Below are 144,179 nucleotides of genomic sequence, written 5' to 3'. Positions count from 1 at the left end.
GCCAACGCCGCTCCCCTCTACCTATCCTCTCTAATACACAAGTATACTCCAGCCCGTCCACTAAGATCCAACAATGACCTGCTCCTTGCATCCGCAACTATCACCTCCTCATATGCTAGACTGCAGGACTTCTGTCGTGCAGCACCTACCCTCTGGAACACTCTCCCTCATGCTGTCAGGCTTTGCCCTAATATTTCTTCCTTTTAATGTTCCCTGAAGACTTTTCTGTTCAGGGAAATCTACCACCCAACTCAATAATAAATTAATTTCACTTACCTAACATTTTCCTCATCTAACTCTGTATTAACATCTTTCTCAATCTTGCAGTCCTAACCTCCTGTTTCTCAACCTCCTACCCTTCTAGATTGTAAATTCCCATGGGAATAGGGCCCTCAATCCCTCCTGTATGTGTTTGTAAATTTTGTCCTGTATCTTACAAGTCCTGTATTGTTTTATTTAAATGAATTGTATCCATGGACAGCGCTGCAGAATATGTTGGCGCTTAATAAATAAAGAATAATAATAATAATAATAATAATAATAATAAATGCCTTTTTAAGGGCAATGCCCATCCAAATGCCCTTTTCAGTGCAATGGGGAGCTTAGGTTTTATTAGCTTTTTATTTGGGGGGTTGGTTGTGTGGGTGGTGGACTTTACTGTTGGGGGGGTTGTTTGCATTTTTTTTTTACAGGTAAAAGAGCTGATTTCTTTGGGGCAATGCCCCGCAAAAGGCCCTTTTAAGGGCTATTGGTAGTTTAGTTTAGGCTAGGTTTTTTATGGGGGGGGGGCTTTTTTTATTTCGATAGGGCTATTAGATTAGGTGTAATTAGTTTAAATATCTTGTAATTTGGTGTTTGTTTGTTTTTTTTAATTTAGGTATTTGTATTTAATGTTGTTAATTGTATTTAATTTAGGTAATTTATTTAATTGTAGTGTAAGGTTAGGTGTTAGTGTAAGACAGGTTAGGTTTTATTTTACAGGTAAATTTGTATTTATTTTAGCTAGGTAGTTAGTAAATAGTTAATAACTATTTAGTAACTATTCTGCCTTGCTAAAATAAATACAAACTTGCCTGTAAAATAAAAATAAACCCTAAGCTAGATACAATGTAACTATTAGTTATATTGTAGCTAGCTTAGGGTTTATTTTACAGGTAAGTATTTAGTTTTAAATAGGAATTATTTAGTTATTAATAGTAGGTTTTATTTATATTTATTTTAATTATATTTAAGTTTAGTGGGTGTTAGGGTTAGACTTAGGTTTAGGGGTTAATAACTTTAGTATAGTGGCGGCAATGTTGGGGCGGCAGATTAGGGGTTAATAAATGTAGGTAGGTGGCAGCGATGTTAGGGGCGGCAGATTAGGGGGTTAATAATATTTAACTAGTGTTTGCGAAGCGGGAGTGCGGCGGTTAAGGGGTTAATATGTTTATTATAGTGGTGGCGACGATGGGGGCGGCATATAAGGGATTAATAAGTGCAGGTAGGTTGCGGCGACATTGGGTGCGGGAGATTAGGGGTCAATAAATATAATGTAGGTGTCGTTGATGTTGGGGGCAGCAGAATAGGGTTTAATAAGTATAATGTAGGTGTCGGCGAAGTCGGGGGCGGAAGATTAGGGGTTAATAAGTGTAAGATTAGGGGTGTTTAGACTCAGGGTTCATGTTAGTATGTTAGGTGTAAACATAAATTTAGTTTCCCCATAGGAATCAATGGGGCTGCATTATGAAGCTTTACACTGCTTTTTTTCAGGTGTTACGCGTTTATTTTAGCCGGCTCTCCCTATTGATGTGTATGGGGAAATCGTGCACGAGCACAAACAACAAGCTCACTGCTGACTTAAGCAGCGCTGGTATTGGAGTGCGGTATGGAGCTCAATTTTGCTCTACGCTCACTTCTTGTCTTTAAATGCCGGATTTATAAAAACCTGTAATACCAGCACTGTAGGCAAGTGAGCGGTGACAATAACGTGCAAGTTAGTACCGCACCCCTCAAAATGCAAAACTCGTAATCTAGCCGCAAGTTTGAACAAAGGGGCTACAATGAAAAAATAATATCTGAAGCTAAATCATCAGCTAGAGAAATAGAAAGGATATATTCAACTGTTGTGACACAAAAGTGTCCAACCTTAGGGGGCGCTATACCATCGGATTAAGAAAAAAGAGAATATGTGAGTGTCAGGGAACATCAATTATTTGTGTTGCACACTTTACCTATGTACTTATTTTACATTATCTATAATGTTATGCACTGATGTATTTTCACTGCACTCCATTCGTAATATCATTTTCACTGCACTCCATTCGTAATATCATTTCTTCTAAGACACTTGTAATATCAGTTACATTTGCAAATTTCAGTTACTGATCTGTCTGTGTCTCTCAACAGGAAACTAAGGTACTTTTTTTTACAAAGCCAAACAAACCCAGGTGTTTCTTGTAAGCTAAAACCGCAAATGTCACAGATCAGTACCCACCTACATTATTTCCTGTAGCTGCAAAATATACATCTTTCCTGTCTGTACTTTTTTCAGATATTATTTTCTATTATGATATGTTATGCTGTACGCCAAATAAGGCTATTAGGAAGGATATTACTGTATTTTGCTTAGCCAATAAGATGATGTTACGTATCAGATGCCTACGTGCATCCATATCTATATAATGTGCTTTTTGGCCCCAGAATAAACGGAACATTTGCTAATGATAACCTGCCTGTGTGTGTTATTTTGGTAATTGTTTCCCGGACGTCCGAGAAGGTCACTGTTTTCCTCCAAGACTCATCTTCCAAATATTGCCCTGGGAAAATTCCTAACAGTGAGTCTATCTAATAAAGACAAAACTGTAAGTGTGATGTAGTTATAATAAGTATTTTTGCAATATTTCCTATAATGGTCTAATATATAGGAGTAAATCACATTGAGCACAACCATACAATTGTAATACACATCAAGAACAACCAAACGATTATAGTCACCAGTCGTAGAATACATTTTAGCTTTATCTTTATGAGTGCTTTATGACACAAGTCCAGGTGATCAAGATTGTCCTGATGTATTCATCAATGGTTGTGATTCGTCTGAATTCAGTAATCCAAAACGAGCCAAATCAAGTCAATTCCAATGAGTATGAGCAGCTCCTCTTGTGGATAATCGGCAAAAAACAGGAACCTATGAATATAATCACAAAAGAAAGAGGGCGCCTCCTAGTGCAACACTGAGATGATGATAAAAAAGGCAGATCTTGAACTGAAATAATACTCACAAGGAGAGCAGCACCAGATGTGCTAAATGGGGGGGGGGTTACTTTTAAGGGGAATTTGTCATTTTTGTAGGTAAAAGAGCTGTTTACCTTAGGGCAATGCCCTATAAAAGGCCCTTTTAAGGGCTATTGGTAGTTTGTTAGGTTAGGGGCTGTTTTTATTTTGGGGTGGCTTTTTTTTTTGAAGTGCTATTAGAATAGCTTTAATTTTTATTATTTTGGATAATTTCATTTATTATTTTTTGTAATCTTAGTGATTTTTGATTTTTGTAATTTTAGTGGGGGGTTTTTTTTGGTAATGTTAGATTTTTTTATTTTTTCGTAGTGTTAGGTTTTTTTAATTTTGTAATTGAGTTTTTTTTTATTTTTAGTTTATTTTAGTTTTTTAAAATAGTAATGTTAGGTTAATTTATATTTTAAGCTTTAGGTTTTTTTATTTCACAGGTGAGTTTTTATTTATTTTAATATAGTTAGTATATTAAAACTTTAATTTAAAGTTAGGGAGGTGTTAGGTTTAGGGGTTAAAAGTTTAAATTAGTGTGTCGCAATGTGGGTGGCCAGTGGTTTAGGGGTTAATAGTTTATAAAAGTAGTTGCAATGTGGGGGGCCGACAGTTTAGGGAATTATAGGTTTAGTTTAGTATTTGCGATGTGGGGGGTCGCGGTTTAGGGGTTAATAGGTTTATTTAGTGTTGGCAATGTGGGGGGTCGGAGGTTTAGGGGTATATACTTTATTTTAGTGTTGGCGATGTGGGCAGCGGATTAGGGGTTAATAGGTTTATAATAGTATTTGCAATGTGGGGGTATGGCAGTTTAGGGGTTTATAGGTAGTTTATGGGTGTTAGTGTACTTTGTAACATTTTTGTTATGAGTTTTGTAATACATTTTTGTTTAACAAAATCCATAACTACTGGTCTCTGATCGCGGAATGGAACGGGGCGGTATAAGGTATAACGTTAGCGTTATAGCTGGATAGCGCAACCTGTAATACAGGCGCAATAAAAATTCCACACTCAAAAGCCATTTTTGAGTGCGGAATCGAGAGTCGCAGTACAGACTAAAACGCTTGTGGTATAGCCCTACCGCCGTGACTTGTAATAAGGGAGAGCTGCCATTCGACCCGCAAAGGCCATTTTTTCAGCGGTATAGCCATACTGTACAACTTGTAATCTTGCTGAAAACCTTTATAAATAAATTCAAATCATTGACAGAAGGTAATATCACATCTGATCACCCTGCTCACATACCACCCTCCCACTGGGTAAGGTTACATAGTAGTGAAAAAAGCACAGTGAATAAGAAATCACCTTCCAATAATAGGTGTGTTAGCTCTGTGATGATCCACATACACACCTATTATTGGAAGGTGATTCGATTGGATATGGATCTAGATTGACACACCCAGTTTTAGGGCTTAAGCCAATAGATAGGCGTGTTACATATAATATACTGAAGATAGTGTTTGTGTCTCGAAATTGGATTGGTGTTCTGTTAGTCATCAATTAATGCAGAGTAAGAGAGCAATCTGGTTGATTTTAGCATAGACAAAGGCTGTGTATGGTGTAAACTTGTTTGCTGCACCTTTCTTACTTGCCTCTCCACTATCCCACAGGATGCCGAGGTTCCAGTATATCGGCCAGGACTCTTTGGGATTAGTGTGATGCTTTCTTTTTTATCTTTTTCTGTTTTTTTCTTATTTACTCTGCTTTTCTTTCATATATATGGCGAGAGTCCATGAGCTAGTTACTGATGGGATATACATTCCTACCAGGAGGGGGCAAAGTTTCCCATACCTCAAATGCCTATAAATACACCTCCCACCTCACTCATACCTCAGTTTTTAAAAACTGTGTTTCCCTAGGAGTTGGTGAAGCATGATGTGCTTGATTTCTTCAGTGAAAGGCACTTCTAAGCATATTGAAGCCCAGCTCCTCTCTAAGTGCAGTGTTTGACTAAGGGATGTGAAGGGAGTATTGCCTGATGACACCATGTTTTCACCTATGGGAAAGCTTTTCATAAGGCTCTTTGTAAATCGGTTGGAGGGATTCAACTGCTGCCTCCCTTTATAGATCGACAATATACTCTTGTACCATTACCTCTGCTGATATGTTTTAGTACTGATTTGGCTGTCTGCTATATGTGGATGGGTGTCTTACACGGTAAGTATATACTTTTATTATATAAGACACTCTCAGCTATGGATTGCGCACTTTATAAGTAAATTTGTTATATATTGTTTGTATACATGACTTGAGTCAGTAATTCAGTGCTATTTTTTAGCGACTTTATTTTGGTGGCTAAATATTTGTCAAGGTTGGTAGAGTCTGTGAAACATACAGGGTTTTTTTTGGAGCTAGTAATTTATTTATAAATTAGGATGCTACGTATTATGTTAGCCTCATGGAATGTTGATAATAACATTTTTACGCAGTATAATAGAAGTATCCATTAGGCTTTATTTAGGTACATTTTGTTTTTTTGTATATACAAACTAAATTCTTACCTGTTGTTTTTTTTCGTTTGATAAAGGTAATTCAGATCGAGCGCCAAGGGTATACCTCAAGCTAGTATACAGAGACCTCCTAGCTGGTCTGAATATAAATGAATCAAGTAATATGTTGTATACAGCGCCAAAGGCAGAGTTATTATTGGTTTAGAATGAGGATATAGGACACTCTTAGGTGGAATGATAATAATAAATTAATCTAATTTATTACATACAAATAAGTAAAAATATAGATACAACAATAAATTTGACAATAAATTTGAAATTAATTAAAAATTAAATGGATAAAAATATAAATAAAAATGATGTAGATATATCTAGAACAATATGTACCATAGACACTGTATAAATGTCAGATCATAAATGATGGATAAATGATGGATAAATGATGGTGGATAAACAACAATAGTAGAGAGACCAAACAAGGATACAGATTGGGGAATATTATCCCATAAATAGTGTAATAAAAGTCTGGCACAAGTGAAAGTCCAACACAAGAAAAACCAGTGTCAATAATGTCAATAAATCCTCAAAGGTTGTGTAATGTTCAAGTGAATTTCCAAATGATGATGATGGTGTTGCAAAATAAAAAGTAAAAAATATCAAGTGAAAAATAAAGTGACAGTGAAAAAAAGAAAAATTGTGTACACAAAAATATATATATAAAAAATGTATAAAAATAAAAACAAAAACCATGTGATGGTAATTCCTCCAATAGGTCCTGTGGTGCTCTGGTTTCTCTTTTTTTAAAAAACAGTTGAAAATGTTTTAAAAAATCTATGAATTCACTATTCGTGTATTTTGCGTTCCTTCAGGTTAAACATTTCTGTGTAAGATCAATTAAGGAAAATACCCCTAACACATATGAGTTCATGCTGATAACAGACTCCCATGTCTGTGCTCAGGAAGAAGGTTCCCTTATTCACTCCAGTTACATCAATAACTGATATCGCTCAGTGCTTTGGCCGTGTTTAGAAGCTCTCAGTTTTGCTCTGTTGAAAAGGTTGCTGGAAAGCCCACTGAAAGTGGGAAATAAGACATTCCCCCTCCTTCTTCTTTTGCATATGAAAAGACCCTTTACACAAACAGGAGCAAGCTGGAGTAGGTATCTGTCGGCATTCTACTAAAACTTTGGGGCTTGGTTAGGAGTCAAGCAAGAGCTGCACAGGAAGTAAATGGGCTTTTCTTGTGTTGGACATTCACTTGTGCCGGACTTTTATTACACTATTTATGGGATAATATTCCCCAATCTGTATCCTTGTTTGGTCTCTTGTTTGGTTTGCTGTTATAAGCTCCGCCCCCTGCTCATTCAGTGCTCTTAGAGAGCTTTCATGCAGCATTATTTTATGAATCAGTTTTCTTTTTTCTAAATATTCCCTTTGTTTCCCATTCTCTCAAAAACTAGTAACTATCTAAATTCTGTATTTAAGACGACAGTTATTACTCCTGAAGTATTTCCTATTCCAGGCGTTATCTCTTATGTGATTGCTAAAGAATGGTCTAAGCCTAGTTTTAACCCTTCTTCTAGGTTTAGGAAATTGTATCGTTTACATGTAGCCAATTTAGAACTTTGGGAAACAATTCCTAAATGTGATTCCTATGGACGACAATACTTCTTTTAAGGATCCTTTAGATAGGAAGCTTGAATCTTATCTAAGAAGGGCATATTTACATACTGGCTATATTCTTAGACCTGTTATATCTATGGCAGATGTTGCTGCTGCTTCTAGTTTTTGGTTGGACAGTTCAGCACAGCAGTTGTCTTCAGATTCTGAATTATCTAACATTATTGTTTTACTTCATCATGCAAATCATTATATTTGTGATGCTATATTTGATTTTATTGTTTTTGTCAAATCCATGTCTTTAGCCATTCTAACTAGAAAAGTTTTATGGCTTTAAATCTTGAAATGCTGACATGGTGTCTAAAACTAGATTATTATCTCTCCCATTTCAAGGTAAAAATATTTTTGGTTCACAATTGGATTCTATTATCTCCACTGTTACTGGGTGTTTTTCTGCCCCAAGACAAGAAATCTAAGGGTAAATTTAAAGATCACAATCATTTGCGTTCCTTTCGTCAGAATAGAGAACAGAAAACCACTCCTTCCTCTAAGGCCTCTGGCTCTAATTGGAGACCATCTGTGAATTGGAATAAATCCAAGTCTTATAAAAAACCAATCCTGCCCCTAAACCTACATGAAGGTGCGGTCCTTTAAACCAGTTCTTCTGGTAGGGGGCAGACTAAAGCTATTTCAAATAGTTTGGAAAGACTCTGTCCAAAATAAGTGGATTCAGAATATAATTTCTCAGGGGTATCGAAAAGGATTCAAAATAAGACCTCCCTTGGGAAGATTCTTTCTTACCCATGTACCAAAAAAACCCAGTAAAAGCATAAGCCTTTTTGAAATGTGTTTTAGATCTAGAACTTTCAGGGGTAATACCGCAGGAACAAGGATTGGGTTTTTATTAAAATCTATTCAATCTGAAAACTTTAAATCATTTTGTATGAGTACCCAACTTTAAAGATGGTGACTATAAGGACTATTCTGCCTTTTGTTCAGCAAGGTCACTTCATGTCCACAATAGACTTACAGGACGCTTACCTTCACATTCCGATTCATCCAGACCACTATTGATTTCTGAGATTCTCTTTTCTAAACAAGCATTACCAATTTGTCACTCTTCCATTTGGCCTTGCAACAGCACCAAGAATATTCTCAAAATTTAGAGGTGCCCTTCTATCTGTAATCAGAGAGCAGGGTATTAGGGTGTTTCCTTATTTTGACAATATCTTGGTTCTAGCTCAATCTTTTCATTTAGCAGAATCTCACACAAAACAACTTCTGTTTTTCTTCAAAGACATGGTTGGAGAATCAATTTACCAAAGAGTTTCATGATTCCTCAGACAAAGGTCACCTTTTTAGGTTTCCAGATAGATTCAGTGTCCATGATTTTGTTTCTAACAGAAAAGAGACTTTGAAATTGGTTTCAGCTTGTCTAAATCATTCCCTTCAGTGGCTATGTGCATGGAAGTTTTAGGTCTCATGATTGCAGCATCGGACATGGTCTCTTTTGCTTGTTTTCATATGAGATCTCTACAGCTTTGCATGTTGCACCAGATATCACAACTGATATACTTAAATCTCAACTCTCTCTGACTTGGTGGTTAAACCATCACCCTATTGTTCAAGTGGTCTCCTTTGTTTGTCCTACCTGGATTGTAATCACAACAGATGCAAGTCTCACAGGTTGGGGAGATGTCTGGGGGTCTCTCACAGCACAAGGCGTTTTGAATTCTCAAGAGGTGAGGTTACCAATCAATATCTTGTAACTCTGTACTATTTTCAGAGCTCTTTATGCTTGGCATTTATTAAAGAGATAATTCGTATATTCGGTTTCAAACGGGCAATGTCACAAAAGTGGCATGTGTCAATCATCAAGGGTTAACTCGCAGTCCCCTAGCAATGAAAGAAGTATCTCAATACTTTCTTGGGCAGAATCCAACTCTTTTCTTATCACTGTGATTTATATACCAGGTGTAGACAATTGGGAAGCGGATTATTTTAGCCGTCAGACTCTACATCCAGGGGACTGGTCTTTCCATCCAGATGTGTTCATAGTGTGCAAATGTGGAGTCTTCCAGGCATAGATCTAAAAAATAAATTCACCAGATACCTCTCCAGGTCCAGGGATCCTCATGCGGAATTGATGGATGCTCTAGCTGTTCCATGGTTTTACCCACCTGCTTACATTTTTCCACCTCTGGTTCTTCTTCCAAGAGTGATCTCAAAGATCATAATGGAACAATCTTATGTGTTTCTGATAGCACCAGCATGGTATCACAGGTTCTGGTATGTGGGCCTTGTCCGAATGTCCAATTGCCAACCTTGGTCACTTCCTCTAAGACCAGACCTTCTGTCTCAAGGCCCGTTTTTCCATCCGGATCTCAAATCTCTAAATGTTAAGGCATGGAAATTAAATGCTTAGTCCTTATTCATAGAGGACTCTGTGATTAACACTATGATATAGGCTTGTAAGCCTGTTTCAAGGAAAATATATCACAAGATTTAGAAAACCTATATTTCATGGTGTTCCACTCATGATTATTCTTGGCATTCTTTTAGAATTCCTAGGATCATTCTACAGTTTTCTTCAGCATGGGTTGGATAAAGGTTTGTCTGCCAATACTTTAAAAGGACAAATCTCTGCTCTTTCTGTTTTATTTTTATTTTTTTAAATTTTGTATTAAATTATCAGTTTGCATTCTCAATATTTATTGGCTACAGTGCATTCACAAAATTTTCATACCTCTTCCCCCCCTCCCAGTTTTTTATGTTGCAGCCTTATGCTAAAATTGTTTGACTTCATTTTGTTCTTCATATCAATCTACACTCAATACCCCATGATATGAAATTAAAAATTATTTTTGACAACTTAAAATACATTCAAAATGTACCACATTACTAGTGGCATGCCTGTGCTGATTTTGATTCTGGTCTGATTAGGAACAGTTTGAGGTATGCCAATTGTAAGGTAGAAGTCAGTAAATCTGGGGAGAGCATTATTTAGCATTTTCTAAACTATGCATCTTCCAGAAAAGTACTGGTAGGCATTATATGTCTGACAATCTCAGTATGATATAGAGCAGTTGGATCAGGATAATTCTGATCAAGGTCAAATTCTGACTCTTATTTCACAAAATATTTACAAAGTTTGGATGAATACAGGTCAGCTTAATTTAGACAGTGCTTCTCCCAGAAACAAAGCTGGAACTTATTCCTACACAATTTTTGAATAGTGATATTACCCTAAATTCATCAAAACTCACCAAAATTTAGTTTAAAATAATAAAACCCCAGACATATTTTCAGCATGCAAGCAACCTAACATTGGCTTCCATTGAGTCCACCAAACGTTTGCAAGTTTAAAATGGTGTAGAAAGAAGCCTCTGCTAACAGCATTTTCTGCTGTTTGAATGGAAAAGAATTGTATTTGCTTCTGTGAGTGCGTGGAGATATAAAGGTGTGTGAAAATGTGCAAAAAACAGAAAAGAAAAGGTACATCCCCTTAGTGCTTAAAAGAAAAAAAAAGAATAATATATATCATATCTAGGTCTCTGCCCCAATATCAGGGTGTGCAAGTTAAAGCCTAACTTTTATTAGAAGAACAAACGAAAAATACTCAATAGAGAGACTGGCTAGTCCAACCCTAATGCCTGTGCAAACTACCCAAAAGTCATTATACACAATCAATTTTGAAATATAGAGACAAGTAAAATATTTTTAATTATCCCCATTGAACTAGGTCACACAAAACAAAAGATCCCTAACTAAAAACTCAGTGACCATTAAATCTCCACAAGGGAGCATAATGAATTGGCAATCTGCTGATCTCACTTGTAACACCAATGCAATTATTTAAAAATGCTGGGTATTCCAGTACTAGTCTCTTACTAACCTGAAAATAAGTAGTACCAAAATTCAGAAGAGCAATCAAGAATGGCCTCGGCAGGGAAAGGACTACACCAGGAACTCCTGACACACGTTTCGCAATACAGCTTGTCTAAGGTAAGCCAGTAATATCAGTCGTTCTGGAGAAACAATCATAAATCACAACCAATCACAATCCATCCATTTACTTGCTCAAATGTCTCCTCCAATCAGAAGGAATAAAGCACATATGTTATGTCTTCGAATCATGAAGCCCAGGAGCATAAAGACTACATATCTGCAAATAAACACTTCAAAGGTCATGTCCCATAAGATAGATTTCACTTCCACAATTATTTCCATGCTATCTTGTAAACAATTCTTAGTGTTATCTAGATCGCCGCAAGTATAGTGCCCTTTACTCCATCCTTCCTTCTAGGTTTCTTTCTAGACAAATGACTGGATACAAGTTTGTATCCATGCCAAAGTGAAATCTCAAATATTCTTAACAGACATATTGATATACTTAGATCTGATGATGAGATAGCCAACACGGTAGGTGATAAAATTGCCATAAGTTGTCGACGATCAGAAACCCTTTGGGACAAACTTGTATCCAGTCATTTGTCTAGAAAGAAACCTAGAAGGAAGGATGGATTAAGGGGCACTTACCCTTGCGGTACCTGCTCATACTGTACATTTATCGCTAACGTTACAGAGTTGGAAATATTCCCACGTGGCAAGAGATATATAATTGATCTGTTTACGTGCAGAACTAAAAATGCAATCTATTGCATTGAGTGTTCATGTGCTAAAAGATAATTGGGATGTCCTCATGTAAATTTGGTATAGGAAAACATTTGTGTAATATTAGAAATGCTGCCAAAGGTTCAATAGAACAGAAAAAAAAATACTTCTGTTGCAAGACATTTTTTCACCAGACACTAAGTTAAACCTGACTTTAAATGTTGGATCTTGTAAAAAGTATCCCTTGGTATTAGAGGTTTGGACATAGATACAGCATTATTACATGCAGAAAGTGGATTTTCCAACTTAAAACAGTAATTCCCCATGGGCTAAATAAACAAATTATTTTTAGTTAATTTCTTTGATAAAACAGGTTATTTTGTAACTTTGGCTCTTGACAGAAGTATGGGATATAAGAAAAGCAGAATAGGGTCTATTATTTCCTTATATAGCTTTATTTTGGTATGGGGTAATGTAAATTGCCATACAGGGATGGTTTTATTATCTTGCTGCTAAAATTGTTTTCAATGTCACCTAAAATGTATATATTTTTTTCATGACGGCACTTCTAACATGAGGAATAAGAGTTTAAGAACACACTGCGTATGTGTGTTCCTGTGTGATGAAGGGAGTAATCATATTGGGTGTGTATGTAACCTTACTGTGTAGTTGATCAGTATATTTAACAGATACCACATTTTTAGTGATTAACCTAAAGCTGTATATCCTAAGTGAGTTTTGTCATTGTGATGGCATGTGTCATCCAAGGATTGACTGTCACGCATGGGGCTGGTTTCCTCCCACTACTGATTATGTAGGTACCACCCCTTTAGAACTCACCATGGGGATTTGGATAACAGTTTGAATTGGTTACAAGATAGTATGGGAATAGTTGTGTAAGAAAATCTGTCTTATGGGCACATGACCTTTGAAGTGTTTATTTGCAAATATGTAGTTTTTACGCTCCTGGTCTTAATGATTTGAAGAAATTACAACACATAGGCTTTAATCCTTTTGATTGGAGGAGACATTTGAGCAAGTATATGAATGGATTGCAATTGGTCCGATTGGTAACTGAATGCCTCATGCAATTTATGGTTGGTTATTCACAATGACAGATATTACTGGTTGATTAAGTATATTTAAACCCAGAAAGTACTGGGTTTTATTGCCTTTGAGAAAGCTGTATTGCGAAATGTGCATCACGAGATTCTGGCATGTTCCTTTCCCTGCCAAGGGCATTCATGATTATTCCTCTGAATTTTGATACTACTTATTTTCAGGTTAGTAAGAGACTAGAGCAAACCGGTAGATGTGAAACGCGTCAGCTGTTAGCGCTGAGTTTTCCTGTGTGCTGTGCCCATGATATATGTTTTATCTTAATACTGAATAAAGCTTACTTTTAAACAAATGGATTTTTGACGTCCTGCACAACTTTTTTTCTGCTTGAATCAGCATGAGGGAGAGCCATGACAGCGTGAGAGGAAGGCGAGTTCGCTGGTTACACAAACGCTGGCAATAGGAAAAGACACACGCCAAGATTATCTACATGCCATTGTGTGCGCATATTGAAGTTAGTGTTTAACTCACTGGCCCATTGAGAAGATGAACTTCAGTTGCAAAAAGTGAGTATTCAACATATGCGGTGATACGGTGGTAAGTTTGTCTTTTCCTTTTCTACATATTCTTGCACTGAGTATGGATACAATGATAACATTGATGGGTATTGCTACATAAAGCTGTCTGCAGTTAAATGGTTAAATGCTGTTCACGTTTACACCGTTACCCTGTATGATACTCATTCACACTACCTGATACCACCCTACTGCTTTGTTTAGTAAGAGACTAGTACTGGAATACCCATCATTTTTAAATAATTGCATTGGTGTTACACGTGAGATCAGCAGATTGCCAATCCCTTATGCTCCCTTGTGGAGATTTAATGGTCACTGAAAGCTTGTAATGTAATTAATTGTGTGACCCAGTTCAATGGGGATAATTACCCATATTGTTCTTGTCTCTATATAGCAAAATTGATTGTTTATAATGACTGATTGTTAGTTTGCACAGGCATTAGGATTGGACTAGGCAGTCTATTTTTAAATTCTTTTAATACTGTTTTTTTTATATCTCTCTATTGAGTAATTTTTATTTTTATTTCTAATAAAAGGTAGGTTTTAACTTGCCCACCCTGATATTGGGGCAGAGACCTAGATAAGAAATATATTATTCATTTTTTTCTTTTGAGTGATTTTCAGGGAATATACAATAGTGTTCTACTGCATTTCCCTTTTTCCAGCTGTGTGAATGGACAGTAACCATGGTTGAGAGCACTACTTCACACTTCATTGCTAAAAAGCCCTCTAATAAAATAAAATATGAAACATAAAAGTAGAAATATTCAATTACAAACAACAAGGCCTGCATTTATCTTCTGTTCATAAAGAGTGGAATTCCCAGCCAAGCTCAAATTTGATTGTAATTCTAGAAAATTAATCATCTAGCAAAGAAAGAATAGAATGGATTTGATATTTTCTAATGTTTGAACATTACATTTCTCTTCTTCCAGTGAAGAATATGGCTTAATCCGTCTTTTTATTTTCTTTTTTTTAGTTTCTGAAACTTAGACTGTAGTACAGTCTGTATACAAATAGAGTATTCTATAGTTTTATGCAGGTGTGACAGTGCAAAACACTAGGCTGAAATAGAAGACAGAATCTTGGCTTTATTCTTTGGATTAGTAAAATCACAAAAGATTTGCTTTCAGGGTAAAGATTCTGTTTGTTTTTAACCAGAGTGATCAAGAGGGATAATACAAATGGATTATGTGCTATACAGATTATATTGTCACTGGCTGAGGTGTTTGAAAATGACATAATAATGTGATTTGTTTTTTTTATAGTAAGAAATGATGCTATTTAACCAAATTGCACGCATATTGATGATTGTAGAAGCTTCTATAATCGTTGAAATCTTTAACTAAACAAAGTATAAATTAGTATATGACTTATATTGAAATATATTGTGGAAATAACGCACAAGAGTGTAAAATTGACAAACACAAGGACATACTGGCCAACTATCCCTTTTTTCTTGTGACCGTTCAATTCTTTAGTCTTCTGTTCTGCGGTATAATTGTAGCAGAAATCTCTGCTACATTGTAAAAATCTGTCCTATGTTGTGGACTTGGCATGTATCATTGTCTTATTTATATATTTGTGTATTGTGGCATTTGAGACTCCTGAAGAAATGCTCTAATATGTTTGAGTGTTTTATTATCGCATTATAACTTGTATATAAGGGATTAAACACATAGTTAAATTGAGCTCCAAAACAGAATTGCACTACTGGGAACTAGCTGAACACATCTGGTGAGCCAATGACAAGAGACAAATGTGCATAGCCACCAATCACCATCTAGCTATCAGTAGTGTAGAATATTTACATATTCCTTTTCAACAAAGGATTCCAAGAGAACAAAGTACATTTGAAAATAGAAGTTAATTTAGCTGTAATTTAGATGTGAAAAATAAGCAATTTTCCCACCTTTGCATAACCATCATTGTTGTTATTATTATTGTCAGTTATTTGTAGAGCACCAACAGGTTCTGCAGTGCTAAAGACATGGGTCTAATATGTAAGGTGGTTTTAGCAAGATCGCGATATTACTGCATGCCCTACGAGTGGGGCAGTGCAGAAATAGACTGATATCAGGCAGCGGTGGTGCCGATCTTTGGTGGGTGGGAGGGCAAGGAGGGAGGCAGGTGGACGGCCCATCGTGGACAGGGGCGGGATGTGAGTGGGACTGCTATGGAAAAAAAAATACTCAGATTGGCAGGGAGGGGGAGGAGGGAGTGGGGAGGAGGGAGAGGGGTATCATACTGAGGGATGGGATAAGAGAGTGGGAAATCGATCGGGGAGGGGGGAGGGTTTTAAGGGGGCAGCTACACTACTGAAATTTTTTGTATTATTATTTTTTTTTTTTAATTGCCTAATTTGCAGCAAACTGGGTACTGACAGGCAGCTGCCAGTATCTTGGATGGTGGCAAATAGGTATAGGGGGGAGTGTTAGAGAGCTGTTTGGGGGGATCAGGGAGGTTGGGGGGGTAAGGGGGCATCCCACACGGAAGAAAATATATATTAAAAAAAAACTTTTATTTTCATACTGGGAGGGAAGGGAGCTCTTTGAGAGGGATCAGGGAGGGATCAGGGGGTGGGATGTGTCAGGTGGGAGGGTAATCTATACACTAAAGCTAAAATTAACCCTACAAGATACCTAATTAATCCCTTCAATGCTGGGCATAATACAAGTGTGGTGAGCAGCTGCAATTAGTGGCCTTCTGATTACCAAAAAGCAATGCCAAAGCCATATATGTCTGCTATTTCTGAACAAAGGGCATCCCAGAGAAGCTTTTACAACCATTTGTGCCATGATTGCACAAGCTGTTTGTAAATAATTTCAGTGAGAAACCTAAAGTTTGTGAAAAAGTGAACGATTTTTTCTATTTGATCACATTTTGCGGTGAAATGGTGGCATGAAATATATCAAAATGGGCCTAGTTCAATACTTTGGGTTGTCTACTAAAAAAAATATATAGTTTTAATAGGTAAATATAAAAAAGGCTCTATTTCTGTTTAAATATAGTGATGGCAAAAATGCTCTGGTCTTTTGGGGAAGTTTTTGTCTGAAATGCCCGGTCCTTAAGGGGTTAAGGAGCGTTTGAGAGTTTATAAACTAGGTGAGAGTCGTGTGATGCAGAGAGTTCCACAAAATAGGGGCCAGTCTGAAGAAGTCTTGTAGACGGTAATGTGAAGAGGTAACAAGAGAGGAGGAGAGAAGAGAACGGGAGGGCAAGTATCTGGAGACTATGTAGCAGATATAGGGTGGAACAGTGTTATTGAGATCTTTAAAAGTTAGAATCAGGATTTTGTTTTATTCTGGAGGTTAGAGGAAGCCAGTGAAGGGACTGGAAGAGAGGTGCAGCAGATGAGGAGTGGCGTGTAAGGAAGATCAGCCTGGTAGAAGCATTTATTATGGATTGTAAGTGAGATAGACGGTAGCTAGGGAGGTGGAAGAGGATGAAGTTGCAAAAGTCAAGGCGGGAAATTAATAGAGAGTGGATTAAAGTTTTAGTTGTGTCTTGTGTGAGGAAGTTGTGAATTTTGGAGATGTTTTTAAGGTGGAGGTGAAAAGAATTGACCAAAGACTAGGCATGGGCTAATGTTTCGCAACATTTGAAAAGTGAAACAAATTTTAACACATTCGTTCATTTCGAATTTCCAATGCTTGTACAACATTCAAATATTCGTTTTAATGTAATAGTATTTCTAATGCTTTCTTTAAATGTAAAGGGGGGGGGGAATAAGGAGCTTAGTTTTTGAGAGATTTAGCTTAAGGTAGTGAGAGGACATCCAGGATGAAATATTAGAAAGACAGTTAGTGACATGCGTTAGTAAGGAAGGGGATAGGTCTGGTGCAGAGATGTAGATTTGGGTATCATTAGCATGCAAATGGTATTGAAACTTATGGGACTGTATTAAGGAACCTAAGGATGATGTATAAATTGAGAATAGAAGGGGACCAAGGACAGAGGACAGAGCCTTTTGGTACCCCAACAGAAAATGGTGAAGGGTCATTAGGATGTGCCAGAGAAGGTAACACTAAAAGGTCTGGTTAGATAGGTAAGAGGAGAGCCACGAGAGAGCTGTGTCACAGATGCCAATAGATATTCGTAACCTTAATAATTGCAGTTTCTGTGGAGTGTTGTGGGTGAAATCCATATTGCAATTGATCAAGGAGGGAGTTTAATGTGAGGAAATGTGCCAAACATGTATATACAAGCCTTTCCAGAAGTTTTGAAGTGAATGGGAGTAGGGAAATAGGGCGGTAGTTGGATGGGGATGATGGATTAAGAGAAGATTTTTTGAGGATAGGTGTAATTAGTGCATGTTTAAGAGATGAGGGAAATATACCAGTGCTGAGGGAGAGATTAAAAATATGTGTGAGGATAGGAGTAAGAGTAGGAGAGAGGGAGGACAGTAATTGTAAGGGGATGTGATCAAGGGGACAGGTAGTGAGGTGAGAGGAGGATATAAAGGTAGAAATTTCTTCCTCAGCAGCTGGAGCAAAAAAGCGGAGTCTGTTATATTATATTAATACACTTCTTACCTCTGTGATTACCTTGTATCTAAGCCTCTGCAGTCTGCCCCCTTATCTCTGACAAACTTGCATTTAAGGCCAATTAGTGCTGACTCATAAATAACTCCACGGGAGTGAGCGCAATGTTTTCTATATGGCACACATGAACTAGCGCTGCCTAGCTGTGAAAAGCTAATGAAATGCATAGACATAAGAAGCACCCTGCTGAGGCAGTCTTAGATGTTGTTATAAAGTATATTAATATAACAGTGTTGGTGGTGCAAAACTGGAGAATGGATAGTAAAAGTATTATATATATTTTTAAACAATAAAAACAAACAAATAGACTGTCCCTTTAATAAATGTACTACAATAAACAATATCTTTCTGTTATTTTAGACTATGCTCATCCACTGACCACTGTCACAATTAACATGTTTAAACGGATTGGACATCTCCAATATTTTGACTACAGTTCACTAAATTAACACAACTCTGTACATGCCTAGTTACTGTCATGTTCCGGTGTATATGCGCTCAGGACACAGACCCTCGGGGCAGTGGTAGGGAATTGGAGACACCGACCCCTGACCTGGAAAAAGAGTATCTGACCTGGACGTGGATAGATGATATTCTGTGATTCATAGATGCAAGAAGTAATTGTAGAATTCATGGAGAGTGCAACATATGTATACAATATATTCTGGCTTCACTGTGACTTATAGTTCATTAATAGGAGTAGCTGCAGGATTAATGAGAGAAAAATATAGCAATGTAGGATGTTCAGGCTTCAGAGTAAACTAGTAGAAGATTGACTAATAGATGCAAACTTAAGGTTTGTTGCAGGTTCACAGTACATAATATTATATAGAGCTGTATGTTAGTAATAAGCAGAGCAGCACAGGTGATAGACAAGCTGCAAGTTTAAGGCATTAAATACTGTTTGTGCATATATTGGAGAATAACAGGAAAGATGTTTAACTGAACACATAGATGCAGAGTTATGAATATATTAAAGGGACAGTCAAGTCCAAAAAAAAACTTTCATGTTTCAAATAAGGCATGTAATTTTAAACAACTTTCCAATTTATTTTATCACCAATTTTGCTTTGTTCTCTTGGTATTCTTAGTTGAAAGCTAAACCTAGGAGGTTCATATGCTAATTTCTTAGACCTTGAAGGCCGCCTCTAATCTAAATGCATTTTGATAGTTTTTCACCACTAGAGGGCATTAGTTCACATGTTTCATATAGATAACATTAAGCTCATGCACGTGAATTTATCATGGAGACAGCTCTGATTGGCTAAAATGCAAGTCTGTCAAAAGAACTGAAATAAGTGGGCAGTCTTCAGTTAGATTCAAGGTAATTACAGAGGTAAAACATGTATAATTATAACTGTGTTGGTTATGTAAAACTGGGGCATTGGTAATGAAGGGATTATCTATCTTTTAAAACAACAAAAATTCTGGTGTTGACTGTCCCTTTAACATAATTGGAGGAGGATATTTCAGTTATGACAACTTGTAGCAGAGAATAGTTATAAAGTTCTGAGTAAGATTCTGTTGTAGTAATTAGAGTGATTATAACCAAATGCATACTTGTAATTTAGAATAAAGTTCAGAGTTTGTTAAGTAGTAGTGTCCAGGAAATAAAATGGATTTATATGGATACTTGTGATTAGATGATTTTAAGCATAGCTAAAAGGAAAGGCTGTAGCTTGAATATACTGGTAAAATCCACGCAGGAACAGTCACAGACCTCTGTTGTTCTGGAACAAAACTTTAAAGCTAATGCAATGCACATTAGGCCTGAGATGGTTTAAAAAAGAGGCTGAGGGAATCAGTTGCATGAATGATTAATTAGGCAGGTAAGTTGAATGCAGATACTGCCCAAATAGCAAAAGTAGCCCTAGGCAAGGTGGGGGGTGTGTGAAAATGAGGCCAGAGGCGGAGCTGAGCTGGGGAGCTGCTGAGGCCAGTCTTCCAACATTTCCAGGGCCGGTCTGATTTTCCAGTCCAGCCTGTGGTTAGTTATTAACACTGTACTGTCAGTAATATACACATAGCAGGGTATGAACTGCCACTGACACAAAGCAGAAATTAAACCCCCTTAATCTGAGCTCACAACCATCCCATATTTCCGGGGGCAGTTTTGGTTTGTGAGCTATGTCTCTGTTTGCATATCTCTTTTCCATTGTCACACTGTTGCCTGGTAAAGAAACATTTTTTCATGCTGCAATCTGTGTCATTCTTTTGGCATCTTATTAGTTTGAATGCAGAACACGTTTTTCCCACTCCTGCACCTATTATTTTGGCATCCCACGGTTTTTGCCCATTTGTTGTATTTTACTACTGGGCACATGTATTTTTGTCTGTTTTCCTGTTTGCCAACCTTTTTGCCTGAACTTGACTAAGACTTTGGATCTCTCCTTTGTACCGAATTGATAGCACGTTGCTGACCCACACTTGTTTTTGACCCTTCTTCTGGATTTACTCTACCTGTGCCTACACAGTCCTATGTGAGCCCATACCTGAGACTCTAGGCCAGTCAGCCAGAAGATCCTTAGTTGAGTCATAATATTCAGCTGCTGTGTTTTGGGTCGAGTCCTGACTCCTACTCAGTGTGTTGGGATAGTGTGCCTAATTCATTATTCAGCTGCTGGGCCCCTTGCTGTATGGACATTTGCATCTAGACGCACATCTCTTAATGAAACAGGAGACCACTTAAACAGAAACCAGCTGAAACACCAGGATTACCTCATCTCTACACCTGGCACACCCAAAACCTGTAGATATCGTTCCCATAATCCCTAGGGCTGTTGCACTCTGTCTGCTGTGACTCCCCCAGCTGACAGTTTCCAGACACCAGCTCAAAAATGTTTGGTGGTATTATTACTGCAAATAATACAAACAGAGCGAATTGAAATCCCTGTTATAAGTAACCCACACACACCTGATGTTTAACCCACAACACACAGTGTCTTATTCCATTGAAGGACCATAAATAGTAAAAAAAAAATACATGCTCTGATTCATATGTAATTTTAAGACTATTGACCCTGCACTACTGTGTGTTTAACCCCCGCAAAGGGGTTAAACACATAGTAGAAGTACCGGTCAGAACCCGTGGTGCACTGCAGGTCCCAAGCCATAACTACACTGATCCAATTGCAAGACTCAACTGCTGAGTGGACCAACGGTGGTTTCTGCTCGGGATCTGCAGTACTCCTTTGCCGGGATTAAACACACCATAGTGAAGGGTTGATAATCTTAAAATGACATGCCCTTACAAATTAGAACATGTCATTTTTCAATCAATAATGCCTTTAAACCCTCAGAGAATAAGGATTTAACCCCTACATTGTCAGTAATACAAATATTGCAGGGATTCAACCAACATATTGCCAGAAACACACACAGAATTGGTATTTTCAATTTCTTTTTAGAGGGCCGCATACTTCGCCCGCTTTTTTATTGTATATCTGATGAACCCTGGTGTCTGGTGAAGATGCATGATTCGGTAAAATGCTGTATTTTGTAAGAGTTTTATTTTGAAAAAAATCCTTTAGCTGTCTATCAGATAGATTACGAGTTTTGCGTTCATGCTTCATAACAATGCTTTTTCCCTAACGCCGCTATTACAAGTCTTGTCAGAATAGGCATACCGCACACCTTTTTGGCCATCACGCAACGTCAGTACCACATTTTTAAAAAAGTCCTTTTTCAATGGGACTTTCATAGCACCGGTATTACAAGTTTTGCTGTGAGGCCAAAAAGTGAGCGGTACAGCCTAAAATGACAAGATCCGTACCACAATCTAAAGTCAGTAGTTATGAGTTTTACATTACAAAGCTGTAAAATAAAACTCATAACTAAAGTGTTAAAAAGTACACTAACACCCATAAACTACCAATTAAGCCCTAAACCGAGGCCCTCCCTCATCGCAAACACTATAGTAAAAATATTAACCCCTAATCTGCCGCTCCGGACATCGCCGCCACTTAAAAAATGTATTAACCCCTATTCCGCCGCTCCCTGACATCGTCGCCACTATAATAAACCTATTAACCCCTAAACCGGCCGCCCTCCCGCATCGCAAACACTATTTAAATATTATTAACTGAAATATATCAACAGCGCCAGAAATACAGACACACAAGCTACTCCTCAAAAGAGCGAGATCTCCCAACCAGATCTCAATGTATGAATCAAAATAGTGCTATGAGGGAGCGCTACAACACCCCTGTAATGGGATGAGTTGCTTAAGGTGGAATCCAAGAGATGAGACTATAATGGAGTTACAACGTAGAACCGGATAAGATTATATAAAGTGTATATGATTATATAAAGTGTATACGATATACAATATAAATATACCACAAATTAAAATACAATTTAATTGCTAAAAGTCACAAGGTATCACAAATAAAAAAGTCACAAGGTATCACAAATAAAAATCACAAGGTATCACAAATAAAAATAAGAAATGTCACAAATTTAAAATATAGCAAAACAATATATCACAAATATACTATAAGGAGTTTAAAAAGTGGGATAATAGATAATATTCTTGCAAACAGCTAATATATGATGTTTAAAACCATGTCGACCTGCTAACTAGGTAGCTTGATGAAATAAAGTTAGATAAATATCCAATTTGGCAAAAGATAACCAGCAATATGTCCAAAAAATATCCAGAGAGAAATGTGTCCCAAAGGTGTCCAGATAGGGTTGAAAACAAAGTCTGACCAATTAAGGTTTAAGTGAAGGTGAATCCGTGATAGGTGTGGTACAAAAAATATATACGTGAAAAAAATCCGAATATACGCAAAAAATCCAAAATGTAAAAATATTAAATTATAAATATGTAAAAAATCAAAGATCGAAAGTCAAAAGTTAAAAAAAGAAAAGAAAAATGGTAATGAAAAGTGAAAATGTAGCCAACAATGAAAAAATGAAGGTGTACACCTAAAATTGGGGGTTATCTGAGGATGTGCCCTCGGATTTATATGTAGTCTGTGTTATAATCCTAAGAATGTATAATATCCCAAATGATGATGGTGTTAAGAATATAGTGCTCTAACAATGTTCCTCTTCTTAGTGAAGTTTATCCAATGTGAGATAACATCAAAATCTTATAAAGAAATTTGTGATACCTTGTGATTTTTATTTGTGATACCTTGTGACTTTTTTATTTGTGATACCTTGTGACTTTTTTATTTGTGATACCTTGTGACTTTTTTATTTGTGATACCTTGTGACTTTTTTATTTGTGATACCTTGTGACTTTTAGCAATTAAATTGTATTTTAATTTGTGGTATATTTATATCCTATATCCTATACACTTTATATAATCATATACACTTTATATAATCATATACACTTTATATAATCTTATCCGGTTCTACTTTGTAACTCCATTATAGTCTCATCTCTTGGATTCCACCTTAAGCAACTCATCCCATTACAGGGGTGTTGTAGCGCTCCCTTATAGCACTATTTTAAATATTATTAACCCCTAATCTGCCATCTGACAACACCGCTGCTATAATAAACCTATTAACCACTAAACTGCAAGCCCCCCACAACGAAATATAATAAAATAAACTATTAACCTCTAAACCTCTGGCCTCCCATATCACTACATAAATATATTAACCCCTAAACCTAACCCTAACATAACCCTAAGCCTAAGTCTAACTCTAACACCCTCTAACAAATAAAATTAAAATAAATCTAAATAAAACTTACAATTATTACCTAAATAATTCCTATTTAAAACTAAATACATTCTTACCTATAAAATAAAACCTAAGCTAGCTACAAAATAACTAATAGTTACATTGTAGCTAGCTTAGGTTTTATTTTTATTTCACAGGTAAGTTTATACTTATTTTAACTAGGTAGACTAGTTAGTAAATAGTTATTAACTATTTAATAACTACCTAGTTAAAATAAATACAAAGTTACCTGTAAAATAAAACCTAACCTGCCTTACACTAAAACCTAACATTACAATAAACTAAAATAAATTAAATTAATAAAATACAATTATCTAAATTACAAAAAAAAATAACACTAAATTACACAAAAATAAAAACAAATTACTCCTAATCTAATAGCCCTATCAAAATAAAAAAGCCCACCCAAAATAAAAAAAAAAACCTAGCCTACACTAAACTGTCAATGGCTCTTAAAAGGGCCTTTTGCTGGGCATTGCCCCAAAGAAATCAGATCTTTTACCTGTAAAAAAAAAAAAAAACTAACGGCTAGATTTAGAGTTCTGCGGCCAAAGGGGTGCGTTAGCTACGCGTGCTTTTTTCCCCCCGCACCTTTTAAACACCGCTGGTATTTAGAGTTCACAGAATGGCTGCGTTAGGCTCCAAAAAAGGAGCGTAGAGCATAATTTAACGCCACTGCAACTCTCTATACCAGTGGTGCTTGCGGACGCGGCCAGCTTCAAAAACGTGCTCGTGCACGATTCCCCCATAGAAAAAAATGGGGCTGTTTGAGCTGAAAAAAAACCTAACACCTGCAAAAAAGCAGCGTTCAGCTCCTAACGCAGCCCCATTGTTTGCTATGCGGAAACACTTCCTAAGTCTGCACCTAACACCCTAACATGAACCCCGAGTCTAAACACCCCTAACCTTACACTTATTAACCCCTAATCTGCCGCCCCCGCTATCGCTGACCCCTGCATATTATTATTAACCCCTAATCTGCCGCTCCGTACACCACCGCAAGCTACATTATAGCTATGTACCCCTAATCTGCTGCCCCTAACACCGCCGACCCCTATATTAAATTTATTAACCCCTAATCTGCCCCCCTCAATGTCGCCTCCACCTGCCTACCCTTATTAACCCCTAATCTGCCGAGCGGACCGCACCGCTACTATAATAATGTTATTAACCCCTAATCCGCCTCACTCCCGCCTCAATAACCCTATAATAAATAGTATTAACCCCTAATCTGCCCTCCCTAACATCGCCGACACCTAACTTCAAGTATTAACCCCTAATCTGCTGATCGGAGCTCACCGCTACTCTAATAAATTTTTTAACCCCTAAAGCTAATTCTAACCCTAACCCTAACACCCCCCTAAGTTAAATATAATTTTATTCTAACGAAATAAATTAACTCTTATTAAATAAATTATTCCTATTTAAAGCTAAATACTTACCTGTAAAATAAACCCTAATATAGCTACAATATAAATTATAATTATATTGTAGCTATTTTAGGATTAATATTTATTTTACAGGCAACTTTGTATTTATTTTAACCAGGTACAATAGCTATTAAATAGTTAATAACTATTTAATAGTTACCTAGTTAAAATAATTACAAAATTACCTGTAAAATGAATCCTAACCTAAGTTACAATTAAACCTAACACTACACTATCAATAAATTAATTAAATACAATACCTACAAATAAATACAATTAAATAAACTAACTAAAGTACAAAAAATAAAAAAGAACTAAGTTACAAAAAATAAAAAAATATTTACAAACATTAGAAAAATATTACAACAATTTTAAACTAATTACACCTACTCTAAGCCCCCTAATAAAAAAACAAAGCCCCCCAAAATAAAAAAATGTCCTATCCTATTCTAAATTAAAAAAGTTCAAAGCTCTTTTACCTTACCAGCCCTGAAAAGGGCCCTTTGCGGGGCATGCCCCAAAGAATTCAGCTCTTTTGCCTGTAAAAAAAACACATACAATACCCCCCCCAACATTACAACCCACCACCCACATACCCCTAATCTAACCCAAACCCCCCTTAAATAAACCTAACACTAAGCCCCTGAAGATCTCCCTACCTTGTCTTCACCTCACCGGGTTCAGCGATCGGTCCAGAAGAGGGTCCGAAGTCTTGATCCAAGCGGCGGCTGAAGAAGTCCATCATCGGGCTGAAGTCGGAAGTCCATCATCGGGATGAAGTCTTCTATCAAGCCACATCTTCAATCTTCTTTCTTCCGGAGCGGAGCCATCTTCTTCCCAGCCGACGCGGAACATCCTCTTCAACCGACGCCTACTCGCCAAATGACGGTTCCTTTAAATGATGTCATCCAAGATGGCGTCCCTCGAATTCCGATTGGCTGATAGGATTCTATCAGCCAATCGGAATTAAGGTAGGAATATTCTGATTGGCTGATGGAATCAGCCAATCAGATTCAAGTTCAATCCGATTGGCTGATCCAATCAGCCAATCAGATTGAGCTCGCATTCTATTGGCTGTCCCGATCAGGGGGCTTAGAGTAGGTGTAATTAGTTTAAAATGGTTGTAATATTTTTCTAATGTTTGTAAATATTTTTTTATTTTTTGTACTTTAGTTAGTTTATTTAATTGTATTTATTTGTAGGTATTGTATTTAATTAATTTATTGATAGTGTAGTGTTAGGTTTAATTGTAGATAATTGTAGGTAGTTTATTTAATTTATTTATTGATAGTGTAGTGTTAGGTTTAATTGTAACAGGTTAGGATTTATTTTACAGGTAATTTTGTAATTATTTTAACTAGGTAACTATTAAATAGTTATTAACTATTTAATAGCTATTGTACCTGGTTAAAATAAATACAAAGTTGCCTGTAAAATAAATATTAATCCTAAAATAGCTACAATATAATTAATATATTGTAGCTATATTAGGGTTTATTTTACAGGTAAGTATTTAGATTTAAATAGGAATAATTTATTTAATAAGAGTTAATTTATTTCGTTAGATTTAAATTATATTTAACTTAGGGGGGTGTTAGGGTTAGGGTTAGACTTAGCTTTAGGGGTTAAACTATTTATTAGATAGCGGGGAGCTTCGGTCGGTTTAGGGGTACATAGGTAGTTTATGGGTGTTAGTGTACTTTAGAGCACAGTAGTTAAGAGCTTTATAAACCGGCGTTAGCCCAGAAAGCTCTTAACTACTGACTTTTTTCTGCGGCTGGAGTTTTGTCGTTAGATTTCTAACGCTCACTTCAGCCAAGACTCTAAATACCAGCGTTAGAAAGATCCCATTGAAAAGATAAGATACGCAAATGGCGTAGGGGGATCTGCGGTATGGAAAAGTCGCGGCTGCAAAGTGAGCGTTAGACCCTTTCCTGACTGACTCCAAATACCAGAGGGCGGTAAAAACCAGCGTTAGGAGCCTCTAACGCTGGTTTTGACGGCTACCGCCCAACTCTAAATCTAGCGTACGCTAACCATTGTCATGAAAAGGGCATTTGAATGTGCATTGCCCTTAAAAGGGCATTTAGCTCTTTTACTGCCCAAACCCTAAGCTAAAAATAAAACCCACCCAATAAACCCTTAAAAAAACCTAACACTAACCCCCAACGATTCACTTACAGTTTTCGAAGAGTGGACATCCATCCTCATTCAGGCGGCAGAAGTCTTCATCCAAGCAGGTAGAAGTCCTCATCGAAGCCGGCAGAACTCTTCATCCAAACGGGCAGAAGTCTTCATCCAGACGGAATCTTCTATCTTCATCCATCCGGCGCGGAGCGGGTCCATCTTCAAGACATCCGGCACGGAGCATCCTCTTCTTCCGATCGCTGCTGTAGAATGAAGTTTCCCTTTAAGTGACGTCATCCAAGATGGCGTCCCTTACATTCCTATTGGCTGATAGAATTCTATCACCAAATAGGAATTAAAGGGGAAAAAATGCTATTGGCTGTTGCAATCAGCCAATAGGATTGAGCTTGCATTCTATTGGATCGTTGGGGTTAGTGTTAGGTTTTTTTAAGGGTTTATTGGGTGAGTTTTATTTTTAGCATAGGGTTTGGGCATTGTAAAAGAGTTAAATGCCCTTTTCAGGGCAATGGTTAGCTTAGGTTTATTTTGATAGGTTTTTATTTGGGGGGTTTGGTTGGGTGGGTGGTGGGTTTTACTGTTGGGGGGTGTTTGTATTTTATTTACAGGTAAAAGAGCTGATTTCTTTGGAACAATGCCCCGCAAAAGACACTTTTAAGGGCCATTGGCAGTTTAGTGTAGGTTAGGGTTTTTTTTTATTTTGGTGGGCTTTTTTATTTTGTTTTATTGATTTGGGCTATTAGATTAGGAGTAATTTGTTTTTATTTTCGATAATTTCATTTTTTTATTTTGTGTAATTTAGTGTTTATTTTTTTGTAATTTAGATAATTGTATTTTATTTTAATTTATGTTATTTTATTGTAATGTTAGATTTTAGTGTAAGGCAGGTAAGGTTTTATTTTACAGGTAAATTTGTATTTATTTTAACTAGGTAGCTAGTACATAGTTAATTACTATTTACTAACTAGTCTACCTAGTTAAAATAAATACAAATTTACCTGTGAAATAAAAATAAAACCTAAGATAGCTACAATATAACTATTAGTTATACTGTAGCTAGCTTAGGGGGTTTTTTTTACAGGTAAATATTTAGTTTTAAATAGGAATTATTTAGGTAATAATTGTAAGTTTAATTTAGATTTATTTTAATTATATTTAAGTTAGGGGGGGTTAGGGTTAGGCTTAGGGTTACGTTAGGGTTATGCTTAGGGTTACAATTAGGGTTAATATATTTATTTAGTGTTAGTGATGTGGGAGGCCAGAGGTTTAGAGGTTAATAACTTTAGTATAGTAGCTGCGACATTGGGGGTGGCAGATTAGGGGTTAATAGTTTTATTTAGGTGGCGGCGATGTTAGGGGCAGCAGATTAGGGGTTAATAACTGTTTGTAGATGACAGCGATATTGGGGGCAGCAGATTAGGGGTTAATAACTGTAATGTAGGTGGCGGCAATGTTAGGGGCAGCAGATTAGGGGTGTTTATACGTGTTTTTTATGTTAGGGTGTTAGGTTTAAACGTAACTTTTTCTTTCCCCATAGACATCAGCTGCGTAACGGAGCTTTTGTTTCAGCAATCGCAGGTGTTCTTTTTTTTTTAGTCAACTCTCCCCATTAATGTTTATGGGGAAATCGTGCACGAGCACGTCAAAACACTGATTGTATTTGGGTGAGGTATGGAGCTCAACTAGGGTTGCCACCCGTCCCTTAAAATATAGAACACTTATAAGTTACACATGCTGCAGGGTGTGCAGGGAGGAATTTGAATAGTGCTGTCCAGAAACACAATACATGTTCTTCCCTGCACACCCTGCAGCATGTGTAACTCATAAGTGTCCAGGAAAACATGGCTGAGGTGGCAACCCTAAGCTCAATGCAACCATATCGCCCGCACCAGCCGGGTTTTGCAAGACCTTTAATAGCAGCGATATAGGGAGGTTAAATACCGCCACTTTTGTGGCGGTCGTTAATTTCCCTATGGCGCTCAAAACTCATAATCTAGCTGTATGTGTTTAATTTAGAAAGTCTATCATGTGAGGAATTTAGTGCAGTTAACTGTAAGTCTGCCAATACAACTCTATTTACAGAGAGAATTACCAGTTTCTTCCTGTGTCATGTTGTAAGGCTCAGGAACACATATAAGACCTCTAATCGGGAACGTAAATATTGAGTGAATTATACAAGACAGTTAAGAAATTCAGTGTTATTTGCTTGTTACAATGTAAATGTAAAAAGTTAATACATGGTAGAAACATTTAGACCAATAAAGGGAAGGATTATGGAACATCTTTTAAAATAAAACGAGGATTAGAATAATTCTTTATCAACATAATTGAAGTTATGGCGTCTAAAGCCTGGAGTATTTTTAAAACAACCAAGGGAATATAATTATATATATTACATACATGGGCTACTTTACTGTTTAATTACACTACTATATAGTTATATCTATACTATAATCACGTTTGTAACGTGTCCGTCGCCAGTTGCGCACGCAAAGGTGCATCAGGTGGATTCCAAAAATGGCAGGGTGGTGAAAGAATCCACCAAAAAAACATGCAACCGCCCGCACGAAGTAGCAAAAAAAAACGTAACCGCCTGCAAGAAATAAAAACACTTGGGGGGAACTTCCGGGCGGCGGCCATGACAGGTTGCAAGTCTGTTTGCTGCTTCAAACTCTTACAAACATCTGCACATAATCTACCTTTTTATGCTCCATCGAGAGTTAACTTTTATTCAAATCTATACTGCAGAAAAAGCTCTTTCGACCAGTGCCATCCTATTTGGATTTGAAGTCAGTTTCAGCCTACTGGAATATTACAAAGGTTGCGGCCTACTATTTGACCCCCCGGCAGGGCACCTGAGAGCCTCTGTCGTTATGGAGCAGTGATATCCCGCAAGACACTGCTAGAACTTTTATTTACCCAAGGTTATACACTTCTGCTGATTTTACGTATCCTGTGAGAGCTTGTCATGGAGACTGCTGAGGCTATCATTGGCAATATACGCTGCCTATTGGAAGCCTATATGAATACATATGAAGCAACACTACGTGAGGAACTTCAGTGTGGTGGTGCTGGTGCCTATACGCAGCCTAACTCAAAAGACCCGACTTCGCAGCTTGAGGAGAGTGGAGGCACCTTGGGGCCCCGGTGCCCGCCACTCATCAATAATGGTCCCTTAACAGAATCGGAGACCGGCCCAGAAGGGCTGGAGATAAGATGCAGGGAGGAGGCGGCTGAAATTGCAGCGAACACCACAGGGCATCATCTGTATCTGACAGATGCAAAAAAATGCCTAATTACGAGCCGCTCCTCCTGCGCGCTGTCACTAGAGTTCTGGACACTCAATTCTAATGGCACCACTGTCGGAGATCCACTTAAAGATATTGAAAGCGCACAGCTACAGTCACTGACCTCACTAGGACCTGATCTTACACAGCTGGGTGCTTTTTCTGTCACAGCTTTGTTCGCGGACTGGCTGCAGGCGACTAGAGGCACAGCGGAGTGGAGTATGGTCGGAACACCTTGCCAAGCTTTTGATTGCCTCACCCCAGCTACATATTGTAAACGAGCCGTTAAATCCGGAATTGGATGATTTATATCTATTTCCTGACAGTTATCGGAGGGCTGCTAAAACCACCACGTGAGGTCTAATATACAGAAGCAAGTTTCATTATGTGAATATTTTCAGTTTTATTTCCTAACTCTAAGGCTACTTTACACCAAAACTCCTAGATGTGAGCGAGGTATCTGAACTGATTACAGAAGCTGCCCAGAGTCATCCTTTATATTACGCACTAAGACTAATGTCCTGCTTACCTCTGACTTTGATTAACTATATGTTGTACCTCTATACTGGGACTTGCAGCTTAGCATGGAACCATAGGAGCAAACATTTCTCACAGTGAAACTACATTTTATTGATATATTGCTAGATATGGAATAGTTCATAGACGCATATCATCTAGGTTTAGGTGCTATAATTTCCACTGCTATTGTGCTGGCTCTGTTCAATATGACGAGTTTGCTCCACAAGGGTTAATGCCATTTGTCTGCCTGCGGCCGGGGCAGAACTCTTGGTTCCCACTATAGCTGATAGCACCAAGCTGCTAAAATTTATATTTTACTAACTCTAACTGGCATGTTCACTGTTGCAATATACAGCCCTACACTATTAGGCTCTCACATTACAGTTATGATTGTGTTTTTGGTTATAAATATGTTTATATATATACATGTTTTATAGACTTTCTCTAGTTAACAGATATATATGTTTTTGCTTATTGACATAGGATGCTAAAATTTTGCTGAGCATGTCCTATGTACCCCTATTTGTATATACTGCTGATGTTGCTTACCTAATCCTCAACTCATATAATAAGAGTGGTATTTGCCCATCCTATAGGATAACCTGACTTCTATTAAGTATAGGATCTGCGAGCCCTCACTTAAATGAACTAGACAAACTAGGTATTAGCTTACACCTTCTATAAGAAGACTGTGGTTAGTCTATATGTTAGCATAATTATATTCGGCACCATGCGTTAAAATATAGGTTCCTTCACCATGCTCTCTGACAAACCTGCAACTATATGAGATCTATATAATTGCTCGCTTTGGGCAATGTACGACAAAATAGCCACGAACCCCAGTAGCAAACCCCTATGAAGTATAGGTCTCTTTTGATAAGCTCTTCCTACTGCTGCATAACCTATAAGCATTAACTCCTACAGTAACTAAAAACTCTAATGAGGTTTTCCAGTCAGGATCCAAAAGTGGTCCTCTTTGATGACATTAGCCTCCATTAGCTTGGTTTGTTAGTGCAGAGGTCCAAAAGTGGCCTCAATTATCATTTTGGAGGTGTACAGAATACTAGGCATAACATCTACATGTTGGTATCTTATATTTTATTCCTTTTTCTACCAGATATGTATGCTACCAATTTACAATATCACTTGTTTGTATCCCAGCATTACCTTTGTATCATAAGACTTGATATACTATGTATGCCTTTCCACTCTCATCAGCATTAATCCCTACAGTAACTAAAAATTCTAATGAGGTTCTCCAGTCAGGATCCAAAAGTGGTCCTTTTTGGCGACATTAGCCTCCATTAGCTTGGTTTGTCAGTGCAGAGGTCCAAAAGTGGCCTCAATTATCATTTTGGAGGTGTACAGAACACTAGGCATAACATCTACCTGTTGTTATCTTTTGTTTTATCCTTTTTTTTCTACTTGATATGTATGGTACCAATTTACAAGATTTGATATCCTATGTATGCCTTTTTGCTTTCAAAACCTCAAATAAAAATTATTAAAAAAAAACAAAAAAAACACTTAACCGCCCGCATGAAGTATAACAAAAAAAACTAACCTCCCACACAATGTATTAATGAACACCTAACCCGCAAACCCCCACATCATAAAATAATAAAGTAATTAACCCCTAATCCGCAAATAACATAATTAAAATATTAACCCCTTAACTGCCAATCCCTCACATTGCAATAAACCTAATTAATCTATTAACCCCTAAACCAACAAACCCCCACATCACAATAAACCTAATTAACCCCTAAACTGCCAACCCCCAACATCGCAATAAACCTAATTAACCCCTAAACCGCCAACCCCCCAACATCGCAATAAACCTAATTTACTTATTAACCCCTAAACCACCAAACCCCCACATCACAATAAACCTAATTAACCTATTAACGCTAAAACTGCCAACCCCCCACAATGCAAATAACTAATTTAACTACTAAGCCCCCTAACCTAACACCCCCTAAATTTACCCCAATACTAAGTTACACTTAAATAAAACCTAACATTAAATTACAAAAAAAAATCTAAAATATCAAAAATAATAAACAATAAACCTAATCCCTATGAAAATAAAAAAGCCCCCCAAAATAAAAACACCCCCTAAACTAAAATGCCATTGCAGTTAAAAAGCTCTTTTACATTTAAAAATTACTAAATCCCCCCCTAACATTAAAACCCCCCATCCACCAAACCCCCAAAATAAAAAAAACTAACACTAAAAAAACCTAAAGTACCCATAGCCCCTAAAGGGGCATTTGTATGGGCATTAATTTTCAAAGGGCATTCAGTTATTTTACTGCCCTTAAAAGGGCAATCAGCTCTTTTCCAGCCCATTAAATCCCTAATCTTAAAAATAAAAAAGCCCCCAAAAATAAAAATAAAAATCCTAACACTAAACCCCAAATACGTACTTGCCGTTCCTGAAGTCCGGCGGAGAAGGTCTTCTTCCAGGCGGCTCCATCATCTTCTATCTTCATCCGGAGCGAAGGCAGCATGGAGCGGAGGTGTGGAGCTGGCTTCACCGATGCGTGGACAATGCTATGAGACTTCTGATACATTTTTTAACATCAAACAGATTACAACAGGGTTCTTCAAACTTTTTTTCCCCAAGACCCAATGCCATGACAACATATGCCTTCACGACCCTATTTTTATGCTTGGTCTGAAAATATCTGACGTAATATGCAACAAGATAGCTGCAATTTATCACTAAATAAATGCAAGTTTGAATAGTGCAATATCAAAAAATATAAATCCAAACAACCCCTATTAGAGGCTAAAAAGTGAGGAAGCCAATGTAGGTATAAAAAGGAAACACTTTATTTGTATCCATTAAAAACGGCAGACTCCTTAGGGTCAAAAAGTGGTAAAAGAAGGTTCGACCGGTTTCGGTCACTCAGACCGTAGTCATAAACTAAAATAATGCAACAGGTGTGCTACATGTAAAAGTGCTAAGCACCTCCTATTGGAGTTACCTAGAAATTTGGGTTTAATCCTTAATTCGTTATCATAAACAAAACAAATGATTGTGCAGAAGTGCAACAGTGTTAATTGAAAACAATGAGGAAACCAAGAGAGTATATCAATTTATCCAACTGCTGATATATAGAAATATTAATCAACATACATGTCTAATTTTAATAACCCACAAAGGACTTAAAGAAAATGTTAAAATATATATTAATATACCAGCTAGAAGATGAACATACTCTGTAGGATACCTATAAAGTGACTGTTTGAAAACCATATTAGTGTCAAGAACAGGATATGCATATTTGAAAAACATGTATATGTTATATGCCTCTTTGGGAAAAAGAAATTTACAACTTTGCAAAAGTCAACTAAGTTGCAAAAAACAAGAAACAACAAACAAAACACAACACACACCAGAGACACACAAAAATAAGAGTAGGCATGGTAGCAACATATGATAACTAATGGACATAGCATACTAACAAATCTGCAAATTAATCAAAAAGCAAGATGACAAAATCAGGGTACCAGTGTAAGAGGTAATATGGTTGGTACATAGTAATTAGTAACTAACTTATAACTACACTCTGGCAAACTAGAATGAATTCATAAGAATCAACTTATAATAACTGCTTAGAACCAATCATATGTAGTAAGACTAATTAATTTTCAAAAACGGATTTAAATCATGTGGTTAAACTCATGGATGCATGCTGTTGTTAAAATACCAAAATTTATTCTAGATGTTCAACGATGCCAATAGTTGAACCCACAGGGAACAGGCTACCAAGCTTATGTATCCAGTATATTTCCTGTCTGGGAAGTATCTGGAATGTATCTCCTCCTCTTGGAGGAATCATTATCTGCTCCATAGACTGCCACCTGAAGGATCTAACACTCCCATTATGAACTTCTAGGAAGTGTTTGGACAAAGCCGACACTGCTCTGTCATTAGTGATGTAGGATAGATGTTCTTTTTTGTGGGTACCTACCTCCCTTGTGGTTCTTCCCACGTATTACCGAGAGCAAATGGTGCACTCAATGAGATATACAACAATATTTGTTAGTACACTTCACACATCCCTTTGTCTCGAACACCTCAGAGGAAGTGGCCGAAACAAAGGTAGTTGATACATTGACATGTCACAGGACCTGCATGTCCGTTTACCACATTTGAAGGTCCCCTTGAAATGCAACCATGAACTCTGAGTCTTAGTGGATTTAAGTAGACTCGGGAACAGAATATTACCCAGTGACAAGTTGTGTTTGTATACAAACTAACACCCCTAACTTATTGAGGTGCACAATAGTTTATCACCCCTCAGGAGAGGAAGATTTTTTCTAATGATATTACACACCTGATAGTACTGGTTGGAGTAAGCTGTTACAAACAATGTTTTTTTCTTGGTCTGAATAAAATTGTTGGCTTTAGCCACACATCCCTTTTTTAGGGGCTAATAGCTGTCCCTTCTCAATCTGCTTGACCTCATTGAAGGCTCTGCTAATCATCTTGCTAGGGTAGTCCCTAGCTTCCAGTCATTCAGTGAGTGTCTGGCTCTCTCTCCTGAAGTCCCCCTCCAAGGTAGAGTTCCTTTTGACACTTAAGAACTGTCCTTTGGCGATCCCCTTAAAAACATGCCCAGTGCCATGACACCATATACCTTTACAACCCTATTTTTATGCTTGGTCTGAAAATATCTGACGTAATATGCAACAAGATAGCTGCAATTTAACACGCAATAAATGCAAGTTTAAATAGTGCATTCAAAGAAAGATTAGTCTGAGAATAATAAGTAGATGTATTTTTTTAAAGTTTCATTAGTTGTTTAAATAGTGACAAAATAAGTGTATTGTTTTAGTGTCTATAAAACAATGGGAACTCTGAGATGCCATGTTGTAACTTAGATTACTTTCTCTGCTGTGGTCAATTAGGGACAGTTATAAATAGGTCACTAGAGTGTGCAGCTAATAGCTATGTGGAATACAAAAGTGTTCTGCACTTCCATTGCTAACAGAAACTGAAATGCTCACAATTTCATAATGGAATTACAGGAAAAGGGGACAAAATAAAAAAATAAAAGTATATTAAAGAGTTTTTTATACATACGATTTATCATTTTGGAGATGTATTTATCTCTAAGGGAACAAAGCTAGTGCTATAGTCACCTAGAAGTTCATCATGTTCAGCTCCCCTCAAAAACAAAAACAAAAAAAGGTACTGTATTTGCAATTTAGGTATGAGAGAAAACTTTCATTAAAATTAAAAGGCCACGTGTAGTTCATGGCTGATAGCCGCCTAGGGCCGATTTATCAAGGGCCGAATGGCCCCTGATGCTCCTGTTTCCTCACAAGCCTTTAGGCTCACAGGAAACAGCAGTTATGAAGCAGTGGTCTTAAGACTGCTGCTCCCTAACTGGTCCGGGGCCTCTGAGGTTGCAGACATCAATTGACCTTGTCGTGAGTGAGCTCGTCTCAGGTGCAGTAATAAAGAGGTCCAGACCAGATATTTATCAAACAAGGGCTCACCTCAGGAGAGGTAATCTTTATTACACTGTTGCAACAGTGTCCCAGAACAAAAAAAAAGCAACGCAAGACTAACACATTTTCATATACATGCATTTTTATACTATTACAGTAACTTACAAAGCAGAGAGCTAATTGGCTGATAATGATTGGCCAATAAATCTCACATGATTAGTGGTTACTAGGAAAGGAAGAAAAAAAAACAGGTCCTCTATGTTAAAATTTGGGAGATATGTTTTCTTGGAATGTGAACAGAGGCTAGCTGGCTAATTGGATTGAGAAGTTGATACTGTACAGAGAAGCCTTGGATTTTACCTTGAGTTTCAGATATTTAAAAAAACAAATGGGAGAAGCCATAACTTTAAGATGTACTGATATATACTTTTTAGGCTAAAAGTAAGTTGTTAAAGATACATCACTTATTAGGTCAGGAGTGAATTGCTGGAAAATACAGAAGTAATATATCTGCAGTTTCAGAGAAGAGTTCAGTAAAAGAAAAGGAAAAGTTTGGTTAAACATATAAAATAATGAAAATAGAATAAGCAGCTCATAACAACCTGATCGTGTACGATCGGGTTGATTGACACCCCCTGCTAGCAGCCAATTGGCCACGAAAATGCAGGGGGCAGCATTGCACAAGCAGTTCACTAGAACTGCTTCTGCAATGTTAAATGCCGACAGCGTATGCTTTCGGCATTTAGCGATATCTGGCGGACATGATACGCTACAGCATATCATGTCCACCAGATTTTGATAAATCGGCCCCCATGTCTTTAATCCCCTTAGTTAAAGTAAGAGATCCTTTCTGGTCAAATATAGTCATAGACTTTATAACAGGGCCAGACTGGGAATAAAAAGTAGCCCTGGGAAAATATGAAGACCAGCCCTACAGTCCATCAAGATGGTAGAATGCACATGCCCCAATTTTAGCAAAGGGGAATACTGAGATACTTCTTCCCCAATAACTTTTTCAAAATTAAATTATATTACTTTGTATTAATAAAAAAATGTCAGATAGATGTTATATAGCAAACCTGCAATCCAATTGCATCCACTAATCACCCCTTTAAATTGTAGCTTTCCAGACCCAGCTGCTGCAGCCCACCTGGAAATCTCTTGGTAGGCCAATCCGGCCCTGCTTTATAACTACAAAAATGATCTAGTAGGTAAGACCCTTCATTTAGAAAGAGCTCACATGCTGACTTTTGTGCATTGCGTATTTAATTTGAAGACATTGCCACCACATAGTAAACTTAATTACATCAGACAGAAATCTGCCTTTTTTCCGGTTATTGCATATAACTGTTTGAGAAATAAGAGCTCTCACTAGAAAGGAAGATCCATTCATTTCCAAATGGTTGTGTCAAAAAATCTCTATTATTTTATTGAGGGGTAGGAAAGACTTAGAGCTGTTACTCAGTGCTGTTGCTTGTTTTACAGCACTCACCTACATCAAACCCACATAGAGTTGAGTACTATGTTAAAGCCCTTGTTCATCTCATAATTAAAAGGACATGAAACCCAACATTTTACTTTCATTACTCAGAGCATATAATTTTAAACAACTTTCCAGTTACTTCTATTATCAAATTTGCTTTGTTCTTTTTGGTATTCTTTGTTGGAAAGCATACCTAGGTAGGCTCAGGAGCTATCTGCTGATTGGTGGCTGCACATATATGCCTCTTGTCATTAGCTTACCGATGTGTTCAGCTATCTCTCAGTAGTGCATTGCTGCTCCTTCAATAAAGTATACCAAGAAAATAAAAGCAAAATTGATCATAGAAATAAATTTGATTTTTTTTTTTAAATTTTATGATCTATCTGAATCGTGAAAGAAACAGGTTTGGTTTCATGTCCCTTTAACTGTGAGAAAGTATATCTTCCCCTGCACACTTTCCCATTACATGTCAAACCATCAGGTGCCTGCAAGGTGAAATCACTGAGCACTTTTAAAATGATCCAAAAGCAACTAACAATCTTTATGTGTGCAGAAAGAGGATACATGGTAGATATGTGCATGATCGAAAAATTTGTTTCGGTTCAGATCGATTCGGAGGTTTTCGAATTTCGTTTCGGATCGATTCGAATTCGGAAAAATTCAAATGAATACGTTTCGCATTCGTTTCGGATTCATTCGGATTCGAAAAAATTCGGCTGGATTCGGTTCGGTCCGGAAATTCGGAATTTCGGTATGTGTGCTGTGTATTAGACTAGTATTATGTACTGTATATTAGGTGTAACCCATAGCAGAGTGATATAACCTAATATACTGTACAATACTGGTGTAATCCATGGCCATCCGAATTTACCGAATAAATCCGAACTAATTCGGATTTATTCGGTAAATTTGGCAGTATTTTAATTCAGAAATTCGGTTCGATCCGAATCTCCGAATTTGTCGAATTTGCCGAATTTCCAAATCGAACCGAACCGAATTGCACATATCTAATACATGGAATAAACATTTTATAGCTGGTAAACCCATATAAGCTTTTACAGAATTAATATGGATATGTTTCCCAACTCTAAACAAGCCATTCTAAATCAGACCTGGGGGTAGATTCCTCCCAAACCATACTCTTCCCCTCCATTCACACCCATCCCCGCCATATTAGGCACTGGTAGAAAGTCTGCCAGTATGTAGTTTAGGGCTTTTTTTTGTTTTTTTGCAGTGTAGTGATCCCTCCTGCCTCCCTGATCCCTTGCAAACAGCTCTCTAACCCTCCCCCTCACTAAAGACGACCATCTTTGGTACCGGTAGCTGTCTGCCAGTACCTAATTTATAGATATTTTAATTTTTATAAAAACTATTTCTGTAGTATAGTGGTCCCCCCACTTCCCCCCTCCCAGTGATCGTTACATAGGGCACCCCCACCCCTCCATTTCACTCCTTTTCTGTTGTGCAGCGCCACATCCCTCCCTCTCCCTTCATGCAGTGTCACTGTCTGCAACAATCTGGCATCTGCCTTCTTATGGTAACGGAGCTCCGATCGTGCTCTGTTCCAATATGAAGATAGATTCAAGCAGCTCAGGAACGGTAGCTCTCTACTGTCACTTGACAGCCGAGACTGCTGGAGCTTTCTAAAAGCTGCGACATAGATCTACGTCATATTGGCTTAAGGGAATGAGAGGTCCACTCTAAAACTGCAGTAAAAAATTTAGTTTAGACACATGCTACAAACAAATGTTAAAGGATTAACCACTAGAACTGATACATTTCAGAGAGGCAAGTTTGTACACACAGTGTTCTCCACTTCTAACAGCCACATGAAATAAGATTAAGGCACACAGGTGTTGAGCAGCACATCCCTGGTGCATGCCAGACTGTGTTCTGGACATAGAGAGGAGAAAATCCCTTCACCGCAGAAGAGAGTGCATTAATGCAGACTCTCACTAGTACATTTACACAGCTACTGTCACATCAGCTTCATGTAGGAGCACGTTTGAGTTCACTTGCATACTCTGTATTAAAGGGACACTGTATTTTTTCAATGTGCTTACTCACCCATGTTGTCTGTGGACATAAGAGATACATTACTTGTGAACTCATTGTTTAAATACCTCCATTGATTAGAGTATTTCAGTTTCTGGACTCTTAGTAGTGGACCAAGTCAGACACTTGTTTTAGTACTTATATACTTATTAGAGACTCACATTATATTTTGGATTCTCAATTTCCTTGACATGAAGAATTAAAGAGATAGGAAAGTCAAAATTAAACTTTCATGATTTCATGTTCTCTTATTAAAAAGAATATGTGCATATCCTTAGTAGCAGCAATGCACCACTGGGAGCTAGCTGGTGATTGGTGGCTACACATATTTGTCTCCTGTCATTTGCTCACCAGATGTGTTCAGCTAGCTCCCAGCAGTGCATTGCTGCTCTGGAACTGACTTTGACTATGTGTTTAATCCCTTTGCAAGTGTTAAACTCAAAATTATATCCAAGCAATAGTGCAATAATAAATTGCTCGAACATATTACAGCATTTTCTTTTTTAACTTTTATATCCCATTAATCATTATCCAGTGGATTGGAACGGACATTTTCTTGAGGCCCTATGATCAATAACTGGTGTGTTTTATCTGCAAAAGCAGTTAAAAGTATAGAAAATGAAGCTTAACAAACATATTGTATTGTTTCTAAATATTATAATGTTAAGACAGTCTTGACTGGAGTCTAGGGGGTCAATTTATCAAGCTCCGTATGGAGCTTGAGGCCCCTTGCTTCCGGCGAGACTTCAGGCTCACCGGAAACAGAAGTTATGAAGCAGCGGTCTAAAGACTGCTGCTCCATAACCTGTCCGCCTGATCCAATCAGCCAATAGGATTGAACTCACATTCTATTGGCTGTTCCAATCAGCCAATAGAATGCAAGCTCAATTCTATTGGCTGATCAGCCAATTGGAATCTAAGGGACGCCATCTTGGATGACGTCACTTAAAGGAACCTTCGTTCGTCGGGTAGTCGTCAGAAGAAGAGGATGCTCCGCGTTGGATGTCTTGAAGATGGACCCGCTACGCGCCGGATGGATGAAGATAGAAGATGCCAGTCTGGAGGACCACTTCTCCCAGCTTGGATGAACACTTCTCCCGGCTTCGTTGAGGACTTCTACTGGCTTCGTTGAGGATGGATGTCGGATCTTCAAAAGTGTAAGTGGATCTTCAGGGGTTAGTGTTATTTTTTTTTAAGGGTTTATTGGGTGGGTTTTATTTTTAGGTTAGGGCTTTGGGCCGCAATAGTGCTAAATGCCATTTTAAGGGCAATGCCCATACAAATGCCCTTTTCAGGGCAATGGGGAGCTTAGGTTTTTTTAGTTAGGGTTTATTTGGGGGGTTGGTTGTGTGGGTGGTGGGTTTTACTGTTGGGGGGGGTGTTTGTATTTTTTTTTTCAGGTAAAAGAGCCGATTTCTTTGGGGCAATGCCCCACAAAAGGCCCATTTAAGGGCTATTGGTAGTTTAGTTTAGGCTAGGTTTTTTTTTATTTTGGGGGGGCTTTTTCTATTTTGATAGGGCTATTAGATTAGGTGTAATTAGTTTAAATATCTTGTAATTTGTTTTTTTGTTTTCTGTAATTTAGTGTTTGTTTTTGTAATTTAGCTAATTGTATTTAATTTATTTAATTGCATTTAATTTAGGTAATTTATTTAATTGTAGTGTAGTGTTAGGTGTTAGTGTAACTTAGGTTAGGTTTTATTTTACAGGTAAATTTGTATTTATTTTAGCTAGGTAGTTAGTAAATAGTTAATAACTATTTAGTAACTATTCTACCTAGTTAAAATAAATACAAACTTGCCTGTAAAATAAAAATAAACCCTAAGCTATCTACAATGTAACTATTAGTTATATTGTAGCTAGCTTAGGGTTTATTTTACAGGTAAGTATTTATTTTTAAATAGGAATTATTTAGTTATTAATAATAAGTTTTATTTAGATTTATTTCAATTATATTTAAGTTAGGGGGTGTTAGGGTTAGACTTAGATTTAGGGGTAAATAAATTTAGTATAGTGGCGTCGACGTTGGGGGCGGCAGATTAGGGGTTAATAAATGTAGGTAGGTGGCGGCGATGTTAGGGGCGACAGATTAGGGGCTAATACTATTTAACTAGTGTTTGCAAGGCGGGAGTGCAGGGGTTTAGGGGTTAATATGTTTATTATAGTGGCGACGATGTCCGGAGTGGCAGATTAGGGGTTAATAAGTGTAGGTAGGTTGCGGCGACATTGGGGGTGGGAAATTAGGGGTTAATAAATATAATGTAGGTGTCAGCGATGTTGGGGGCAGCAGATTAGGGGTTAATAAGTATAATGTAGGTGTCAGCGATGTCCGGAGCGGCAGATTAGGGGTTAATACGTATAATGTAGGTGTCAGCAATGTCGGGGGCGGCAGATTAGGGGTTAATAAGTGTAAGATTAGGGGTGTTTAGACTCGGGGTTCATGTTAGGGTGTTAGGTGTAAACATAAATTTAGTTTCCCCATAGGAATCAATGGGGCTGCGTTACTGAGCTTTATGTTGCTTTATTGCAGGTGTTAGACTTTTTCTCAGCCGGCTCTCCCCATTGATGTCTATGGGGAAATCGTGCACTAGCACGTACAACCAGCTCACCGCTGATTTAAGCAGCGCTGGTATTGGAGTGCGGTATGGAGCACAATTTTGCTCTACGCTCACTTCTTGCCTTTTAATGCCGGGTTTGTAAAAACCTGTAATACCAGCGTTGTAGGAAAGTGAGCTGTGACAATAACGTGCAAGTTAGTACCGCACCCCTCATAACGCAAAACTCGTAATCTGGCCGCCAGTGTGCTCCTGTATATTATGGCAATATTGCCTCTGGATTGGATGGGGCCAATAAACTGTATATGAATTACAATTAAAGTACAATTATTTAATATGGAGTATTATTGAAGCACACACAATTCTGCATTTAACACATTTTCATATACATAACACCAGTTTCACATATTGGCTCTGGTGTTATACAGAAAACTGTGCCAAAACTGAAAATGTATTTTTGAAATTGTACACTCTTAACCTAGGGATCTTAAGAGTATGAAAATGTAAAATAACATGTTTAATTATGTGTAGTTAAAAAAACTTTGCAATATACTTTCATTATTTAATTTATCCCCGTCTTTATAATTTAACTCTTAAAATTGTTGGTTTTCTAAATGCCATTGAGTTTCTATAAAGTAATGGGAGCTGCCATGTTTAAACTTAAGTTTCCCTATTATCTATACTTCCTGCTGGGGACAATAAGGTTAACAACAGGCAATAAAAGAGACTGCACAAACAAGGTTGTGTGAAACATAGGATTATCCTCACAGCCTTGTTTGCACAGAGATAAATAAACAAACTAGTTCAAACATAGTGGAGCTGTTACTTTAAAGGGACATGAAACCCACATTTTTTCTCTCATGATTTAGGAAGTGTAAACAATTTTAAACAACTTTCAAGTTTACTTCTTTTAGCAAAATTGTTTAATTCTATTGGTATCATTTGTTGAAGGAGCAGCAATGTACTACTGGTTTCTAAATGAACACATGGGTGAGCCAATGACAATCAGTATATACTGCATATATATGCAGTCACCAATCAGCAGCTAGAACCTAGGTTCTTTGCTGCTCGTGAGCTTTCCTAGATAAAACTTTCAACAAAAGATAACAAGAGAAGGAACCAAATTAAATAATAGAAGTAAATTGGAAAGTTGTTTAAAATGTTATACTCTGTCTAAATCATGAATGTCTAATTACGAGTTTACTGTCCCTTTAATGAAACTGAAGTACTTTATAGAAACTAAACCTTTGCAATTATATTTTTAATATCGAAACAACTAATTGTAAAAAAATACATCACCATGTTATTCTAAGGCTAATCTTTGCTTTGAAGACATCATTATATCTAGCATTTATTTACTGTTTAACATCCCTTTAACTCTCTTGGAAAGGAGCTAAGTTTTGAAAAAAGACACCAACAAAACAAAGTTCATTTGATAATAATAATAAAGATATTAATGCATCACTTCCTCTGTTTATAATGCACAAGTGTTTTATATGGGGAAAGTGCATGCATTTTGAATCATTTCAATACTTCTGTTGCATCATCTCAATAATAACTATTTCTGTTATCATATTTGAGTTGCATCATTTCAATAATAACTATTTCTGTTATCATACTTGTGTTAGCTCATTGCAATACTGAGCATGTGCACCGTGCTTCAGCCTTTGCCTATACCCTGTGGCTTTGAGTAGCCAGGAGCTAGCTCCCAATTACTTCCGTTGCCTGGGTGTTACGACCTTTGATTGGTGTATCATTATCAGCCAAAAAAAAAAAAAAAAAGGAGAAGCAGGAAGGCTGACACACTAGTGGGCAGCATTGCAAATGTTTTCATGAAATGTTTTGCTTCTTTGCAACGGAGGACCTCTGAAATAACTAATAAAAAATAATCTTGTTCTATTAAGTACATTTACAACAGTGGCAGCCTATGTATAGATTTTAAAGATATTATTTCATCTAATCAATATTTTCCTTAAAATCTGGCTTGCTAAAATTCAAATTATTTCATCTTCAAGAAAAAAATACTCTCTATATTACTCTATATTAGAAACATGTCTTTACTACATTAATTATCTCAGTATTTACAAGTAATTTTCCATTTTAATCATAATACATTCGGTCAGTCACAGTGTCTCTTTGTTGCAAGAGAAAAAAGTGCAATTTGTTTTTCCCAAAAGTTCCACTCCAAACAGGATGCAGGTAAAAACCTCTCTAATCACCATGTTTGGCACCAGCAGCATGCGGTCTTGTTAAAAGAAAGAAGATCTTGTAGTTCCCCCTTTTTGATCTTGAAGAACTCAAACACTGTCCAGAATCACTTTAACCTTTATCAGTTTCTTGACGAGTTTCATATTTTAACTCATTCCAGTCTTTTACATAATAATCAACAGCTAACTTTAATGGAATTTCAATGTCTGGCTTTTTTTTCTTTTTTGAGTTCCTTCTTGTACACAAAAATAACAATACCCCTAACAAACAAAATACAGAAAAAGCCAGAATGGAAATTACTGTAGGCACACTTAATTGTAAAGAAAATGAGGCCATAGCTGAATATTTTGTGCATGAACTTAATGAAATCACTTGGTTTTCCTTGCTCATTGAAGCCTTATCCATTATCAAAGATTCCAGGTAGCTTTGGTTACTGATACTATCATTGAGAAGGATGTTAACCCTGACAATAGTAGAAAGCACTTCAGGATAACCATGGTCACTTGCTTTAACTATAAGTTGATATAGGCCACAATGATGCCCATGGGTGTTTTCCTTTAATGTAATGTTACCTGTCAAGGCGTCAATCATAAACAGTTTGGAAGAATCACCCATTTTACCAATCCCACTGTATGTTATGACACCATTCATACCAGCATCATAATCAATGGCATGGACCTTTGTTATGCAGGATCCTTTTGTGGTTTCTGGTGGGACTAGCACATATGAAAAGTTTGACTCTGGGAGGAGAATAAGTGGAGCATTATCATTTACATCTAAAATAAAAACAGTAACTTTTACTCTGTTGGATAAAGGTGGGTTGCCAAAATCTGTAGCTTCAATCAAAAGTTCATACGTTAATTCTCTCTCATAGTCTAAGAAACCCATAGATCGCAGGATGAGGCTCTTTTGATCAATTGAAAAGAGTGTTGTATAATTTATAAAGTACACTGAAAATTCACTGTTTAAGCCACTATCAGCATCTGTGACATTTATAATTCCAACTTCACCACCCCGTGGAAGATTTTCAGGAACATAAAAAGTCAGGTCTTTAGTTGGAAAGTTGGGTGCATTATCATTTTGATCTAAAATATTAACTATGACTGTGCATGTACTATTTTTAGAGGGAAATCCATGATCTGAAGCTGTTATCAGAAGCAAGTAAGATGCCTCTTCTTCTCGATCAAAAGACTCACCTGCAGTGAGTATTCCATCTGTACTTTCAATTTTAAACATAGAATGAGGATCCTCTCCAAAGCTGTAGCTAATCTTACTATTCGATCCACTATCAGCATCAGAAGCAGAAAGTTTCAATAAAAAGGCCCCAGGGTCATTATTTTCTTCTATGAATATTTCCACTAGAGTTTGGGAAAATTGTGGATAATTGTCATTTACATCCTCTATCTTAATACTAATTTTTTTTGCATATACTGTGGAACCATTAACTGTAGAATTCCCAATTATGTAAATGTCATAATTTCGTTGCAACTCAAAATCTAAATTTCTGTAAGTTAAGAGTAAATACCTGTCAGGAGAATTTTCAGCTGGCCTTAAATAGAATGGCGATGTATTGTTTATATACAAAGGTCTGAGAATACTATGATCAGGGTCTTCAATATCTAAGATGGCAAGAATAGTATTCGGTACAGCATCTTCAGTGATAGAAACTGTATTGTTTTCATGGGAAGCTACAAAACGTAATTCAACACAAACATCTTTTTTTGGAAGTTCCTGTATACTTATACTTATGTAAGCTACAGCTGGGGCACATCCAGGACCGATGGCTAAAACCGTAAGTTTGTGCTGTTGGGGCATATTGTCATGTATACTTACAGACAGAGTTATCATTCCAGTACTGCTGTTCAAATGGAAAAAGCTCTTGGATGATTCTTGCACTCTGTTGCCATAAACATACTGAATAATATGGTTCTCACCAATGTCTTCATCAACTGCAAGAAGCTGAATGACTGTGGCATTAACAGAGGTGTTTCTAGGGAGATTTACTGAGACATTATTTGTCAGAAAAATGGGACAGTTGTCATTCACATCTGTAACTTGCACCCTAATCAGAGTGCTGCCAGATAATGCAGGATTCCCGCCATCTGATGCTACTAAATACATTTGGTATTCGTTCTGTGTTTCCCGATCCAAAGGCTTTTGAACAGTTAATAAAAGGACTTCAGCATTCTGATATAAACTGAAGGTCTCATCAGTACAATTCAAATGATATGTGAGGGCGCTGTTGTTTTTGGTGTCACGATCACTAGCTAAGTGATCAATGGGGTGCATTGTTCCTACTGTGGCATCTTCTGGAACAGACAGAATGATGATCTCCTCTGAGAAACAAGGAGCATTGTCATTGACATCCAGAATATACACTTTGATTTTTACTATTTCTGACTGTTCCTCAGAAGAAATAAACACATCCGATGATAAGACACATTCATCTAAAATATCCTGCGGACACAGAGAATCTCTGTCTAATTTGTCAGTAGCTACATACAAATTTCCACTTTCTGTATCCAAAAGGAAATAATTTGATGAGTCTAGCATGGTGAATGCTACAGAGGCTTTCAATTGCAGAGCCTTCCTTAAACTGCCAATAAAAGTTCCTTCTTTTTGCTCCTCCGATATGTGAAATGTAACTTCTTTTGTAGCTCTGATTTGACACAGATTGTGAAAGACAACAAGCAGAACTGATAGGTATACCTGAAAAAAGAAAAGAAAATATGTGTATAAATTTCACTTTAAAATCATCTTGGCACATTACAAATTTACCATTTTCATTTTGGTTGTGTTCCATAGCTGAAAAGTCTTGTTAGTATATACTGGTGCAAATCCCCAAATTCAGAATTCCAAAATCCAAACATTCTGAAATCCAAACTTTTTCATTTATATTTTTTTAAATATAAAATTATATAAAAAAAAAAAAATCTGCCTGTAAATCATAATCTTTTCTGCCTGTGTCTTTGGTTTGGTTTTTGTGCCCTTAAATGTAAATAATAGTCTATATTTATTTAAAACAACAACTATTACTTTTCTGATTACAATACTGAACTATCTTTCTGTTGGTACTATGTTTACAAATGTAATACAAATTATATAAAACTTTAGGTTACATGTATAAGCTGTATTATGACATGTAAATGTTGCCTTAATGACATTAGATATTGCTGTTTACACTTGGTTCCACCCCTCTCCAAACGGTCCCATTATACAGATGCAAATATTTAACAAAATCCAAACTGTTCTGAAATCCAAACCTTTTCCAGTCCCATGCAGTTTGGAAAAAAAAATTCTACCTGTAATAGGAATCATAAGATATAGGGGCCTATTTAAGAACGTGCTAACAGACATGATCCGATATTGCGGATCATGTCCGCTGCACATCGATAAATGCTGACAGCATATGCTGTTGGTATTTATCATTGCACCAGCAGTTCTTGTGAACTGCTGGTGCAATACCGCCCCAAGGAATATTCGTAGCTAATCGGCCGCTAGCAGGGGATGTCAATCAACCCGATCGTATTGGATTGGGTTGATTTTCGGCGATGTCTGGCTGCCACCTCAGAGCAGGCGAACAGGTTATGGCGCAGCGGTCTTTAGACCACTGCTTCATAACTTGTGTTCCTGGCTCGCCTGAAGGCTCGCCTGAAACATGGGGCATCAAGCTTGATAAATATGCCCCATAATATTGCATTCTAAAACTGGGTTAAATTGTTCCAAATTGTACAGTAGATGCTGTTGCAGTTGTAAACCTGGTACTAATAACAAAGGTCTACACAGACTATAATGAAGTGTTCTGTTGTGACTACCAGGTAGTACAGTTTCTGACTATAGTATAATATAAGCCTAAGGGGTAGATTTATTAAAGGTCGAGCGGACATGATTCGCTGCAGCAATGCCATCCCCTGCACATTCATGGCCAATCGGCCGCTAGCAGGGGGTTTCAATCATCCCGATCAGATCGGAATGATTGCAGTCCACCACCTAAATGGTGGCGGACAAGTTAAAGAGCAGCAGTCTTATGACTGCTGTTTCTTATCTTCAGTTTCAGGCGGACCTGAAACTATCAGCGTAGATTGCAGCATCTGCTGCATAATAAATCTATTACTTCAGACCATATTCAAATGCAAGATCTCAAATATGTGTATATTCTTCATATTGTGAAATACTTCAGTTAAATTCATTAAGGCTGTTTATTAAATATATTGGGTTTAATTTTTTATTAAAACATTACTTTATTTATACCCTGATGAATAATGTATATATTAAAACCAATAAAATTCTACAAAATATATGCACTATATAGTACTCCGCAAAAACAGTGAAAATTAGACAGTTACAGATTAGGAAACAGACTAGGAAGATATCATAGAGACTGAAGGGTGGGAAAGGGGGATTCACTGTGAGATTAACAAGATTATTGAACATATAATATAAAACTGTAGAAATTAAAGAGTGAATGTGTGAGAGGGAGAACACTGACTAAAAAGGGAGAAAAGCTAATAAAAAAAAAAAACTCTAGAGATGTGGAAGCACATGGGACAAACAGGCATAGTGCTCTATGTACTTATAGGGGACACAGCTTTGGAGAGCTTGAACTGCTTCTTAACCTCTCCATCACCTTTGATAGTATCCATTGCCCACAAAGATGAGGGGATATAGGAAATATCTAGTTGTTTAATGTTATATGTTGAAAATGTTAGATTTTCAATACAATCAAGAATAAAATGACTTTTATGCCTGTTCTTTTAACGATCCTTTGCCCAAGTGTAAAAAAAACAAACAAACAATTACAGAAGCCAATAAATGTAAACTTCCCAATATCAGACTTAAGAATATATGTTAAATCCACATATCAGACCTTGGGTTAGAGGCATGATCCCAGTAACCAATAAATGTAAACTTCCCAATATCAGACTTAAGCATATATGTTAAATCCATATATCAGACCTTGGCCTGTATTTAACAAAGTCTGGCGGACCTGATCCGACAGTGCGGATCAGGTCTGCCAGACCTCGCTGAATGCGGAGAGCAATACGCTCTCCATATTCAGCATTGCACCAGCAGCTCACAAGAGCTGCTGGTGCAACACCGACCCCTGCAGACTCGCAGCCAATGGGCCGCCAGCAGGGAGGTGTCAATCAACCAGATTGTACTCGATCGGGTTGATTTCCGGCGATGTCTGTCCGCCTGCTCCGAGCAGGCGGACAGGTTATGGAGCAGCGGTCTTTGTGACCGCTGCTTTATAACTGCTGTTTCTGGCGAGTCTTCAGACTCGCCAGAAACACGGGCCGTCAAGCTCCTTTCGGAGCTTGATAGATAGGCCCCCTTGGGTTAGAGGCATGATCCCAATAACCAATTAATGTAAACTTCCTAATATCAGACCTCAGACTAGATGCATGATCACAGTAACCAATGCAAGTTAACTACCCAATATCAGACCTAAGAATATACCTGTATATGCATATCCCAAGTAACCATTGTATGATAACTGTATGCCAAATCCAAATATCAGACCTAAGACTAGTTGCATGTCCCCAGTAACAAATGCATGCCAAATGTATGCCCAGTATAAGAGTAAAGACTAGATACATGTGCTCAAGAACCAATACACAACAATACATATTACAAACAGGTAATTTTGAAAATACAGAACAGGCCATTTTTTTTCAAAAGGTACCATAATTCAATATTGTATTAATGACATCTCTTTTAATATATATTTACATTTTCACAATGAAGCTTTGAAGATTTTTAATAGCATTTTATAGTGTCAACAGTAAGTATTATTACAGTTTAACAAAAGATAGTTGACCAAATGGTTTATTTACTAGTATTTAAAGGGACATGAAACCCAAATATTTCCTTTCATGATTTAGAGAGTGTCATTTTAAACAACTTTCTAATTTACCTATATTATCTAATTTGCTTCATTCTCTTGATATCCTTTGCTGAAAAGCATATCTAGATAGGCTCAGTAGCTGCTGATTGGAGGCTACACATAGATGCCTCATGTGATTGGCTCACCCATGTGCTTTGCTATTTTTCAACAAAGGATATCCAAAGAAAGAAGCAAATTATTTAATAGAAGTAAATTGGAATGTTGTTTGAAATTATTTTCTCTATCTGAATAATGAAAGAAAAAGTTTGGGTTTAGTGTCCCTTTAAGCTTAAATACTTCTGGATCATCTTATTCTCTAAATTATGAACCTATAGGTTAAAAATAAGTTAAAATAAAAATCATCTTCTACTATGACTTCAAAAAAGATTAAAAGGAGGGAAACCAATATGTATATTATAATAGATTTGTTTTTGTGTTATCATCAGATATGAAAACTATGAAATGTATTTCCAAGTTGGCAGACATTTTTCTGTCATAAATCAACTAGAATAGAAGGGTCTGAAGGTTCTCTCGGATAGGTTGGCAAGAAGTTGGCATATTTTGAATTATGTAGTTGGTTTTAAGACAAGATCAATATTTTTTTGATCAATAGGATATAACCAGATTAAACATACATATTTTTAATAAGTGCCACAGCCTATGATGATATTTTGATGTTTCAGTAGCATATTTCAGTCTTGTTCTGCCCTAGGCAATAAAAATTCTGCTGCAGCACCTCAGTTTTTAGGCCTTTTTTGGCAAGAATATAATAATAATTTTGGTCAGGGAGTAAAACATTACCTTTTTTTTTTCATGCCATTTCCAAAGTATATGTTCACAACAAGCTATATGAAAATATATAAAGATTGAGATGCAAAAAGTCTTTAAAAATTGTAGTGTGTTCACATATATATATATATATATATATATATATATATATATATATACTGTACACATATACACACACATACATATACACACACAAGACAGATATTTCCCACATTTATGTTTGCTACTCAGCCACTAGTGGGTCTAAACCACTGGTTTTCAAACCTTTCCTCAGGCCTCCCTAACAGGCCACATTTTGAGGTCATCTGAACTAGAGCACATGTGAAATAATCAGCTGGAAAACTATTGTGGGCATTGCCGCCACTAGAAATTTTGGGGCCCCTGACTTAACCATTGATCAGGCCCCCCCCCTCCTTTGACATGTGCAATTTTTGACCAAGTGACTAAAACATATATGCACTTTATTCTTAAGTGTCTATTTAAACTTGGAAATGTTGTAAAGGTAGTAACATACACTGAAACACACACTCACACATAAGAATTCACATATAGACACTCTAGCAAACACGCAAAGAAACTCAGACACAGACACCCAAACAGACACTTAGCACTGGTTTACATTGACCTGACAAGTAATGAGGTAAACTACAGTTTTGTAAAACAAAAGGAGATTTAGAAAACAAAATATGGAGTTCTGATTATCTTTTTGTAAAGGAAGATAATTACCAAGTAAATGATGACAACAGCATGCAGTGGCTGAAAGGAAGGGCCCTGAACTGCCTAAACAATAATTTAAAGGTTAAATGGTAGATTGGTGACTTCCGGAAAGGTCTCATTAGTCTCAAAGTCTGTAGAAAGATGTGAATAATCAGTAGTAAGATCAAAACGTCCTAAAAATGAACAGACAATGGACACACACACACACAAACTCAAACTTGCACATACACCCAAGGAAACACCAACAGAGACAGCTTCAGAAAACACACAAAGACATACACACACACACAGAGACACCCACAAAAAACACAGAAAGACATACATACACACCCTCACTGAGACATCCACAGAAAACACACAAAGACATACACACACCCTCACAGAGACACCCACAGAAAATACACACCCTCACAGAGACATCCACAGAAAACACAGACATACATACACACACCCACCCTCACAGAGACATCCACAGAAAACACAGACATACACACCGACCCTCACAGAGGCATCCAGAGAAAATACACAAAGACAAACACACGCCCACCCTCACAGAGACACCCATAGAAAAAGCTCAAAGACATATGCACACACCCTCACAGACATCCACAGAAAATGCACAAAGACATACACACCCACCCTCACAGAGATACCAACAGAAAAAAAATACATACACACTCATAGAGACACAAACAAAAGCACAAAGACATAAACACAGACACCCACAGAAACACTCACAGTAGGAAACATTTATGCACCTTGCATCCCCTAAATCAACAGTGTGTGACATGCATGATAAAAAAAATGCAGAAATTAAGAGATCACTTTTTAAATAATCATATTTGTAAATGTGCAAACAAAAATAATTCTGTGAATTCAAAATTGTACATTAATGATCTGGGTAGATGGCTAGATGAAGAAAAGTATTTTTAAAAGGTTAACATATGTTTGTTTGATACTTTCTCCATTTTCCCCAACCAAGAGCACCACTTCAAATATAGTGTACAAATGTTCCCATCTATCAGCTGTACTTGGGGATTTTGAAAATGCTGTACTCTATATGGTCTTGGTGGAAACATAAGCTGTAGTACTCATGCCATTAGATCTGGTTAAATGCAGGATTTAAGATTGTTGGTATGCATTTCAAAATTAAGTCAGCTGTAGAGTAAACTGAACAGTTTTAAGTTAACCTGTCTCATTTCCAACACTGAGCAATCTTAGTCTGAGAGTATAACATGTTATGCAGATGTAAAAATCTTAGATAAAATGCCTCCTTGTGTCTGGAAAGTCCTTGCATAAAGGGGCAGTAAACTGGAATGTAATATATATCATTTGTGTATTGAGGAGGAAACATTTCTGCATGGTTTTAAATATAGAATTTCTACAGCATTGTCAAATAATCATAAATACACTGCTGTTAAAAAATTTGTTTTTATGGACCCCTGGCCCCACCATACAACTACTACTACACTGAAGTTACAATCTTAAATTGCAAAAAGAAATAAAAAACATTTTCTAAGTAATTCCTACCTCCTCTGCAAATGAAAGTGATCAGCCGTCTGACTCAGGCACACACTCTACAAACAAAGTGCCAAGTCTGTCTCACACTGTGCATAGTGGTTTAGTGCACACTCAGAAATCCTCTCAAATGCTAATACTTTACTCATTGTAATAACATTTCCCATGCTCAATTAGCATTATATTGTAGTACCCACTGATTGGAGGATCATCACAGCTACAGCGAATGATGTCCGCCAGCCATATAATAAATCTACCCCAAAGACTTATCAGAGAACTGCTTTACACAATTAAAGTGACATCAACCAACACTCTGTTAGGCATCAATACCGTTTAAACAATATTTAAACATTAAACCTATTACAGACATACTTTATATAATAAGGGTAACTACAAGAACAGATGAAGGGTGCTGGAAAAAAAAAGTTCTACAGTCACAGATATTATTTATAAACAGCATCAAATTCTTTGTGCAATATCCTTTAAGTTCCTATAAGCGATGATCAAGCTAGAAAAGTCATAACAGTGTAAAGAGTGTAATGCAATAGTTTATGTTTCTGCAGATGAGGAGTCTGACCTTATTCACATTCTAATCCTTCATATATAAGCTCCTGACACAAGAGCCATAGAACATTTAATGGCATCTAAGAGGTGAGAAGAGAAGGAAAGTCTGTAAAGAAATCTTAAAAACATTGGGGCCCATTTATCAAGCTCCGGATGGAGCTTGAGGGCCCGTGTTTCTGGAGACCGCTGCTCCATAACCTGTCCGCCTGCTCTGAGCAGGCGGACAGACATCACCCCAATTCAACCCGATCGAATACGATCGGGTTGATTGACACCCCCTGCTGGCCGCCGATTGGCTGTGAGTCTGCAGGGGGCGGCGTTGCACCAGCAGCTCACATGAGCTGCTGATGCAATGCTGAATACGGAGAGCGTATTGCTCTCCGCATTCAGCAAGGTCTGTCGGACCTGATCCGCACTGTAGGACAGGTCCGACAGACCTTTGTTAAATAGGCCCCATTGCCTATTTAACTTAAATAGGCAGAAAAACTTAAAGGGACAGTCTACACCAGAATTTTTATTGTTTTAAAAGATAGATGATCCCTTTATTACCCATTCCCTAGTTTTGCATAACCGACACAGTTATATTAATATACTTTTTACCGCTGTGATTACCTTGTATTTAAGCTTTTGCAAACTACCCCCTTATTTCAGTTCTTTTGACAGACTTGAATTTTAGCCAATCAGTGCTGGCTCCTAGGTAACTCCACGTGCGTTAGCACAGTGTTATCTATATGACACACATGAACTAACACACTCTAGTGGTAAAAAAACTTTCAAAATGCATTCAGAAAAGAGGCAGCCTTCAAGGTCTAAGAAATTAGCATATGAACTTCCTAGGTTTAGCTTTCAACTAAGAATACCAAAAGAAAAAAGCAAAATTGGTGATAAAAGTAAATTGGAAAATTGTTTAAAATTACATGCCCTATCTGAATCATAAAGGTTTATCTTGGACTAGACTGCCCCTTTAATAAGGAAATTATTTTGGGGAAAAGAGACACTTTTTATGCAATTTTAGAGTTTGTGAAGAAAGGAAGCAATGGACAGATAGACTGGCACTGCAATGAACAGATAGGGGCCAATTTACTAAGCAGTCAATACGGCTTATTCCGCGCGAGCCTTAAGGCTCGCCGGAATCAGGAGTTAAGAAGCAGTGGTCTTAAGATCGCTGCTCCTTAACTCGTTTGCCACCTCTGAGGTGTCAGACAGCAATCATCCTGATCAGATACGATCGGGATGATTGACACCCCCTGATAGCAAGCCGATTGGCCGCGAATCTGCAAGGGCAGCATTGCACAAGCATTTCACTAGAAATGCTTGTGCAATGTTAAATGCCAACAGCGTATGCTGTCGGCATTTAGCAATGTTGGGCGGACATGATGCACTACAGGGGTTCATTTCCTTCCAACATTTAGTAAATCGGCCCCATAGACTGGTACTCCAAAGTTTTATATATCTTGTTTTGCCTCTTGTATTAATGAAAATACTACAAAATATGTAGGTGATATTTATACTATATCTTAGGATATGTTTGCATTATTGTTCAAATGAACAAATACACATTTACAAAATGGTTGAAGTTGACACCTATGAGAACACTCAGCTAAGTGTTTCTCAAATGTTAAGCAAATCTCAGGATACTATAATTATATCTTTTTGGAAAGCAAAATGTCTCAACAATATACAGAAATCACCTAAACAATATGCATGTGAGTTTTATCTGGCTTTACTTGGTACATTATGATAAGCCTTAAATGACTGCAGCCTTAACATCTAACTCAGGAAGTCTCCATCAGTCCTATTTGACAAAAATATTAAAAAAACACATATAGGGCTCCATTTATTAAAGGTTGGGCGGATGTGATTCGCTACTGCGAATCATGTGTGCCGGACCTCGCTTCAAGCGGAGAGCATACACTGTCCGCATTTAACATTGCATAAGCATTGCACAAGCCCCCTGCTTTCTTGGTGCTGTCAATCATCCCGGTTGGAATGATTTCAATCTGCCACTTTCTATATGGCAGACAGGTTAAGCAGCAGTGGTCTTAAGACCACTGCTACTCAACTTTCATTTTAAGTGAGCCTGAAATGCCAGGGCCCCAAAGTTGCTTTCACAGCTTGGTAAATAGGGCCTATAATACATTGGGGTAAAGACTGGGGATTTGGACATTTTTTTAAAGCCTATGCTGTCAATCCTGATAAGTAAATGTTACTGATGAAGAGGAAATAAATTATTCTCAGTCATTGTCATAGTGGCTAAAATAAAAAACAAGTAGAGAACCTGGTGACCAACCAAACACTTATTTCTGTATCAGTTGAGGTGATTTTTAGCTCCTTGAAAAATAATATTCTTCAACACAATCAAAAAACTATTTGAGTTAAGTTTTCTGCATGCCATTTGGTATCTCCTCTAGAAGCTCTTAAATAGCAGCATATTTTCCAAATATGAAAAACACAATTTATGCTTACCTGATAAATTTATTTCTCTTGTGGTGTATCCAGTCCACGGATCATCCATTACTTGTGGGATATTCTCATTCCCAACAGGAAGTTGCAAGAGGACACCCACAGCAGAGCTGTAATATAGCTCCTCCCCTAACTGTCATAGCCAGTCATTCGACCGAAAACAAGCCGAGAAAGGAGGAACCATAGGGTGTAGTGGTTACTGTAGTTTAAATTTAAAAATTACCTGCCTTAAAATGACAGGGCGGGCCGTGGACTGGATACACCACAAGAGAAATAAATTTATCAGGTAAGCATAAATTGTGTTTTCTCTTGTAAGGTGTATCCAGTCCACGGATCATCCATTACTTGTGGGATACCAATACCAAAGCTTAAGTACACGGATGAAGGGAGGGACAAGGCAGGAACTTAAATGGAAGGAACCACTGCCTGTAAAACCTTTCTCCCAAATATAGCCTCCGAAGAAGCAAAAGAATCAAATTTGTAAAATTTTGAAAAAGTATGAAGCGAAGACCAAGTCGCCGCCTTGCAAATCTGTTCAACAGAAGCCTCATTTTTAAAGGCCCAAGTGGAAGCCACAGCTCTAGTGGAATGAGCTGTAATCCTTTCAGGAGGCTGCTGTCCAGCAGTCTCATAGGCTAAGCGGATTAAGCTTCTTAGCCAAAAAGAAAAAGAGGTTGCCAAAGCCTTTTGACCTCTCCTCTGTCCAGAGTAGACAACAAACAAAGCAGATGTTTGACGAAAATCTTTAGTAGCTTGTAAGTAAAACTTTAAAGCACAGACCACGTCCAGATTGTGTAACACAAGGATGGAACCACAATCTCTTGATTGATATTCTTGTTAGATACCACCTTAGGTAAGAACCCAGGTTTGGTACGCAGGACTACCTTATCCGTATGAAAAATCAGATAAGGAGAATCACATTGTAAGGCAGATAGCTCAGAGACTCTACGAGCCGAGGAAATAGCTACCAAAAAAAAAAAAAGAACTTTCCAAGATAAAAGTTTGATATCTATGGAATGAAGAGGTTCAAATGGAACTCCTTGAAGAACCTTAAGAACCAAGTTTAAGCTCCATGGTGGAGCAACAGGTTTAAACACAGGCTTGATTCAAACTAAAGCCTGACAAAATGCCTGAACGTCTGGAACATCTGCCAGACGCTAGTGCAAAAGAATAGACAGAGCAAAAATCTGTCCCTTTAAGAAACTAGCTGACAATCCTTTTTCCAAACCTTCTTGGAGAAAAGATAAAATCCTAGGAATCCTGACCTTACTCCATGAGTAACCCTTGGATTCACACCAATAAAGATATCTACGCCATACCTTATGGTAAATTTTCCTGGTGACAGGCTTTCGTGCCTGTATTAAGGTATCAATAACTGACTCGGAGAAGCCACGCTTTGATAAAATCAAGCATTCAATCTCCAGGCAGTCAGCCTCAGAGAAATTAGATTTGGATGGTTGAAAGGACCCTGAAGTAGAAGGTCCTGTCTCAGAGGCAGAGACCATGGTGGAAAGGATGACATGTCCACTAGATCTGCATACCAGGTCCTGCGTGGCCACGCAGGTGCTATCAGAATCACCGATGCTCTCTCCTGCTTGATCTTGGCAATCAGTCGAGAAAGCAGAGGAAACGGTGGAAACACATAAGCCAGGTTGAAAGACCAGGGCGCTGCTAGAGTATCTATCAGTGTCGCCTTTGGATCCCTGGACCTGGATCCGTAACACGGAAGCTTGGCGTTCTGGCGAGACGCCATGAGATCCAGTTCTGGTTTGCCCCAACGGAGAATCAGTTGTGCAAATACCTCCGGATGGAGTTCCCACTCTCCCGGATGAAAAGTCTGACGACTTAGAAAATCCGCCTCCCAGTGCTCTACACCTGGGATATGGATAGCTGATAGGTGGCAAGAGTGAATCTCTGCCCAGTGAATTATTTTTGAAACTTCTAACATCTCTAGGGAACTTCTTGTTCCCCCTCGATGGTTGATGTAAGCTACAGTCGTGATGTTCACCGACTGAAATCTGATGTACCTCAGAGTTGCTAACTGAGGCCAAACCTGAAGAGCCTTGAATATCGCTCTTAGTTCCAGAATATTTATTGGAAGGAGAGACTCCTCCTGAGTCCATGATCCCTGAGCCTTCAGGGAGTTCCAGACTGCACCCCAACCTAGAAGGCTGGCATTTGTTGTTACAATAGTCCAATCTGGCCTGCGAAGGTCATACCTTTGGACAGATGGACCCGAGATAGCCACCAGGGAAGAGGATCCCTGGTCTCTTGGTCCAGATTCAGTTGAGGGGCCAAATCTGTGTAATCCCCGCTCCACTGACTGAGCCTGCATAGTTGCAGCGGTCTGAGATGTAAGCGTGCAATCGGCACTATGTCCATTGCCGCTACCATTAAGCCGATTACTTCCATACACTGAGCCACCAAAGGGCGCGGAATGGAATGAAGAACCCGACGGGAATTTAGAAGCTTTGATAACCTGGACTCCGTCAAGGTAAATTTTCATTTCTACAGAATCTATCAGAGTCCCTAGAAAGGAAACTCTTGTGAGTGGGGATAGAGAACACTTTTCCTCGTTCACTTTCCACCCATGCGACCTCAGAAATGCCAGTACTACGTCCATATGAGACTTGGCAATTTGGAAGTTTGACGCCTGTATCAGGATGTCGTCTAAATAAGGGGCTACTGCTATGCCCCGCGGCCTTAGGACCGCCAAAAGCGACCCTAGAACCTTTGTAAAGATTCTTGGGGCTGTAGCTAATCCAAAAGGGAAGAGCTACAACTGGTAATGCCTGTCTTGAAAGGCAAACCTGAGAAACCGATGATGATCTTTGTGTATCGGAATGTGAAGGTAAGCATCCTTTAGATCCACTGTAGTCATATATTGACCCTCCTGGATCAGTGGTAGGATGGTACGAATAGTTTCCATCTTGAACGACGGAACTTTGAGGAATTTGTTTAAGATCTTTAGATCCAAAATCGGTCTGAAGGTTCCCTCTTTTTTGGGAACCACAAACAGATTTGAGTAAAAACCCTGTTCCTGTTCCTCCTTTGGAACTGGATGGATCACTCCCATAACTAGGAGGTCTCGTACACAGTGTAAGAATGCCTCACTCTTTATCTGGTTTGCAGATAATTGTGAAAGGTGAAATCTCCCTTTTGGGGGGGAAGCTTTGAAGTCCAGAAGATATCCCTGGGATATAATTTCCAACGCCCAGGGATCCTGAACATCTCTTGCCCACGCCTGGGCGAAGAGTGAAAGTCTGCCCCCTACTAGATCCGTTACCGGATAGGGGGTCGTTTCTTCATGCTGTCTTAGAGGCAGCAGCAGGCTTTTTGACCTGCTTACCTTTTTTCCAGGTCTGGTTTGGTCTCCAGACCGTCTTGGATTGAGCAAAAGTTCCCTCTTGTTTATTATTAGAGGAAGTTGATGCCGCACCTGCCTTGAAGTTTCGAAAGGCACGAAAATTAGACTGTTTGGCCCTAGATTTGGACCTGTCCTGAGGAAGGGCACAACCTTTTCCTCCTGTGATATCAGCAATAATCTCCTTCAAACCAGGCCCGAATAGGGTCTGCCCCTTCAAGGGAATGTTAAGTAGCTTAGATTTTAAAGTCACATCAGCTGACCATGATTTAAGCCATAGCGCTCTGCGCGCCTGTATAGCAAAACCAGAATTCTTAGCCGTTAGTTTATTCAAATGAACAATGGCATCAGAAATAAAATAATTGGCTATCTTAAGTGCTCTAAGTTTGCCAAGTATGTCATCCAATGGAGTCTCTACCTGTAAAGCCTCTTCCAGAGACTCAAACCAGTACGCCGCAGCAGCAGTGACAGGGGCAATGCATGCAATGGGCTGTAGGATAAAACCTTGTTGAATAAATATTTTCTTAAGGTAACCTTCTAATTTTTTATCCATTGGCTCTTAAAAAGCACAACTGTCCTCGACAGGGATAGTAGTACGCTTTGCTAGAGTAGAAACTGCTCCCTCCACCTTAGGGACTGTCTGCCATAAGTCCTGTGTGGTGGCGTCTATTGGAAAACATTTTTCTAAAAATAGGAGGGGAAGAGAACGGCACACCTGGTCTATCCCATTCCTTATTAATAATTTCTGTAAACCTTTTAGGTATTGGAAAAACATCAGTACACACTGGCACTGCAAAGCATTTATCCAATCTACAAAATTTCTCTGGCACTGCAATGGTATCACAGTCATTCAGAGCAGCTAAAACCTCCCTAAGTAACACGCGGAGGTGTTCAAGCTTAAATTTAAATGTAGAAATATTAGAATCAGGTATCTTTCCTGAGTCATTAACATCACCCACTGACTGAAGCTCTCCTTCCTCAGCTTCTGCATATTGTGAGGCAGTATCAGACATGGTTCTTAAAGCATCAGTATGCTCTGCATTTTGTCTCACCCCAGAGCTATCTCGCTAACCTCTAAGTTCAGGTAGTCTGGCTAATACCGCTGACAGTGTATTATCCATGACTGCCGCCATGTCTTGTAAAGTAAACGCTATGGGCGCCCTAGATGTACTTGGCGCCATTTGAGCGTGAGTCCCATGGGCGGGAGTCAAAGGGTCTGACACGTGGGGAGAGTTAGTCGGCATAACTTTCCCCTCGTCAGATTCCTCTGGTGATATTTTTTTTAAAAACAGAATATGATCTTTATTGCATAAAATGAAATCAGTACATTTGGTACACATTCTAAGAGGGGGTTCCACCATGGCTTTTAAACATAATGAACAAGGAGTTTCTTCTATGTCAGACATGTTTATACAGACTAGCAATGAGACTAGCAAGCTTGAAAAACACTTTAAATCAAGTTAACAAGCAAATATAAAAAACGGTACTGTGCCTTTAAGAGAAACAAATTTTGTCAGAATTTGAAAAACAGTGAAAAAATGCAGTAAATCAAACGAAATTTTTACAGTGTATGTAATAGGCTAGCAGAGCATTGCATCCACTTGCAAATGGATGATTAACCCCCTAGTTAAAAAAAACGGATCAAAAAAACGAAATAGACGTTTTTTGTTTTGTTTTGTTTTTTGTTTTTAACAGTCACAACCAACTGCCACAGCAAGCTGTGGTCCTACCTTCCCCAATAAACGACTTTGGAAAGCCTTTGAGCCCTTTAGAGATGTCCTATAGCATACAGGGGACTCCTGAGGGATTTAAGCCAGCCATGTGGAAAAAACTAGGCCCCAATAAAGTTTTATCACCAATGCATATATAAAAACGATTAAACATGCCAGCAAACGTTTATATTGCAATATCATAAGGGTATTACCCCTGGGAGTAAGCATGATATAAGTCGTTATTAAATTACTGTATTCAGGCTTAACTTACATTAATCCGGTATCAGCAGCATTTTCTAGTGTTTTCCATCTCTAGAAAAAATTATAACTGCACATACCTGATAGCAGAATAAACTGCACGCCATTCTCTCGCTGAAGTTACCTCATCTGTGTAATCCCCTCAGACATATGTGAGAATAGCAATGGATCTTAGTTACAACCTGCTAAGATCATAGAAACCTCAGGCAGATTCTTCTTCTATTTACTGCCTGAGATAAAATAGCACAACTCCGGTACTATTTAAAAATAACAAACTTTTGATTGAAGAAAATAAACTAACTATATTTAACCACTCTCTCCTACAACATCCTAGCTTGTTGAGAGTTGCAAGAGAATGACTCGGTATGACAGTTAGGGGAGGAGCTATATTACAGCTCTGCTGTGGGTGTCCTCTTGCAACTTCCTGTTGGGAATGAGAATATCCCACAAGTAATGGATGATCCGTGGACTGGATACACCTTACAAGAGAAAAGAGGTTGGTTCATAGTCACAGAAGTTGAGGGACACTTTAACTTCCATAAGAACTTTAAGAAAAAAAAAAAAAAACCACCAAGAAACCAAGTGCATGCAAGAAAAGAGTGCTGGTGTGTATTCAAGAAGAGCGTTGGCAAGGAAAAAACAAAATTGTATATAAAATTAAATATAATAATTTTGAAGGAGAAAATTAAGTAATATCAAATTTTCTGAAGTCTAAGGATTATGTTGCCCCACTGCAGAAAATGTCAAGAAAAAACAGATATATTTAACTCCATATCCAAATATCAGTCAAATAATTAGCAACCCTTACTTGAGGAAGTAATTAGGTATCCTAAGGAATTAGAAGTGTCTTAAATACCATCAAAATAAATAATGACATATATGAGGTAAACAACATTCTCTGGTGGAAACTTATCCTTTATCTACATTGATTACAAATTATACAGAAAAATCATAAACATTTTCAAAAACCCTTTTCCTAATGATGATATTTTCTTGAAATGATATTCCTGGTGGAATTTGTAGATAAAATGCAGAAGTTGATATTGGCAATAATATTCATTTAAAAAAAATATTCACTGTGTAGTTAAAAAATCAATATGTCAAAGTACATTATGTAAAAATAGCAGAGAACAATTGCAGTATCTTTTGGCTGAGGAATACAAATTATCTATAACACAGCTTTGAATGTTCATATAAGATCATTAATAGACTATGCAGACTATGCAGCCAACATGCTACAATCATCAGTAGGCCTGGTCTACATCTCATAATTGAGGCAAGGGTTTGTTCACATTTAATAAAGCAATGTCTTTCAGAATTTCCAAATGAAGTAACAGTATATGATATGCTTTATCTACTAAGAAAGGCTACAATGCATACTCAAGAATGCCACTAAGTTTACCTTATCGGGAGGTATAGAATACTATGACGTGCTCTGTAAAAAACGCTGATCCCATAAAATATGTGAACTGTCATAGGTAGTTATATATGTGGAAAATGTAGGTAATTCTGGTTAAATAATTGTGTTTACCATTTCATAATCTGAAGACTTTCTTTGGTGAGTTATATTTAAAAACATTCTGTATACCTGTGCTACTCTTTAGTATAAATGAAAATATATATGCATAAAAATACCATAGTATAATAAATGTATTTATTTTTACAAGACTTGCACTATATTTTATTGATGTTTTCTCCATACAAATATTTGTTTTATATACTGCTATTATACAATATTGTCGACCTCACTGCAAATAATTATTTTTGCTCTTTATCACCTCCGAAAAATATCCTATACAGCAACGCAAGAAAAGAAAATACATTCTATTACTCAGAAATAGACATGTGCGATTCGGTTCGGTCCGAAACGAAATTCGGACGAATTTTGCCGAATTCGGGATTCGGATCGATTTGAATTTCCGAATTGCGGTAGTGCCGAATCTACCGAATAAATCCGAATCGATTCGAATTTATTCGGTAGATGCGGATGGCCGTGTATTACACTAGTATTGTACAGTATACTAGTGTAATACACAGCACATCCCACCGAAATTCCGAATCGAATCGAACCAAATCGAACCGAATTTCCCACGAATGCGAAAGAATCCGAATAAATCCGAAACGAATTCATTTGATTTCTTCCGAATTCGAATCGATCCGAACCGAAATTCGAATCAGTCCGAATCGATCCGAACCGAACCAAATTTTTCGCTTCTGCACATGTCTACTCAGAAATAAACGCCAAAGGCCACCCACGTTGACACACACCACCAATTAATAAAGTTTTACATTGAATTACACCAAATAATTATTTATCTTGTATGCTAGAGCTAAAAGAAAAGCAGCTGGTATAACATAAATATAGCAAATTAAAGGGACACTGAACCCACATTTCTTCTTTCGTGATTCAGATAGCGCATGCAATTTTAAGCAACTTTCTAATTTACTCCTATTATCAAATTTTCTTCATTCTCTTGGTATCTTTATTTGAAATGCAAGAATGTAAGTTTAGATGCCGGCCCATTTTTGGTGAACAACTGGGTTGTTCTTGCTGATTGGTGGATACATTAATCAACCAATAAAAAAGTGCTGTCCACAGTTCTAAACCCCAAAAAAGCTTAGATTCTTTCTTTTTCAAATAAAGATAGCAAGGGAATGAAGGAAAATTGATAATAGGAGTAAATGAGAAAGTTGCTTAAAATTACCTGCTCTATCTGAATCACCAAAGGAAAAATTTGGGTTCAGTGTCCCTTTAAAGTTTCATATAATTTCCTTCCTACAAACAATTGTTGAGATATTATTTGATATGGTACAAATTGTTATTATTGCCCTTGCATTTTAGATCTAATGAAATTTACACTTGATGTAAACAAATCTAATAAAGATCTATAAAACTGAATACACTCTTGCCCCAAATTTGTGTTTCAGGGCTAACCCTCCTCATGATGATACATCCTATATTACTGACTGACCACACCTGATCTAACAAACAGCTCCTAAATGATACTATCTCTTGGCCATTTTATTTGTTTGGAGAAGATGAACCTAATAATGTATATATAGAGGCTTCCACAATATGATTATTAATAACACCTATTGCATTTTAGATCTAATGTTATAAACACTAGATGTAACCTGATCTAACAAAATTAGAAAACATTTGCCCAATTTCTGTTATAAAATGTTTATCTGTGGGGTTAGCCCCTTCATTAAATACCTAATATTGCTTTATTTATATTATATCCAAGAAAACAAGTGACTGACCATTCATGATCTAATAGCTATCAAATGATATCAATTTCTGCCCATTATTTGTTAAGGGGGAGTTGACTCTGTATGGGTTAGCCCCAGGGGCGAAAATACAGGGGGTGCGGAGGTCGCAGGGTGGGGGCCCAGATTAAAAAAACCCTGAGGGTGGGGGCCCAGATTAAAATATATATATATATATATATATATATATATTTTTATATATATATATATATTTATTTTTTTTTTAAAAAATAAAAAACGTTAACCTACCACTGCCTGCACTGATATCATGTGAGTGTGACATGACTACAGGGGTTAGTGTTTCTGTTTTACCCATTGGTGTTTGTGTGTGTGTATGTATGTGACTGTGTGTGTATTTATGCATGTATGTGTGTTTGTGTATGTTTGTGGAACCAGCAAATTACAGACCTTGTTACTACAGCATGGGGGGGCAGGGGGTAAACAGTGTCACTATACAGTACCACTATATACAGTATGGGGGGCTGGACCATGTCATTGACTACTGTGGTCACTTTATAAAGTACTGGGGCGGGTAGGGTCTGGCCAGCCATCTAACCGGCAGATTACAGACTGTGTCACTGACTCACTATATACAGTACTGGTGGGTTAAACAGTGTCACTATATACAGTAATAGGGGGTCAGACCAACTCACAGACTGTGGGCACAGGGTACCTCCTTTTGCAGACATGTAATCTGATTCACATTTTTTTCTGTGTTAAATGTAAAAAAAAAAAAAAAATATATGTATTAAATTCACCTTTTCTCTAGTAAGGTGTATCCAGTCCACGGATCATCCATTACTTATGGGATATTCTCACTCCCAACAGGAAGTTGCAAGAGGACCCACAGCAAAGCTGTTATATAGCTCCTCCCCTCACTACCATATCCAGTCATTCTCTTGCAACTCTCAACACGCATGGAGATAGTAAGAGGAAAGTGGTGAAAAATAGTTAGTTTATTAACTTTAATCAAAAGTTTGTTATTTTAAATAGTACCGGAGTTGTGCTATTTGTTCTCAGGCAAAGATAGAAGAAGAATTTGCCTGAGTTTTCTATGATCTTAGCAGGATGTAATTAAGATCCATTGCTGTTCTCATACATGTCTGAAGAGTGAGGTAACTTCAGGGGGAGAATGGCGTGCAGTTTATTCTGCTATCAGGTATGTGCAGTTATGATGTTTTTCTAGGATTGGAAATGCTAGAAAATGCTGCTGATTCCTGATAAATGTAAGTTAAGCCTGAATACAGTGATTTAATAACGACTAGTATCATGCTTATTCCCAGGGGTAATACCCTTATAGATATGCTATATAAAACGTTTGCTGGCATGTTTAATCGTTTTTTATATATGCTTGGTGATAAAACTTATTGGGGCCTAATTTTTTCCACATGGCTGGCTGTATTTTTGCCTAGAAACAGTTTCCTGAGGCTTTCCACTGCTGTAATATGAGTGGGAGGGGCCTATTTTAGCGCTTTTTTGCGCAGTTATAATTACAGACTGAGACATCCAGTTTTCCTCAAGAGTCCCTTGCATGCTACAGGACATCTCTAAAGAGCCTAAAAACGTTTATTGGGAAAGGTAGGAGCCACAGTAAAGCTGTGGCATTTTGCTGGGACTGTTAAAAAACGTCTGTCGTTTTTTTGATCCGTTTTTTGAACTAAGGGGTTAATCATCCATTTGCAAGTGGGTGCAATGCTCTGTTAGCCTATTACATACACTGTAAAAATTTCGTTTGTGTTCACTGTTTTTCAAATTTTGACTAAATTTGTTTCTCTTAAAGGCACAGTACTGTTTTTTATATTTGCTTGTTAACTTGAATTAAAGTGTTTTCCAAGCTTGCTAGTCTCATTGCTAGTCTGTATAAAAAATGTCTGACATAGAGGAAACTCTTTGTTCATTATGTTTAAAGGCCATGGTGGAACCCCCTCTCAGAATGTGTACCGATTGTACTGACTTCACTCTAAGTAAAAAAGATCATATTATGTCTTTAAAAAAATTATCACCAGAGGAATCTAGCGAGGGGGAAGTTATGCCGACTAACTCTCCCCACGTGTCAGATTCTTTGACTCCCGCTCAAGGGACTCACGCTGAAATGGCGCCAAGTATATCAAGGGCACCCATAGCGTTTACTTTACAAGACATGGCGGCAGTCATGGATAATACACTGTCAGCGGTATTAGCCAGACTACCTGAATTTAGAAGTAAGCGAGATAGCTCTGGGGTTAGATGAAATACAGAGCATACTGACGCTTTAAGAACCATGTCTGATACTGCCTCACAATATGCTGAAGCTGAAGAAGGGGAACTTCAGTCTGTGGGTGATGCTTCTGATTCAGGGAGAATCCCTGATTCTGAGATTTCTACATTTAAATTTAAGCATGAACAACTCCACGTGCTACTTAAAGAGGTTTTAGCTGCTCTAAATGACTGTGACACAATTGCAGTGCCAGAGAAATTGTGTAGACTGGATAAATACTATGCAGTGCCGGTGTGTACTGATGTTTTTCCAATACCTAAAAGGTTTACAGAAATTATTTCTAAGGAATGGGATAGGCCAGGTGTGCCGTTCTCTCCACCTCCTATTTTTAGAAAAATGTTTCCTATAGACGCCACCACACGGGACTTATGGCAGACAGTCCCTAAGGTGGAGGGAGCAGTTTCTACTTTAGCAAAGCGTACCACTATCCCTGTCGAGGACAGTTGTGCTTTTTTAGATCCAATGGATAAAAAATTGGAAGGTTAAATTAAGAAAATTTTTTGTCAACAAGGTTTTATCCTACAGCCCCTTGCATGCATTGCCCCTGTCACTGCTGCTCCGGCGTTCTGGTTTGAGTCTCTGGAAGAGGCCTTACAGGTAGCGACTCCATTGGATGACATACTTGACAAGCTTAGGGCACTTAAGCTAGCCAATTCTTTTGTTTCTGATGCCATTGTTCATTTAACTAAACTAACGGCTAAGAATTCTGGTTTTGCTATACAAGCGCGCAGAGCGCTATGGCTCAAATCATGGTCAGCTGACGTGACTTCAAAGTCTAAGCTGCTTAACATTCCCTTCAAGGGGCAGACCTTATTCGGGCCTGGTTTGAATGAGATTATTGCTGATATCACTGGAGGTAAAGGTCACGCCCTTCCTTAGGACAGGTCCAAATCCAGGGCCAAACAGTCTAATTTTCGTGCCTTTCGAAACTCCAAGGCAAGTGCAGCATCAACCTCCTCTAATGCAAGACAAGAGGGAACTGTTGCTCAGTCCAAGGCGGTCTGGAGGCCAAACCAGACCTGGAACAAAGGTAAGCAGGCTAAAAAACCTGCTGCTGCCTCTAAGACAGCATGAAGGAACAGCCCCCTATCCGGTAACGGATCTAGTGGGGGGCAGACTTTCACTCTTCGCCCAGGCGTGGGCAAGAGATGTTCAGGATCCCTGGGTGTTGGAAATTATATCCCAGGTGTATCTTATGGACTTCAAAGCGTCTCCCCCCATAGGGAGATTTCACCTTTCACAGTTATCTGCAAACCAGATAAAGAGAGAGGCATTCTTACACTGTGTACGAGACCTCCTAGTTATGGGAGTGATCCATCCAGTTCCAAAAGAGGAACAAGGACAGGGTTTTTACTCAAACCTGTTTGTGGTTCCCAAGAATGAGGGAACATTCAGACCAATTTTGGATCTAAAGATCTTAAACAAATTCCTAAGAGTTCCATCATTCAAGATGGAAACTATTCGTACCATCCTACCCATGATCCAGGAGGGTCAATATATGACTACAGTGGATCTAAAGGATGCTTACCTTCACATTCCAATACACAAAGCTCATCATCAGTTTCTCAGGTTTGCCTTTCTAGACAGGCATTACCAGTTCGTAGCTCTTCCCTTCGGGTTGGCTACAGCCCCAAGAATCTTCACGAAGGTTCTAGGGTCCCTTCTGGCGGTCCTCAGGCCGCGGGGCATAGCAGTAGCCCCTTATTTAGACGACATCCTGATACAGGCATCAAACTTTCAAATTGCCAAGTCTCATACGGACGTAGTACTGGCATTTCTGAGATCGCATGGGTGGAAGGTGAACGAGGAAAAGAGTTCTCTATCCCCACTCACAAGAGTTTCCTTTCTAGGGACTCTGATAGATTCTGTAAAGATGAAAATTTACCTGACGGAGTCCAGGTTATCAAAGCTTCTAAATTCCTGCTGGATTTTTCATTCTATTCTGCGACCTTCGGTGGCTCGGTGTATGGAAGTAATCGGCTTAATGGTAGCAGCAATGGACATAGTGCCGTTTGCACGCTTACATCTCAGACCGCTGCAACTATGCATGCTCAGTCAGTGGGATGGGGATTACACAGATTTGTCCCCTCAACTGAATCTGGACCAAGAGACCAGGGATTCTCTGCTCTGGTGGCTATCTCGGGTCCATCTGTCCAAAGGTATGACCTTTCGCAGGCCAGAATGGACAATTGTAACAACAGATGCCAGCCTTCTTGGTTGGGGTGCAGTCTGGAACTCCCTGAAGGCTCAGGGATTGTGGACTCAGGAGGAGTCTCTCCTTCCAATAAATATTCTGGAACTAAGAGCGATATTCAATGCTCTTCAGGCTTGGCCTCAGTTAGCGTCTCTGAGGTACATCAGATTTCAGTCGGACAACATCACGACTGTGGCTTACATCAACCATCAAGGGGGAACAAGAAGTTCCCAAGCGATGTTAGAAGTCTCAAAGATAATTAGTTGGGCAGAGATTCACTCCTGCCACCTATCAGCTATCCATATCCCAGGTGTGGAGAACTGGGAGGCGGATTTTCTAAGTCGACAGACTTTTCATCCGGGGGAGTGGGAACTCCATCCGGAGGTGTTTGCACAAGTGATTCATCGCTGGGGCAAACCAGAACTGGATCTCATGGCGTCTCGACAGAACGCCAAGCTTCCTTGTTACGGATCCAGGTCCAGGGACCCCAGGGCGACTCTGATAGATGCTCTGACAGCGCCCTGATCTTTCAACCTGGCTTATTTGTTTCCACCGTTTCCTCTGCTCCCTCGACTGATTGCCAAGATCAAGCAGGAGAGAGCATCGGTGATTTTAATAGCGCCTGCGTGGCCACGCAGGACCTGGTATGCAGATCTAGTGGACATGTCATCCTTTCCACCATGGACTCTGCCTCTGAGACAGGACCTTCTACTTCAGGGTCCTTTCCACCATCCAAATCTAATTTCTCTGAGACTAACTGCATGGAGATTGAACGCTTGATTTTATCAAAGCGTGGCTTCTCCGAGTCGGTCATTGATACCTTAATACAGGCACGAAAGCCTGTCACCAGGAAAATTTACCATAAAATATGGCGTAAATATCTTTATTGGTGTGAATCCAAGGGTTACTCATGGAATAAGGTCAGGATTCCTAGGATATTATCTTTTCTCCAAGAAGGCTTGGAAAAAGGTTTGTCAGCTAGTTCCTTAAAGGGACAGATTTCTGCTCTGTCTATTCTTTTACACAAGCGTCTGGCAGATGTTCCAGACATTCAGGCATTTTGTCAGGCTTTGGTCCGAATCAAGCCTGTGTTCAAACCTGTTGCTCCACCATGGAGCTTAAACTTGGTTCTTAAGGTTCTTCAAGGAGTTCCGTTTGAACCTCTTCATTCCATAGATATAAAACTTTTATCTTGGAAAGTTCTTTTTTTGGTAGCTATTTCCTCGGCTCGTAGAGTCTCCGAGTTATCTGCCTTACAATGTGATTCTCCTTATCTGATTTTTCATTCTGATAAGGTAGTTCTGCGTACCAAACCTGGGTTTTTACCTAAGGTGGTATCTAACAAGAATATCAATCAAGAGATTGTTGTTCCATCCATGTGTCCTAATCCTTCTTCAAAGAAGGAACGTCTATTACACAATTTGGACGTGGTTCGTGCTTTAAAGTTTTACTTACAAGCTACTAAGGATTTTCGACAAACATCTGCTTTGTTTGTTGTTTACTCTGGTCAGAGGAGAGGTCAAAAGGCTTCGGCAACCTCTCTTTCTTTTTGGCTAAGAAGCATAATACGCTTAGCCTATGAGACTGCTGGACAGCAGCCCCCTGAAAGAATTACAGCTCATTCTACTAGAGCTGTGGCTTCCACTTGGGCCTTTAAAAATGAGGCTTCTGTTGAACAGATTTGCAAGGCGGCGACTTGGTCTTCGCTTCATACTTTTTCAAAATTCTACAAATTTGATACTTTTGCTTCTTCGGAGGCTATTTTTGGGAGAAAGGTTTTACAGGCAGTGGTACCTTCCGTTTAAGTGCCTGCCTTGTCCCTCCCTTTATCCGTGTACTTTAGCTTTGGTATTGGTATCCCATAAGTAATGGATGATCCGTGGACTGGATACACCTTACTAGAGAAAACACAATTTATGCTTACCTGATAAATTTATTTCTCTAGTGGTGTATCCAGTCCACGGCCCGCCCTGTCATTTTAAGGCAGGTTATTTTAAAATTTAAACTACAATCACCACTGCGCCCTATGGTTTCTCCTTTCTCTGCTTGTTTTTGGTCGAATGACTGGATATGGTAGTGAGGGGAGGAGCTATATAACAGCTTTGCTGTGGGTCCTCTAGCAACTTCCTGTTGGGAGTGAGAATATCTCATAAGTAATGGATGATCCGTGGACTGGATACACCACTAGAGAAATAAATTTATCAGGTAAGCATAAATTGTGTTTTTTTGGAGGGGGGAGGGGTGGTGGTGGGGCCCCTTCTTAGATTCTTGCACCTGGGCCCTGTGGTTTCTAGTTACACCTCTGGTTAGCCCTCTCACAAAGTACACAAAATAATTGTCATTTCCACTCCTATGTTAGATCTAACAAAAACAACTGATCTAACCAGATCTAACAATTTGAATGAGGTTTTGTTACAAATGTTGATGGGGGGGCGGGGGTAACCCAGCTGAGGTGAGAAACAAGTTCATAAAGTAAACAAGTAAGTTCTAAATTCTTGAAAACAGTTGTATTGAGCTTCTGATACATACACTGGTTTTAATTCAAATTCAGTATGAAAAAGATTAATGTTTCCAAAATATTAATTTTTTCATAAAGAATGTAGAAAAATATTAATATATTTCTAAATTGATGTAAATGTCTTGTGTAACTTCCGGCCTGTATATAGTTAAAATCAGGGCCGGACTGGGACCAAAAATAGGCCCAGGCATTTTAAGGCAGAGCAGTCCACTCTGACCCTCTTTTTGTTATTTAAACAAAAATCGGTAAGTATTTTTTACTAGTTTCTTACAAAAACATTTAAAATGTGTAACACCCTTCTGTCACTGTATTTTGTAGATTGGTTGTCATGCAATAGTAACAAAGTGAAATGGAGTTAAAGGAAAAAAAACAGAAGTTATTGAAGTTTATATTTAAATAAATAATAATAAGCCAGTGTAGTCACTGTCTAGCAAAATAATAAGTACATGTCTTTACATGCAAACTGCACTATCAGAGAGAATTAATACACATAGACATCCACATGCACACACAAGCACATTGTAGACATACACAGTCACAGAAAAAAATAGGCAACCGCAGACATCAACATGCAGCATCAAGAAGAGGGATGGGTAGATAATTTAATGCCTTTTTGTATCCTGTTACTGTTGTTGTTGTGTTCTGTTAATTGTAGACCACATATTTATACTCAACATTATGGAAGACACTTTGGAAGGGTAAGGAAGAGATCTCTTGATCTCATGGAGAAGAACACTAGTACTATTGATATTATATCTGATAAACCTGTAAAACGTTTAAAAGCTTATGAGAAATTACTCATCCAGGATGCGAAGGACTGGCAAGATATTATTGGAAAATTATATCAAACATAAGATTATACCACAAGGTTTGAGATTGCTAAAACGATCTGCCTTTGCCCTGAATAAAGTAGATTTCATGTCAGAATTGGATTCAATATTGAATGAGTGTTCCTTTAAATGTATTAAATTACTTATAAAACATAGGGATAATCAACTTAATGTCATTCAGATTGAAATTGAGAAACTAAAAGTATTTGAGGATACAGAAGAATATAAAAGGTTATATCCAAATATTGTAATGTCAAAGAACTTACTAAAGAACTAATAGCTACTAAAACTAATACATTTAGGAGAGATGTTTTAGATTATCAAACTGACAAGAAATTATGTTGGTAAATTAATAATGGTGAGAAGGATAAAAAAGTAGAAATAAATTTAAAAAAGTGTAGCTACTAACCAGAATAATAAGGTTGAAAATATGTCCAGTTTCACAACAGTAGTGGTAATTTCGAAGTAAAAGAAGCGAGAACCAAGATTATTGTAGGCAAACAACAAAAAAATAACAGTGTAATACATCGTAATGGATAAGAAGTATTAAGTGAGGAATTAGAAGGAACAAGAGATTGATTGAGAGAGGGTGCTATTCCTAAAATGGCCATTTTTTATCCAGTCCGAGAACTCACACCAGATGGAAAAAGAATCACAGAGAATACAACCCACAGAAGAACTGGGATATAGAAAGGAGAGACAGAGGAGAGAGAGGGAAGTGGAGAAAAAGATATTTAAGTCCAAGTAAAGGTGCTGTAATGCTTGTGGGATATTTCCCTATCAGACCAATCCTGGCCAGTAGTCTTCTTATCCCAGCGTCAAGTGGCAAGATAAGGAAATATCCCAGAATAAAAATATAAAAGTAGAAAAATTAGGAGGCAATCCAATACTCACAGTAGTGTAGGGAGAAAACAGGAGAATGGTTACTAGGCAATGGCAGGGTTTATTACCAGGCAGACAGTCCAATCCTTCATGGTACCAAGGGGGTTAAGCAGAGAGTGGTCAGTGATAAACAGAGTTCAGTACCAGGGAGACAGTCCTATCCTTCACGGTACTAAAGGGGTTAAGCAGAGAGTGGTCAGAGACAAGCAGAGTTCAGCAACAAGTAGGCATTTCAGCAGTTCAGGGGTTAAACAGGAGAGTAGTCAGTGAACAGCAGAGTTCAGCAACAAGTAAGCAATCCATTGTATCTCAGCAGTTCAGGGGTTAAACAGGAGAGTAGTCAGTGGCAAGCAGAGTTCAGCAACAAGTAGGCAATCCAAAGTATCACAGCAGTTCAGGGGTTAAACAGGAGAGTGGTCAAAGACAAGCAACGTTCAATAACAATCAGGCAGTCCAATATAAGCACAAGACAAATAAGTATAAAGCACCCAGGAGAACACAAAGTAAACCTATACTTGGGCAATCTTAATAAGAAAAAGGAGGTACTTACATAGGCGCAGATTCGCGCTGAGGAAAACACACAGGTGTGATCCGGAGCGGCATTGTACGTGCCCCCAACCACCACCACGTCTATGGCAACGGTCATGGTAAGGGAAGAGAGGGCGTGACAGGTGCAGAGCAGGCAGAGCGAAGAAATTACAAAAATTCAATCTTTGAATATATTCAATTTATCCTCTAAGTTGTTTAAACAACAAACAACGCTTTGCTAGCAAATTATTATAATTTTAACCTACAAGTCATATTGATGAGTTTCAACTTTATATTGATTTTCAGAAGTTCATTAGAAATATTTCTTTAAAAATACATTTTCAAAATCACTTGAGAATAATAGATGTAGTAATATTTTAGCAATGGGTGATTAAGATACATTAAAAACTCTACATAATTTGCAAAGTTAAGTAAATCTAATTGATATAGACATAGCAGTAAATATTACATAGTGATAAAAAAAAAAAAACAACTAAACTCCCAAGGTGAATTTATTAAAGACTTGAAGAATTTTATTTTTAAGTATAATATAACTAAGACTGAGAGGGTTGTTTTAAAATAATTGATGAATGATGATAGCATAGTTATTAGATCAACTGATAGGGGCGGTGGAATTCTCATTCAAAATAGAGATGAATATATATAGGAGAAACGTTAAGGTTATTACAGGATGAAATAACTGAATGGCGATCCTACTAAAAAATGTGCGGAGGAACTTTATATTTTGTTGAAAGATGGGTTAGATAAAAAAAAATGTAACTGTTGATAAATTTACGTTTTTATAGAATACAAACCCCAAAATTGCTATTATGTATCATCTTCCTAAAATCCACTGAAGCTTAAACAACCGACTTGGAAGTCCAATTGAGTCCAGTATAAATTTCATTACAGCAAATTTATAGAGCTATATAGATTATTTTTTAAACCCATTAGTGGAAACACTAAATTAATAGTATACAGTTGATACAGGATTTAGAGGAGATTGTATGGCAGGATTTGATGTGTTTAATCACATGTGATATCACATCACTATATACAATAATTGAGAATTGAATCAAGTGCTTTTTTGTTTTAGAAAAATATGATATTTTATGCTTTGATCAAATTGATTTGTTCAAAAAGGGTATAAGATTTGTGCTGAAGCACAACTATTTTATGTTCAGGAATTATTTTTTATCAGGAATGTGGTACAGCAATGGGGACTTAGTTTGCCCCGTCCTCTGCAAATTTATTTGATTATTCAAGGATAAACTCATATGGAACAACAATCCCTTTTTAAATAATTTAATATTGTATAAGCATTTTATTGATGATGTGATAATTATATGGAAGGGGGGCTGTAGTATAGTGAAGGATTTTATAGCTCATATTAATTCTTATAACTTTAATGATACATTTGTTGAAAATATACAATTTAATGAAATTGAATTTTTGGATCTAAAGTTATTTGTTGAAAGAGATACATTTTTGACAAATAACTTTTAGAAAGGATGTGTACTCAAATGGATTGATAGATGCCAGAAGTGGCCAATTTAAAGGGTGGATAAAAACATACCAAAGAGACAGTTTACCAGAATTAGATGAAATTGTACCAGGATCTCTGATTTACACCAAAAGGCAGGTACCTTGAAAGACAAATTTACAGAGAAACATTACAGAGAAGAAGATACTGTGAAAAATATGAATGAGGTAGACAAAATGGACCATTATACACTTATTTGTGGTGATTATAGGAAAAAGAGGAAGGAAAATAGGCAAAACATTAAATGTATCACTAAATGTAGTGAAGGTATAGGGCTTGTTAAAAAATATTTTTAGAAAACATTGGGATGTTTTAAAAGGTGACCTTATTTTAAATAAAATATTGGATGAAAATCTGCAACTAGTATTTAAAAAAAAAAATCTAATTTATGTAACTATTTGGCTCCCAGTTGATTAAGGGAGAATTTTTGTTGTAAGATGACAAATGAAGAGGTTGTATTGCCCACTTTTATTTCATTAAAGGGCACTTATAAATGTCACAAAACAAGATGCCCCATGTGTACATTAATTTTACTCTCAAAATCACATTTTAATTCTAATACAACAGGTGAAAAATTTAACGCATAACAGTTTATCACTTGTAAATCTATTTGTGTGGTATATTTGTAGGCAGTGTGGGTGTGGCCTGTAGGCTGCACGAAAAGAACTTTGAGTAAAATATTGAGTAAAAATGTAGCATATATAAAAAAACATATTTTAAACATAGTGTTTCTAAACATTTTGCAGAGAAACACCAGTGTGACCCAGGATTTGTGACCATTTAGGGGTATTGAAGTGTTCCCTAAGAAAGAAAGTGAAGATGACAGATTGCTAACAATGAGACAACGTGAAACCAATTTGATTCACAGGCTCAACACATTAGAGCCTAGAGGTTTAAATATCGATATTGCTGCTTTCCTTGTCCTTGTCCTATGTAATAATACAAATATTTAATAACCTTTTTTTTTTTCTTTTAGGGTTTTAGTAAAATTAAGTTTTATATTGTATAGATGAAGTATGATTGTTTTTAGCAGTGTAATTGATTCATTAGCAGCAATGTATTTATTTTGATTGTTACAATTTTAATATGTGCTGTTATAAATCTTTAATATTTTTAGCCACTAGAGGGCATTGGTCAATAACTGGTTAAAAGTTAGTGCAATAATTCAGTTTAGCACCTCCTGACAAAGTGACCAGAATAGGTCAGGAAACGTGTCAAGGTTTCTGCTAGCTGAATTAAAGGAGGTCCGGAGCACCTCACAGACATTGGGAGCCACGGGTGATGACATCACATGCTGGGCCGTTTTGAATCTGAGAAGTGTGGATGCTTGAATGCAAGGACCTGCAGATTTTATACTTGTTTTATACTACACTTGTGAGTGTACTTAAACATATTATTAAATTGGTGTTAATTGTATTGCACGAGGAGTGTTTGTCTTCTGTGTTTGCACCGACAAGTCTTGCAGGTTCAGTGAACTTGAGAACACAACAAATTGAGACCCCTTTTTCTTTAACAAAAGTTTTTATTTGGGAGCATTACCTCAGATACACATCCACACAATACAATAACAGTACATATATATATACACACACATAAAATGGTTGTACTTGAAATTTTACATACTATATTCATTTTCTTACATTTAAATTATTCATAAAGATAGAAAATACATAAATACCCGAACCCACCAGAAATAAAATGAAACCTCCACCACCCACCCCATCATAAATAATCTATGAAAACCTCAACAACCCCCACCCCAAAACCAAAAAGAAAATCCCCAACAACCCCTAACCCAACCCAAAAATGATAATAAAAAAACCAACAAAAGTAAAACCCAAAATAAGGCTGGACCAGGGATTTCAATCAATGTCCAGGTGGTCACACACCTCCTCTGCTGCTGTTAGAAGGGAGTCTGGGACAGCCATTATTTTGGCCATACAATGGCTGACTACTGATGTAGGCAATTATCTGCAAAAAGAGGGAAAGCAACCATTTAGCAATGCACCTTCCATAGATGTGTATGTATATGCACATATGTGTAAAGACGTATTTACCAGATACTTGTACCTTCCTCCATTGCCGATAGGTCAGTGTGTGTGGCTGCCTAGCCACCACATGCCCTCCTTCATGACTTCCTGGAAGGGAAAAAAACAGCTACTATATTATGTTTTTTTTTTTAAATAACATTTCATACCTGTGTGAAAAACTTCAAGCAGCATCATCCTTATAAGAATCCACATCCAAAAAGTTGTGCAGGCTATGGTAAAAAAAAGAATTCCTATTACGTACATTTTTAAACATGGCAAGTGAATTCTAAGAAAATTTCTGTCCATATGTTCTAATTATATGCCACAAATTTCCTTCGCATTCTCTTTGAATAAGCGAAAAAATAGGTGGCGGTAACGGGTGTATGGACGTGGAGTTGTACGCAAACCGCCTCAAAATACCATGAGTCTTTGAATAGAGGCCTTAATCTCTCTCTCTCTCTTCCTCCTCTTAATCTCCGCTCTTCTTTGTTGTTATAAACTAAACAGATTATTTCATATTTGTTATTTAGATTTTCAATATTTATACACTACTTTGCTGAATAATGTAAGTAGTAGTAAGTAACTTAACTTACAACAGAAATAAAAGGAATGTATACCCCACAGATTATAAGCAATAGTAACAATGCCCTAGATTATGAGTTTTGTGTTTTACAGTGATGTACGGCTATACTGCTGAAAAATTGACCATTGCGCATGGAATGGCCAGTAACGCATATTACGAGTCGCGGTGGTATAGCTATACCGCAAGCATTTTAACCTGTAACGCAACTCAAAAAATGACGTTTGAGTGCGGGTTTTGCGTTCCTGCTAAAATGCTTGAATTACAGCCTATACCGACACGAGCCATTCCGCGATCTGAGACCAATAATTATAGATATTGTGAAACAAAAATGTTTCACAAAACTCATAACTAAAATGTTACAAAGTACACTAATACCCATAAAATACCTATTAACCCCTAAACTGCCACCCTCCCACATCGCAAATACTATATTACACCTATTAACCCCATAATCTGCCACCCACCCACATTGCGACTATTATTAACCTATTAACCCCTAATCCGCCATCCACCCCAATCTTTAACACTAAATAAATCTAGTAACCCCTAATCCGCCACTCCCCAACATCGCTGACACTAAATAAAATGATTAACCCCTAATCCGTCGCCCCCAGCATCGCCAACACATAAACCTATTAACCCCTAAACCGCCAGCCCCCCACATTGTAACTAATTAACTAAACCTATTAACCCCTAAACCGCCAGCCCCCACATCGCAAAACACTAAATTAAACTATTAACCCCTAAACCTATCACCCCCTAACTTTAAATTAAAAGTTACAATATAACTATCTTAAAAAAATAAAAACTTACATGTGAAATAAAAAAAAAACTAAGATTTAACTATAAATTAACCTAACATAACTATTCTAATAGAATAAGAAAAAAATACCAATTTATCATTTATAAACACTTTCATGGAGGACCTCATGGTCCGATTTTTTTTTTTAATTTTTTTTTTAGATTTGTGCTTTGGGCACTGTAAAAAAGCTGAATGCCCTTTTAAGGGCAATGCCCATACAAATGCCGCTTTAGGGGCAATGGGTATCTTAGTTTTTTTTTTAGACTTAGGTTTTTTATTTTGGGGGTTGGTTGGGTGGGGTGTTTTACTGTTGGGGGGACTTTGTAAAAAAAAGCTGTTAAACTTAGGGCAATGATCTACAAAAGGTATTGGTAGTTTATTGTAGGTTCGGGGTTGTTTTTATTTTGGGGGGCTTTATTATTTTTATAGGGCTATTAGATTAGGTGTAATTGTTTTTAATTTTGATAATTTCGTTTATTTTTTGTAATATTTTAGTTTATTTATTATTCATAATTTTAGTGTTTATTATTTTTTGCAGTATTAGGTTTATTTACATTTGTCATTTAGGTTTTTTAATTGGTAGTTTTTATTTTATTAGAATAGTTATGTTAGGTTAGTTTAATCTTAGTTTCTTTTTTATTTCACAGGTACGTTTTTATTTATTTTAAGATAGTTATATTGTAACTTTTAATTTAAAGTTAGGGGGTGTTAGGTTTAGGGATTAATAGTTTAATTTAGTGTTTTGCAATGTGGGGGTCCAGTGATTTAGGGGTTAATAGGTTTAGTTTATTAGTTACGATGTGGGGGGCTGGCGGTTTAGGGATTAATAGGTTTATTTATTATTTGCGACGTGGGGGACCGTAGGTTTATTTAGTGTCGGTGATGTTGGGGAGTGGCAGATTAGGGGTTAATAGCATTATTTAGCGTTGGCGATGTCAGGGGTGCGGATTAGGGGTATTTAGACTTGGGATTTATGTTAGGGTGTTAGGTTTAACCGTAACTTTTTTTTCCCCATAGACATCATTGGGTTTGTATTACGGCGATTTGCCATTCCGTGATCGCAGGTATTACTTTTTTTCTAAAACTCTCTTCCCATTGATGTCTATGGGGAAAGGCGTGCACGAGCACGTAAACTCAGCCCTTGGCTTTTGTGCGGTATGGAGCTTAACGCACAGCACAAGGAGGTTTTTCAGTAACTCGTAATGGCAGCGCTACGGAAAGTGCGGTACCACTCATTTAATTGCGTTATTTACTCACCCGGTATAGTGCAAAACTCGTAATCTAGGTAAATGTTAGTTATTCATATTTTTTAAACATCCGATTACCTGTTGCTCATATACTCACATATCGATGTCTTTTATGACTCCTCAAATAAGCTAAGTTATTGAGATGGAAGAAGGGAACAACTAGATGCAAAGGGGACGCTACGGCAGAAATGTGACATCGCATAGCCTTCTGCGTTTGCACGTAATGACAGTAACAAATATGTCAGCAAGAAATATTAATCTTCTGGTGCACATATTTGATTTACAGTATTGCACATGCTATTTGCACTGTAATATATCCACATGAATATTACAATTAGGGAATGTATACTACATCACTACTGGATGTAGCGCAGCAGTGAAGCTTGGCAGCATCCAGCCTTCTATTATGGGCGGTCATTGCCATGCAGTTTTGAAGATTATAAATTATGTTTAATATATTTAGAAGCTTTGTTTTACAGCACAAATAAGTAAATACAACATTACAAATATTAATCGTTAACATAATGTGCTCTATTTAAATGCATCATTTATAAAATGTATAACCCTTTAAATTACAGGAAAAGGGTGGAAAATAAATCATGAAATAATATAGCGACATTTTTTTTTCATTCCACATATTTAAAAATGTAATATTACACTTTCAACGTGTCTACTGTCTCTTTAAGTTATACTAGTAATAGCAAAGTGGTACCTATGAGCTGGCAACCGTCTTGCACTATGAGGCTAATCCATCAAAGTGTCAACCGCAAATACGTCGGAATTCTGCATCGTAATTGTTTCAAGATTGATCCGACCTAGTTATCAAAGCCGGTAAATATTGAAATTTGTTACGTAACATACGATGCGGTGGTCTCAATCCGACGCAAATCGATGCTTACGTCATTACAAATGATCCGAATACACCTTCGGCTTTAGTTGACACTTTTTCACATTTATCAAACTTTTAACAGGCACGCTCGCGGCTATTCAGACGCAGCGTACCTGGTTTTCAATCTGCCACCCTTGAGGCCACGGATGCCTTAGAAATCAATGGGAGTATGAAAGCACCGAAAGCTTATGTTCAATGCTGCAAGAGAATGAAGCATACCCCATTGATTTCTAAGGTAGAAAAAAAGATATGTTTACACCTAACACCCTAACATAAACCCTGATTCTAAACACCCCTAATCCGCCGCCCCCGACATTGCCGCCACCTACATAATGTTATTAACCCCTATTCCGCCGCTCCCTGACCCCGCCGCAACCTAAATAAACTCATTAACCCCTAAACCTCTGGCCTCCCACATCACCACCATTAACTTAATATATTAACCCCTTAACCGTCAGCCCCCCACATCGCCAAAAACTAAATTAAGCTATTAAACCCTAAACCTAACAACCCCTTAACTTTAAATTAAAATTACAAGATCTCTATCTTAATATAAATTAAAACTTACCTGTAGAATTAAAATAAACTAATTTTAAACTTTTAATTAACCTACTCTAACTATTATACTACAATTAAATTAAACTACCAATTAAAGGGACATGAAACCCACATTTTTTCTTTCATGATTTAGAAAGAGAATGCAGTTTTAAACAGGAATTGCAACAATTCAACCCGATCGAGTACGATCGGGTTGATTGGCAGCTCCCTGCTGGAGGCCCATTTGCCGCGAGTCTGCAGGAGGCGGCGTTGCACCAGCAGCTCTTGTGAGTTGCTGGTGCAATGTTAAATGCGGAAAGCGTATTGCTCTCCGCATTCAGCGATGTCTTGCGGACCTGATCCGCACTGTCGGATCAGGTCCACAAGACATTTCTTAAATATGCCTCTAAGTTACAAAAACAAACAAAAACTATATTACGAAAAATAACAAACCAAATTATTAAAAATAAAAAAATTACACCTAATCTAATAGCCCTATCAAAATAAAAAAAAGCCCCCCAAAATAAAAAAAACCTAGCCTACAATAAACTACCAATGGCCCTTAAAAGGGCCTTTTGTGGGGCATTGTCCCAAAGATATCAGCTCTTTTACCTGTAAAAAAATACAAACACCCCCCAACAGTAAAACCCACCACCCAACCAACCCCCCCAAATAAAAACCCTAACTCTAAAAAAAAAACTAAGCTAACCATTGCCCTGAAAAGGGCATTTGTATGGGCAATGCCCTTAAAAGGGCATTTAGCTCTTTTCCATTGTCCAGACCATAATCTAAAAATAAACCCACCTTTAAAAAAACCTAACACTAACGATGATTCACTTACAGTTCTTGAAGTCCCGCTTGAAGGATTCATCCAAATGAAGACTTCTTGCCGTCTGGACTAGGACTTCACCAGCTGGATGAAGATCGAAGAGGCCGCCTGGATGAAGACTTCTTGCTGCATGGATGATGACTTCGCCGGCTGGATGGATTCTTCAAGAGGGACTTCAAGAACTGTAAGTGGATCGTCTGGGGTTAGTGTTAGGTTTTTTTAAGGGTTTTTTGGGTGGGTTTTATTTTTAGATTAGGGTCTGGGAAATGCCCATAGTGGGTTTTTTGTTTGTAATTTAGTACTTTTAATAAGGTTTAATTGTATATTTAAATAATTTTAGTAGGATTAGGTTTTTTTAATATGTAATTTATTTTATTTAAAGGGCCACTAAACCCAAAATTTTTCTTTCATGATTCAGATAGAGAATATAAATTTAAACAACATTACAATTTACTTCTATTATTTATTTTGATTAATTTTTAGATAGCCTTAGTTGAAGAAAAAGCAATGCACATGGTGAGCCAATCACACAAGGCTTCTATGTGCAGCAACCAATCAGCAGCTACTGAGCATATCTAGATATGCTTTTCAGCAAAGAATATCAAGATAATAAAACAAATTAGATAATATAAGTAAATTAGAAAGATGTTTAAAACTCTCTTTCTAAATCATGAAAGAAAAAATGTGAGTTTCATGACCCTTTAATTGGAAGTTTAATTTAATTGTAGTATAATAGTGTAGGTTAGGTTAATTAATAGTTTAAAATTAGTTTATTTTAGTTCTACAGGTAAGTTTTAATTTATATTAAGATAGGGATCTTGTAATTTTAATTTAAAGTTAAGGGGTTGTTAGGTTTAGGGGTTAATAGCTTAATTTAGTTTTTGGCGACGTGGGGGGCTGATGGTTTTGGGGTTAATAGGTCTAGTTAGTGGTGGTGATGTGAAAGGCCAGATGTTTAGGGGTTAATACATTTATTTAGGTTGCGGCGGTGTCGGGGAGCAGTGGGATAGGGGTTAATAACTTTATTTAGGTTGCGGTGGTGGCGGGATAGGGATTAAACATTTTAGTATAGTGGCAGCATTTAGTGAAATGGTATAAATAAAGTTGGGAAAAAAACAAATAGCAGCGTCATCGATGACTGTTAGTTAACAGATCATCACCCCGTACTTGGTGTGCGTGTTTTTGACGGCTTTATTTATAAATATGGAGATAGTATTCAGATCCGCAGCAGCGATGTTAGACGAGCATATTGACACCTGCAAATGAAATATAGTTGACGCTTTGATACATATCCCCCTGTATCAGATCCGCAGCGGCGATGTTAGATGAGCGTATTGACACCTGCAAATGCAATATAGTTGACGCTTTGATACATATCCCCCTGTATCTGCAATTAAGGCACAGAATTGTTTGTTGCTGGATGACACCCAGCCTGAGATTCGTAAACAGGGCAGGATTGGTCAATAAGCAAAGCAGGCAGCTGCCTAAAAGTACTCGCATCCAGTGGGGCTCTTGTCTGACTAATGAAGTCACATAAATTTACACGCCTCTACTTCCATTCCTTTTATGAGTAAAGCCAAGCTCATGCATTAATTATCCTTAAAGGGACATGAAACCCCAAATTTTTCTTTCAGGATTCAGATAGAGAATACAGTTTTAAACCACATTCCAATTTACTTCTATTATCTAATTTGCTTCATTCTTTAGGTATCCTTTGTTGAAGAAATAGCAATGCACATAAGTGAGCCAATCACAAAAGGCTTCTATTTGCCAGCCATTAATCGCAGCTACTGAGCCTATTTTAATATGCTTTTCAACAAAGATAACAAAAGAATAAAGCAAATTAGATAATAGAAGTCAATTGGACAGTTTTTTTTTTTTTAAATTACATGCTCTTTCTGAATCATGAAAGAAAAAATTTGGTTTTCATGTCCCTTTAACAAGTCAAAACTTAAAAAGAAAGTATTCTTCACTTGCAACTTGTAGAGTGGTTATTACTCTGATATATAACACTGAGCACATAGGGGAACATAGTATGAACCTGCCCAGAATCAGGGGTAAATAGAAATTATAAACAATTGGATTTCAAAATTGCATTTTCTCAGTATATTGTTCCTATAATCTGTCTTTTTTAGATTTGTTATGTGGGTGTAATAAATGACTTTTGCTTGAAATGTTCTGTTTAAACAGCATACAATATATGTTTCCTGTTATAGTATTCTTTCTACTTCTGCAGACAAAAATGTCTTCTTTTAAAAATAAATCAAGCATGAAGAATGTATGTTTTAATAATGTCTATAGAGATGTATCAGTGCATATAACAGACACCTCCTATGCCATCTGCAATATGTTATTATGCTACAATAAATCTTGAATATCATTGCTAAAAGTTAATACTAGTGAAAACTTAAAGCATTAAGGGCTAGATTACAAGTGGAGTGCAAAATATCGCTTTCGCAAAAGCAATATTTGTGCTCCACTTTGTAATCCCAGCGCACGCAAATGTGTGTATTACAAGTTAAGTGCAATGTGAACATGACCTTGGCATGAGAACTAGCGAAGGGGGTGAGTAGCAAAGAAAGTTTAAATAAATATATATATATATATATATATATATATATATATGTATTTATGTGTTTATATGTGTATATACACAGGGGCAAAACTACAGGGGGTGCAGATGTCACACTGCCACTGCCACCTGCCACTGCCTGCACTGATATCATGTGGCTGTAACTCTGTTTTACCCATTGGTGTTTATGTGTGTGTGTGTGTGTGTGTATGTGTGTATGTATGTGACTGTGTGTGTATTTATGTATGTGTGTATGTATGTGACTGTGTGTATTTATGTATGTGTGTGTGTATGTGTGTATGTATGTGACTGTGTGTGTATTTATGTATGTGTGTGTATGTATGTGACTGTGTGTATTTATGTGTGTGTGTGTGTATGTATGTGACTGTGTGTGTATTTATGTATGAGTGTATGTATGTGACTGTGTGTATTTATGTATGTGTGTATGTATGTGACTGTGTGTGTATTTATGTATGTGTGTGTGTATGTATGTGACTGTGTGTATTTGCGTGTGTGTGTGTATGTATGTGACTGTGTGTGTGTATGTGTGTATGTATGTGACTGTGTGTGTATTTATGTATGTGTGTATGTATGTGACTGTGTGTATTTATGTATGTGTGTGTATGTGTGTATGTATGTGACTGTGTGTGTATTTATGTATGTGTGTGTGTATGTATGTGACTGTGTGTATTTATGTGTGTGTATGTATGTGACTGTGTGTGTGTATTTATGTATGTGTGTATGTATGTGACTGTGTGTATTTATGTATGTGTGTGTGTGTATGTATGTGACTGTGTGTATTTATGTATGTGTGTGTGTGTGTGTATGTATGTATGTATGTATGTGACTGTATGTATTTATGTATGTATGTGTGTGTATGTGTGTATGTATGTGACTGTGTGTATTTATGTATGTATGTGTGTGTATGTGTGTATGTATGTGAATGTGTGTATGTATGTATGTGTGTGTGTATGTGTGTATGTATGTGACTGTGTGTATTTATGTATGTGTGTGTGTATGTATGTGACTGTGTGTGTATTTATGTATGTGTGTGTGTATGTATGTGACTGTGTGTATTTATGTATGTGTGTGTGTATGTGTGTGACTGTGTGTATTTATGTATGTGTGTGTATGTATGTGACTGTGTGTATTTATGTATGTGTGTGTGTGTATGTATGTGACTGTGTGTATTTATGTATGTGTGTGTGTATGTATGTGACAGTGTGTATTTATGTATGTGTGTGTATGTATGTCACTGTGTGTATTTATGTATGTGTGTGTGTATGTGTGTATGTATGTGACTGCGTGTATTTATGTATGTGTGTATGTATGTGACTGTGTGTATTTATGTATGTGTGTGTGTGTATGTATGTGACTGTGTGTGTGTATTTATGTATGTGTGTGTGTGTGTGTATGTATGTTACTGTGTGTGTATTTATGTATGTGTGTGTGTATGTTTGTGGAACCAGAACCAGCAAATTACAGACCTTGTTACTACAGCATGGGGGAGGGGGTAAACAGTGTCACTATACAGTACCACTATATACAGTACAGGGGGGGCTGGACTATGTCACAGACTACTGTGGTCAGTTTATAAAGTACTGGGGCGGGTAGGGTCAGGCCAGCCATCTCACCGGCAGATTACAGACTGTGTCACTGACTCAATATATACACTACTGGTGGGTTAAACAATGTCACTATATACAGTAACACATACATATATATGTATATAATCATATACATTTATATTTACTGGGAACACACAGTCCCCATAGACTGCAATGTAAATGTACTTTTCAGTGCCGTTTTTTCTTTTCTAACACCCCACACCCGCTCCCATTAGACCCCAAAAACAGCTTAGTACAGTTGTTTTTTATTATAGTAAAAAACTAAAATATACTTTAATTTGGGGGCAATTGGGGCCAGTGGTCTGAGCCCTTCTGAGAATTTGCCCATTTACGGGCGTTAGATAAATCAGCGATCCACTTGTAATCTAGCCCTAAATTGGTTAAAATATATTTTTTTTTACATGACCTAGTTAATACTAAGCCTTTTACCCCCTAGGGTACCCACTCCACCTACACTGCACATCAGAGACTTCAAATTAGATTCACTATGTGCAACAATAAAAGATCCTCTCCACATACTCCCTAGATCAAGAAATCTAGGGGCCACAATCAGTCCTCTAGTAAATTTTCGCTATCTCCCATACTACGCTATTCCTACCCCTTTTAAAATAGAGTTCCTGTCCTTACTGTATTGATTTGGGCTAATTAGCTTACAAAAAACTGCTTATTTGAGATATCATTACAAAAATTTTTTATGAAATATAAAGAGAAACATGAAAAGTGGAACTAACCCAGCACACACCTAATATGGGGGTATAAATAAATGTGTACCCCCATATGAGGTGTGTGCTGGGTTAGTTCCACTTTTATTTATGTTTCTCTTTATATTTCATTAATTAATCTTGGAACTCCATGCACCAAGGGTCCCTTTTAATATTTGTTAATATAGGGTCCTTTTTCTCCTGGGGGTTCCTTTTTCAAATTTCCTGAGCTGGTTGTATATATTTTTTTTATAAAATTATATATATATTTGCTTTATGCCACACAGATTAACAAAATAAAATGTCAGATATGTTTGCTAACCTACAGAGCAAACAGAAATTGTGCACATGATTTACGGCCACACCTAGAATAATAATGTCCCAAAGAGGCATTCTATTGATAAAGCCCCTTACAAACTAATGATGTGTGTGTATTTGTGCAATTTACTTATTGGGTCATTACAGAGCCCCGGTGTGGCAGTAAATCGTGTGCAGAATTAAAAATATACAGTATATATATATTGTGTGGCCACTCTGGGGCTCCGTTATAACCATCATGAAGTGAAAAAAAAAAGAAAATAATGTAGCTCCTCATATCAGTGGTCAGTACACCTCTGTAAATAATCTCGTCATTTACCACTAAACATACAATCCTAAATGTATTATTATTATTATTACTGCTTTGTAGACTAAAGCAACCCAAACTAAAACTTCAATCATCTTCAAGCCATATGGGCCTCTCCATCTGCCACATAATAAAAATATTAACTACCTCCCAAGCAAAAAACATTTCCATGCATTTGCTAGAGTAGCTGTTCTTTTACTTCTTAAAGGGACAGTCAAGTCCAAATAAAACTTTCATGTTTCAAATAGGGCATGCAATTTTAAACAACTTTGAAATTTACTTTTATCCCCAATTTTGCTTTGTTCTCGTGGGGGTCGATCCAATATAGATCGTAGTTTGTGGCGCAAGCGAGGGAACCCGCGTCGCCCGCAGTTTCAGCTCACAACTCTAGCTATCCAATATTCAGCGCCGTCAGATGCTAAACTGGCATAAGTAGGAAAAACCGGCGAGCAGGCAAAATGTGCGCAAATACACATGTTAGTCGTCGCAAGTACTTGCGCCTGTATTTTGTTCACGTAAACTCTCAATAAAGTGTAGTTTTATGCAAATTAGCCTACGACTCGTAAAAAATAACGCCAGTTCTAAGAGATGCGCCACGTAATGACGAGATTCAAAATTCATACTTAAACCCCTGCGCAGGCGCCATTTTATTTAGTGTGTTTGGTTGGTTCTTGGAGCTACAGCACACTACAGTGAGTAGGAGAAAGTCGTTAGAGTAGAGAGAGAGGCGCATTGCATAATATTTAGTTAGGTCGGATTTGGTGGATTTGATAAGCTTGTACATTTACTGTCACTTTTTTACATATTGCACACATTTTGCATACACACATATCCAAAATACACAACACTTTTTTTTTATAACACCTTACACATTTTATTTATCTTTTACAGTTTGAAAGGCTGAGTGTCTGGTTGTGATTGTGTGTGATTGAAGTGGGAGTGAGTGTGAGTGTGTGAGTGTGTGTAGTGTGAGGATGTCAGGGAGAGCTAGGGCTGGGGGGAGGAGGGAAGGGGAGTTGCAGGGAGAGGATTATGGACAGGAGGAGCAGCAGGGTCCCCGTCAGGGAGTGAGCGGAGTGGGGAGAGGGAGAGCCAGAAGGGAGGATGGGAGTGGGGTTGCCCCAAGGCCAGGCACACTTAGAAGAGGGATAGAGGGTGCACATGGGGATAGAAGGGGGGAGGAGGGAGAGGATAGGGAGGAACCCACACCAGGGACATCCCAGGGAGGGAGCCAGGCGGCCCAGGACGAGGAGCGTATGAGGTGTCCTAACTTCACTTTTGCAGAAAACCTCGCTCTAGTCCAGGCTGTCCTGGAGAACCATACTGCCCTCTTTGGACAAGAGAAGGGCAAAGGAGTTGCCCGTAGGCGTAAAGATGCTTGGCAGAAGGTGGTGGAGGCCGTTAATGGTGTGTCCCAACAGAGGAGGAATGTGGATGGTCTAAAGAAGAGGTGGAATGATTGTAAGAGGAGAGTCAAGGAGAAGATGGGCCAGGAAGCAATGTCCCAGAGGGCAACAGGAGGTGGGCCTCACTATGAGGCGGAATACAACGAGTGGCAGGAGCTGATTCGTAGGTCCCTGAGCGTCACAGCAGTCCGTGGACTTCCAGGGGCTCGTGACTCAGGGGCTCCAACATCAGCACAGCATGCTGGTGAGTAACATCCCACACACCAGTATTATATGTATTTGAGTTATAACATCCTATATTGTCACACATTCATGTACACAATGAGGAGCATGGTATTTTGCCTACTAACAACAAAATATACAATGAGATTTAACATTAAAGGGACATGAAACCAATTAATTTTATTTCATTATTCAGATAGAGAATACAGTTTTCAACAACATCCCAATTTACTTCTATTATCTATTTTTCAACATTATTTTCATAATCTTAGTTTATTAAATATAAATGCACATGGGTGAGGCAATCACACGAGGCATTGATGTGCAGCCACCAATCATCAGCTTATGAGCCTATCTAGAAATGCTTTTCAGCTAAGAATATCAAGAGAATGAAGCAAATTAGCTAATGGAAGTAAATTACAAAGTTGTTTAAAATTGCATACTTGGCTAGCTGAATCCTGAAAGAATAAAAATGGGTTGCATGTCCATTTAATGCTACTTAACACATTGAAATCCATGATATGAGGTGGAATAGTGAAATACTAACATGTCTCAGAGTAACACAGGCCACAAGCCACATGTAGAGTTTTCAGTAAATGGACACTATAGTCATCACAACCATAGTGTCACTTAAAGAACACATTTTCTCCATCACTGACATGTACACAGAACTATTGTATGAAGCAAATACATGTATACTTTGCATATTAAAACCCATCATATCACAAATCTCAATGTGCACATGCATGTTATAGAGTTTGACATGAGAATGTGGATAGGCCCTAGAATGTACATTGTATGCCTACATGGATATATATGTGACTGTACTAATCCCTCTCATCATTTGACTCCTCCACAGAACCTCCAGTCACCAGGGTGCCAACGCCCATGCATCCCCCTCCAACACCGGATCAAAGTATTTCTCCACCTCGACCACCGGTCCGGAGAGTCCAGCAGGAGTATGCCAGGCATGACATGGGTTGGACTGCCTCAATTGAGAATCCCAATGTTATGCCGCCTGCATTACAGGAGGATACCTGGCAGGAGCCCTGGCCGGAGGAATATTCCTTTGGCTTGGAGGGGGAGGCAAGCCAGCCCCGAAGGGTAAATGTCTTTACCCCCCCACAAAAATATCATGCCACTCAGGGCTTCTACCAGCAGGCTGAGTGGATGCACACCAGCAGCCAATGGGACTATCAGTCCATCCGGACATCTGCACCATCAGCAGCAGTTGGAAGAGCTCCACCAGCTGAAATTCCTCGCCCTGCATCCCCAGCTGAGATTCCTCGTCCTGCACCCCCAGCTGAGATTCCTCGCCCTGCACCCCCAGCTGAGATTCCGGGGCCTGCACCCCCAGCTGAGATTCTGGGGCCTGCACCCCCAGCTGAGATTCCGGGGCCTGCACCCCCAGCTGAGATTCCGGGGCCTGCGTCACCAGCTGAGGATCGAGAAATGGAACCAGTGCCTATAGTCCCTGCTGGGGAAGAGCCCATGGATCCACTGACTTCCGCCATGGGGGAAGAATACATTTCTCTACAGAGGAGGCAAACATTGACCTGTGAGAGTCTCACGTCAACCTGCGAGAGAATGCAGAGGGACCAACGCAGGTTCCATAGGAGCCAACAGCGATTACAACAGCATTCCATTGAGCTGCAAAGGGACATGGCAGCATCTGTAACTGCTATGGTACAAAACCAATCACAAATGCTGAGAGTCATTTTGGACATGCAAATCCAGAGTGACCACAGATGGAGGGAACAGAACCAACTGTTGGGTGTGTTGGTGGAGCATTTCACCCACCAGCAGGAAATCGCCTCAAGCATCTCATCTGTGACCAGCACTCCTACTGGATCCACACAACCCAGGAGAGGCAGGAGACCCACTCCAGGCCCCTCAGCCCCCTCATCTAAGAGGCCTAAAAGAAAATAAATCTTGTTCTATTTCATCCTAAATCTTGTCCTCTGTTATTTACCATATAATTGTCATCCACATCCATGTGAGGTGTGTTTTAGTACAGTAATATTGTTAAAACATATAATAATACCTGTGTTGAAATGGGCCAAAAAGGTATTATTATCATGTTTCTGACATATTCCTGTTCGATAAACCACATCACATAGTTGTGTATGAACGATACATATAGTAATATTCACTTCTAAGATGTAAATCAAGGTTTCTCACATCCAATATAAATTGACACGTGGGTATATATAACTAATAATGTATTTACAGAATGTGTGAACATAAGGTATAAATATCCATTATCCTCATTCTTAATGATAGTCAATAAATCAGAGTGAACTAAACATGAATGAAACAAATGAGAAATGTACAGTAATTAGGGTTGTTAAAGGGACCTGAAAGCAAAATGTTTTCTTTCATGATTTGTAAAGAGCAGACAATTATATATCTAGATATGCTTGGTAGCTGCTGATTAGTAGCTGGATATAGATGCCTCCTGTGATTGTTTCACTGTGTGCATTGCTATGTCTTCATTAAAGGATATCTAAAGAATAAATCAAAATAGGTAGTAGAAGTAAATTGGAAGGTTTTTTAAAATTATATTCTATATCCTTAATCATGAAAGAAAATGTTTGGGTATAGTGTCCCTTTAAGGGAAGGGGGTTGGGATGTAGTAGTTTCACTTACATGCAGTGGAAATCCGAAGTGTGTAATTCTGCAAGACATGATATATACAAATGTAATGGTTGGTGAGGTACTGTCAAACATCATAATACATGTGAATGTTACGGTTTACTGTACTTATGAATAAGTAACTTACAGGTGAAGTATTCCCGGATGACATAATCCCTCACTTCATTCCCCCTCAGTGTCCCCCTGTCCACATCCTCAGGTACAGGAACCAGCTGCTGCTGCTCTGGGTCAATGTCCCCCAACAAACGTGTGTCCACAGCAATGTTGTGTAGAATACAGCAACCATTGACAATGGAACACACTTTGTTGGGGTTATACTGTAGTGCTCCGCCTGTAACATCCAGACACCTGAACCTGGTTTTTAATAGGCCAAAGCTCCTCTCAATGACATTCCTTGTTCTTATGTGTGCCTCCTGGTACCTGAGTTGTGGCTCTGTAATGGGGTGCACCAAGGGGGTTAATAGCCATGGTCTGCAGCCGTACCCTGCGTCACCTGTCATGTAACATATGTATTTGGATTACTACAGGTACATCATGTGCTTTAAAGGGACACAACATGATTTTCATATAAAAGATAGATTTAATAAAAAGATTAAATTTGTGCATTATAAGCAATCTACTTTTATGCCAGTATTAGTCTAGACCAAAAATCTATTTTAAAGGACCAGTCAACACAGTAGATTTTCATTATCAAAAAATGCAAGATAACAAGACAATGCAATAGCACTTAGTGTAATATCAAAGTTATTTTTTATGACAATTTAAAATGTTATGTATTTTGAAACTCCCCCTGTACCATGTGACATCCATCAGCCATTCACAAATGCACACACACTTATTGTTGCACATGCTCAGTAGGAGCTGGTGACTAAAAATATAAAAGATACAAATACTGTGCACATTTTGTTAATGGAAGTAATTTGGAGAGTTGATTAAAATTAAAAGTCCTATCTGAATAATAAAAGTGCAATTTATACTAGACTGTCCCTTTAATAAGAACCTGCAATTTTTATCAGCTATATAATTTCCTTCGATTAGATCATTTTCTCCATTCTATAGATAACTTTTGCTGACAAGCATATTAGATATGCTCATTAGCTGCTGATTGGTGGCTGCACATAGAAGCCTCATATGATTGGCTCATCTATGTGCATTGCTATTTTTTCCAAAAAAGATATCTAAAGAATAAATAAAATGAGATAATAGAAGTGAATTGTAATGCTGTTTAACATTGTATTCTCTATCTGAAACATGAGATTATAATTTGTGTTTAGTGTCCCTTTAGTAGAAATATACAGACAGAATTAAGGTACTCACCAAGCAGCCATCCTCCAGAGAGTGTTCCATTTTCAAACATATTGAATAAGGTGGTCTGGCGCAGGATGTAGGAATCATGTGCACTCCCCGGGAAGCCTGCATACACATGTAAGAATTTCAGATTGGTATCGCAGACCATCTGGCAATTCAATGAGTGAAACCCTTTCCTGTTAATATAGAGGATTGTCTCCTCATGTGGGGCCACGATACGCACATGTGTGCAATCAATTGCCCCCATGACATTGGGAATACCACCCAGTCGATAGAAGCCTTGTTTAAGACGGTTCCATTCCTGGGGGGTACGGGGGAAATGAATGTATCGTTGTGTCTGGTTATCTAGAGCAGTCAAAACCTCCCCTAGAATCCTGGAGAAGGTAGACTGCGCTAGGCCAGACACAAGCCCCTCTGTTGACTGGTATGAGCCGGTCGCCAGGAAGTGTACAACACACAGCAGCTTCTGCATACCAGTCAGAGCTCGGTTCCTATACGCTTGAGGGTAAATATCATCCTTCAAGACCTCATATAGGTTAATGAGGCTTGCAGAAGTCAAGCGATACTTTTCCCTGACCTCCACTTCTGTCATCCCAAACAGGGTGACCCTAACCCTGTGTACCCTTGGTGATCTTCCCCTCTGCTGATGCCTTCGTCTTATAGGCCCTGCTGGCCTATGGCCAGCTGCAGCAACAGCAGCATGGGGAGCACCAGGAACAGGGACAACAGCAGGAGGAGCAGGGAGGGCAGCAGCAGCAGCTGGAGCAGGGACAGCTAAAGCACCATGACCAGGGACCTCAGCAGCAGGGATACCATCCAAAACAGGGGCTTGTAGGGGTTCCAGCACCCCTTGTGCCCCACGACGCTGTCTCACTCTGAATGCAATATACTGCAAGGGAAACATGGTGGCTAATGAGGGTGTGCATTTGCAGGTGTTTTAAGGCTGCAGGTGAGAGGTTGTGCTGTTTGTGATTGGTTTGACACACTTGCAGGGGCAGGAATAATAAATGCTTTTAAGAGGTTAACTATTTATGATCAAGCTGCTGCTATGTATATTGTTAAGCATGCATTTGTTAGGCCTTCAGAGAGTTACGTTGGTTTCTAAGTCAGTGCAAGGGTTCCTGCGCCTTCAATTTGTGGCGAGCTGAGAATGGAGTAGATTTTCTGAAATCTGCGCGCGTAAGTCCTTACGCCGTATATTGGATACCAAATTGCGCGTGTTTTGTATGTCAGTCTATGGGCCAAAAAACTACGGGCGACGCCAGAAATCTACGCGCGTAACTTCTAGCTTACGCCGTATATAGGATACCAAACCCGCGCAAATATTGGCCGCCTCTAATCTAAATGCATTTTGATAGTTTTTCACCACTAGAGGGCATTAGTTTACATGTTTCATATAGATAACATTGAGCTCATGCACGTGAATTTACCATGGAGACAGCTCTGATTGGCTAAACTGCAAGTCTGTCAAAAGAACTGAAATAAGAGGGCAGTCTGCTGAGGCTTAGATACAAGGTAATTACAGAGGTAAAACATGTATAATTATAACTGTGTTGGTTATGCAAAACTGGGGAATTGGTAATTAAGGGATTATCTATCTTTTAAAACAACAAAAATTCTGGTGTTGACTGTCCCTTTAACTGTTGAGCCATTTCCCACCCCTATCCTGCGCTGTTTTGGAGTTTTTTAATGCTGCACATATTTAAGTCCTGCTGTAGGGTCAGACCAATTCTAAAACTAGAGCACAATCTTGTTTTACAAGTGGTTTGGTAAAAGTGGTTCTTTCAGAGAATCTTAACACAGCAATTTTTTTTTTTTTTTAGTGTACCCTATCAATATTGCAAATGGTGAATTAAAAAAGTCAAAATAGTGCTGAAAAATTGTATGCTTGTAGAGAAAACATGAAAAATACATTAAAATACATTTTCACTTACATTCATACATATTTATGTAAAATAAAGTTAAGTTTTTTAAAAAAAAAGTTTTACAGTGATTTAAAAGGGATATGATATATGACAAGGTGCTCAAGTGTGTGTTTATATGTATGTTTGTATATATGTGTATGCATGTGTGTATACATATGTATTTATCTATGTATGTGTACAGTGTTTTAAACTTCCCATTTTAATATAACACCAAAGTTAAATTAAAGCTAATTAAAATGAAGCTAGTTGAGTGGAAGTTTAGTGCACCTTTTACATAGCACTGCAGCACTAACCAACAGGAGTTTTTCAGTGCACCCCCATAGAAGTTTATTATGTGAGGGATTTATTACACCCGCACTATCCGATAATCAGATGTTCCTGCACTCTAGACTTTCAATTGAGTTATAAAAATATACTTTCAACTTGTTATATGAATACAAAAATCTCTGCTATTGATTTATCTTGAGCGTTATAAGTACACAATAGTGCCAGAGTTCTTTGGGCTTCACTTGTAATCTAGACCCAGCAGATCATAAAATTTACATAAAATAATGGTATAATTTTATGAAGTGTGAGAAATCTACAACAAAAAGTGAATAAATCATGCTCTCGAGATCCTGTACTTAAAGAAATGCACATTTATTCATAACATGTGATCACAATTACCACATTGATCACCTGGCTAGTAAAACTTATATAGAAGCTTTATTTATGGGCTTCTCGACTTTAAAACAAGGAGTCATGGGGTCCCTAGAATTTTTAACTGTTACAGGCACTCCCTTCCTACAAACTAAGGACTAGATTACGAGTTGTGCATTAGCCTTAAAAAGCAGCGTTAAGAGGTCCCAACGCTGCTTTTTAATCCCCGCTGGTGTATTACGAGTCTTGCAGGTACAGGTGTACTGCTCACTTTTTTGGCCAGACTCGAAAATACAGCAAATCCACTTACGTCAATTGCGTATCCTCTTTTTTCAATGGGACTTGCATAGCGCCGGTATTACGAGTCTGCCAAAAAGTGAGCGGTAGACCCTCTCCTGTCAAGCCTGGTACCGCATTTAAAAGTCAGTAGTTAAGAGTTTTACACTACAACGCCGTAGCATAAAACTCTTAACTAAAGTGCTAAAAAGTACACTAACACCCATAAACTACCTATTAACCCCTAAACCGAGGCCCCCCCACATTGCAAACACTAAAATAAATATTTTAACCCCTAATCTGCCGAACCGGACATCGCCTCCACTATAATAAATATATTAACCAATCGGAATTAAGGTAGAAAAAATCCTATTGGCTGATGCCATCAGCCAATAGGATTGAGCTCGCATTCTATTGGCTGTTCCAATCAGCCAATAGAATGCCAGTTCAATCCTATTGGCTGATTGCATCAGCCAATAGGATTTTTTCTACCTTAATTCCGATTGGCTGATAGAATTATATCAGCCAATCGGAATCTAAGAGACGCCATCTTGGATGACGTCACTTAAAGGAACCTTCATTCATCGGGTAGTCGTCGGCCAAGGAGGATGCGCCGCGTCGGATGTCTTGAAGATGGCCCCGCTCCGCGCCGGATGGATGAAGATAGAAGATGCCGTCTGGATGAAGACTTCTTCCCGTCTGGAGGACCACTTCTGCCGGTTGGGTGAAGACGTCTCCCGGTAAGGTGATCTTCAAGGGGTTAGTGTTAGGTTTTTTTAAGGGGGGATTGGGTGGGTTTTAGAGTAGGGTTGGTTGTGTGGGTGGTGGGTTTTAATGTTGGGGGGGGAATTAAAAATTTTTTCCAGGTAAAAGAGCTGATTACTTTTGGGCAATGCCCCGCAAAAGGCCCTTTTAAGGGCAATTTGTAATTTAGTGTAGGGTAGGGCTTTTTTTATTTTGGGGGGCTTTTTTTATTTTGTTAGGGGGATTAGATTAGGTGTAATTAGTTTAAAAATCTTGTAATTTCTTTATTTTTTGTAATTTAGTGTTTATTTGTTTTTGTACTTTAGATAATTTTATTTCATTGTAATTAATTGTATTTAATTTAGGTAATTAATTTAATTGTAGTGTAGTGTTAGGTGTAATTGTAAATTTGTCTTTATTTTAACTAGGTAGTTATTAAATAGTTAATAACTATTTAATAACTATTCTACCTAGTTAAAATAAATACAAAGTTGCCTGTAAAATAAAAATAAAACCTAAGCTAGATAAAATGTAACTTTATTAGTTATATTGTAGCTATCTTAGGGTTTATTTTATAGGTAAGTATTTAGTTTTAAATAGGAATAATTTAGTTAATTGTAGTAATTTTATTTAGATTTATTTTAATTATAGTTAAGTTAGGGGGTGTTAGGGTTAGGGTTAGACTTAGGTTTAGGGGTTAATAACTTTATTATAGTGGCGGCGACGTTGGGGGAGGCAGATTAGGGGTTAATAAATGTAGGTAGGTTGCGGCGACATTGGGGGTGGCAGATTAGGGGTTAATAAATATAATGTAGGTGTCAGCGATGTTGGGGGCGGCAGCTTAGGGGTTCATAAGTATAATGTAGGTGGCGGCGGTGTCCGGAGCGGCAGATTAGGGGTTAATAATATAATGCAGGTGTCGGCGATGTCGGGGAGCGGCAGATTAGGGGTTAATAAATGTAAGATTAGGGGTGTTTAGACTCGGGGTTCATGTTAGGTGTAGACATAAATTTTATTTCCCCATAGGAATCAATGGGGCTGCGTTAGGAGCTTTAAGCTGCTTTTTTGCAGGTGTTAGGTTTTTTTTCAGCCGGCTCTCCCTCATTGATTCCTATGGGGAAATCGTGCACAAGCACGTTTTACCAGCTCACCGCTAACGTAAGCAGTGCTGGTATTGAGGTGAGATGTGGAGCAAAATTTTGCTCTACGCTCACTTTTTCGCGGCTAACGCCGGGTTTGTAAAAACTCGTAATACCAGTGCTGTCTGTAAGTGAGCGGTGAGCATAAACTGGTCGTTAGCACCGCACAGCCTCTAACGCAAAACTCGTAATCTAGGCGTAAGTGTTTATATATATATATATATATATATATATATATATATACATATATATATATATATATATATATATATATATATATATACATTTTGCTTTTATTGTTTACCCCTAAACTAACCAACTGTATTTCTTGGAGTTTTTTAGGCCATTAGGGAGCTGAGATTAAGGAGTTTAAATATTTACACCCCCTCCCCAACTCCCTTCAAGCTCCCTTAAGCTCCCTGCTGCAGTTGGCTGCTCAACCACCTTGTTACTCTGAATGTGGTCCTCATCCAAACTTAATGCATTTTGCGAATGGCAACTACATGTCTTCTGCCACAATTAAGAGGTTATGTAGGCTTACCACTAATCTATTATAAATATTTTTAAAGCTCCCTTTTACCTATCTATTAGTCTGGCACTTCTACCAGCCAGCAGTCAATACAAATCTCTCAATCTAGTGGCCTGTTTAATTTTGTTTTATTTAATAATTACATTGTATCTATTTTAGGGTTTATATTTATTTTACAGGCAACTTTGTAATTATTTTAACTAGGTACAATAGTTATTAAATAGTTATTAACTATTTAATAGCTACCTAGTTAAAAAAAAATACAAAATTACCTTCTTGTAATATTTTTTTATTTTCTGTAATTTAGTGGGGGGGGTTTGTATTATAGATTAGTTTATTTAATTGTATTTTATTTTAGATAATTGTAAGTAATTTATTTAATTAATTTAATGATAGTGTAGTGTTAGGTTTAATTGTAACTTAGGTTAGGATTTATTTTACAGGTAATTTTGTAATTTTTTTAACTAGGTAGCTATTAAATAGTTAATAACTATTTAATAACTATTGTACCTAGTTAAAATAATTACAAAGTTGCCTGTAAAATAAATATAAACCCTAAAATAGATACAATGTCATTATTATTTATATTGTAGCTATATTAGGGTTTATTTTATAGGTAAGTATTTAGTTTTAAATAGGATTAATTTATTTAATTATGGGAATATTATTTCGTTTAATTTAAATTATATTTATGTTAGGGGGCTGTTAGGGTTAGACTTAGGTTTAGGGGTTAATAACTTTATTATAGTAGCGGCAACGTTGGGGGCGGGAGATTAGGGGTTAATAATTGTAGGTAGGTGTTGGCGATATTAGGGAGGGCAGATTAGGGGTTAATAAAATGTATTATAGTGTTTGCGAGGCGGGAGTGCGGCGGTTTAGGGGTTAATACATTTATTATAGTGGCGGCGATGTCCGGTCGGCAGATTAGGGGTTAATAAGTGTAGGTAGGTTGCGGCGAGGTTGGGGGGGGCAGATTAGGGGGTAATAAATATAATATAGGTGTCGGAGATGTTAGGGACAGCAGATTAGGGGTTCATAGGGATAATGTAGGTGGCGGCGGTGTCCGGTCGGCAGATTAGGGGTTAAATAATTTTAGTATAGTGTTTGCGATGTGGGGGGGGCCTTGGTATAGGGGTTAATAGGTAGTTTATGGGTGTTAGTGTACATTGTAGCACTGTAGTTAAGAGCTTTATGTTCCAGCGTTAGCCCATAAAGCTCTTAACTACTGACTTTTTTTTGCGGTTGGAGTCTTGGAGGTAGAGGCTCTACCTCTCACTTTCTCCAAGACTTGTAATACCAGCGTTAGGCAAATCCCATAGAAAAGATAGGATACGCAATTGACGTAAGGGGATTTGCGGTAGTCTCGAGTCGCGGAAAAAACGTGAGCGGTACACCTGTACCTGTCAGACTCGTAATACCAGCATTAGGTAAAAAGCAGCGTTAAGACCCCCTAACGCTGCTTTTTAAAGCTAACGCAGAACTCGTAATCTAGCCGATAGTAACTAACTATTCCATTTTAAATTTGTATTTAGAGCGGGATATAAAGAGAAATATAACGCTGGATTTATATTAATGTAATTTTGTTATGAATTTTGAAGTGCTATACAATAACATTTTCTCTTATGGTTGTTAGTAGCATTTCAAATGCTTATTTAATTACTATTTTTTTTTTTTTTCTTAAATTCTAAATGTTTTATTTTTATCCTTGAATAGACTATCCTGCTTAGTAGTGGAAATTCTGCATACCAATGTTTCTCGTGTTGGTGACATCCCTGAAAATTGGTAAGTGTTCTTTTTATATATATTCAACATATGTAATATACATGTAAAATAAAGTATTAAAGGTACAGTCAACACCAGAATTTTTGTTGTTAAAAAGAAAGATAATCTCTTTGTTACCCATTCCTCAGTTTTGCATAACCAACACAGTTATATAAATACACTTTTTACCTCTGTGGTTATCTTGTATCTAAGCCTCTGCAGACTGCCCCCTTATTTCATTTCTTTTGACAGACTTGCTTTTAAGCCAATCAGTGCTCACTCCAGGGTAACTTCACATGCATGAGCTCAATGTTATCTATATGAAACACATGAACTAATGCCCTCTAGTGGTCAAAATGCATTCAGATTAGAGGAAGTCTTCAAGGTCTAATAAATTAGCATATGAACCTCCTAGAATTAGCTTTCAACTAAGACTACCAAGAGAAAAAAGCAAACTTGGTGATAAAAATAAATTGGAAAGTTGTTTAAAATGACATGCCCTATTTAAATCATGAAAGTTTTTTTTGGACTTGACTGTCCCTTTAAAGCACCATATGTAGTGAACACAGAAGACAAATGTATAACTTTTTTCTTTTTATAATAGGTTCACGACTGTGAAGTTAGAAGTCACAACTTTAGAATATATTAAGCTGTCAATACCCAAATATTATTCTATAAAGGTAATCATTTTTTTTCTTCTTGTTTTCATTTATTGGCCGGACAACATATGGAGAAATAAGATAATGCAGATTGCTCTCCATAGAATTAATTAAAAGTTAATTTTACTTTTGTTTTGTTTTTTAATAAAAAACACATGTACATATATACTATTAATTTAATATAGTAATATAATAATATAATTGTATCCTAATATAACTGTAAATCATCCAAATGTATAAAATGTACACACAGCAATGGGAAAGTAATTGCAAAGCAATTCTAGATTACAAAGTTCTTTTCAGAATGGGTGATGATACAACAGCCAAGATTTTAACACAGAAAAATAATGAAATTATAAAAAGAACAAAAAGAAAACAGATTTCCAATTAGCTGGAATGTGTGTTTATGTTTTTAAGAATGGTGTGTGATGTAAACATTCTTGATATTAATTATGTTTATATATGTCATTTTAAAGATGCTGCGTTGTTTTGTAATGAGATGTTCAACAAAGGACACAAAGAGACAGAAAATCGGTAGATCAACGATGAATTGCTTCCAACTACTCCAAAACAAGGCTTGGCTTCAAAACACTGGATGAGAAATAAATAACATTGATAACCTGGTGGACAAAATTATTTAAACAGAACAAATTTCAACATAGAGAGTTTGTTCTAAACATTTTAAACAGGATGATTACTAGAACATTTGGGTGTGCATTTTCCTGAAGAAGGATGCCATTCCAAGTATTCTTAGAATCCAGGGACCAATTATTTCAATTGCTTCTCAAAGTCAAATGGATAACATGACAAAGGACGGTCAATCACCACAGAAAAGAGAGTGATCACACAAAAGCAGTCAAACCACCACACAAGGAGTTTCCACCAACGTCAATTTTAACGGTTCTTTCTGCCTTCAACAATTAGATCCTAATTTAATAAGCATTCTGAACTTGATAATAGTTTTGTTTCTGGTGTGTGTTCAATTGAAGAAATCAATAGAAAGTTGTGATGTCAGTCCAGCAGATACAACTTACATTCCAGTGGAAACAACTTGTTCAAGCACTGCTGACATTTCCCAGATTCAAAACACACAAGACTCAACAAAAATGTATTGTATTTGAGTCCTGTATTAATTAGGAAAATGTATTGTTCAAAACAACTGGATTACACATCACCAATAATTGAAATAAATGTAAAAAAAAACGCTTGGAACTTTGTTAACAATCGGCTAGATTACGAGCTTTGCGTTAGGCTTAAAAAGCAGTGTTGGCCGGTCCCAACGCTGTTTTTAAACGCCCGCTGGTATTACGAGTCTTGCAGGTACAGGTGTACCGCTCACTTTTTTGGCCAGACTTGGAAATACCGCAAATCCACTTACGTCAATTGCGTATCCTCTTTTTTCAATGGGACTTGCATAGGGCCGGTATTACAAGTCTGCCAAAAAGTGAGCGGTAGACCCACTCCTGTCAACAATGGTACCGCATTTTAAAGTCAGTAGTTAAGAGTTTTACACTACAACGCCATAGCATAAAACGCTTAACTAAAGTGCTAAAACGTACACTAACACCCATAAACTACCTATTAACTCCTAAACCGAGGCCCTCCCGCATCGCAAACACTAAAATTTAATTTTTAACCCCTAATCTGCTGAACCGGACATCGCCGCCACTATAATAAATATATTAACCGCTAAACCGCCGCACTCCCGCCTCGCAAACATTAGTTAAATATTATTAACCCCTAATCTGCCGTCCCTAACATCGCAGACACCTACCTACATTTATTAACCCCTAATCTGCCACCCCCGACGTCGCCGCCACTATACTAAAGTAATTAACCCCTAAATCTAAGTCTAACCCTAACCCCCCTAACTTAAATATCATTTAAATAAATATAAATAAAATTCCTATCATTAACTAAATAATTCATTTTTAAAACTAAATACTTACCTATAAAATAAACCCTAAGCTAGCTACAATATAACTAATAGTTACATTGTAGCTAGCTTAGGGTTTATTCTTATTTTACAGGCAAGTTTGTATTTATTTTAACTAGGTAGAATAGTTACTAAATAGTTATTAACTATTTAATAACTACCTAGCTAAAATAAATACAACGTTACCTGTAAAATAAAACCTAACCTAAGTTATAATTACACCTAACACTACACTATAATTAAATTAATTCCCTAAATTACTTACAATTAAATACAATTATATAAAATTATCTAAAGTACAAAAAAAACACTAAATTACAGAAAATAATAAAGAAATTACAAGATTTTTAAACTAATTACACCTAATCTATCCAATCAGCCAATAGAATGTGAGCTCAATCCTATTGGCTGATTGGATCACCCAATAGGATTGAACTTCAATCCTATTGGCTGATTGCATCAGCCAATAGGATTTTTTCTACCTTAATTCCAATTGGCTGATATGAATTATTTTCAGGTACCTTTAAGTGACGTCATCCAAGACGCCATCTTGGATGACGTCACTTAAAGGTACCTTCATTCTGTGTTAGCTGTCGATTGAAGAGGATGCTCCGCGTCGGATGTCTTGAAGATGGAATATGCCGTCTGGATGAAGACTTCTGCCCGTCTGGAGGACCACTTCGCCCGGCTTGGATGAAGACTTCTCCCGGCTTCGTTGAGGACTTTGGCCCGGTTGGGTGAAGACTTCTCCCGGTAAGGTGATCTTCAAGGGGTTAGTGTTAGTTTTTTTTAAGGGGGTATTGAGTGGGTTTTAGAGTAGGGTTGGTTGTGTGGGTGGTGGGTTTTAATGTTGGGGGGGATTTGTAATTTTTTTTACAGGTAAAAGAGCTGATTACTTTGGGGCAATGCCCCGCAAAAGGCCCTATTAAGGGCTATTTCTAATTTAGTGTAGGGTAGTGCTTTTTTATTTTTTGGGGGGGGGGCTTTTTTTATTTTGTTAGGGGTATTAGATTAGGTGTAATTAGTTTAAAAATCTTGTAATTTGTTTATTATTTTCTGTAATTTAGTGGGGGGGGTTGTACTTTAGATAATTTTATTTAATTGTATTTAATTTAGGGAATTAATTTAATTATAGTGTAGTGTTAGGTGTAATTGTAACTTAGGTTAGGTTTTATTTTACAGGTAAAGTTGTATTTATTTTAGCTAGGTAGTTAGTAAATAGTTAATAACTATTTAGTAACTATTCTACCTAGTTAAAATAAATACAAACTTTCCTGTAAAATAAAAATAAACCCTAAGATAGCTACAATGTAACTATTAGTTATATTGTAGCTAGCTTAGGGTTTATTTTACAGGTAAGTATTTAGTTTTAAATAGGAATAATTTAGTTAATTATGGTAATTTTATTTCGATTTCTTTTAATTACATTTAAGTTAGGGGGTGTTAGGTTTAGGGTTAGACTTAGGTTTAGGGGTTAATAACTTTAATTTAGTGGCGGCGACGTTGGGGGCGGCAGATTAGGGGTTAATAAATGTAGGTAGGTGGCGGCGATGTTAGGGCCGGCATATTAGGGGTTAATAATATTTAACTAATGTTTGCGAGGCGGGAGTGTGGCGGTTTAGGGATTAATATGTTTATTATAGTGGCGGCGACGTTGGGGGCAGCAGATTAGGGGTTTATAAATGTAGGTAGGTGGCGGCGACATTGGGGGTGGCAGATTAGGGGTTAATAAATATAATGTAGGTGTAGGCGATGTTGGGGCAGCAGATTAGGGGTTCAGAAGTATGATGTAGGTGGCGGAGGTGTCCGGAGCGGCAGATTAGGGGTTAATAATATAATGTAGGTTGCGGCAATTTTGGGGGCAGCAGATTAGGGGTTAATAAATTTAAGATTAGGGGTGTTTAGACTCGGGGTTCATGTTAGGGTGTTAGGTGTAGACATAAAATGTATTTCCCCATAGGAATCAATGGGGCTGCGTTAAGGAGTTTTACGCTGCTTTTTGGCAGGTGTTAGACTTTTTTTCAGCCGGCTCTCCCCGTTGATTCCTATGGGGAAATCGTGCATGAGCACGTTACACCAGCTCACCGCTAACGTAAGCAGCGCTGGTATTGGAGTGCGGTAAGGAGCAAAATGTTGCTCAACGCTCACTTCTTGTCTGGGTTGTAAAAATCCGTAATACCAGCGCTGTCTGTAAGTGAGCGGTGAGCATAAACTGCTCGTTAGCACCGCACAGCCTCTAACGCAAAACTTGTAATCTAGGTGTATATATGGTAAATGTTTGAAAGGCCATAAAAATAAAATATGGCAAAGCTAGCCAATGAGTTGTGATGTTCTAGTAGGAAATGCTTTGTGTTCATCAGCTCTATCGGTTTACCGAAAACCATTTCAATAAAATTAATGGTTTTTGCATATTACTGTCCAACCCCTCCATCAATTCAAATACTTTCTATAAGTATCAACAATGATATCTATTTCCTACCTGAAGGAAAGGAATATATTACTTGAGGCTTTCAAGGATGTCCCATTTTGTTAAATTGGTGATGGGCAAAGTGACAGTCCTGGATTCAATGCCACACTATCTTTAAATAAGTGTGTTGTGCATTGCTTTTTTTTATATATCATGTTTTAGGTCTAAGAACTGAAACATTTGTTTTGGCGGTTATTTATTTCCACAATAGTATTTTGTTTTCCTTTCATAGGTGTGGTGTCTTTTGTAGCAGTCTTACTCTATGATGTAAAACTGCTGTTTGTATTTTGGCTTCCAGGGTTTACAAAGAACTAGATGAGGGTTGGCTGTGTAATGTCATCAACATGACAAAATCATGTACCACCATGTTGTTGTTCCCACCATTTTGTGCCTTTTGTATTAGTCTGTGAAAATATAAAGTAAGATGTGTATATCTATAATAAGTGTTTTTAATTAGACAATGGTATTTAAAATTAAAATTAAGGAGATGAAGCCCAGTATTGAATTCTTACATCTTCCACAGTAATACTCATAGAAAGGAGAGAAGAAATAGTGTATTTTTGTTAAATCAAGTGATTTGCAACATGACAAGTGGTTATTCACACAGCTTTATTATAGGTGTATGCCTGGCAACAGCATCCCAAGACAACTCGAAATGGTTCAGAGATTTTTTTTTTTATTCAAAATAGTGGTAAAAACAATAAAAAAATACCAAGAATGGTAGGTTACACTGGTATTACGCTGGTAATGGATTAGAAACTAAGGCTATCCAAAACTATTTTATACACTATCTACTGCAGTCTAAGTTTTTATATGATGTAAGACTCTGTTGTGACACACAGATGCTAATGTACATTTCATAGCCTGCTGTTAGCTTTTTCAAGGTTCATGTTTTTGTAGACTGCTGTATCAAGCTTCTGTCTCCATGACCATTCTGATTGATAGAATTCATGTCCCTGCATCTTGTTAAGTAAACAGTGGTCATTGCTACATTGCTTTTTATGTTCATTGTTGAATATGTTTTAAGGGGTAGAGGTTCCTTGTATGACAGCTATCCTTGTAGTTGATGATATTAAGGTAAATAGGTGGTATCCAGCCTTTAAGGCTAGGGTTGCTGTAGGGAAATTTAACTATACAATGTTTCCCATAATTAGTTTGAGGTTTCTCCTTGTGTTGTGTTTCTGCAATTGTACATATCTCACTAGACAGAAGGTTCAAGTACTGCTGTCACCCCCTAGTATTGCTGTCACCCCTCTAGTATTGCTGTCACCCCTCTAGTATTGCTGTCACCCCTCTAGTACTGCTGTCACCCCTCTAGTACTGCTGTCACCCCTCTAGTATTGCTGTCACCCCTCTAGTATTGCTGTCACCCCTCTAGTATTGCTATCACCCCTCTAGTATTGCTGTCACCCCTCTAGTATTGCTGTCACCCCTCTAGTATTGCTATCACCCCTCTAGTATTGCTGTCACCCCTCTAGTATTGCTGTCACCCCTCTAGTATTGCTGTCACCCCTCTAGTACTGCTGTCACCCCTCTAGTATTGCTATCACCCCTCTAGTATTGCTGTCACCCCTCTAGTATTGCTATCACCCCTCTAGTATTGCTATCACCCCTCTAGTATTGCTGTCACCCCTATAGTATTGCTGTCACCCCTATAGTATTGCTGTCACCCCTCTAGTATTGCTGTCACCCCTCTAGTATTGCTATCACCCCTCTAGTATTGCTGTCACCCCTCTAGTATTGCTATCACCCCTCTAGTATTGCTGTCACCCCTCTAGTATTGCTATCACCCCTCTAGTATTGCTGTCACCCCTCTAGTATTGCTGTCACCCCTCTAGTATTGCTATCACCCCTCTAGTATTGCTATCACCCCTCTAGTATTGCTGTCACCCCTCTAGTATTGCTGTCACCCCTCTAGTATTGCTGTCACCCCTCTAGTATTGCTATCACCCCTCTAGTATTGCTGTCACCCCTCTAGTATTGCTGTCACCCCTCTAGTATTGCTATCACCCCTCTAGTATTGCTGTCACCCCTCTAGTATTGCTGTCACCCCTCTAGTATTGCTATCACCCCTCTAGTATTGCTATCACCCCTCTAGTATTGCTATCACCCCTCTAGTATTGCTATCACCCCTCTAGTATTGCTGTCACCCCTCTAGTACTGCTGTCACCCCTCTAGTATTGCTGTCACCCCTCTAGTATTGCTATCACCCCTCTAGTATTGCTGTCACCCCTCTAGTATTGCTGTCACCCCTCTAGTATTGCTATCACCCCTCTAGTATTGCTATCACCCCTCTAGTATTGCTGTCACCCCTCTAGTATTGCTGTCACCCCTATAGTATTGCTATCACCCCTCTAGTATTGCTATCACCCCTCTAGTATTGCTGTCACCCCTCTAGTATTGCTATCACCCCTCTAGTATTGCTGTCACCCCTCTAGTTTTACTGTCACCCCTCTAGTATTGCTATCACCCCTCTAGTATTGCTGTCACCCCTCTAGTATTGCTGACACCCTGTAGGTTTAAACCTGTGTTATGGTTGCACTGTTGCTGCATTTTTTTTAAAACAAAATAGACCTCATAATGTGCTTGACATTTCCCCATGGCAGGTTTCCCAAAAGTCTCCTGGAGATTACACTAAAACCACATCCCTTCTGGATTCAAGCTTACTGTGAAAGTTCTGAAAAAATCTATTTGTTCAGAGAGTTTAAGGTCCTATAGTTATGTCTCAGCAGGCATTACGTCCAGCAGGCAGCAATACGCTGCCCGCATTTAAAATTGTACTCTACTCTAAGGGGTAGATTTATCAAGCAGTGAATGCTGCAATCTACCCCCGTAGTTTCAGGTCTGCCTGAAAATTAAGTTAAGAAGCAGCGGTCATAAGACCGCTGTTTCTTAACTCGTCCACCACCTCTGAGGTGGCAGACAGCAATCATCCCGATCAGATACAATCAGAATGATTGACACCCCTTGCTAGCGGCCGATTGGCAGTGAATGTGCAGGGGGCGGCATTGCACAAGCATTTTACACTAAATGCTTGTGCAATGATAGAATTGCTACAGCGGGTAATGTCCACCTGACACATGATAAATCAGCCCCTAAGTGTGCAATGCCACCCCCTGCTTTCATGCAGCCATTTGCAAGCGAGGTGTTGTCAATCAATTAACTCAGAAGTGGAGTAAAGTTTAATCAGCCTGCTGCTTCTTAAGTATCGGCTGCCGGCTCCCCAAGATCTCTGAAGCTGCATCATGCAGCTTCATAAATCTCGGCCTTTGTGGTGGAAACATATGATTTCCAATTTTCAGCTGTTGCTTTGGAATACTAAAAGCTTTTACTCAAATAGGTAACTACTCAAGGGGGGAAATCATTGTAAACACAACTGCTGCATCTTTATTTCTCTGTTACCTCATTTTCATTGATGCCACCTCTGACATTTGCAGTGATGTCACTTATGTGATCTTGTATCCCCCATTTCTATAATGCAACAATTCATTTTGGCACCTGTCAAAACTTTTGTCAAGATATTGGCCACTACTCAAAGACAAGGTTCTTTATTTCTCACAGATGTAAAATGATTCATATTTTTCAGACTTTCAATAGCAGAACAATCCTTCCAAAATGTATCTTGTGCCTTAAAACCAGGTTAAAGGGACAGTGTACTGTAATTGTTTTCTTCTTTTTAATGTAACATCAATAATCTGTTTGATCTGCTGTAATATATTAAACTATTTGCATATATAGCGTAACCTTTATTTTGTCAAATGAAATAGCTAATTTTGTCTATTGAAACTGCCGCATATACTTAAAATACTGCAGTAAACAAGAGAAAGCAACCTTTTGCTTTTTCAAAGAACAAATTTTAGTTTATCCATGGATATTTTTAATTTTATTGGATAATTGCTTTTAGCCATTTACTTTCAAAATATCTTTTATACGTTTTCCAACTTTATGGTGCATATATTAGTATTTTAAGAGAGGTATAACATGTACAAGAAAAATCATGATAATTCTTCCTCTTTAGAATGTTTACAAGTATGGGGTATTAATTAAAGGGACAGTCTAGAGCTAGTTATTTTTACATACCTAACATTCATCTTGCAACGGGTTCCGCATCTATAGGCTTGAAGTACATTATACTTTTAAATAATCATTGTTTGTTAGCAGCTTTATCTTGTCCGGTTAGCTGTTTTATTGTATGACAATTTAGCACTTTTAATATTTTTCAGTTAGCTATTTAAAACTGCACATGCACAAATCAGCATGTAAGAGTTGGAAAACGTATTTAATAGTCGATCGTGAATGGAGAAACTTAACATAGCAAAATATACATGCAATAGGTGGGCGGAGCTTGGCAGTCATTTTTGGCTCCTAACAAATAATTAATATTTAAATGTCTTATACTTCTTATACCTTATAGATGTGGAACCATTTGCAGGATGCCTCTCTTGTATATAACAGATGAACAGATCCCCTCCTTCATCTTCCCTTACACTAGTCCCAGGATGCAATCTCAGTCTTAGTTCTCTAGGAATGACATTACTCTTTATATAGTTTTCAAGGCTAGATGCATCTGCCCTAAGTTTTACCTGTTTCACAAACAGTTTCTTTGCAACTCTTTAAGGCAAAATAAATATTTAAAGGTTCCTCATCTTTATCCTGACCTTCCACTATACTTGGCACCGAGAGAGAAGCTGTTAATTCTGCCTCCCAGGTTTGGTCTGATGGGGTGAAAGCCATCTCTCACACTGTGAGCTTAAAGTACTATTTTAAGTTGTTAGCCAATCCAACAAGAGAAAACCTAATTATGGATATTGCATCCAATTCTTTAGGTGTAGGAGTAAACATTAATTCAACACATGAGTGGTTGGAAACTGGCTTTTACAGAATTTTGAGCTGTTATTATAGAGTTGTGTCATTATAATACACACAGTCAGCCTATATAAGGCAAGTGGTGCAGAGCCATATAGTAATATATATTATTTACAATTAAATAGAGAAGAGAAGGTCAAATCAAGTAACATTTGCCCTAGAAAAGACTGAGAATTCAGTAATCTTTTGACACAAAGCTCATTTATTACAAAAATAGAAAATGTATTAGTCATAGTTACTATTTCTTTGTGTACTATAATCTAGTATTATGGGTCCAACTTCATTTTCCTTTAAAACTCTTTGTATATCATTAATAATTTTCTGTCTCTATTTTCAGTATCTGAATAGACACTTTTTAAATGATTGTTATTATGAACCCTATTTATTTATCTGCGAACGCATCTTCGGGGCAACAGAGTTTTAGGCTTGCTAATAAGGTAGCTGCGGTCTTGGAGCTACTTATTTTCTCTCCCACCTAAAGTGTGGCGGAGTTAAATCATCCTGATCTGATTGGAATAATTGGCAGTCGAGCACGAGCAGGGAGAGCATTGCACAAGTAGCAACTGTTAAATGCGGGCAGCTGAACGGACAGGTTCTCGTGAGTGAACCTCGTTGACAAAGCTTTTAGTAAATGGAGCCCTATAACTTTTCTTGATAAATCTCAATTTTAGCATGTACATCTGTTCTTGAAAAACATTTCTTTTCTCAGTACAATTTTTATCTCAGTATAACTATTGACATCTACCACTGCATGCCAGTTACATCTTCTAAAAACAAACTGCTTTATATAGATTGGTGTAACTAGGTACAAACCTGTTGCTAATTGCTGTTCCACTGGTCTATAAGGAAAATTGGCTGTTGTCTATACAAGACATTGGTTTTTAAACCAAAAAGGTTTGTATCTAAAATCAATTCTCTTCCATTCAAAGCATATTCCAACTGTAGTGACAATAAGAGTGTAACTGCCCTGACTCAGCCCACAACCTCATGGTCCGAGATACTGTCTGGAAAATATTGGGAGGTCTGCTTTGAGATATATGCTTGACTAGAAAAACTACTTACTGAATCTTCTTGACCCATGGTATGGCTGCACCCAGATGAGAATCAATGTTTCCAGATTAAGCTGAAATTCTTCTCTTCTGGTATTTACACCTATATTTCTCTAAAATGTATCAATTACTACAACTAGATTGTTAGGCTTTAGCAGATCACAAAAACTAATCTCCAAGAAGAATATTAAAAAAAAATATTTTACATTCATATATTGTGTGAAAAGAAAGCAGTTGTAGGACCTGCTCAGCCAGTCTGTGATTGAAGGTTATAAAAAAATAGAACTCTACAATACAATTATAAAAGATCACAAACAAGTTTGGATTTAATTAAATGGCATAAAATATAATAGATGTTTGGTCTTCGTTGTCAATAACTCTGTAATATTATTAAAATATTTCTGTATATTGAACCAAAATAAACATGTCCTGCTAATGCAAAAGCTGATCAGTAATATATTACAATGCTGTTAATAATTGTAAGGGGAAATATCTTCAACTTGTTTTAGGATTTCATGTGGCTGACACAAGTTGCTAAACCTGATTATACTAAATGTGTTGACAAAAAAAAAATCTAAAACTGTCTTGTTTACTTTTAAAAGGGAGTGCATTTCATCACAGCAAAATTACTCCATTACTCCGTCTGGCAGTGACCATGTAAAATGTATTTTTCTTTGTTTCTTTTAGGGGTGGCCAAGATCAAAGAGACTATTGACAATGACACTTAGCAGCTAATAAAAGGCATACGCAAATCTGAAAAGTCATCGCAACATATACAAAAAGGATTTAACTAAAAGATTTTACTATTCTGTATATAATGATTTTTTAAACTTGGTAGGTTTTATTTGAACTGTAAACAATGCAAGGACATAAGATGCATTTAAATTACCCGTTAAAAGGTATAATATCTTTGTTCATTATTTACTATGTTCCCTTTTCAGAGTAGCTAGAATGTATCCTACAGGAGTCAGAACTTTGACCCAGCTACATTCTACGCTGTGATTTGTTGAGTGTATATTTTTGTCCCTTATTGGCTACAGCAAACAGATTAAGAAAACATACTTACAAGTTATTCAAGGGGCAGCAAAACAAATCAAATTTAGTAACAAATTTACAATTTAAATTAAATCCTTTATTCATTTAATGTATATGCATTTTTGCAGTATCGTTGTGTTAACTGTTAATTGTGAATATAAAGCATGCTTGTATAAAAAGTATTTTAATACCCTGCTGCTGTTAAAGGGGCATAAAGGAGCAACAAAAAAATGCTAGATGTGCTAATGTGCTAGTGTATTTTTATTGCTTGAACATAACTATGTGTTTACCCCCAACAAATAGGTAAAACAAGTGGTTAAAGTCAGCTCTGGACCAGCAATGCAATATAGGTCCTGAGCTGAAAACAGGTAAATGTGCCATTCATTGAACAAAACAAAGGGGGGTCACACATAATGTGGGCAACGTCTGGGTATTCATGTAGAAAAGTGCAAAATTAAGAAAAGTACTAAGGTCTGCCTAGCAGTAGTGTACAAAGCAACTACCTGTGGTCTGATACAGACACGTGTAGCAAAAAGAGGTTTGCAATATACATGTGCTATTAAATATGCCCCTCAGTACATCCGCATAACAAAAGTCCACTAAATGGCAAAAGCAAATTAAGTAAAACTAAGTGTTATGAATAGAGAACATCATCCCCTAATTCCACAGTTATGATATTTTTGATTTGGCCTTATACCACAGGCAGCTCTCAATGATTCGCTCCCGGGTAGGTTAATTAATTATTGTGCCTTGTCCTTCAGTAAAGAATAAAGGCCATCAAATGTATATTACTCAGTAAGGAGATATACACAAATGTGACAATAACCAAATCCAGTTCTGCTTACCACACGGTTCTGTGGTACATCTGGTCCTAGGATGTACCTTTGTCCCAATGAGATAATTCCCACGGTGTACGATTGATTCGTACCTCCTCTCCTTCTACATGGGAGAACGCCAACAGGCGGCATGAGCTCGATAGTTTTACAGAACTTATATCCTCTTTCAGACGTCACTTGAGCGGAATTCCGGTTGGATGGCTCAGATGTCTATCCAAATTGGCGGCCAATCACAAGTTGGGAAAGCTGGCTTTAGTACTCCTGCTGTACTCCTGCTGTGCTCACTCGGTCAAATCCACAATTTCAATAAGCACACAGATGGGAGCACAAAGCTGTACAACACCATACTTTTATTCAATGCTGGTTAAAACAGTGCATATTCTCCAAATACACACAGGAAAGTGGACAGTGCAAAACTGACAGAGGATAGCTGAACAGCTGATGCGTTTCGGCTGATAGCTGTACTCCAAGCTGATAAAAGTGAATTTAAAACACACCCTATTTACATGGACTTCTATCCTCCTATTGGCTTACAATTTGTTCAACCTGCTTAACTCTTACATTTCCTCAGGTGAGTTCACAGCAAACTATTTCAACATCACTTAAGATGTATACTCTAACCCTTTTTCTTTTTCCCCTTCTGCCCCTTTCCTAATCCCCCCCTGCCGTCCAGGTAGAAGGAGAGGAGGTAAGAATAAATTATACACTGTGGAAATTATCTCGTTGAGACAAAGGTACATCCTAGGACCAGAAGTATCACTGATCCGTGTGGTAAGCAGAACTGGATTTGTTTACTGTCACATTTGTGTATATCTCCTTAAGAGTAAGAGACATTTGATGGCCTTTATTATTTACTGATAGACAAGGTGCAATAATTAATTACACTACTATTCACTGGTTTGTGGTAAATTGAAAGTTTCTCAACCCTTATGTATTTTTTTAACTTAGACATAAAGGCCTACTTATCAAGCCGTCAACTTACTTGCATTTGACGGCACCAATACGCTCACCTGACATCGGCTAACATCGCTGCCGCGGACCTGAATATGCTCTCCATAGTTACCAAAAAAGCTGTCAAAATGCCGCGCACCAAGTACGGGGCGGTGAGCAGCGGACTGTTGTTAACTAACAGTCATCGATCTTGCTGCTCTTTGGCTTTTTCCCAGCTTTATTTGTATACTGTCACTAAGCACCGCCACTATACTAAACTGTTTAACCCCTATACCGCCGCTCCTGGACCCCACCGCAACTATATAAAGTTATTGACCCCTATCCCGCTGCTCCCGGAGCCCACCACAACTCTAATAAACTTATTAACCCATATTCCTCCGCTCCCGGAGCCCACCGCCACCTACATTATACTTATTAACCCCAAATCTGCCACCCCTATACCGCCGCCACCTACATAAAATCATTAAGCCCTATCCTGCCGCTTCCGGAGCCCACCGCAACTAAATAAATGTATTAACCCCTAAACCACCAGCCCCCCACATCATCATAAACTAAATTAAACTATTAACCCCTAAACCTAACAACCCACTAACTTTATATTAAATATTAACTCATCCCTATCTTATAATAAATTTAAACTTACCTTTAGATTTAAATTAAACTATATTAAACTATTAATTAACCTACCCGAACTATTATAATAAAATTACATTAAACTATATTAAATTAATAATCAACCTACCCTAACTATTATAATAAAATTACATTAAACTATATTAAATTAATAATTAACCTACCCTAACTATTATACTAAAAATACAAAAAACTATATTAAAATAAAAATTAATCTAACCTAACTTTTATACTAAAATTACATTAAACTACAAATTAAATTAACTATATTATATATTTAAACACCTAACCCTACTCAAATAATTTAAATCTACACTAAAAAAGGTCTTCTATTTATCACCAACTATTAAGAGCAGTATACCCAAGTTATTAATCTCATCAAATGTAATTTTTCAATGCTTATGACAGATCACGATTTGATAGATTTAACTAGACAAGGTTGTCATTTTGCCTATAAAAGAAACAAAACTATAGGGAACATGTTATCACCTACAAAATTAAGACAAACTAAAGTTGCAGGTTCAGCATGGCTAACCCCAAATGGAATGTACAAATGTAATTATAGACAGTGTGTGGCTTGTGAAAAAGTGGAAGAAGGGGAAAATTTTAGGTCTACTGTCACTGGACAACACTTCAAAAAGAAAACATGCATGAACTGCAGATAAACCTTTGTGTTATATTTGATAACTTGCACACTTTGTGATAAACAATATGTAGGTTTGACTACACGGGAGGTACACTCTAGGATTAGAGAGTGCCTGTCAAGCATTAGAACAGAAACCTCAAGTACACCGATAGTCCAACATTTTGTGAGCACACACAATAAGGATACAAAGGGGGGTAGTTATCAAGCCGTCAACCTCAAATACGCTGCGTATTCCGCAGCGTATTTGTGGCGCGGCTGATACGCCTTAGTTATCAAAGGCTCGAGACCGGCAAAAGTAGAATTTTGTGACGTCAGCTTCGATCCGCCGGACTCAGTCCGACACAGATCGATTCTTACGTCACTCCAGATGTTCCGCACACAAGTGCGGCACATTCTCACTACTTTTGCTAGCTATCAAAAAACTAGCAGGTACGCTCGGCACTTTTACGGCCCAGCGTACCTGGTTTTCAAAGCGCCAGCCTGGAGGCGGCGGATCCCATAGGAATCAATGGGAGTCTGACCATAGCGAAAGTACAAGTTCGCTGCTGACAGACATCCCATTGATTTCTATGGGAGCTGTCTACACCTAACACCCTAACATGTACCCCGAGTCTAAACACCACTAATCTGACCCCCCCTACACCGCCGCAACTAAATAAAGTTATTACCCCCTAAACCGCCGCTCCCGGAGCCCACGCAAGCTACTCTATACATATTAACCCCTAAACCGCCGCTCCCGGAGCCCACCGCAACTATAATAAATGTATTAACCCCTAAACCGCCGCTCCCTGAACCCGCCGCAACCTATATTAAATGTATTAACCCCTATCCTGCCCCCCCTACACCGTCGCCACCTATAATACATTTATTAACCCCTAATCTGCCCCCCCTACACCGTCGCCACCTATAATAAATTTATTAACCCCTATCCTGCCCCCCACTACGCCGCCGCCACTGTAATAAAATGATTAACCCCTAAACCTAACCCTAACGCCCCCTAACTTAAATATTAATTAAATAAATCTAAATAAATTAACTCTTATTAACTAAATGAATCCTATTTAAAACTAAATACTTACCTTTAAAATAAACCCTAATATAGCTACAATATAAATAATAATTATATTCTAGCTATCTTAGGATTTATTTTTATTTTACAGGTACCTTTCAATTTATTTTAACCATGTACAATAGCTATTAAATAGTTATTAACTATTTAATAGCTTACCTAGCTAAAATAAAGAGAAATGTACCTGTGAAATAAATCCTAACCTAAGTTACAATTACACCTAACACTATACTTTAATAAATTATTCCTATTTAAAAATAAATACTTACCTGTAAAATAAACCCTAAGATAGCTACAATGTAATTAATAATTATATTATAGCTATCTTAGGATTTATATTTATTTTACAGGTAACTTTGTATTTATTTTAGCTAGTTAGAATAGTTATTAAATAGTTATTAACTATTTAATAACTACCTAGCTAAAAGAAATACAAAATTACCTGTAAAATAAATCCTAACTTAAGTTACAATTAAACCTAATACTACACTATCATTAAATTAACTAAATAAACTACCTACAAAGAACTACAATGAAATACAATTACATAAACTAACTAAAGTACAAAAAATAAAAAAAGCTAAGTTACAAAAAATAAAAAATTAAGTTACAAACATGTTAAAAATATTACAACAATTTTAAGCTACTTACACCTAATCTAAGCCCCCTAATAAAATAACAAACCCCCCCAAAATAAAAAAAATCCCTACCCTATTCTAAATTACATAAATTTCAAAGCTCTTTTACCTTACCAGCCCTTAAAAGGGCCATTTGTGGGGGCATGCCCCAAAAAGTTCAGCTCTTTTGCCTGTAAAATAAAAATACAACCCCCCCCCCAACATTAAAACCCACCACCCACATACCCCTAATCTAACCCAAACCCCCCTTACAAAAACCTAACACTAATCCCCTGAAGATCATCCTACCTTGAGTCGTCTTCACTCAGCCGAGCCACCGATGGAACTGAAGAGGACATCCGGAGCGGAAGAAGTTAATCCTCCAAGCGGCGCTGAAGAAATCTTCCATCCGATGAAGTCATCATCCAGGCGGCGCTGAAGAAGTCTTCGATCCGGCCGATGTCATCTTCAAAGAGGCGCTGAAGAGGTCTTCTATCCGGGCGAAGTCATCTTCCAAGCCGGGTCTTTAATCTTCCTTCCGCCGAAGCGGAACCACCTTCTTCACCGACGGACTACGACGAATGACGGCTCCTTTAAGGGACGTCATCCAAGATGGCGTCCCCTCAATTCCGATTGGCTGATAGGATTCTATCAGCCAATCGGAATTAAGGTAGGAAAATCTGATTGGCTGATGGAATCAGCCAATCAGATTGAGCTCGCATTCTATTGGCTGTTCCGATCAGCCAATAGAATGCGAGCTCAATCTGATTGGCTGATTGGATCAGCCAATCGGATTGAACTTGAATCTGATTGGCTGATTCCATCAGCCAATCAGATTTTCCTACCTTAATTCCGATTGGCTGATAGAATCCTATCAGCCAATCGGAATTGAGGGGACGCCATCTTGGATGACGTCCCTTAAAGGAGCCGTCATTCGTCGTAGTCCGTCGGTGAAGAAGGTGGTTCCGCGTCGGCGGAAGGAAGATTGAAGACCCGGCTTGGAAGATGACTTCGCCCGGATAGAAGACCTCTTCAGCGCCTCTTTGAAGATGACATCGGCCGGATCGAAGACTTCTTCAGCGCCGCCTGGATGATGACTTCATCGGATGGAAGATTTCTTCAGCGCCGCTTGGAGGATTAACTTCTTCCGCTCCGGATGTCCTCTTCAGTTCCATCGGTGGCTCGGCTGAGTGAAGACGACTCAAGGTAGGATGATCTTCAGGGGATTAGTGTTAGGTTTTTGTAAGGGGGGTTTGGGTTAGATTAGGGGTATGTGGGTGGTGGGTTTTAATGTTGGGGGGGGGTTGTATTTTTATTTTACAGGCAAAAGAGCTGAACTTTTTGGGGCATGCCCCCACAAATGGCCCTTTTAAGGGCTGGTAAGGTAAAAGAGCTTTGAAATTTATGTAATTTAGAATAGGGTAGGGATTTTTTTTATTTTGGGGGGGTTTGTTATTTTATTAGGGGGCTTAGATTAGGTGTAAGTAGCTTAAAATTGTTGTAATATTTTTAACATGTTTGTAACTTAATTTTTTATTTTTTGTAACTTAGCTTTTTTTATTTTTTGTACTTTAGTTAGTTTATGTAATTGTATTTCATTGTAGTTCTTTGTAGGTAGTTTATTTAGTTAATTTAATGATAGTGTAGTATTAGGTTTAATTGTAACTTAAGTTAGGATTTATTTTACAGGTAATTTTGTATTTCTTTTAGCTAGGTAGTTATTAAATAGTTAATAACTATTTAATAACTATTCTAACTAGCTAAAATAAATACAAAGTTACCTGTAAAATAAATATAAATCCTAAGATAGCTACAATGTAATTATTAATTATATTGTAGCTATCTTAGTGTTTATTTTACAGGTAAGTATTTATTTTTAAATAGGAATAATTTATTAAAGTATAGTGTTAGGTGTAATTGTAACTTAGGTTAGGATTTATTTCACAGGTACATTTCTCTTTATTTTAGCTAGATAAGCTATTAAATAGTTAATAACTATTTAATAGCTATTGTACATGGTTAAAATAAATTGAAAGGTACCTGTAAAATAAAAATAAATCCTAAGATAGCTAGAATATAATCATTATTTATATTGTAGCTATATTAGGGTTTATTTTAAAGGTAAGTATTTAGTTTTAAATAGGATTCATTTAGTTAATAAGAGTTAATTTATTTAGATTTATTTAATTAATATTTAAGTTAGGGGGGCGTTATGGTTAGGGTTAGACTTAGGTTTAGGGGTTAATCATTTTATTACAGTGGCGGCGGCGTAGTGGGGGGCAGGATAGGGGTTAATAAATTTATTATAGGTTGCGGCGGGTTCATGGAGCGGCGGTTTAGGGGTTAAACTATTTATTTAGTTGCGGAGAGGTGCGGGATCAGCAGGATAGGGGTTAATAATTTTATAATAGAGGGCGACGGTATAGGGGGGCAGGATAGGGGTTACTAGGTATAATGTAGGTGGCAGCGGTGTCCGGGAGCGGCGGTTTAGGGGTTAATACATTTATAAGACTTGCGGCGGGGTCTAGGAGCGGCGGTTTAGGGGTTAATACATTTATAAGACTTGCGGCGGGGTCTAGGAGCGGCGGTTTAGGGGTTAATACATTTATAAGACTTGCGGCGGGGTCTAGGAGCGGCGGTTTAGGGGTTAGTAACTTTATTTAGTTGCGGGGGCCTCCGGGGGCGCCGGTATAGGGGGTAGAACAGTGTAGTTTAGTGTGAGTGCTTAGTGACAGGCTAGCAATAAAGCTGGGAAAAAGCCGAAGGGCAGCGAGATCGGATGAGTGATAACTGTCACAGTCCGCTGCTCATCGCCCCGCGGCTTTTTGACAGCTTTATTTGATAACTTAGGCGAACGTATTCAAGGTCCGCGGCGGCGAAGGTAGGCGAGTTTAGGCGGACGTATTGGGCCGGCGAAGCCAGAAAAGTAGACGGCTTGATAAGTAGCCCCCTAATTCCTTTAAGTGGATTGTTATTGAAAAAAATAAAATCCCCCAAAAGGGGAGATGATAGAGAGAAACGTCTTGGAAAACAGAAGGTATGCTGGTTTTTCAAATTGAAAACTAGGATGCCAGTTACGATTTAATGAACTTTTGGTAATTGTCATAGATATGCTAACCTGGACCCTCTCTTTTGTCATCCTTTTCTGCCTTCCTCCTTTTTTCCTGCCCCCCCTTCTTTCCTTTCCACTTTCCTTCGCCCTCCCCATCTTAGTATTCCTCTAACCCTTTTCCTTTTTTTCCCTTTCTGTCCCTTCTCCCCCCCACCCCTCTTTACCCTACTTATATTATTTGGGTGGTTAGTAGGCAATAGATGTACAGCTTTGGGGAGAGTATAATGTAAGGGAATAAACTGTAGGGTACATATAAAGTATTAATTGGCAACTTTAACTTGTAAACCTAGGAAGGAAGAATTTCCTCTAATCCATAAGAAGTTGTTTTACCAATGCATGAATGCTGTAGATGTCTCTATACATATGTATGTCAAGGACAAAGTAATATGAGATATTGCATTGTGTGTGATTCTGTAACAAATGCTCATCATGTTACCCTAATGTAGATTTAGGCTTTTCTGATGTTAAAATATATGTATCAAGTCCCCTTTTTTGTACATTTTTTAATTTAAATATACAGTGAGGGAAACAATTATTTGATTCCCTGCTGATTTTGTACATTTGCCCACTGTCAAAAAAATGATCAGTCTATAATTTTAATGGTAGGTTTATTTGAACAGTGAGAGACAGAATAACAACAACAAAATTCAGAAAAACGCATTTAAAAAAATAAATAAAATTGATTTGCATTTTAATGAGTGAAATAAGTATTTGACCCCTTTGCAAAACATGACTTAGTACTTGGTGGCAAAACCCTTTTGGCAATCACAGAAGTCAGACATTTCTTGTAATTGGCCACCAGGTTTGCACACATCTAAGGAGGGATTTTGTCCCACTACTGTTTGCAGATCCACTCCAAGTCATTAAGGTTTCGAGGCTGACGTTTGTCAACTCAAACCTTTAGCTCCCTCCACAGATTTTCTATGGGGTTAAGGTCTAGAGACTGGCTAGGCCACTCCAGGACCTTAATGTGCTTCTTCTTTACCCACTCCTTTGTTGCCTTGGCCGTGTGTTTTGGGTCATTGTCATGCTGGAATACCCATTCAAGACCTATTTTCAATTCTCTGGCTGAGGGAAGGAGGTTTTCACCCAAGATTTGATGGTACATGCCCCCATCCATCATCTCTTTGATGCAGTTGTCCTGTCCCCTTAGCAGAAAAACACCCCCAAAGCATAATGTTGGTGGTATCTTTTGGCTTACTTTTCCTAGGTATGGGCAGTATACCAGGATTGTCCTGGAGTGTTCTGTCTTTTGGGGGTTTGAGAGTTCAGTGGCTAAGAGGGGGACATGTCTGAGGGGGGTCAAGTCCTAGTGTTCCACAAAAGATTGGAATGTCTTCTGTTTTTTTGCATACTACGCGGGTGCTATTGCTGATTGTCCAGAGGTTAGTTGGGAAGCCCCATCGGTACGGGATTCTTTTGTTCCGCAGCAGGGTGGTGAGGGGTGAAAATTCCTTCCTACGTTGTAGAGTGTGGGTTGACAAATCCTGGAAGAACTGCAGGACATTGCCTATGAACCTCACAGGCTGGTTTTTGCAGGCTTGATTTAGGAGCATTTCCTTCTCCTGAAAGTTCTTGAGGCAAATCACGATGTCCCTTGGTGGGGCTGAGTCCGGTGGCTTTGGTCTCAGGGTTCTGTGAGCTCTGACCCAAGGAATGTCATCAGTGTAGGAGGGATCTTTTAGATGACGGAACAAGTCCTGAAGATAGACAGGAAAGTCTCTTGTCAGTACTGATTCAGGTACTCCCCTAATACGCATATTTTTGCACCTGCTTCGGTTTTCCAAATCATCAAGTTTATCATGAAGAGAAAGGATGGTCTCTTGCTGAGAAGTCAGCTGATTGACGTCTTCTTTAATGATATCTTGATTGCTTTCCAAGGTTTCTACCTGAAAGCCTAGAGTGTGGATATCTTGTTTCAACTCCGCCAGTTTTACTCTGATGCCTGCTGATGTCTGCTAAGTCTTGCCTCCAAGGTAAGTTTTGCAAGAAATTTGGGGGGAGCTGACAGTCCACTGGTAGGTTTCTGCTAGATTGGGGTTCTTGTGTCTGTACTTGCAGGGGTTTTTCCTTAGGTTTGTGACTAGTAGGGGAGGTATTCACTGAGTCAGGACACTGCAAAAAGGAGGACATAATATTTGATTTCCCCGATATAGGTTTTGGCATTTTATCTTGCTTAGTGTTACGTTTGAATGCCATTCTTGATGGTAATTGCTCCCAATGTGGTCCTATAGCAGCTGAGGTAGGATTATTCAGAAGTGTGCTGTTCTTTTGACTCAACGTGCAATAGGCAGGCAATAAACCTAAGATGCTGAAGGGGCAATTTAATACCTGACAATATTTTAAGGGAAAATGACCGCTATTTGCAGAAGGAGTTTTTTTTTTTTATTTTCCCCCCTCTAATGTATTTGCTCCCAGACTCAATGGTAAGATGAAGAGGGAGGTGAAAGTTTTTGAGGGGAGTTTGTGGGCTCAGGAGTGTTTGGGCCTATACAGGTTATTTAATGTGGAAACTGCAGGAAGCTGTTACAGTATTTTTGTATTACTGAGGCAGATAGGCTCAGATTAAGATTAGCAAACAAGGAGTAGTGGTAAGGGGCGGTTAGATGTTTGTCTCTAGTGAGATACTGAGAAGTAAAGAGAAATGAGAGGTGCTTACTGTCACTTTTTAGGAGGCTCCAGCCTTGTGGTAGGCCTAATCACCGGCCTAAATTGTTGGCTGTTGTCTGGCCTTTGCTGGGGGGGGGGTTCTTGCAGTTGCTGGTGCTTGTGTAGTGTGACCAGACCACAGAGGAGCAAATGGATGCAAAATTATGTTGAAGGGGCCTATCGTTTTCGAGCCGGAGCTCCGTGGTAGGCCCAATCCCCGGGCTAAATTTATTTATTGATCCGGTCAGTGATGAGGGGGCTGTTTCTTGCTCCCAGGCCACTTGATATCAGATCTGATGGCTGCTGAAGCCTCCCAAGCCTCCCCCTTTACAAGGGGCAATCTTGGCGTCTGAGGCCTGATGTGGCAGTTTTGCGGCCATCCGTTGTGTGGGTCCCCAGGTACTAAAAATAGAAAAATACCCCTTCTAGGTTGCAGCTGGGGGATGTAGGAGGGCCACCATATGGTTTTATAGGTGATTTGGGTAAGGATGCCCAGAATTTCCAGTAGATAAAGGGCCTTTGTGGTGGAGCTCCGTTATAATGCTGTTCTCATGACAGCTACTAGTTTCCCCCCCCCCAAAGCATGTTTCCACCTCCATGTTTGACAGTGGGGATGGTGTTCTTGGGGTCATAGGCAGCATTCCTCCTCCTCCAAACAGTTGAGTTGATGCCAAAGAACTCGATATTAGTCTCATATGACCACAACACTTTCACCCATTTCTCCTCTGAAGATATTTCTCCTCTGATCTCATTAAGATATTCATTGGCAAACTTTAGATGGGCCTGTACATGTGCCTTCTTGAGCAGGGGGACCTTGCAGGCGCTGCAGGATTTCAGTCCTTTACGGCATAGTATGATACCAATTGTTTTCTTGGTGACTATGGTGCCAGCTGCCTTGAGATTATTGACAAGATCCTTCTGTGTAGTTCTGGGCTGATTCCTCACCATTCTCATAATCATTGAAACTCCACTAGGTGAGATCTTGCATGGAGCCCCAGACCGAGGGAGAATGACAGTTATTTTGTGTTTCTTTCATTTGCGAATAATTGCACCAACTAATGTCACCTTCTCACCAATCTGCTTGTCTTGTAGCCCATTCCATCCTTGTGTAGGTCTACAATCTTGTCCCTGACATCTTGCACAGCTCTTTGGTCTTGACCATGGTGGAGAGTTTGGAATCTGATTGACTGATTGCGTCTGTGGACAGGTGTCTTTTATACAGGTAACAAGCTGAGATTAGGAGCACTCCCTTTAAGAGAGTGCTCCTAATCTTAGTTAATTACCTGTATAAAAGACACCTGGGAGCCAGAAATCTTGCAGATTGATAGGGGATCAAAAACTTATTGCACTCATTAAAATGCAAATCAATTTATAACTTTTTTGAAATGCATTTTTCTGGATTTTTTTGTTGTTATTCTCTCTCTCACTCTTCAAGTAAACCTACCATTAAAATTATAGACTGATTAATTCTTTGTCAGTGGGCAAACATACAAAATCAGCAGGGGATCAAATTAATTTTTTCTCTCACTTTATATATTTAAACCAATACCATCTCAAGTGATGTTGAAATAGTTTGCTGTGAACTCACCTATGGAAATGTAAGAGTTAATCAGGTTGAACAAATTTTAAGCCAATAGGAGTATAGAAGCCCCTTTAAATAGGGTGTGTTTTTAATTCAGCTTGGAGTTCAGCTATCAGCCGAAATGCATCAGCTGTTAAGCTATCCTCCACTTGTTTTGAACTGTCCACTGTCCTGTTTGCATTTGGTGAATATGCACTGTTTTAACCAGCATGGAATAAAAGTATGGAGTTGTACAACTTTGTGCTCCCATCTGTGTGCTTATTGAAATTGTAGGTTAAAATGTAGTTCTGGTTATGCTACATCCCACAGTCTTACTTACTTGTGCAGCATCCTATGAAAAAACCTGCCTACTCCTTAAAAATAACTCTCTCCAACGGTTTCCTGGAAAACTGCAGCAATTCAGCAGTTTATGCATTTATCATTCCTCTCTCTCACCTAACCTCTCCCTTTTTCCCATATTCTTTTGGCTATACCTTCCCTCCTTTACAGTTGCCCCTTCGGTTCATCCCACCCTCTATCCCTTTTAATTCTGTCACCAGCTCTACACACAAGTGTATGAAGCACCATATGACAGTAATAATGTAGGTTTAATAGTAATCTCTTTTCTAATTTATATTTTTCTCTGGTAAAAGATCATTTATAGTAAAAAAAAAAAATCCATCTTTGCTTGCTTTGATGATGACTGTAAATCTATGATAGTGCCAGAGTATCAATAATTTGTAATCAAGCAAAATGTATAGCTCCAGCCAGAATACTGTCTTAAGAAATGTTCTCATATATACACACATATTGTAGTGGATTTTATAATTAGCAATTTTCACCTTGTACACTCATTATATGATGATCTCAGAGCATATAAAGGTGATGATTGGTCTGTATGCACCAGGAACATGCTAGTCTGCCACACAGGATTACATGGTAAATAGACAAAAATTATCAATGACAATTTTTTTCCGTGAGGTACTTGTACAAATTATACCTTGTTTTTGCAAGTAAAGAAAGCATTTTTAAGTTGCAGAAATATCAAATATTTTTAAAAAAATCCAGATCCCCTTACCATAAACACCCAAATTCAGGATTTTATACCTATATTGTTCAATTCACATTTTTCCAGTCAGAAGAAAAAAGTTTTTTGTCACTATGCACTGCACTATATTGCAATTTGTGTAGAAAATTAGCAGGTATAAAATATCTAACCACACAAATTTCCCCAGGGGTATCTTAACCCATTTTGAAAATGTATACATTTCTTAGCTCTCTCCAAACTCATTCAGCATAGCAAAAACATATAAATAAATATATAAATTAATTAAATAAATATTATTATTATTGGGATAGTGGGGTATTATGATATATTTATATGGTGAGAAGGTAATTAAGACCTCTTAAAAAGCACAGAAACCCCCAAAATAGAAACAATGCCTTTTCAAATGAGGTGGTACTTGTCCATCTTGCTCAAACTGGGGCCTCCTCAGGTAAATTGCACTTTTGGGTTATTGTTATTTAAACAATGAACAATCGTTTGCATCTTACAAGAGCATGTGGCACCTTATTTGAAAAGGCAGCTTCCCCTCTTTCAAATGAGGAGACCTTTGTTCCTGCAAGATGCAGTAGATACCCCAAAAATGTCAACAGCCTGCAATATACTGTCCCTTTAAAGAGGGATGTCTGCCCTTTCAAATGCAGGTGATCCTTGTAAAAATTGTAATAACCTGCAACAGCACTTAAAGTGCTTTTACCCATGAGAGGGGGGGGAGTTCTAACAGAACCCCTATCGTCTCCTGTTTGTGCTAGAGGGACAAGTGACCCTTCATTTGAAAGTGCAAACTACCTTCTTTCAAATGAGTAGTCATTTGTCCCCTTAACACAAACAATGTTCCTATGACATTAATGTACATATTGGCAGGATAAATTTTTATCTAGTTGAAATAATGAGGTGTATTATAGGAAATATGACTAAAACAATCTAATTTAACCCTTTTTGGCTCATCTGTGTGCCAAAGAGAACAGGAATAGAGTAGGAGAATTTTGCAGTTGAACTTGCCCAATTTTAGGAGCAATTTTGATTGATAAAAAGGGGCATTTTTTTGTGTACACATTTTTAGGGGCAAATATAGGAGAAATGCAATGATAAATCTTGCCTATGATAAGTAAATTTCTCAGACAGGACTTATCCTTATCTCAAATTGTATAAAAGCTATTTCTCAAAGCAAAGGTAACTAAATGTTATATATTTATCTAATCTACTATCTATCTATTTGCATTTAATAAAGGTTCTTTTAAACAATTTCTAATAAAGGGAAACAAGTTCAACTTTTTTTTTTTTAATTTATCACGCGCATCAAGGGAATTTCTTTTTATTTTATTAAATGAGTGGTATGATGCTGCACCATACTTCTACATATATTATTGGATATTAGGAAACAATTACAGTATATCATCTTCACTAGAATCTTGACATGTGTACTGTTATCCATATAATAGTTTTAGCTATAACTTCATACACAAATACAGTGTTAGACTTTATCCAAGGTAATCCATCTGATTCTAAATTTTATCTCACATTTCTAGATGAGCAAATGTTTGATAATTCATCACTTTTTTCATATTTAAACAGAATATAATACATTGTTTGTTTCATGTACTTTATAAACAATATATATATGTAAAAATAATTTTTCATAATATTGACTGAAGTTGTGGATAATTAATTAAGATAAATTAACATATTGTTGTCTGATGTACAAAGACAAAATAGTGATCTATTGCTATCATAATAAATATAATTTTATTTAGAAAGAAACTGTATTTATTTAGAAGCAAACTGTTTATAATGTCTATTTTTTTACATACATATATATAAATAAATATATATATATACATACACATATATATATATATATATATATATATATATACTGTATATGTATATATGTATATATATATATATATATATATATATATATACATACATACAGGACTTGAAACTTGAAACCAGTGATCCACTTGTCCCCAGACAACTTAGAAAATGCAGTGGATGACTTAGAAATTTGACTTATCTTTAACTCTGAGTGGACTAGGTATAGTCCCTATATACTGTTTATATATATATATATATATATATATATATATATATATATATACCGGTATATATACACAATATATAAATATATATATATATAGAATATAGAATAATGCTGCCATTATTTAAAAAAAATGTTCATACCTGAAAATATTCCATTTCTTTATGTGGGATTGCTGACAAAGTTAAGCAAAGCAGCAGAGGATGTATCTTGTCCGATGACTGTAGTTTGACTAGTTTTACTGTAGGGAAGCTTATCCAGCGACTCTATGTATATCTGGGTGGGGCACTCACATAATGCTTCTCTGCATTGTAGGTTGAATTCCAGTCCTTTGTAACCTGAAATAAATGTGCCGTATATATTTCTTTGTAGGTGAGCTTATATTGCACAGTAATGTTCCTTTGGCACTTACAGCTTTATTTTGCTTTCATGAAGTTACTCAGCTGTTTAAGCTGTTTACTTCCCACTTGAGAAAGGAAATGAGAATATTTTACATAAAACAAAGCCATTGTAATGTATTATAAGAATGTTTTCGCTGTCATAGTGTCTTGCTGTCCTTGAGATATAAAAACCATTGTCTTTTGAATATATTAGAAGTTTGCCCACTTCTTGGGCTTATTTAAAATATTATGATTGAATACTTTAGTTAAAGGGACATGAAACCCAAACATTTTCTTTCATGATTCAGATAGTAAATACAATTTTAAACAACTTTCCAATTTACTTCTATTATTTCATTTGCTTCCTTCTCTTGTTATCCTTTGCTGAAAGGTTTATCTAGGCAAGCTGAAGAGCAGCAGAGAACCTAGGATCTAGCTGCTGATTGGTAGCTGCATATATATATTGATTGTGATTCAGTTAGAAACCATTAGTGCATTGCTGCTCCTTCAACAAATGATACCAAGAGAATGAAACAAATTAGATAATAGAAGTAAATTAGAAAGTTGTTTAAAATTGTATCCTCTATCTAAATCACGAAAGAAAAAATTGGGGTTTCATGTTCCTTTAAGTGACACATTTCAACCATCATTCAAATAACGGCACCATTTATTTATTTTTACAATAAAATAAAACGTTCTAGACAGACCCACCAGAATATTTAGTCCAACAAATATACCTTTAGTACAGGTGGATATTTAAAGGGACAGGAAACCCAAAGTTTCCCTTTCACGATTCACAGAGAATACAACTTTAAAAAAAAAATCCAATTTACTTTTATTATCAAATATTCTCCGTTTTTCATAGTATTCTTTGTTGAAGAGCACACCTTGGTTGGTAGGGTGCAAGTGTCTGGAGCACTACATGGCAGCAAACACTGTTGTAATCTAGTGATCTTGAATAACTTTGTTAAATGTATTTTTGCAAAACTGCTGCCCTATATTACCCCAGACACATGCACACTCCTTAGCCTACCTATCAGCTTTTCAACAAAGGATAACAAGAGAACAAAAGTAAATTTGATAATAGAAGTAAACTGGAAACTTTTTTAAAATTGTATGCTCTATCTGAAACATGAAAGAACATGCTGTCTCACGCCCCTTTAACATGTCCACTTACAAGATCACACTCTGCTTAAGTTCCAAATATTTTGATTCGAGGAGTATGGTTAAAAAAAAAATCACTATTGTGCCTATAATTTGTGCAAGGCACAATGAAATCAGAACTATCAGGGCATTCTGTATTGAAAATGTACTGGCCAGCATCCGAAAGCTGTGTCTTAGTTGCAGGTCACGGGTCCTCCAGCAATATAATGACCTGAAACAGTTCAAAAAGCAATCAAGAATGGATGAAACGAAAACATTGGACTGTGCCAAAATGGCCTTTTATGAGTCCACATCTGAATCCCTTCATACAGTATGGAAAGAGCTGAACTCACAGTTGGGAAAAAGCACCAATCCAACAGAGAACTGGATCAGTTTGCTCAAGAGTGGCCAAAAGGAGAGTTGTAGATTGGTGTGTTAAAAGTCTGCAGCCACAATCGTGTTTTCAACAAAAAAAATCCAAAAGGGCCTTTTCCTGTGTTCTTGGAATAGAAACGGGGAAGCCACCCAAAACTGACATATACAACAGTTCTTTCACAACTCTTAAAGGAACATTAAATACAGCAGAATTGCATACTATAAAAACACAGCCCAGTAGCACTCTGAATTTAATTGCTAGAAGATTTTTTTCTGAGATGTTTAAAATATTACTTCTATTGCTATGCCCACTGTACCATATGACAGCCATCAGTCAATCACAGACTCATATACATACACATTGTGAACTCTTGCACATGCTCAGTAGGAGCTCGGCAGCCTAACGTAAAGTGATTTTGATTTAACACCTTTGTTCAGTGTATGCTCATTTACATGTGTGAAATAAACCTATTGCAATCCGATTCACTCCTCATTACATCTAAGTCATTGGCATGCCAACTGTATAAAGGCATGATGGGCATACTAGGCATGATTGCACTGCTTCCAGTTTGGCATCAGCTAAAAACAAGAAGACTGCAGGTTTCTATTAGAAGGATTTATGATAAGTTATTATACAGGATTTAAACAGTAATGAAACTGTAAAGCATGAACCCTCTGCATTGTTGTCACATTCGTTTATGGATGGTATCTGCCCCTTTCCCTTTATTTCCTCAGCTGCAGCTTACTCCTTGGCCACTAGAGGGCTCATCTTTTTGTGATTACTGGTTGCTTGCACCTGTCTTGCTGCTCTCCTATAAATCAGTGGACCCTTCCCCCATTCAGGTGCTATGGCATTAAGGATTTCTCTGTTTACATTCTGTCTGTACTGGAAGTCCTCTCCAAAACTGTGAGTCTTGTAAGCTGCCATCCAAACCTGTGAGTCTTGTAAGCTGCCATCCAAACCTGTTAGTCTTGTAAACTGCAATCCAAGGCTGTGAGTCTTGTAAACTGCATCCCAAGCCTGTGTACCCTGAAACCTGTTATACAAGCCAATCAGTACTGTGATCTGCTATCCCAAGTTCCTGGGTATCCTGTGTCATTGCTATCCCAAGTCCAGGAGTATCCTGTTGCATTGCTATTCCGAGTCCCTGAGTATCCTGTTGCATTGCTATTCCGAGTCCCTGAGTATCCTGTGGCATTACTATTCCAATTACCTGAGTATCTGTGTCATTGCTATCTCAAGTACCTGAGTATCTTGTGGCATTGAACCTTGCTACTGATTGTAATCTGAGTGGTCTTACTTTGTTTTCAATAAAGGTTTTTGTTCTACTGAATAATTATCTTTCCTGTCTACATCTCTTATTGATATAAGCACACATGAACTCCAATATGAATTGGAATTAAATTGGAATTAACATAAATAAGTGAAAACTCTATAGCAAGTATAAAACATGTGAATTATATGTCCCCAGGGTCTACTTGCAGCCACCAGAGCAGGCTCTGCCTGCAGTTGTCAAAACTGTGTGTCTAGACTCTGTCTTCTGTTATCAGAACTGCATGCCTAGCTTCTGCCTGCTGTGATTAGAACTGTGTGCCTGCCCCTTCCTGTTGATATTAAAAAATTGCCACCGGAATAATCTGAGGTTGAAAAATGTGGACTAGTAAGAATTTTTGTGGGACTAGTAGCAGTTGAGTAGTTTTTTCAACCCCTTTATAAATATAAATGATGGTAAAGAATTGCAATGAGTAAAAAATACTACCTAAAACAAGAACATTAGAAGTGAAAGTAAGTGAAAGTGCCAAATCTATACTAGTTCTTAAAACATGATGCTATGTTCCCAAGTAAATGGCTTTTTGGTTTACAGCTGATAGTAGTGTGCCACCCTTATGTCTCTGTGTGATATGTGGGGAGACATTATCCAACCATTCCATGAAGCCATCCATTTTAAAAGGCCCCTGCATACCAAACATCCCACTAAAAGAACAAACCAATTCATTTTTCACAAGAAAATGTGAGAGTGTTAAGAAATCAAGCAATGGCATGAAATACTATTCTAAAACACCTAAACAGTCACTACAAGCGAAGCTTCATTTGAAATTGCACACTTGGTGGCCAAAATCAAACACATACCATTGCTGAGTCCCTTATGATACCCTCTGCTATATGAATTGCAGAAATTATTTTTGGGGAAAAAAGAGAGAGATAATATTAAAGCCATACCTTATTCAAATGATACAATAACAAGAAGAATTGAAGACATGGCACACTTCATATTAAAACAAATAACTGAAAAAATATCTCAGAAAAAATCAGTTTGCATTGCAAATGAATGAATCTACAGATATTTTAAAATGTGCTCCACTTATGATATATGTTAGGTATATTGATGATTAGTTAGAGCAAGAGACTAAAGAACAACTATATGGATGCAAAGAATGTAAAACCAAAACAACTGGAGAATACATTTTTACTAAACACATTAAAAAAATGGATTGTCGTGGCAATAGTGTGGGTCTACATGTAGCAACAGCAGTGGTGGGAAAAAGGAGCGGTCTCCTTGCTTAAATAAAATAAATAAATCTTTTGATTAAGTGTGGAAGGCTCACCGGAAACAGAAGTTATGAAGCAGCGATCTAAAGACCGCTGCTCCATAATTTGTCTGCCTGCTCTGAGGCCGCGGACAGAAATCAACATGATCAAATCCGATTGGGTTGATTGACACCCCCTGCTAGCAGCCGCAAAGCTGCAAGGGGCGGTATTGCACCAGCAGTTCACAAGAACTGCTGGAGCAATGATAAATGCCAACAGCTTTTGCTGGTTATCGATGTGCAGTGGACATGATAGGCTATATCGTATCATGTCCGCTTGCACTTACATAAATAGACCCCCATGACTGAGTGAAATCTCAGTGTTTTGGCAGAAAATGAAAAATGAATTTTCAGAAATGAGGAATATTGCACTCACATAACTACTTGCTTTTGCCTCAACCTGTTTATCCCATGAGGCCCATTTATCAAGCTCCTTATGAAGCTTGTGGGCCCGTGTTTCTGGCGAGTCTTAAGACTCACCAGAAATAGCAGTTATGAAGCAGCGGTCTAAAGACCGCTGCTCCATAACCCTGTTCGCCTGCTCTGAGCAGGCGGACAGGAATCACCACAATTCAACCCGATTGAGTACGATCGGGTTGATTGACACCTCTCTGCTGGTGGCCGCGAGTCTGCAGGGGTGGAGTTGCGGATCAGGTCCGCAAGACCTCGCTGAATGCGGAGAGCAATACGGTCTCTGTATTCAGCATTGCACCAGCAGCTTACATGAGCTGCTGGTGCAATGCTGAATACGGAGAGCATATTGCTCTCCGCATTCAGCGAGATCTTGCGGACCTGATCTGCACTGTCGGATCAGGTAATCAAGACCTTTGATAAATAGGCCTCCATATGTAACAACTAAAAAGTAAAGCAAGAAGTTGTTTGCGTCCTGAAAAAGATCTCATTATAGCAATAAGTAGCTTGAACCCAAGGTATGATATGATCATGTCATCCAAACAGGTCCAAATTGCTCATTGAACCATATTTTACAATCCTACATTTTGTATTTATGTTTAGGTTTGTGTAAAAGTTCTCTTTGAATTACTGGTAGTTGTTACTAAAAGTACTTCTGTGATTAAAAATACTTATTTCGTTGTTGTATTAAAGTAGGTTGTTGATATAGTTTGTTTTTTTGCTGAATTATGATTAAAAAGAAGAAAAGAAAATATCAATAATAAAAAAATACGGACCCCATTTTTTACCTCTGTATGCTCATTCATTTGCATGCCTTTGACAGTTTGTGTATATAATATTTCCATTGTGACTTTTATACTTCAGATTATTAGTTGATACACTTGTGTTACATACAAAATACTCACATATATTTATTTTAAAAATATCCTTTACTACCTAATCAATGTCTACCCTTTTTCAATTATATGTCTGGAATTTAAATCAATAGAAATTACTTTCTCAAAAATAGTATTCAAATGTTATCAATGGTGACAGCACCCATCCACCTGGGGCATGGATTCATCAGGGACTGCCAATCCAGTATACACAATGAAAAACAATTGAATCCAGCCCCTTGTCAAAAATAATAAAACTTTATTGCTTCCACATCATGGGAAAAAGGACAACGTTTCAAGCCTCTTTGTCATATCTAGGAGCCCAACAGAGGGCTTGAAACATTGTCATTTTCCCCATGATGTAAAAGCAATAAAGAAGTTTTATTATTTTTGACAAGAGGCTGGATTCTATGTTTTTTTTATTCTCAAATAAGGGGGAATTAGGAGGAAAAAAAATCAAGATCTTCAGGGGTACGTATCCTGAAAAAGTTGAGAAAAAAATATCTATAGAAAAGGTGAGAATTTTAAACAAACTTGCTCTCTCCTTAATCTTAATTAAAGGTATGATCCCTCCTAAACCTCTGAGAATGGTGAATCTATTTTTTTAATATATATATATATATATATATATATATATATATATATATATGTAGTAAATGTAAAGCATGTAAATACTAAGATAATTTGAAAGATTTTTAAATAAACCATTACAGGCAACTAATTTGTTACTGAGGATTTTATTAGTTGTAAAACCAAGGGGTCGATCCGATATAAAGCGTCGCCCGCAAAAGCCGGCGACGCCAATATTTGCGCGGATTTGGTATCACATATACGGCGTAACCTAGAAGTTACGCGCGTATATTTCTGCCGTCGCCCGCAGTTTTTTGGGCCATAGGCAGGTATACCAAACCCGCGCAGTTTGGTATCCAATATGCAGCGTAAGGACTTACGTGGCGAAAATGGAGAAAACTTACTCCATTTTCACCTCGCCACAAAAAGCAGCCGTAAGAAGCCTTACGCTGACTATTGGAGCCCCGTAACTCCCTAAACTAACTAGAAAATAAACCTAACACCTAACGCATGCGCAATGTCTATCTCCCTGTCAACCGCGATCTGCTAAAATAAACCTAACACCTAACGCATGCGCAATGCCTATCTACCTGTCAACCGCGATCCCCCCCCCCCCCGAAATCCCTAATAAAGTTATTACCCCCTAAACCGCCGCTCCCGGACCCCGCCGCCATCTACATAAACTAACCCCCTACTGTGAGCCTCTAAAACCGCCGCCATCTACCTTATCTATCCCCTAATCTGACCCCTTACACCGCCGCCACCTATATAAAAATGATTAACCCCTAATGTAAGCCCCTTACACCGCCGCCATCTCTATTAAAATGATTAACCCCTAATTTAATCTACCTACCCCACCGCCAGCTATATTATCTATATTAACCCTAAGTATATTATAGTTAATATAGGTATTACATTATATATATTAACTATATTAACCCTAATTATATTAGGGTTAATATAGTTAATATAGTTACTATAGTATTTATATTAACTATATTAACTCTATCTAACCCTAACTAAATTTATATTAAATTAATCTAATTCATTTATAAACTAAAATATTCCTATTTAAATCTAAATACTTACCTATAAAATAAACCATAAGATAGCTACAATATAATTAATAATTACATTGTAGCTATGTTAGGGTTAATATTTATTTTACAGGTAAATTGTTAATTATTTTAACTAGGTATAATAGATATTAAATAGTTATTAACTATTTAATATCTACCTAGTTAAAATAATTACCCAATTACCTGTAAAATAAATCCTAACCTAAGTTACAAATACACCTACACTATCAATAAATTTAATAAACTACTAACATCTATCTAAAAATACAATTAAATTAACTAAACTAAATTACAAAAAAAAACAAACACTAAATTACAAAAAATAAAAAAAAGATTACAAGATATTTAAGCTAATTACACCTATTCTAAGCCCCCTAATAAAATAATAAACCCACAAAATAAAAAAAATTCCCTGCCCTATTCTAAATTCAACAAATTTCAAAGCTCTTTACCTTACCAGCCCTTAAAAGGGCCTTTTGTGGGGCATGCCCCAAAGAATTCAGCTCTTTTGCATACAAGAAATACAATACCCCCCCCCATTACAACCCACCACCCACATACCCCTATTCTAAACCCACCCAAACCCCCCTTAAAAAAGCCTAACACTACCCCCCTGAAGATCTCCCTACCTTGTCTTCACCACACCGGGCCGAACTCCTGATCCGATCCGGGCGATGTCTTCCTCCAAGCGGCAAAGAAGAATTCTTCCTCCGGCGATGTCTTCCTCCAAGCGGCAAAGAAGAATTCTTCCTCCGGCGACGTTTTCCTCCAAGCGGCAGCAAAGTCTTCATTCTTCCGGCGGCATCTTCAATCTTCTTTCTTCGCTCCGCCGCCGCGGAGCATCCATCCCGGCCGACTGCTGAACTTGGAATGATTTACCTTTAAATGACGTCATCCAAGATGGCGTCCGCCGAATTCCGATTGGCTGATAGGATTCTATCAGCCAATCGGAATTAAGTTAAAAAAATCTGATTGGCTGATTGAATCAGCCAATCAGATTCAAGTTCAATCCAATTGGCTGATCCAATCAGCCAATCAGATTGAGCTCGCATTCTATTGGCTGTTCCGATCAGCCAATAGAATGCGAGCTCAATCTGATTGGCTGATTGGATCAGCCAATCGGATTGAACTTGAATCTGATTGGCTGATTCAATCAGCCAATCAGATTTTTTTAACTTAATTCCGATTGGCTGATAGAATCCTATCAGCCAATTGGAATTCGGCGGACGCCATCTTGGATGACGTCATTTAAAGGTACATCATTCCAAGTTCAGCAGTCGGCCGGGATGGATGCTCCGCGGCGGCGGAGCGAAGAAAGAAGATTGAAGATGCCGCCGGAAGAATGAAGACTTTGCTGCCGCTTGGAGGAAGACGTCGCCGGAGGAAGAATTCTTCTTTGCCGCTTGGAGGAAGACATCGCCGGAGGAAGAATTCTTCTTTGCCGCTTGGAGGAAGACATCGCCCGGATCGGATCAGGAGTTCGGCCCGGTGTGGTGAAGACAAGGTAGGGAGATCTTCAGGGGGGTAGTGTTAGGCTTTTTTAAGGGGGGTTTGGGTGGGTTTAGAATAGGGGTATGTGGGTGGTGGGTTGTAATGGGGGGGGGGGGTATTGTATTTCTTGTATGCAAAAGAGCTGAATTCTTTGGGGCATGCCCCACAAAAGGCCCTTTTAAGGGCTGGTAAGGTAAAGAGCTTTGAAATTTGTTGAATTTAGAATAGGGCAGGGAATTTTTTTTATTTTGGGGGTTTATTATTTTATTAGGGGGCTTAGAATAGGTGTAATTAGCTTAAATATCTTGTAATTTTTTTTTATTTTTTGTAATTTAGTGTTTGGTTTTTTTTGTAATTTAGTTTAGTTAATTTAATTGTATTTTTAGATAGATGTTAGTAGTTTATTAAATTTATTGATAGTGTAGGTGTATTTGTAACTTAGGTTAGGATTTATTTTACAGGTAATTGGGTAATTATTTTAACTAGGTAGATATTAAATAGTTAATAACTATTTAATATCTATTATACCTAGTTAAAATAATTAACAATTTACCTGTAAAATAAATATTAACCCTAACATAGCTACAATGTAATTATTAATTATATTGTAGCTATCTTATGGTTTATTTTATAGGTAAGTATTTAGATTTAAATAGGAATATTTTAGTTTATAAATGAATTAGATTAATTTAATATAAATTTAGTTAGGGTTAGATAGAGTTAATATAGTTAATATAAATACTATAGTAACTATATTAACTATATTAACCCTAATATAATTAGGGTTAATATAGTTAATATATATAATGTAATACCTATATTAACTATAATATACTTAGGGTTAATATAGATAATATAGCTGGCGGCAGGGTAGGTAGATTAAATTAGGGGTTAATCATTTTAATAGAGATGGCGGCGGTGTTAAGGGCTCACTTTAGGGGGTTATAGATATAATATAGCTGGCGGCGGGGTACGGGAGCGGCGGTTTAGGGGTTAATAACTTTATTAGGTTGCGGCGGGGTAAAGGAGCGGCGGTTTAGGGGTTAATAGCTTTTTTATTGTTAGGCTAGTGAGGGGGGATAGCGGATAGAGGGTTAGACAGTGCGGGCTATGTTAGGGAGGCGTGTTAGACAGTGCGGGCTATGTTAGGGAGGCGTGTTAGACAGTGCGGGCTATGTTAGGGAGGCGTGTTAGACAGTGCGGGCTATGTTAGGGAGGCGTGTTAGACAGTGCGGGTGTTTTAGACTTTAGTCAGGTTTTATAGGCGCCGGCAGATTCTAACGTGGCGCAAGTCACTGGCGACGCCAGAAATTTGTACTTACGCAGATTTCTGGACATCGCTGGTTTGTGAGACTTACGGCACGTTAGCATCTGACGGCGACCTATATGGGATGGCTCGAGTTGCGAGCTGAAACTGCGGGCCACGCCGGTTCCCTCGCTTGCGCCGCAAACTGCGATCGATATCGGATCGCGCCCCTAGAATGTAAAATGTTTACTACAATTTAATTGTAAGGTTGAATATCTGTGTCAAACAATAGATTTTTGAAGACAAGGATTCTAAAACATTTTAATAAAATTAAACATTATCATGATAACCATGAAGTCCCTTTGCATTAGGACCACAGAAAAAGCCCCCTGCAGTGATGCTAAAGGCTCCACTTCAACACTGTATGTTCATTTCAGGGAGGCCATACGATAGCCACATATGGTATGGATCGGAGACAGATATGGTGTTATCTGTTTATGATGGCGTAATTTGTAACACAATCAAGATCCTTTTTGAAACGTGTCTCTTGTAAAAAAAAAATTATATTATATATATCTCCACTGAGCCTACAAAACAGCGCTCCACTTGTAATCTAGCCCTTAGTATTTATATTTAGCTATACTCAAACATTGAAAGATAGATAGTTATACCATTTATCTTTTTAGTATATTTCAGAAACAGATGCTGGTGTTGGGTCCTCTGTGCCAATGTTGCCTAAAACAGGTATGTATGCATATAATTTTCTTTGTACCTTACAACATACATTAATATATACTAACAGTGATAGATTAATAATTAAGTAAAAACTATAATCAATGCATAATATGTTTTTCATGTAGGATTGCTTTGCATTTGAATATAGAAAACCAATATTAATTAAATTAATTAATTGTTTTCCAAAGGAAAATGATAATTGTTTTTTTAATGTAAACAATTTCTAAAACAAATATGGCTTTTATAAATATGATCATACATTATGTATTTATAAATAATAATTGGCTTTGTTTAAAAACATTACGCTTACAAGTCCCACTCACAGTCCTACTATTGCTTGCTGCGGGTGACAACTCTCCAAACCCTGGCCCAATAGCAAACACCAAACTTCCCCACATTCGCTCAATCTCCCTCAATAAATACTCTAGATCATGCAATCCTAACAATCTAATCTCCATTACCCCACAACTCTTATCCCCTTTCTTTTCCTGTGCTCTCTGGAACTCTTGTTCGGTCTGTGACAAACTTAACAACAGTCATGACCTTTTTGTTTCTAATGCTTTCAACCATTTAGCAATTACCGAAACCTGGCTATCTTCTTCTGATACTGTTTTCATTGCTGCTCTCATGCATGGTGGTCTCCCATCTCTCACTTTCTCCTCCTTTGAAGTCCACTGCATTCGCCTGTTCTCCCCCCAGAGTGGCAGTCATCTATCGCCCTCCTTGACCATCCTCCCAAATCCTTGACAACTTGCTTCCTCACTTTCTCTCTATAAATATACCCACTCTAATACTCAGGGACTTCCACATCCTCATTGATAACACAGCTGCCCTGCTGCCTTTTCTTTCACTTACAACCTCCTTCAGTCTCTCACAATCCACCCTATTTCCTACTCACCATGATGGAGACTCTATTGACCTGGTATTTTCTTACCTCTGCTCTATATCTGACTTCCCCTGTCACCCCTTTCCCTTTTCAGACCTCCACCTGCTCAACTATATTCTTAAGGTATCGGCTAAATTCACTTCTCCTTCTTGCCCCCGCACCTGTAGAATTCTGAATGCTTTTGATCCACTTTAATTTCTTAACATCCCCTCCCTCACAGTTCCACTATAACCTGCATTTATATTGCTACAGCCTATTATAACAAAACACTATCCTCTGCACTAAACATTCTTGCTCTTTCCCAACTGTGCAAAATCCCATACCATCAATTACAGCTCTGGCACTCTTAGCAAACACACTACTTGCAAAAATGCTTCCGCACTGCTGAGATTGTCTGGAGGAAATCTCGCTCTGAACCTGATTTCATCCATTATAAGTTCATTCTTTGTTCATACACATCTGCCTTTAACTTAGCTAAGCAAACCTACTTCTCTTATATCTAATCTTTCCTCAAACCCTAAACGACTCTTCTTTCAACTCTCTCCTCTTCACACCTGCACCACCGCCTTGGTTTGTCTTTAGTGCTCAAGACCTGGCAGACTACTTTTTAATAAAAACACATACTACCCCAAGCAACATTCTAACACTAACCTGCAATCTTCCAATTCCACCATAGTCACCCCTCTGTCACTCTAAGCATCTTCCCTCCAGCCACCAAAAATTAAGTTTGTTTCTTACTATTTCCTTACATGCTTCACTATTGGCCCACTCAACCCTACCCCTTCCCAGCTAATACCTTCTCTGTCTTCCACCCTCACTCCTGCTCTTACTCACATCTTCAAATTATCCCTCTTTACCGGTTCATTCTTTCAAACATACAGAGATCATTCCCATACTCAAAATCCTCCCTTGGTCCTAATTCTCCTGCAAACTACCACCCCATGTCACTGCTTCTACTAACATCAAAACTCCTGGAAAAACTAGTTTACAACTGCCTAACCCTCCTGTCCTCTAACTCCTTGCTTGACCCCGTCAACACTGAACTGAAACTGCCCTCACCAAGATTACAAGTGATCCTTCTGGTAAAAGTAGCATCCACTACTCTATACTTATCTTACTTGACCTCTTAGCTGCCTTCAACAGTTGACCACCTCCAGACCATTAGCTCTTTTGGTCTCTGTGACACTACTGTCTCTTGGATCCAATATTATCTTTCTCACAGATCCTTTTCTGTGTTAGTTGCTGGTGACTCCATCTCTTCAATGTCTTTGTCTGTTGGAGTTCCTCAAGGCTCTGTCCTGGGTCCTCTACTCTTCTCCATTTATACTTCTTCACTGGGTAAACTTATCAACAGTTATGGCTTCAAATTTCACCTCTATGCTAATGACACCAAGATCTACCGCTCAACCCCTGCTCTCTCTCCTTCTGTCCTTTCTCACATCAGCAACTGTCATATTTACTACCACACTAACAGGATTATACCACCTTAGTATGAGATTCATATACACCACTTCCAGTGCTGCTAGGTCACAGCTTTTAAAACTTAACTTCTTCCTTTCTTCAGTGCTTGATTATAGAAGGAATGAAGAAACACTTCACATGAAGGAATGAAGTTCAGTAACCAACGGAGTAATGCCTGGTAAGTATCCAGAAGGTAAAATTAGATAAGTTATACAGTCTGGCTACCTGCCAAATTCTTTGCATACTGAGTGAAGAAACTTATCTAATTTTACCTTCTGGATACTTACCAGGCATTACTCCGTTGGTTACTGAACTTCATTCCTTCATGTGAAGTGTTTCTGCATGAGGCAAAGCATACTGCAGCCCCCCCCCCTGTTATTTCTTGCTGCCTGATGATTTTTGGAGCATGATTACTGAGGATTTACTACTGCCGCCGCAGTCATAAGGGATTATCCTGTAAGCCTCCTTCTCTACACTGAATTTGTGCTGAGCCTGCCACTTCCTGCTATAAGGGATAAGAACTCAAGGAGCAGCCAGTAAAGTGAGTTATTTCCTTTTACTCTGCAAGCATTCCTCTGTCTCCTGACATCCTCTGCAGCAGACACTCTCCTGTGCTCATATTTTTTAATCCTCAAAAGTCTAGGTCTGGGAGCAGTGCAACAATATGAAAACGTTCTAATTAGATAATCCTACCTGAAAGGAGCCTCATAGGGTGTTCATCTTAAAGGGACACCTTTCATAGTTTTGGTATCTACCTATACACTCTTATTATCCAAATATCATCCAATAATCATCCAAATACACTGTCTTGCTGTGGAAAATATTCCTAATTCAAGAGAGCCTGAAGCCCAATACTGATTTAAGAGACTTGAATCTAGTCCTGCAGTTGTGCTCCACATATTGATAAGCGAATTTTCAGCAGTTGTGAAAGCAACTGCTCATCTGGCATTTCTTTATGGGTGGCCTCTCAGCACCTAAAGGTTAACATGTCCGAGACTGAGCTCCTTCTAATCCCCCCTCTAGCTCTACTCTGATTTCTGACTTTTCTATCACCGTTGAAGGCATCACTATCTCCCCATCACCCCAAGTCCGCTGCCTCTGAGTTACACTTGACTCCAACCTGTCCTTTATCCCCCACATCCAATTGCTCTCTACATCCTGTCACAACCACCTACACAATATTTCCAAAATTTGCCAGTTTCTGAGTGCTGACACCACAAAGAAAATAATCTACTCCCTTGTAATTGCCTCACTTGACTACTGCAATAACCTACTCACTGGCCTTCCTCTCTCCGGCCTCTCCCTCCTTCAATCCATCCTAAATGCCTCTGCTAGGCTAATCCAGATTTCCTATTGCGCTGTATCTGCTGCACCTCTCTGCAAGTCCCTTCACTTGCTCCCCATTCACAGCAGAATTAAATTAGAAATTCCTACCCTGACCTACAAAGCCCTTACCAACACTGCTTCTCATACCTATCCTCAATAATTGATAATTTGATCTTACATTTTTTGTCAAGGTGCTGCTTGAGTGTATGTAAAAGCATCTTTTATTTAGTCAAACGTTTGTAAACATTATGCTCTATGTATACATTACAGGTGTATCATTCAGAATATTTAAAATGAGACACTTTCATAACTAAGTAGTATTTGTGGCTACAATTAAACCATATGTATATGGCTTGATAAATGAATGTCATGTATCATTAGTATATTTTCAAAATAAGCATTGAAAACATATTTTACTATTATTATTTTTTTTCTTTTGGTGTATGCATGCAGTAAAATTTTTATAATGAACTTTATTAACCTCTTAAGGACAAGGCCATTTTTCAATTTCTTTCCATTAAGGACCAGGGCTATTTTTACATTTCTGAGGTGTTTGTGTTTACCCACACATATTATATACTGTTTTTCTCGCCATTAAATGGACTTTCCAAAGATACCATTATTTTCATCATATCTTATAATTTACTATAAAAAATTTTTATAAAATATGAGGAAAAAATGGAAAAGAAAACACTTTTTCTAACTTTGACCCCCAAAATCTGTTACACATCTACAACCACCAAAAAACACCCATGCTAAATAGTTTCTAAATTTTGTCCTGAGTTTAGAAATACCCAATATTTACGTGTTCTTTGCTTTTTTTGCAAGTTATAGGGCAATAAGTACAAGTAGCACTTTGCTATTTCCAAACCATTTTTATTCAAAACGTAGCGCTAGTTACATTGGGACACTGATATCTTTCAGGAATCCCTGAATATCCCTTGACATGTATATATTTTTTTTTAAAAGACATCCTAAAGTACTGATCTAGGCCCATTTTGGTATATTTCATGCCACCATTTCACCGCCAAATGAGATCAAATAAAGAAAAAATTCACTTTTTCATAATTTTTTTCACAAACTTTAGGGTTCTCACGGAAATCAT

At 37.8% G+C, this 144,179-nt stretch overlaps 1 protein-coding gene across 2 annotated transcripts; it reads right to left on the bottom strand.

Moving 5' to 3' along the window:
* Positions 1-43,130: 43,130 nt before the first annotated feature.
* On the bottom strand, positions 43,131-128,721 carry LOC128646005 (protocadherin-20-like). Of its 2 annotated transcripts, none has more exons than XM_053699389.1 (2): positions 128,651-128,721; positions 43,131-47,685 (listed from the first exon to the last, which is right to left on the bottom strand). In XM_053699389.1, the coding sequence occupies exons 1-2, from the start codon at positions 128,663-128,665 to the stop codon at positions 45,088-45,090; spliced, it is 2,613 nt and encodes an 870-aa protein (XP_053555364.1). In that variant the 5' UTR covers positions 128,666-128,721; the 3' UTR covers positions 43,131-45,087. The 2 variants fall into 2 exon arrangements, with proteins under 2 accessions (XP_053555364.1, XP_053555363.1); XM_053699388.1 differs by lacking the exon at positions 128,651-128,721 and adding an exon at positions 74,750-75,025.
* Between the last annotated feature and the right edge of the window lie 15,458 nt (positions 128,722-144,179).

This window comes from Bombina bombina, chromosome 1 (assembly GCF_027579735.1).
Source record: "Bombina bombina isolate aBomBom1 chromosome 1, aBomBom1.pri, whole genome shotgun sequence".
Lineage (NCBI taxonomy): Eukaryota > Metazoa > Chordata > Amphibia > Anura > Bombinatoridae > Bombina > Bombina bombina.
Note: the sequence above shows the minus strand (reverse complement) of the source record. Positions and strands in the feature narration are given on the sequence as shown.

Excerpts from the sequence above, each read along its gene's own strand:
- LOC128646005 (XM_053699388.1), bottom strand. The coding sequence starts at position 74,845 with ATGACCGTTGCCATAGACGTGGTGGTGGTTGGGGGCACGTACAATGCC. Across the intron at positions 47,686-74,749 it reads CAGCGCGAATCTGCGCCTAT|GTATACCTATCAGTTCTGCT; the intron begins GTAAGTACCTCC and ends TTCTTTTTTCAG.